This window comes from Syngnathus scovelli, chromosome 2 (assembly GCF_024217435.2).
Source record: "Syngnathus scovelli strain Florida chromosome 2, RoL_Ssco_1.2, whole genome shotgun sequence".
In the NCBI taxonomy this organism is placed as follows: domain Eukaryota; kingdom Metazoa; phylum Chordata; class Actinopteri; order Syngnathiformes; family Syngnathidae; genus Syngnathus; species Syngnathus scovelli.
The window spans coordinates 14,598,533-14,726,213 of record NC_090848.1 but is presented as its reverse complement, the minus strand read 5'-3'; the positions used below and the strand labels follow the sequence as shown (position 1 = coordinate 14,726,213).

At 41.8% G+C, this 127,681-nt stretch overlaps 14 protein-coding genes across 27 annotated transcripts; 6 read left to right on the top strand and 8 right to left on the bottom strand.

Annotated features, from left to right (window-relative positions):
• Positions 1-15,197: 15,197 nt before the first annotated feature.
• csrnp2 (cysteine-serine-rich nuclear protein 2) lies at positions 15,198-23,907 on the bottom strand. The gene is made up of 5 exons (XM_049755910.2): positions 23,270-23,907; positions 21,098-21,268; positions 20,750-21,012; positions 19,989-20,285; positions 15,198-19,277 (listed from the first exon to the last, which is right to left on the bottom strand). The coding sequence occupies exons 2-5, from the start codon at positions 21,255-21,257 to the stop codon at positions 18,621-18,623; spliced, it is 1,377 nt and encodes a 458-aa protein (XP_049611867.1). The 5' UTR covers positions 21,258-21,268; positions 23,270-23,907; the 3' UTR covers positions 15,198-18,620.
• Positions 23,908-24,234: 327 nt separating this feature from the next.
• On the bottom strand, positions 24,235-31,464 carry tfcp2 (transcription factor CP2). Of its 2 annotated transcripts, XM_049755907.1 has the most exons (16): positions 31,121-31,464; positions 30,800-30,973; positions 29,926-30,077; positions 29,075-29,151; positions 28,698-28,803; positions 28,394-28,500; positions 28,069-28,221; positions 27,876-27,986; positions 27,450-27,538; positions 27,326-27,374; positions 27,022-27,115; positions 26,764-26,854; positions 26,567-26,673; positions 26,102-26,244; positions 25,347-25,398; positions 24,235-25,266 (listed from the first exon to the last, which is right to left on the bottom strand). In XM_049755907.1, the coding sequence occupies exons 2-16, from the start codon at positions 30,919-30,921 to the stop codon at positions 25,229-25,231; spliced, it is 1,491 nt and encodes a 496-aa protein (XP_049611864.1). In that variant the 5' UTR covers positions 30,922-30,973; positions 31,121-31,464; the 3' UTR covers positions 24,235-25,228. The 2 variants fall into 2 exon arrangements, with proteins under 2 accessions (XP_049611864.1, XP_049611865.1); XM_049755908.1 differs by lacking the exons at positions 29,075-29,151; positions 30,800-30,973; positions 31,121-31,464 and having other exon boundaries at positions 29,926-30,065.
• A 248-nt stretch (positions 31,465-31,712) lies between these two features.
• Positions 31,713-40,173, bottom strand: pou6f1 (POU class 6 homeobox 1). Of its 4 annotated transcripts, XM_049755905.2 has the most exons (12): positions 39,792-40,172; positions 39,124-39,208; positions 37,607-37,686; positions 36,723-36,903; positions 36,493-36,632; positions 35,845-36,076; positions 35,113-35,351; positions 34,906-35,022; positions 34,118-34,351; positions 33,894-34,029; positions 33,645-33,813; positions 31,713-33,335 (listed from the first exon to the last, which is right to left on the bottom strand). In XM_049755905.2, the coding sequence occupies exons 4-12, from the start codon at positions 36,892-36,894 to the stop codon at positions 32,990-32,992; spliced, it is 1,785 nt and encodes a 594-aa protein (XP_049611862.1). In that variant the 5' UTR covers positions 36,895-36,903; positions 37,607-37,686; positions 39,124-39,208; positions 39,792-40,172; the 3' UTR covers positions 31,713-32,989. The 4 variants fall into 4 exon arrangements, with proteins under 4 accessions (XP_049611862.1, XP_049611860.1, XP_049611858.1 ...); XM_049755903.2 differs by lacking the exon at positions 37,607-37,686 and having other exon boundaries at positions 36,493-36,629; positions 39,792-40,173; XM_049755901.2 differs by lacking the exon at positions 37,607-37,686.
• A 911-nt stretch (positions 40,174-41,084) lies between these two features.
• dazap2 (DAZ associated protein 2) lies at positions 41,085-45,788 on the top strand. Its single transcript, XM_049755911.1, has 4 exons — positions 41,085-41,264; positions 41,966-42,084; positions 42,154-42,402; positions 42,524-45,788. Exons 1-4 carry the CDS (start codon positions 41,252-41,254, stop codon positions 42,650-42,652), a joined length of 510 nt encoding a protein of 169 aa, XP_049611868.1. The 5' UTR covers positions 41,085-41,251; the 3' UTR covers positions 42,653-45,788.
• Positions 45,789-46,239: 451 nt separating this feature from the next.
• Positions 46,240-48,910, bottom strand: LOC137841017 (small cell adhesion glycoprotein-like). The gene is made up of 4 exons (XM_068653320.1): positions 48,642-48,910; positions 47,606-47,653; positions 46,843-46,896; positions 46,240-46,759 (listed from the first exon to the last, which is right to left on the bottom strand). Exons 2-4 carry the CDS (start codon positions 47,643-47,645, stop codon positions 46,587-46,589), a joined length of 267 nt encoding a protein of 88 aa, XP_068509421.1. The 5' UTR covers positions 47,646-47,653; positions 48,642-48,910; the 3' UTR covers positions 46,240-46,586.
• A 516-nt stretch (positions 48,911-49,426) lies between these two features.
• On the bottom strand, positions 49,427-55,347 carry bin2a (bridging integrator 2a). Of its 2 annotated transcripts, none has more exons than XM_049753816.2 (13): positions 55,143-55,347; positions 53,233-53,328; positions 53,077-53,157; positions 52,904-52,958; positions 52,715-52,809; positions 52,373-52,468; positions 51,982-52,089; positions 51,808-51,893; positions 51,664-51,739; positions 51,504-51,586; positions 50,647-51,241; positions 50,349-50,401; positions 49,427-50,267 (listed from the first exon to the last, which is right to left on the bottom strand). In XM_049753816.2, exons 2-12 carry the CDS (start codon positions 53,314-53,316, stop codon positions 50,366-50,368), a joined length of 1,395 nt encoding a protein of 464 aa, XP_049609773.1. In that variant the 5' UTR covers positions 53,317-53,328; positions 55,143-55,347; the 3' UTR covers positions 49,427-50,267; positions 50,349-50,365. The 2 variants fall into 2 exon arrangements, with proteins under 2 accessions (XP_049609773.1, XP_049609772.2); XM_049753815.2 differs by lacking the exon at positions 55,143-55,347 and adding an exon at positions 54,524-54,634.
• si:ch211-210c8.6 (uncharacterized) lies at positions 53,813-57,066 on the top strand. Of its 2 annotated transcripts, none has more exons than XM_049753817.2 (5): positions 53,813-54,073; positions 55,351-55,456; positions 55,716-55,822; positions 56,492-56,664; positions 56,734-57,066. In XM_049753817.2, the coding sequence occupies exons 1-5, from the start codon at positions 53,917-53,919 to the stop codon at positions 57,010-57,012; spliced, it is 822 nt and encodes a 273-aa protein (XP_049609774.1). In that variant the 5' UTR covers positions 53,813-53,916; the 3' UTR covers positions 57,013-57,066. The 2 variants fall into 2 exon arrangements, with proteins under 2 accessions (XP_049609774.1, XP_049609775.1); XM_049753818.2 differs by lacking the exon at positions 53,813-54,073 and adding an exon at positions 54,684-54,882.
• Positions 57,067-57,578: 512 nt separating this feature from the next.
• Positions 57,579-64,497, bottom strand: racgap1 (Rac GTPase activating protein 1). Of its 3 annotated transcripts, none has more exons than XM_049753814.1 (17): positions 64,370-64,497; positions 63,078-63,179; positions 62,519-62,721; positions 62,265-62,407; positions 61,108-61,177; positions 60,961-61,014; positions 60,813-60,890; positions 60,573-60,690; positions 60,275-60,417; positions 59,997-60,161; positions 59,764-59,859; positions 59,481-59,679; positions 59,191-59,296; positions 58,975-59,107; positions 58,643-58,766; positions 58,471-58,570; positions 57,579-58,275 (listed from the first exon to the last, which is right to left on the bottom strand). In XM_049753814.1, the coding sequence occupies exons 2-17, from the start codon at positions 63,160-63,162 to the stop codon at positions 58,203-58,205; spliced, it is 1,890 nt and encodes a 629-aa protein (XP_049609771.1). In that variant the 5' UTR covers positions 63,163-63,179; positions 64,370-64,497; the 3' UTR covers positions 57,579-58,202. The 3 variants fall into 3 exon arrangements, with proteins under 3 accessions (XP_049609771.1, XP_049609769.1, XP_049609770.1); XM_049753812.2 differs by having other exon boundaries at positions 64,320-64,482; XM_049753813.2 differs by having other exon boundaries at positions 64,324-64,482.
• Positions 64,498-65,156: 659 nt separating this feature from the next.
• LOC125988804 (inactive dipeptidyl peptidase 10) lies at positions 65,157-89,527 on the top strand. Of its 2 annotated transcripts, none has more exons than XM_049754460.2 (25): positions 65,157-65,354; positions 71,662-71,776; positions 72,023-72,118; positions 72,878-72,972; positions 74,271-74,342; positions 79,100-79,152; positions 79,637-79,718; positions 80,774-80,894; positions 80,978-81,132; positions 81,818-81,915; positions 82,625-82,748; positions 83,209-83,250; positions 83,516-83,620; positions 84,082-84,173; positions 84,921-84,968; positions 85,862-85,980; positions 86,170-86,217; positions 86,565-86,663; positions 86,805-86,871; positions 86,963-87,157; positions 87,235-87,289; positions 87,367-87,466; positions 87,661-87,719; positions 88,178-88,250; positions 88,348-89,527. In XM_049754460.2, the coding sequence occupies exons 1-25, from the start codon at positions 65,316-65,318 to the stop codon at positions 88,563-88,565; spliced, it is 2,370 nt and encodes a 789-aa protein (XP_049610417.1). In that variant the 5' UTR covers positions 65,157-65,315; the 3' UTR covers positions 88,566-89,527. The 2 variants fall into 2 exon arrangements, with proteins under 2 accessions (XP_049610417.1, XP_049610416.1); XM_049754459.2 differs by having other exon boundaries at positions 83,513-83,620.
• Positions 89,528-90,019: 492 nt separating this feature from the next.
• Positions 90,020-102,342, top strand: cs (citrate synthase). Its single transcript, XM_049754472.2, has 11 exons — positions 90,020-90,193; positions 92,909-92,959; positions 93,577-93,684; positions 95,665-95,730; positions 95,927-96,058; positions 96,531-96,719; positions 98,314-98,513; positions 98,871-99,000; positions 99,084-99,185; positions 99,492-99,701; positions 100,732-102,342. The coding sequence occupies exons 1-11, from the start codon at positions 90,143-90,145 to the stop codon at positions 100,900-100,902; spliced, it is 1,410 nt and encodes a 469-aa protein (XP_049610429.1). The 5' UTR covers positions 90,020-90,142; the 3' UTR covers positions 100,903-102,342.
• Positions 102,343-103,177: 835 nt separating this feature from the next.
• Positions 103,178-109,803, bottom strand: coq10a (coenzyme Q10A). The gene is made up of 5 exons (XM_049754478.2): positions 109,258-109,803; positions 106,043-106,192; positions 105,752-105,944; positions 105,193-105,294; positions 103,178-105,107 (listed from the first exon to the last, which is right to left on the bottom strand). Exons 1-5 carry the CDS (start codon positions 109,392-109,394, stop codon positions 104,940-104,942), a joined length of 750 nt encoding a protein of 249 aa, XP_049610435.1. The 5' UTR covers positions 109,395-109,803; the 3' UTR covers positions 103,178-104,939.
• Positions 109,804-110,217: 414 nt separating this feature from the next.
• Positions 110,218-118,170, top strand: pmelb (premelanosome protein b). Of its 5 annotated transcripts, none has more exons than XM_049754465.2 (12): positions 110,218-112,221; positions 113,464-113,559; positions 113,769-113,915; positions 114,601-114,729; positions 114,844-115,005; positions 115,417-115,749; positions 115,822-116,046; positions 116,120-116,257; positions 116,342-116,444; positions 116,637-116,842; positions 116,920-117,010; positions 117,435-118,170. In XM_049754465.2, the coding sequence occupies exons 1-12, from the start codon at positions 112,149-112,151 to the stop codon at positions 117,598-117,600; spliced, it is 1,869 nt and encodes a 622-aa protein (XP_049610422.1). In that variant the 5' UTR covers positions 110,218-112,148; the 3' UTR covers positions 117,601-118,170. The 5 variants fall into 5 exon arrangements, with proteins under 5 accessions (XP_049610422.1, XP_049610421.1, XP_049610423.1 ...); XM_049754464.2 differs by having other exon boundaries at positions 110,221-112,221; positions 116,117-116,257; XM_049754463.2 differs by lacking the exon at positions 110,218-112,221 and adding an exon at positions 112,262-113,253.
• Positions 117,979-120,833, bottom strand: LOC125988811 (tubulin alpha-1B chain). The gene is made up of 4 exons (XM_049754473.1): positions 120,686-120,833; positions 119,414-119,636; positions 119,186-119,334; positions 117,979-119,100 (listed from the first exon to the last, which is right to left on the bottom strand). The coding sequence occupies exons 1-4, from the start codon at positions 120,686-120,688 to the stop codon at positions 118,120-118,122; spliced, it is 1,356 nt and encodes a 451-aa protein (XP_049610430.1). The 5' UTR covers positions 120,689-120,833; the 3' UTR covers positions 117,979-118,119.
• Positions 120,834-124,602: 3,769 nt separating this feature from the next.
• On the top strand, positions 124,603-127,103 carry LOC125988812 (tubulin alpha-1A chain-like). Its single transcript, XM_049754474.1, has 4 exons — positions 124,603-124,767; positions 125,501-125,723; positions 125,802-125,950; positions 126,040-127,103. Exons 1-4 carry the CDS (start codon positions 124,765-124,767, stop codon positions 127,018-127,020), a joined length of 1,356 nt encoding a protein of 451 aa, XP_049610431.1. The 5' UTR covers positions 124,603-124,764; the 3' UTR covers positions 127,021-127,103.
• Positions 127,104-127,681: the final 578 nt, after the last annotated feature.

Here is a 127,681-nt window from a genome sequence, read left to right as displayed (position 1 = left end):
ACTTTGAGACACAAGAGTAAATATAACCCTACACAAGTCTGACAACACTGGTCAATTGGTAATTTTGATCAGAGGTAGCTTTAAGTGACCCTAAATACATTTTTGGACAGCAATTTAAAAAAATAAAAATCTTGTGCAATACGTGGATCGTAATTTATAACAATGACATTTGAGAAAAAATGTTTACCTGTCGTTAATTCGAAAATATTAATAAATACATTTCTGTACTGGTTAGAACATCCGCCTCACAGTTTAGGTGTGAACGGTATAAGTGCCCTGCGATTGGCTAGTGATTAGTTCATCTGTGTGGAAGATTTGAAGTCATGTTTGTATAATGACCTCATTGAACAGAATTAGGTCTGATGTGGTTTAATGGGGATTTGCGGAGGAGCAAGCGGGGGCGTTGTTCTTCTATGACTGACTCACACGCTGGACTGGAGGAGCACTTTCATGACGTTGGTAGAAACAACTCACTGACGAGAGACCCTGAACACGGCGCCTGGAATGAGTGACTTCAGCTGATTCACTGAAAGCCCTCAGGGATACAACAGAGGGCCCAAATTTGGCCGTCTGGTAGCAGCAACACAAACTCTTCCGTCCATTCTCATATTAATAGCCGCTCCGGAACACCCCGACTCGGGCAGCAAGCTGACTGACGGCAGTAATCCGCCAAGTCTGGAGGGCCTATTCGCAGCTGTTGAGGGAGCCCCTGAAAGTTACCTCGCTAATCCTCCACGTCAAATGCTTTTCTCAATGAAAAATACAAACTGACCGATCAAGCCGAGCAGCTGCTGTCATTTAGAGCATTCGATTACATGACAACAGCATTTCAGAGCCACAACACTCTAAATATGTATGTGAACTTTCTTTTTAAACACGTACAATATATTACTTTAGTGGTTAGCACATCTGTGACACAGACGAGAGGTTCTGGGTTCGTATCGTGTCTGAGGTCCGCTTGAAAGTCAGATGGAACAGTCTCCAGCAAAAACCTCGACCCTATAGAAAAACAAAATGCTTGGATGAATAAATGGATTTTTGGGATTCACCAATTTGCTGACCTGGGCTTGTCAGCGCTTTAGCTGTCTTCAACACAGGATTTGGGAATGTGGGAAGATGTACCTGAACAAAACAGGAGATAACAAAAAATCCACACAGGAAGGCCGAGGTAGGAATTCTAACCAGGAGGTACGAGTTAGAGCTGGCTGCTCGAAGGTGGAAAATGTTTTAGAAAAATACTCTTCCACATGTTGATGTTTCAACTAATTTTCTTCAGGTATCACGTCATCTCCTTTCCACTGTGAGCTCAGTCTAAACAAACAGATTATTTTGTTTGTGTTACCTAATTGTCTTTCTAAGTGGCTGCCTGCTACTTTACACCTCTTATCTTCGCACATTTTACCTTTTTGACCTTTTCAAGAATAAAGACAAACACAGTGGTCGACTACAATCTGTTCCACTGATATTTGATAAAGAAACATGCAAAACAGCACATTTTCAGAACCAGGCACAAGATTGATTTGCTTGTTTAATTTCACACTTGATAGCTGGGAAGGCACTACAGAGACCTAAAAATGTGTATGAAAGCAAAGTTAATTTTGAACATGCAAACTCCAAAGTTGGAGCCAAAGTTCACAAATATGTACCTCAGAACCGTGAAGCCGACATGCCAACCACTTGTCCACTTTTGCTGCCATCAGTTGGCCTTGACTAAGCGAACGTTATTTTCCATCTCTCTCCAAGTGTGATGAAAAAAGGGGGCGTGCTTTCATTCCAGCGCCTCAGCTTTGACATCATCATTCGGCCACCAAGGCGACACAGCTGAAACACACACACGCTTGCAGAGCAATTCACACCACTCGACACAGCTGACACAATGCTTTAAAAATAGACCTGGCGCTTATATGTATATAAAGTCAGGCACGTATTGACCGACTTATGAAGTGTGATAGAATGTCAGCAATAGAGAGATAGCTCAACATATTAATAGTTCAACAAGTAGGTCATATCTCCACAAGTGTGTGACTTGACGATAACATTGAACATGTCCAAACTAAACGTTCAACGTGGTTACAACCAATCTTTTTCAAACTGGCTTATAATAAAAAATGACCGTAAAGAGGCTTACCATGTCATTCTCTATTATTCCAGTTAAACCCTTTAAGCCGTTTTCACACTGCACTTAGCATGGTGAATGGTGGGCTTCATGGATCAGAGCAATGCTGGACAGCCCAGTACGGCAAAAAGGGCTTGTCACCCATGAATGTTCCATTGGAAGAATCGCCAACTGTCTACTCTGCAGTGGCCAATCATCCGCAAGTGGAAATGTTTTTGCAGATCCTTATAAATGTAATTTGCACACGCCGATTTCGTACTCGGACTCCAGCGAGTCTGGTATGATTCCACCATGTTCCGCTGAATTTAAAGGGAATGAGGGGAGCCGCTATGATCTGCCGGGAATCAAGTTGGCTGTGTTCAGTCCCACAACACTTCTAACTGTACCTGACTACAAGATACACATTTTTTTTTTTATCTCGGCGTAGTTCCTCTTAGCTGTCAGCACGTCCAAATATGAGCAACCGGTGCGCTGTAGTTTTTATGACGTAAACATGTCCAGAGTGAAAAGGGATTCACTACTTGCTGATCTTACAGCCTTGTTGGGACATGGTGGCTTTCCACCAAAATGCACTAAACGTCAGACTTTTTGACACGCAAAGGCAGCAGCCTACACCCACCCTCATTCCACCATCTTTGGTGGGCCGACACCGGTAGGACGGGGGTCTGGAGAAACCCTGAGGCCGACCATTAGGCAACTGTTAAGTCGCAGAATAAACACCATTTTACCACTCGGGTACAGACAGCAAATAAAAGCCACAAGAGGCGTTTTAGCGGTTTGTACGCAAGTCGGAACAATCAGAGGATTTAACGTCTGTTTGCTCCTTGGGGCTATTTCCCTTCGTCTTTTGAATCTGATGCTGTCGAGTGAGGCCATTGGTTTTAATGATGGAAAATGTGGTTCTTTGGGGGTGGCGTTAGTGTAGGGGGGGAACCTACACCATTGAGAGAAAGCAAGCTTCTGGTTGAAATAGTCTCTACAGCTCAGGAACAAGCTCACTCGTGATCCAAAACCTAAGCTCGTCTTCCTTCAAAACACATATTCATTTTCCTTCCTCCTCTTGTTTCCTCATGTCTCTCCTCAGCTGGAGCAGCACATGGAACAGACAGGAAATTCCTCGGGTGTAAAAGCCCGCTCTGGCTTCCTGTTTCATTAGGTTCTTGGTCACTCCGGTCCACACAATCGCTCGATTCCTATGGTCTCCCACCTCCCCCGAGTGATGCAGATTGTTCCAGGCTGGGCGATATGGCACTTTGGATGACAGATGAGTCATGAAGCGGCGGAAGTCATGAGCTGGCCCCGGTTGCAGAGCGGCCCGCCCTTTGTTTTCAACACATGCGCTTAGCAACGCGACGCAACGTGATTGTTAGAGATGAAGAAATCCTCCCAGGGGCTTTTTAGGGGGTAAAGATTTCTTCGTTGGAGTGTTTGCAGTCATCTCTTTAAATTGAACACTCTATGTACAAGTGCTACGAGTGTGTGTGTGTGTGTGTGTGTGTGTGTGTGTGTGTGTGTGTGTGTGTGTGCGTGTGTGCGTGTGTGTGTGTGTGTGTGTGTGTGCGTGTGTGTGTGTGTGTGTGTGTGTGTGTGTGTGTGTGTGTGTGTGTGTGTGTGTGTGTGTGTGCATGTGTGTGTAGTGTTTGTTAGCCTGAGTCAAGCTTTTTTAAGCTAAATGTGAGCTACTCCAACCCGATCCATCCATCCATCCATCCATCCATCCATCCATCCATCCATCCATCCATCCATCCATCCATCCATCCATCCATCCATCCATCCATCCATCCATCCATCTTCTTCCGCTTATCCGGGGTAGGGTCGCGGGGGCAGCAACTTTAGGAGGGACTCCCAGACTTCCCTCTCCGCAGCCACTTCATCCAGCTCATCCTGGGGGATCCCAAGGCATTCCCAGGCCAGCTGAGAGACATAGTCTCTCCAGTGCATCCTGGGTTGTCCCCGGGGTCTCCTACCGGTAGGACATGCCCGGAACACCTCTCCAGGGAGGCGTCCAGGAGGCATCCAGATGAGATGCCCGAGCCACCTCATCTGGCTCCTCTCAACGTGGAGGAGCAGCGACTCTACTCCGAGTCTCTCCCGGATGACCGAGCTTCTCACCTTATCTCTAAGGGAGAGCCCGGACACCCTGCGGAGGAAACTCATTTCGGCCGCTTGTATCCTGGATCTCGTTCTTTCGGTCACGACCCATAGCTCGTGACCATAGGTGAGGGTAGGAGCATAGATCGACTGGTAAATCGAGAGCTTTGCCTTTTGGCTCAGCTCTCTCTTTACCACGACGGACCGGCGCAGAGTCCGCATTACTGCCAACGCTGCACCGATCCGCCTGTCGATCTCGCGCTCCATCCTGCCCTCACTCGTGAACAAGACCCCCAGATACTTGAACTCCTCTAAAGCTTCAGCTAAAGCTTCAGTAAGGATTCATCAGTTTTATAGTCAGTAAACAAATGAATCCATCACATGGGAATTTCCGTAATACAAATAATGGTTCACCATAAACCAATCAAAATTTCAGGCGTTCATAAAATGGTCCCTGGAGTTGCAATTGCGCATTTACAGGGAACTTGTAAATCCATGTTTTTTCAAAGAAATAGAATAATCATGTTATTTGGTCTTGTTCCCTGACTTTTAAGTTGTTTGTGTCAACTCTTTAGAGCAGGGGTGCCCAAACCTTTTCAGCTCGCGAGTTACTTTTGAAATGACCAACTCACAATTATCTACCCACTAAAAATATATACGGACAGCGATAGCACACTAATGCTAAAAAGAGTGAGCTGAACATTCAGAACAGTCATACACAGGTATTTGTCCACCATTTAAAGACAAACACTTACTTCCGCATGTTTAGCAATGCAAATAAATGACAATGAAAATGAAAACTAATGTTTGGAATGGCGACTAAGCAAAGTGTAAGAAGTGAGCTCTTACCTAGTCCTTTCATGGCTCGGTGGAGAATCTCGGCGTCATGCTTGGCGTCAAAGTTGACAAATGGTTGGACGCTCCCTCGATATGCCTGCAGGGAGGAAATAACATCATTAATATGTTCTTGTACAAGTGTATTATTTTGTCACTCCACTCCATTACAACAAATCCATTTGTATGGTTGTCGTAGCAATATGTTTGTCAGTATATCTCTATTTTTCTGCACTGTAATTTGAAATGAACAGGGTGTCAAATTTAGTCACTGGAATGTCTTTGTTGAATCCTCCAAGTCACACTGTGTGCATGCAACAATAGCGAGCATTTATTTGTTTGTGGCTCTCCTCTGCCACATCAAAACTTAAACGGCCGAGGTTGCGTGCATGTCATCACATCATCACCCACCACCGGGGGCCAGATGCCAACTCACACAGTAAACGCACACGTATTAGTTAAAAACAGCATGCTGCAAATTGTGTCAACTACAATAATAACGGAAAAATCTGTCTAATGTGTTTAGACGTATAGTAGCCCTATTGTACTGAGTAGCCTAGGAAAGAACAACCAACGTGGTTAATTTGCTCAAATCACTTAGCTGACTCGGCACTGTTCCTTCATTGTGTGGGTTTGGGTACGTCATAGTGGCAGCCAAGTGCCTTATTAGTTTATCTGTCCATTTTTAATGGTGCTTGTCTTCATTAATGTCACGGTCGAAATGGAATTTATTCCAGTTGACCTTGGGCAAAAGGTCAGATGAACACCTTGGACCAAAGTGGCCTTGGAAAAAGAACGCTTCGTCAGCTGGAGATGACGTCACCATGCTATGCAACACAAACCACTATTTCCAAAATTGATTACTGTATATGTGATTTTTCCCAGAAGCCTGACAGTGTGAAAATATAAATTTTATGGTAGTCTGGGATTATCATCATGGCCATCCTGTCAACTATAAGAGAAAGAGATTACATTTATTAAAACAACATGCGTTTGTTTAGCCAAGATCACCAGTCCTCCCCTTCTCAAACAATATCATTTTTGAAACCAAATAAATTCATTATTTGTAAACGTTGCTAGATTTTGGATAATTAATATTTGCTAATGTATTCTTGCCATCGTTTTTGGGGGGAAAACGAGTGGTACAAAGAAACCAAAGAAACCACAGCAACTCGTGTACATGGAAAAACTAAGAAAAAAACAACAACAACAAGGAAATGCCAGCAAGCTTATCTGACAATCCAACAACAACTAATAAACATGAGGACAAGTCTAAAAAGGGGGGCAAGACCCGCACCAAATTTAGCATGCAGGCTGCCTCATAGTTTATTTGGATGGGCCATTTGTCTCTCCGAGTAATGATGTGCCCCTTTTTCCTCTTCTTGTGTTTTTGTACACAAGTGGCCGTTTTATGGAATGTGTCTATAAAATGCTTGTTAGTGTGGGTACAGCCTGGGGTTGTTGTTTCAAACACACACACACACACGCACGCACACACACACACACACACACACACACACACACACACACACACACACACACACACACACACACACACACACACACACACACACACACACGTATAAGCGAACACACATTCCCTCCAATTTGTTCCCACACCCACTCAAACTCACTAGCCAAATGCGTTTGACACGGTGCACATGGAAATAGCCGGTCCACTTTCCCTTAAGGTTAAACCTCATATGTGTTCAGACATAAACACAAACATGCCTTGGGTAGCATAGTTGTCATTGTTGTTTTTTTGTCACATTTGGTGTTCACAATACTCTCATATGCCCACAGGAAATGAATGAATCAGAAATTTGCAATAACAAAATGATGCTGTCATGAAATCTTGACGAAGGGAACGCTTGTGACGTTTTAGCATTTTTAACTGTCACGAGAAGGTAACCACTCTTAAAAGCAGGATAGGATCCTGCACTTGTTCGAATGTGAGCATACTTATCTTTTTGCAATTTTCTTAGCAGTCCTTGTTGAGAATACTTTGTGAATAAGCGTAGCAAAAAGCCAAAAAAAAAGCAAAAGATTTATGCTTGCTGAACTGAGCTCTTGTGATGTACGCCACAATTCAAACAACCTGTTTATTTTTTATTATGATTATCACAATTTTTTTCATGTCCTGATTTTGGTCCTTTTATAATACCAGCTCGCATGGTTCTATTGGTTCGTACTGAGTCATGTGGTTACCAATTTGAATTCTCTCTCCCAGGTTACCAAATATGGTTCCTCAGCCGATAGAGGGCCTTTAAGCTTGTGTCATGGTGACCATTTAGGATCGCCAATGAAAACACCGCCGCTGGTGTCATGACTCCACCGCAATTAATCGGCCGCATGGTGGCATGTTTTGCTTCTACCTCTGGAAGTTCCTCGGCCGCACTGCTTGTTTACACAAAAATTAACAATGTCGGGGAAATGCCACCCCTGCCTGGGATGTCAGATAGCGCACCACGACAGAGGGCCCACCCCTGGCCCGCTGCACTTTTGCCTGCGGTGTGGACGAGACTTCAGGACGAGGCCAGGTGCGAGTACAAAATTCAAAGGTCTCCCAAGAATGCCGCACGTTGCCATGCAGCGTCGCATTCAAATAAACGTCGTGTGCAAAACAACCTTCACAGTGACACCTCCAGGCCTCCTTTTATGCCACTTGTTTATGTTCACGTGCAAGTTCGCCTTATATAGACGCCATCAGCGGGCATGCAATCGGCCTCATATTGACTCATGTACGAGAGGTTGAATCCAGTGCGAGTGGGAGGTCTCACTACACGGAGTAAGAACATCAGAGCGCCCGAGGTGATTGACAGTGCAATGTTAGCAAATTCATTAAGGTGCCTCGGCGAATATCGTGTCCTCGGTCGGGATTGGATTTCTAGCCAAACAGAGTGAAGCATGAGAACGAGCAAGTAGAAGCAGACGGGAAGTGAGGTGTCTTCTAATGAAAGGGTACGAGGTCAACTGTGTTATTATCGTTCGAACGCAGCTTCTCCTGAAAGGTGACACATCCTTACGTAGAATCTACACCTGTTCTCCGGTCCCGTTTACCTCTCTGAACCGTGCAGTTATTTGTTCAACAGTCTGGTTAATATAAGAGCCCCCTCGGCCCCTTTCATAGCCAACCCATGTGTATGTTTTTGAGGCGCGGCGGTTGTGTATGCTTATTATGACTGGTTATTCTCTCGTCGCATCAGCAGTGGGGTGGTCTGTTCCATTATTAGCTTGGCTGCTAGGGGAAGATAGCCACCGAAAATGTTTAAAAATGAGCATTCATTCATTCAGATCCTTGTCAAAATCTGAATGGCTTCATAGAATGACTTTTTTGTGGGTCAAAAGGTTTATTCAAATAAGATACACTGGATGAGAATTTATTAACACAACATTAGATTACTTTAATGAGATTATACATTTCACAAAAGTCAAACAGTGACCACTAGACAAGAAGTTGCAGCTAACATCAAAGCCTGACTTGAAAAAATTAACAATATATACACAGAGGTTAATGTATAAAAACAAATTTGTTAGAATTAGACCTTTAAATAAAATTGTGTGAATGCTAAATTGGCAAGCAATAGAAAGCACCAAAAATAACTACTGACAAATATCATCAAATCAAGTCAAAAAATGGTCGTTCTCTAAACCCGCCGACTTGTCTAAACACGGAATTATGATGAATATTGATCCAGGCATGACAGATCCAGGGAGGAATTTTTATTGCAGCCGAATGGAGCTCAGGGATGGTCTTGGAAAATCTTTGCTTTCAGGACTGTCCTTAATAGTCAATCTTCTGCAGTTTATACGACTCTTCTCCAGGCCGCAAAGGAATCCTTTCTTCCAAAAGCCAGTTGTAAACTATAAATAGCTTCGGCATGGTACAGTTTGTGCTGGCTGGCTTGTAAGGTGGGCTGAGCAGGTTTGTATTCAGCAGGCACGTTCTTCATTCGAGGGTCCAACAATCTCAGAGTTCCTGTGTTTGTGTTAAGGAATGTTGTTTTGTGTGCTGTTGATGAAAATTCCCAACATCACGAGACAAAACAAGTCCGGTTTGCACAACTTCACAATGGACTCGCGTTGTTCAAAGTGTTGAAATGTGACAGTCACGCCTAATTACGGTCATGGTACGAATTGCTTTATGCAAACCCATTCGGATATATAAATCTGATTATTAACAGCTTAGCGAGGGATCTCCTTCACTCGGCAGCCACGGTCGGTCTCTTTTGGGGTTTGGAGAGTGATACATTATCCATTCAACAACAAACCTTTCTTTCACATTTTCACAAGTGGAACACCCAGCAGGAAGAAATGAGCTCATCAGTGGTTGCCTAGCTTTGTATAAGACTACAACAGAACAGTGGAGGTTTGTGTCACATTGTCCTGTTGGGAGGAGAAGCGGAGAAGCCAAATGTTATCTGAACCCAAACGTGACCCCGCCTGACCGGCTGGAAAAAACGAAGAAGTTACTTTGCACTTCCTTGCATAGTATCGTAACAACTGTACTCCGACCAAATATATAGCACACACGCATTGTACGTATGTCGTAACATGTTTGGCAACCTCACATGACAATAATAAAGACAAGCGCTGTACATTGGAGACGATACGAGCAGACAGAAGTAGCTCATTTAGAGGAACGTCGGGAAACAGCTTTGACTCATAAGGCACGGGGGGCCGTTCATTAGAGGAAATGAATCAGCATGAGAAAGCAAACATCGAGTGTTGCTGTCCATACTCGACAGGTATTACCATGAATGGTCAGCGCCTTTCGCAAGTGAGACATTTTGTCTCCAAGTGGCAGACATGAATCACAATACAAGCTCACACTTCCCGAATGAGCGAGCTGGAGGGAAAAATACCACTTATAAAGCAACATTTTCGTGCTGTACAGTCCAAATGATTCAGCGCTTGTACCCTAGACATCACTTAAAAGGTTAATTTTTTGTAAACTTTGTTATAACAGCTGGAATAGAAGTCGTAGTACCGACAGAAGCTAGGCTAACTGACGGCTTGAAAAGGGCATTGTGTATAAGTTATTTAACTTTTAATGTCCAATAACACCCCCACAGACAGCTTTCAGGAATGATCACATCTGAGTGTGATGCTTCTTCTATTCTGGCACCTCTCTTATCACTCATGTGTATGAGCATGCAAGGCTCAGATTGCCAAAAGGGAGTTAACACTCACTCATCGGCGTGTCAGCTTCAGCCTTGCCTCTCAAACACGTCTGCTTTCTGTTAGCGTAAGCTTGGGCTTGTGTTGTGCTCTAAATATTTTTACTTAACAAGTTGCTATCTCACTATCCGTCCCATGTGAATCCACATCGATGTAATCGCTCAGACCAATTTGGTATCTTCTTTTTCTCCACTCCCGACATTCCACAGAAAATCATACGATCCCAAAGGCCAAGTTGAGATAAGTCAATCAGGAATATTTCATGCCAAACTCTTGAAAGGTTCCAGAGAAGCTCTGGAAGTTATCACTTTGGAGTCATTACGGTCCGCCCATCGATGAGAATAATCCACGTGACGAGCCAAGCAACATCCTTTTACTGAGATACAGAGCCAAATGTGTCATAAAGTTACTTTCCCTGCTGCTCCACCACCATGTTGTCATGTCCGTAATTGCTTCCATGACTGTTAGTTGTGGTGCGGGCCATACTGCTGATGTTAGCCACAGGTGGAGGACAGGCCAGGCTCAGCTGGGTGGGGTGCTGGACTGACTCGGCGGAGTCCGTTCGAAGGAGGAGCAGATACTGATGACATAAGGATGAAGTGCTGTGTGCTGTATGACTGAGGCTTTCCTTTGTTCTTTCGCTTTTTCCTTCCTTTTGTTATTCCAGGTATTCTAACTGTCTATTTTATCGTTGGATTTTCCACTTGGAACCATAAAACAGTTTACTGCACTCAAGCAAAGGCTGAATAAAAATTTGATTTAAAACAAAGACAAGAGTATCTGAAGAATGCTTTTATATGTTTGGTCTTATTTTACTGCTGTAGGAGACAGAAAGATAGACAGAGAGATAGATAGACAGACAGATGGCAGACAGACCGACAGATACGTAGATAGAAACCAACATACTATTCCTGATTCATGTATACATGCTTGTCTTTCAGCATTTGCATAGCAAACACAACAGCTGCGGTCCCAAACTCATCATAAAAGTTTCGTGGGCGGCTTTAAAGCCTTCATTGGCCAACAAACAAGAAAGGAGACCCTCAGGTGATTCCACAAAGAGCGCGTTGATCCACCTGCCCGCCGCCGGCCAGGAGGCGGAGCTCGGCAGTTTAGTCTGTGATTAGTGGTGTTTAGAGGGCAGAGGGGTGACCTCTCCTCCTTGGGTGAGTGGTCAAACTCTGCAGGGGCCTGATGAAGGGGCCCGAGAACAGGCTCACATGCTGACACACTACAGCGCTCTCTAATCTACTGTGACCAAACACGGGCCGGAGAGCGGGTGGATTTGGGGGGTACCAGCAGCCAATTACTTGAAGAATGTCAGTAACTTGACTGCAACTTGTCGTGTTTGGGGGTCCCTGAAAATGTCGGGTCCCAGGTAATCGCTTATGTTAAATCCGCCCATAATATTATTATTATTATTTTTTTTCTATTCTGCACTCCCTAAACATGCAACGTTCAAGCAATTTATTCAACACAGCATCACGGTCATTATTGTCAGCTAATACCCGATCCGCCAGCGGGATGCAGACTGGCATCGTTCAAGCCAAAAGCAAATCCCACTTCTATGTGATCCCAGTGGACGTGTGGTGGGAAAAGTAGCATATGTCACGGAAGTGCTCAACCATAATGTTTTCCCTGGGAGCAGCTGGAGCGTGGGATGGATCCAGTGTTGACCTCCTGGCTCCTAATGTGTAATCTACCACTTTGTACTGCTCAGGTAAAAAAAAAAAAAAGTCTCTCACATAGCTTAATAAACATGGGCAGCAACATCTCGTGGCTCTTCATTCATCCAATCATTTTTCAGACACAAGCAAGAATCAGACGTTTAAACACATTTGGACTATATAATCTGATTAATGTAATAAATAATACATCATAATTTCCTCACAAGTTATTCAGTTTAAGTAGATTTTTTCATTGAATAGTTATTTCTTCTTACTTGAGAGAGATTTTATCTTTACCATAATATTCTGAAGTACCAGTGGTCTCACTTAAGTAACATATTTGGCTGACCTCTACAAATTCTACAAACATGCAACCAGGAGCTAGCTAGCGTCGTTAACTTGGCTGGCACAACAGATAGGAACCGGCCTCACGAATGGTCACATTGTGGTTAACAAGCACAAAACAGTATACTATTGGTTCACAATAAACAATACAAATATATATTGCTGACCTTATAGTCTGGTGTGGCTTATATATGAACAAAACAAGATTTTCCCCTAATTTTAGCTGGTGCGGTTTATAATCAGGTGCGGCTTATAGTCCAGAAATGATAGTATTCGTTGATTGTTTTTACTTAATTTATTTATTTAATTGATTTTAATGTCTTGTACAGACAATCGAATACAGCTTTGTTTAGAGTCTGCATTTATCTGGATTCAGTTTGGGTTTTGGAAACCTCACAAACACATGAGAAAATCCCTTCAACCTCTCTGGATAATGTGTGGTATCCCTAGTACATTGTTTAACCATAATTAAAAGAGTAAAGCACATCAAAAACTACACACAACAAAAACTCAAATAAGTCATTAAGTTCAACCAGGCACATTCAAGAAAAGTGTTGGGCCCTTGTTCTGTGCTACACTGTTTGCTTTCTGGGGTACGACAAACGATGAATTTTTATCCGATTTTAACAGTGTCATTGTGATGAGAAATGGCTAATTAGGAACCAAGTGGTTGTGTTGCGTGATAGTATGATACTTCAAAAGTTATTTTCCACAATAAAAATGATGAGGGGATTGCCACATCAACATAGTTACCAGATATGCTTACAGCCCACACATCTGGTTTTGGGGAGAACTGATCTGAATCTCAAACAAACAACTCAGGATAGACCGTGAAAATATGTGTCTAATGTGTGTGGTGTGCTGTGTTGGTCTTCTCGAGGACATCCATCCATTTTCTATACCGCTTATCCTTAACAGGCTTAAGCTAAACACACTGTATGAAGAAAATAAATATAACTATGTTTTGCAGTCACCGTTTTCTGTACTGGAAGTAAAAGTTGAATGATGATACAGCTGGATGGTGGGAAAAGTGTAAACAGAAACAAGTTTAACATTCCAGTGCCTTAAAGAGGCTCTTTCTTGAAGTGATTGATCTGTTATCTATTAATGTTTCCAAATACTTACAAACGTTGACATCTGCTCACAGATGCAGAGCCGCATGGAGCCAAAAGGCCGAACGAGGCCAGCAAGTGCGAGGTGTTCTACATTGATGTTTCCAGTCCCTGACGGGGAGCGCGAGGGGATCCTCTTTCAGAAAAATCCCGAGAGATGGACCATAAATAACCCTCTGGAGTCATCTGGGATATGTAATTAATTTCCAGAAGCGCTTTTCCTACGATGGCAGTGTTTTGAACAGGCTGTTGCACGCTGCGCCTGTTGTCCAAAACGCATCCCGAGCCTGACATTATGATGCTCTTTCTTCACAAACACCTGCCACAGACATATTATGACACGTGGGAACTGTAAATTCTGAAAAAAGTCATAAGCTCACCCAAAAAAAAATGGATTCAGGCATCAAACCTCTGTAATAATGTTTCCACAACAACATGGGAAACACTCGCTCCACACCCAACTCTGTTTTTACAGGTACACCAGTGGATCCATGTGTGTAACAGGAAATGAGGTCACTTAAATGGGAACATTTTTTGTTTGCACAGCATGCCGGAAACATAGTTCAGTTATACCAGCGAGTGATAAACAACATGGATGTCAGGGTTATGGTATTCGTGAAGAGTGACGAGATGCTGGTTAGGGACTTTTATGTGATTCAGTCAAAGTCTGCTTCAGGGAATAAGACACATGGACAGGAAGTCATTACACTTCCTTTCCCAGATTCACAAATTGTGTTTTGTACTCTTGGGATCAGTAGGGCATAATAACAATTGAGTAAAATAACTTATATTTTCAATATAGTACTTCTCCTCATTGGGACAAACAAGCATTCTGCACCGGGCTTTCTCCTCATGCTCCGGCTTCCAAAAACATGGTACGAGTATAGACAATCCATGAGGAATTTGATAGGTATCTCAATTCAACCTTAGACCCATGTTGAAAGCCATCTGGGAAACGAACTCAAAAAGTCAGAGGGGGTAAAGTGCCCCAAAAAAAAATTCAAATCAAAGATCTTCATCTTAGAGCATCCTGGGAGGTTCATTAAGAGGAATGTACAGTTCGGATACTGAGGGGTGAAGTCATCTCTTTTTTTCTCTACAATCAAGCACGTTCACATGATTTTGCCCACTGCTGTTAATGCACAGAGGGCCCGGCTGTGAGCACATTCGCATTCTATGAAATTTCCACCACGAACAAAGCCAGGCACAGGGCCAAACACTGAGCTAATGGGATGGATTTAATTACAAAGCTGGAAGCTATTCTTTCAGTTATTTCACTTTTTGGAATCGATAAATGGAGACTGATGGTAGTAAAAAAATGTATAGATATAATCGTGATGGGGCTACTTGACCTCCGGTTTATAGAGTTTCCTGCCAAGCAAGCACTCTTCGGCCCAGAGTTGTGACATCGCTTGGCGTTGACGAGTACAACCATGCAGTGAGTCGGTGCTGCCCTCGGCTGGTCGTTAAACGTACTGCACCCAATGAAGCCTAATGGGGAAACACTATTGGAGCTTTAAAACACAAAATATATATATATATTTTTTTAAATACAAACGTATATGCAACGAAATATTAAATAGATATTTGACCTGAATATTTTCATGTGCGCTGTATGCAAAACATTTCAGCCCTATATTGTAATAAACAGAATCGGTGGAATAAGTTAAAAAATATACTTTGTATGTTTATTAATAGATATATTTTAGTGGGTTTTTTTTTGTCTTTACATTTAACACTTTCTGAGGCAATCTGTGAATAGCAATAACTGAGTTACTGCCCTAACAAGTAAGAGCAAACTTAAGGAATCGCAGTGCGTGAGGAAAATTAAAACTGACAGCACACATACAGTACATTTCTTAAATGTGCACTTTATTTTTATATAGAAAAAGACCTTCTTTTGTCCACTTTAAGGGAAGTTTCATGAGAGAGGCTCTCCACAGCTCATTTGAGTCTTTCCAGCAATCACACTTATCTTTTGCTCACACGCACACATACTTGTGCAGTGGTCCCAGGCTAAAAGTGATCGAAAACAGCCGAGCGTGATGGAGACGGTAATCCTCTGAAGACCACTGCTTTGGTGAAGCACACTTGGATTAAGACGAAAAAAATAAAAGGCAAAAAAATTACACCAAATTCTCATACATGTCAGCACATCCCAAATAAAAGATGGTTTAGTGTGTTTTTTAAAGACATTTAAATAGCATAAAAGTTAAAAGGTCACAACGAGATTTTATCATCAGCACAAGAATGTGTCGCGGTAAAGCAGCAGTCACCTTCCTTGACCTCCTGTATGAAGAGTTACAGAATGTGGAAGGAAAGGGCAGTCAAAAGTCTGTAACATGAGCACCTTTCCAAAACACAGAATTTTCTCATTATTATGTTGCCCAAGCTCTCTAAATACAGTACACTTATGGACACACACACATACACACAATGTCACATTTTTCCCAAAATGCTCTTTTCTTCATATGACACATCTCTTGTTCAGAGGCGACGATGCATAAAATATCGTCGTTACACTAGACGAGTATCAATAGATATACTTCATATTTCACGTGAGGGATTTTGACTGTACAACAGGCTAGCTGTTACACTCTGGATCAAACCTGGCCTGGCACCCTAGAACGGGTTCGACTTAACAGACGGGGGGACATATTAACAGTAACAGGTCTGTGGTACTCCTCTTGAACATATCCCAGGCTAGACTGAAGAACAGATCAAGGTAGCTGTTTCAGAAATAATCGGGCGTTGCACTCTGGAGCAGTACAGGAGCTACACTCAAGACCTAATCTAGTGTTGGATTCTAATATACGTGGGGTTGGAATCAAGAGCTTGTAAAATAGTCTTGAAAGGTCCCAAAGCTATATTCTAGGACAGGCCAGAAATATCACTCAAGAGCCAGTTGCGGTTTGACCTTAGAACAGCAGTGTCACACTCGTGACACACTCTCACACAGACTGCGTTGGATCCAAGATCTGGCTTCGGATTAGACTACAAATTTTGGCTCCCCTCCAGACCCTCTAAAAGTGAGCCAAGGCTATAGTAGCGAACACGAATGATCGAAAAGGTGAAAGACTACACTGTTGTGGAACAGGCCAGGGGTGACAACCCAGAAGAAGAGAAGCATTCCAGTCCAGAGCAGGCCGTTTACTTGTCTCTAGTACAGGTGCTACTGTACACTCAAGAACTGGTTTGGAGTCAAGCCTCTGGAACCGATCTCGATTACATTCTAGAGCAGTGGTGTCAAACTCATTTTTTGTCGCCGGCCACATTGCAGTCAGTTTCCTTCGGAATGCCATATGACTGCCAACCCAAATATGAAATGTACGACGGCCTCATATTATACATATACAGTAAAGGCTAGTAGAGTCAGCTAATAAAAACGGCTAAAATTTTTGAAAACACGAATGGTACTAAAAATCGCTAGCAACATCTCTAGAAGACAATTTGCAATTTTAGTTTTGACACAAAGTTGATGCACAATTTGTCTTTGTGGCCAAATATAATTTACACTACGGGCCAAATTTGGCCCGTGGGCCAGAGTATGACACCCCCTTTCTAGAGCATGACCACTGTCGGACTCGAGAGATGACCAGAGTCTAGAGAGCAACCTTAGCGGAAACTCACAACAGCTGGTATTAACACTACATCTGGCCTGACGTTGGGCTGTGGGAGACTCCCTTTAATGCTCTAGACCTGTGGTTCTTAACCTGGGTTCGATCGAACCCTAGGGGTTCGGTGAGTAGGTCTAAGTGATTCGGGAGAGGCTCCACTGTGGAGGTCCGAACACACCTGATTTTTTGTGTAAATTCGTGACAACGCATATCTGAACTGGTCTCACAAAGGCAACAGAAGAATTTGTTTTGAGTTCATGCATTGTGTTGGTTATGTTCTTTGAACAAGGTGACATTCATGCATGGCTCATTTTGTGCACCAGTAATAAACATTGATGTCGTGAATTTGAAAAAAATACATTTTTCACTAAAGAGTGGTTTGGTGAATGCGCATATGAAACTGATGGGGTTCGGTACCTCCACTAAGTTTAAGAACCACTGCTCTAGAACATATTCTAGAAGGGGATAGTTCAATCCTGGTCCTTGAGGACCCCTTTCCTGGATGTTTTAGACGTTTCCCAATCACACCTGATTAAAATGATCTGGATCTTTATCCAGCTTCTGCACACCTTGTTGATTGTCTTTCGTTTGACTCAATCTAGAAAAAGGCCAGAGGTAACACTTCAAAACAAGTCAGCCCCACACTCCAGGACAGTGTTAGGTGACAACTTAAAGATTGTAGACTGACATGGCACAGTTCAAGGGCAGCTCTAAGGTTACACCATAGAACAGCGGTTTGACTCTAGAACTGAGATTCTTCGAATTATCCAAGGTTACACTCTGAAAGAGTGAGACATTAGAATTTAGAGCAGGCCCACATACACCAAATGTGTTGAAATCGGACTGCGGGTATTGTAGCGTCCAACAGGGGTTGTTTGAGGACATATTGGACCAGGTCCAGAAAAGGCCTCGCATTGCTCTCTACAGCAGGCCACTGCTTGTAGTCTAGTCCAATCTTTATTTCCCCCTTGCAGAATACAAAGTACAACTGTCTGTCTGCCTGCCTCTCTGCCTAGAAGAGGTCCAGAGTGGCTATCAGTTTGTGATCCGAATGTAAACATCAAAGACCACGTGGAGTTCCAGCAGTGTGGTGAAAGTAATGCAGAAATCTGCTCAGGCGGGGTTCTAGCACAACTCCAAGTGGATGAAAGTCGATCTTTTCCAGCGGCGCCTCATCCACAAGAGATCCATCAGACAAAGACTTGATAATATCACAGGCATTGCAACTACGACACAAAGATGGCGTTTGTGAAAGACGAGCAAAGGCTGACGCAGATGATCTCGGCCTCGCAATCACACAAACGCTGTACAGTACACGAGAAAACAAGTATTTCCAGGATTATTAGGTCAGTTTACGCCGTCATTTGGCTTGACTGCAGCACGGGCAGGTCTGCTGCGTTACAAAGTGTTAGCTATGTCACTCACATTTTCTCTTGGATGTCTCTAAAGTTAGCAAGCAGGACTTCCTCCTGCATTTTTTTTTTTTTTTTTGCATAAGGCTGTGTTCACCACCCCCAACACATTTCACAATGAAAGTCATGTGACTGCATATACGGCAGCATATGACTCCTGATCTTCCATGCATTCCAGCATCCATGACTGAGTTCAATGCAAAGTGTGTTTATATTTGTGCAAAACATCTGCGGAGAAGCGCGGGCTAAATGTCAGGAGGAAGCGGGTCCATCACCGCTGCTACTTGCACACTTTCTTCGAGACACCCTTCATGATGGCTGAGCTTCGATTGGTCACTTTGGAAAGGCTCGTCCCCTGGGGCCTCTTGAACCTCCTCCTCTGTCGGCTCCAGAGTGGCTGGCTCTATGGAGCTGAGTTGATAGTAGTTGAGAGGGGCGGAGTCTTTGAGAAGGTCTGCGGGACTCTCCTCCTCTTGGTTGATGCAGAGCACGGCGGTCCCAGTCGGGAAAGGCCCCTGCAGGAGTACCTCCTCCACTTGCGGCTCCTCTGCCCGCACCTCCCTCTCCCGTCTCTCCTGTTCCTCGGCGCTCTGCAGGTGCAACACGGCGGTCTCATTCTCCCGCTCAAGGATGTCCTCCTCCGCCTCCGAGACACACGCACGCACCCCGCTCTCTTCCGAGCCCGGGGATGCGGAGCAAGCGGAGAACGGGGAGGACACCCGGTCCGACTCGGCGTATGTCTCTCCGGGCACTTGTAGCAGCGCCCTCCTCTTCTCCAGGTCCAACTTCATGATGGTGTGTAGGTAGTGCGTTCGAACACGAAGAGGGTTGAACTCAACTCGGCCGGCTAAATTTCCACAACCATCTCTGGAGCAACCGCATGGGAAGGACATTCTATCCACCTGAAGGAGAAAACAGGCTTCGCTATTGTCTCGATTGTTCAACCCTAAAAATATTTACACTGTAGGAACACATGAACCGACAACCATGCAGAAGCCCAACTTACACATGAGTAACTTCACAAACGGCAAAGCCCAAAAAAAATCCAACAAGTTAATACACATAATAACCTTGTGGGCTTAATGGAGGCCATTTGTGATCAGCTCACTTTAAAAAAACATTTTAAGCTGTATTTGTGAAACAAGGGCGCAGATTTTGTTTTACAATCGTGTTATTTCCAACTTCAGCTCTTTAACTATATCAAAAATATACTGCTTAAACGGAGTTGTAACTTTTGGCTCTCTGCAGCAACAACATTTTTTTAATTCCTTGTTACTTACCTGACTGAATCATGCAACTGTTATAAAATGGATTTCGGTCGAGAATAAACACTTGAACTTTTCCTTTTTGTTATGTTTTTCTATCAGGTTACATCAATTACCTATTTTTTGCGCAAGGGAGCAATTTCATGAAGTCATCTTAGTTCCAGAAACACTTAATGATTTACCAAACTCCAACAGAGCACAAGTCTTCACCCTTTGCAGTCTATGGTGAAGAATTGCATTTTAATTTACTTACGTCGTTGAGGAAAATAGAAGCCTGTGTCTGTCCGTCCGTGGCCAAGACAGTCAAATCAAACAAGGTTAACCAGGATCCAAAGGTGAGCACCCTACCTGGCATTTGATCCCGGCCTGGCTGCAGCCGCAGTGTCGAGGGTCGCAGTACAGACGGCAGTCGCAGCCACATTCCTCCCGGGACAGGCGGATGGCTCGGAGCTCCGTTTTCTCACGAGCGTCGATGCGTGCGATTCCAGAGGCTCGCAGAAGGGCTCTGCGCCGCTTGGTGGGCAGCGGCTGAAGGAAGAAGCAGTCGTCCACCTCCACGGCGTCCACGTCGAGGTCCTCATCTGAAACGTCGTCCAGAGTAAGCAGTTCGGCTTGGGCGCACTCCACCGTGCCGTTCCTGGTCAGCTGTGTACGACAGTCAACCCAGCTAAAGTAAATAAAGTGTGGAGTAAAAACAAATACAGACACTGATGTGAAATATGTGCCTTGGCTTGATAAAGGTTGGGAAAGCAGTGCTCTCTCTTTTCTTTCCCCAGAGAATCAATCCACTGCTGAGCCCATTTTGAATTCCTTTTGCTAAGCTGCAGCCCCTTTTGCCCGAAGTGTAGTGGACTGTAAGACTTTGATTTTTTTCTCTAAAATGAAGTATTCCTAAGACTTCTCATGCTTCATCAACAAAACCATGACGGGCCATGGTGTAAAAGTGTGCTGCATCTCGGATGCTTAAATAAGCGCTATCAAATATGCCAGTGCGTTTTAAAAAGACTCTTGCAGTGTAATTCGTCCATAACTTAAACGCTTGGTGGACTGGTTTCTAGCGTACCCAATTAAGTGGCTATTTAGAGACTGGCACCAACAGCTTTCTGTACCTTCAGCTTGCGGGCGTTGAGCTTCTCCTGGCGCAGGTGTTGGCGTAAGGTGTGTCGGTGGCTGGTCTCCTGCTCCCGAGCAAACTCGCCCAGCGTGTAACGTCGGATGGAGGAGTGGTTGTGGGCCATGCCCAACGAGCTGCCCCCTTGGCTGGGCACGCTCGTGAAGCCCTGCCTCCGGGGGAAATAATACACTGTAACGGCATCGAAACGCACCCTCTTGCCTCCAGGCGACAGCTTGTGCTGTCTGAGGATTGAGGTGGCTGCGGGGGAAGAAACATTCAGGATGGAAATGAATGCTTATTTGTTACATTTGCACCAATGTTTCCCCCCCCCGCTCCCGCTTACGAGTGAATTCTGTCCTGGAGGATGGGTTGAGGCTGTCGCAGCTGTCAGCGCTGTCACTGCTGGAGATATCATCGTCAGAGTCTTTGGGTGTAGAAAAGGGAGAGCCGTTGTCCACCTCTTCATATCGTCGTTTGAGGCTGAGGGAAGAACCTGCCTCCATGGAAACTGTGTCTGAGGGCACAAGTAAGCACCAGTGATTATCAAAGCAAAAAAAAAAGTTAAAGGATGATAAACTGTTGCATGCAAAAACTGCAGTTGGGTTTCTAAAAAAGGGATGGGCTGTTTAGCTAAATTTCCCTAATTTGCCATGCGAGAAATTAGCCATTTTCACAAACGTTGAATCCCAGGTATTTATTAATTATTTTTTTCATTTCCCTCCCCAAGGTAAAAAAAGAAGGGATGGAAAACATCTGGTGCTGAATAAATGACACCCACACAAGTAGCTTGACCAATAATCTATATTTTTGAAACTATATTAAATTTACTTATGGGGTTTTGGCTTGTCACCAGCAACAAGAAAAGTATATCCTGTGTTTTCTAAACGAAATTCCCCAAATGAGGCTTTTAATTTAGCAAAGATATGATTTAATATGAATTATCTGAACATAATCAACAACAATTAAATAATGGTAGACAGCAAGACAGAGGGGAAAAAGTGTTCATCTTAGCTTTGTAACATTGTTTACAACAACCTCCCCCCATTTTTCACAAACTAATTTTGACTGAAGGCAGCACCATGGCAACTAGCTAAAATGGAATTACATTTCAAATTCAAGTTACAGCATTCACACTTCAGTGTTTTTTTTTTTTCAAGTGTTGGAATGGAGACATGACCAGCACACCATTTTAGAATGATGTAAAATCCATCCTCAAACCAGCAAGGTAATATCAGAGCGTTGTTACATAAGACAAAAATTATCTTGTCCTTGTACTATGACTAAGCTTTTCCATTAACTGGAAGTGGAATTGATGATTGACTGGTTTAACATGTCATGTGGCCATTTGTTCACACAGCAAGCTTTGAGATGGTGAGAGCCAACACAACGGTTACCATGGTGACTTAATCAAGACATGAGGAGGCCAAGGAACCTGCTTCAGCCAATGAAGAAAAAAAACAATTTTCTCTAATGTTGACTTGGTTCATCATTCAGAAATGATCCAGTGGAATTCGGAAAACAAAAATAGTAAGGCAATGCAGACAATTATTGCCTGAATTTTTATATTGCATATCAAACCAACCATTTGGCCATTTGCTACATTGGGAAAGTCCGTTTGAGCCCAGGGGGATTACTTTAAAGGGGGAACTTTGTAGCAGTTTGGATATTATATCTTTTGTGATACCCGCCCTGAAATTTGTCTGGCACATATAGTGACAGCTTTATGATGGTGATAGTTGACCTTGGAGTGGATTATTTCTGTTTGCATTATTTCCTATGGGAACACATCTTACGTCAATGATCATTCTAGAAAGGACCGTGCCCCACTGTAGAGCTTCCAGGGTATCAAGTACTGTATTGCAATAACATCAATATACATGACAATCAACAGGAATCACAAAGACTTTTTACCAACACACTGTTTGCCTATTGTACAGCTTTTTTCCTCTGACCCAAAACACATTTTGGATGCTGGGCCATCAATTCGGCTCGTGCCTCCTCTCCTAAATGATGCTGTCATTTTTTTGAGGAGAAGCAAGTACAGTGCTGTAAAGCGACCTTGTATTGCAGCATTTTTACCGCATTTAAACCCCCCGGAGAAGCTGTCAGGATGTGTGCAGTAATCATTCATTGGATTTCCAAGTGGAATGTTTTCTGTCACCCTTTTCTAACCGATGAAAAGCTCAAAGTATATATATCTTTACCATTTGGTAATGTGACTTGCTAATTTTGGTGATTTGGCTTTGTGTGACAGTTCAACAAAATACCTGACCGTAGAATAAAGATTAATAACCTACTACTAAAGGATGTATAGATAGATAGAAGCTGCTGATGACGGTGCAGTTTACAGAAAGCAGGATTGTCCAACTCTGGCAAGAACAGTCAATATATATATGAATGAGAGCACTTAGTATTTGCATCTACAGTATATGCAAAAATCAGTTTTCACGTGCACACGGTCGGGGGGGGGGGGGGGGGGTAAGAACGCTCACAATGACAAAGAAGCTTTTCTTACCTGGGTCACTAAGGGGAACTTGACTGCAACCAGCTCGTTGCTCTTTTCTCTTCCTTTGTGTTCATGGGTTATATTGAGCACCCTGTTAGACGCCTTTCTGGTGCCGGAACCAGCAGCAATAGACTTTAAAGTGACTGTCTACGCGTACTACTTCTTCGATGTGGTTGGAGGAGGCTACTTGGGCTCATTGTTCTGTAGAGCTGGAAAAAAAAAAAAAAAAACGAACCGCAGCCCTCTTTAGGATGTAGTTCAACGGATATCAAAGTGGTCGTCACGTTACCAGGAGGGAGGTGGGGTCTATTTCCGCGCTGTATTATATATATATAAAAAAAATTAATCGTTAAGTTTTTGCCTGCTCTTGACAGGGGCTTTTAAATGGAGAAGCCCAGTGACATCTTTAGTCGTGGTCCTTTTCGCCACCTCCTCGCTGGCCTCCTCCACCACACTCAATGGGCCGGGGAACGGTCCGCTGGGTCGATCTTCGTTTTCTCGCTCGCCACACGTTTCCGGTGTCAATTGTCGCGGCCGTCTTTGGGGCGAGAAGACGGTCTTTGAACCGGTTTCGCCCCGGCCGGACCCGGTCGCTAGATTGTAACAATGGCAGCCCAAAAATTCCTCCCGGCGGACATATATATACTCGCAGTGACGTCACGCTTAGCTTCTGCGCCAAGGAATGTTGGGAAATTGAGTGTTTGAGTTTGCCTTTGTCCGACTGGCATGCTGTCTGTCTAATCGTTACAATTACTATCTATCCATCCATTTTCAGAAACGCCTATCCTCAGTCAGTGCATTACTCATCTTTGCTACTTTAAGTTAGCAATAGGAGATTAATAAAATAAGTGGCGGATTATTGTAAATATTTTTGGCTCAAAAATACAAAATTGAAAAAACATGTCACTGACAATTTCCTTCTGGATCAAATAAGCCCAGTCCAACCTTAGTAAGTTCAAAAACCTACTTGCAAGTAAGAAGACATTTCGTACAATTTTTTATTTTATGACGGTCTTTTGTCTGTCTGTCTTTTTGGAATAATTCGGTCGATTACATTTCAAATCTTAGCAACAACCAGAAAAATTCCCAAAATGGTGTCCATGGGCAACATATTACAATAAACATACTACAATAACTGACATTTCCTTTTTTTCTTATGAAAAGGTGTTTATTTTTTCTGGTATTTACGAGACAACGCGGTGATGCGGATTCGTACCAAGGCTGACAGATGGGACAGGTATAAAAAATATCTAATCATAAAAGCAGAGACAGAAAATGAACTCTCACGTGCAACTCTGGTGTGACCCATGTTACCAGTATTGCTAGCATTTGAATGGATACAAATAAAGACTTCAAAACTCTAAAAGTAATGTGCGGAAAATACTTAAAATCTATTTAAATGTACTGTTGTCCAAGAAAGCCTAATTAAAATGTTTTTGTGCTAAATAACTCCATCATTTGCACCCACCAAGTTTGTAGTCACTATTCAAAGTATCAGAATTAGTGCAACTACTAGCTAGTAGATGCTAAATGTGTTAATAGCTGTATTTCACTTCCCCTTAAAGATGTAACTGGCTGTTAGCTGGTCTTTTAGCTCCATCCCCGTCCAGCACAATGTATTCTCTTAGCACTGATTTGAGTTGTATTCAAGAGTTTTTAAAAATGAAAACCTTGATTACAGAGTGCTAACCTTTGGCACACCAGACGCAGCGGTCACACCAGCCAAACATGAGCAAAGGAGGTGAGAAAATGCGGCCATGTTGGTGAGAGAACAGCAGGGTGACAAGGGGAGATGTGCTTTGTGTCACTGTGGTAACAGAGTCACTCCCTCCCAAGAAAGACATGAAAAGGCCAGGTGCTTTGTGTTCCGCCGAACAGCTTCAAGAGGCTTCCTGCGGCGTTTCCTAGTGATCCGGAAAGAGCGAGGAGGGTGAAGCTAGATAGTTGAAAGGACCGACTGGATCTAGTTCACTTCAGGATGATGTGGTAGCCGTCATTCGTGTCATCTGCAACAACAACAGCGATGACTGCCACAGCCAAAGAAAAAAACAGACACTAAATCGGGAAAACGCTGACAGATCAATACCTTTCATGGTGTCCAGAACAAAACAAACTTCATCCTGGAAGTTTTGAATCATCTAGGACGTCAAAGAAGAAGAGTAGAAAATGTTCAAAATTCAAAAGGAAAGGCTAATGACTCACATAAAGCAAGTGCACCAATGCACCGCAGGCAGATGACAAAGGAAAATAATGAATGCAAATGCTTCCAAATGCATACAGCGCTGCCTTCATCAACCATCATTCAGGTTTTTCAATGAGTGCCCACTGAGAGCAAATCAGTACACGTCTACTGGCTTGCACTCAACCTTCAAATCTACCGTCCTGCTTTTGATTGTATGGTCGGCCTATATATGGTGGCTAAAGTATCCAAGGTCAAAGATAAAATGTTTCATCTGCCTAGTTCTGAAAATGGGTCTGAGAGTGAGCCATTCTGCGCTTCTGAAAACAGGTTAGTAACAGAAAAGCACCGCAACACAGCGTGTCTCCGCCCATGACTTGACAGCTAGGCTGGGCAAAGATCCAGAGCCAAGCGAGGGCCGCCAGACTACTCAGTTTAAATCACTATCCTGCTTGTCTGTTTAAAGCGGGAGTCAAATCAAAAAAAATTTCAATATATTTTACGCGGGACTACCACTCACTATTCAAATTAAAATTGCATTTGTAGAACATGAATTAAGCAGCAAAATCCACCTTTTTTTAATCGATCTCTGGGGGGGTGACCATTTTGCCATTTGCTGTCCACTGAAGATGAAGAAATCATTTAGAATATCAGGAGCTCACCTCATCACTGACTAGCACGTGGATACCAGTGGGACCCTGTTTAAAAATCTGGTTGATCTGTCGAGGTGAGATGTTGAAGAGCTGAGCGATCTTCTCTGTCAGCTCGGTAGCAGTCAACTCCTCCAGGTAGATTGCATGATATACTGCAAGCAGGAAATACAAAGTACGTCTGTCAATAATTGCAAATTTTCTTTTTAAAAACTCTTGTTTTATCATTGTATCTGGACTGTACTGTCGTGGTCTGTGCTTTGTCTATATTAACAACAGAAGGTATTCCCCAACCTCAAACTGACCATTAGAAGAATTGTTGGACTATCATTCCATGTAGGAATACAAAAACTGTATGCTATAGCAAAATATACTATAAAAGCCAAGAAGACACTGATTGTCTTTCATTTCTAATTTAGGAAAAATATTAAATTTCCATCCAAACATCTTTCTTTTCTTTTTTCCATGTGCACTGACTAAAGAACGTGTTGTTCGCAGCATCTCCGTTCTCATGTTTGGTCTGCTGCTCGCGTGCCTGCTGCGACTCCTGGCACACGTAGATGGTTAACCTTGGGCGGACCACCCTGTCGGCGACACATATGAAGGCGCGTTTGCAGTTATTCCCGTTCTGCATCGACTAATCAACACACTGCATGCCGGCTCCATGTACTCACCGTCCTTTTAGCGCATTGAATAATCGTATGCCGTCTGCCGGGCCACAGATCTGAATGACATCGTCCCTGGTGAGCTTCAACAAGTCTGCTCCTGGTAATCACAAAAAAACAAATTAACACTGATGGGAAAGCCAATCATGTCCACTCAGGACTTTTAAAAGCGGCTCAGCGGACACAAAAAAACATTGGAAGAGTACTTGACTATGTTGACATATACACAATACTTGCTGCAATGTAGAGCGAGGAACGAGTTTGTACCTGAGAAATTGGTAAAGAGCCGTGAGAAGGGCGAGAAGCGGTTCCGGAGAAGCCACTGTTGAGCATCTTGTGGTGTCGCCGCAGGTAACAAATTCTTAAGAGGGAAATAAAGTCACTAGCGGCCTCAACAAGTAAACAGCAATAAACAGCATCGCTTTGTACTTTCATGACAGTAGATTGTTTTCATGTTTCCCAATATTACACTTATTGACCTTTAAAAGAGGAAGTATAACCGTGCTTATTTTAGTGATGTAAGAATAAGATTTTAAACTGGCGATGCTAGTCAAATGTCACCTGTACTTACGTCAGCTACTTGAACAACAGGCTCAGGCTGGTGGTTTGGTGATCCGTTTCTAAAAAGGATCAAATGGAGTGGGTCAGCAAGCAAGCAAGGAGTCACCACAAACGGCGTCGAGAACATTTTTCACCCTTCTGCAACCGGAAAGCTGCTCTGTGTACTGTTGAAGGCCGGTGATGGCGAGTTGTTGACGTAGGTGACTTCAGGCCAGGGGGAACACTGTCAATAGTCCAAAGGTTTTGTTAATGCATCAAGTGGGCTCGTTGTGCATTGTGGTGCCAAGACTGCGGCTCCGACCAAACAAAGAAGGTTAAGGAGGCATTTAGGAGTTGCTCACTTACATTTACAGTTCATAAATGTAAATCACAATTATTCTCAAGGTCTATCGGTCACATTTTGTAAATAGCCCACTTGGTGAGTACAGAGCAATCATTTGCATCATCTTGGCAACAACAATTCTCCTATTACATTTGATAAGGACACATTTGTGGACCGCTCTAAATAAAGCTTTGATTTATTTTCATGAACATTACCTCAAGGTTATTAATACACTAACCTCTGTGAGGATTGTCGTTTCATACGAGGGCTGATATTTCTCCTTCTCCTGCGGTGCCCTCTTCTCCATCTTCTCCCTGTCCGTCTTCTGCTTTCTGTCCGCACCTTTGGGCTGAAAGAAGTGACATGAAGTCACTGACCCGATGACACCGACTCGCACCCCAGCAAACACGTCAGGGGTTTCCGCTCATCACCTTGAAAACTTTGACCTGACAAGAGGCGGAGTGGAGGTGCTCGGTGTACTCGCTGCTCTCGTTCTCTTTGAACGTGTCAATCTGGATGCGGAAGGGAACCCCTTTTTCCCCGCCGTGCTTGCGCATGGTAAATTCTGTGCTGATGCAGTGAACCTAGCATTGGTGAAAAATCAACAAGGTTCTTGCATATATATCAAAGTCAAGAAACCGTTGAAAAAAAATTGCACGCTAGACAATTCTAATTTACCGAATGGACCCGAATAATCTTGGGAAAAGCTGCGCAACGATATCAAGAAGAGGAAGTCAATCAGGAGGATCGTGCTACCTGGATAAAAACGGAGGTTCTTTTTGACGGTTCCCAAAGGAACTCCACAGTGTTAAGCTGAGTAGGGTTAGCCCGTGGGTCGATAATGCCGACTGACATGGGCACATCTGCAACAAATCAATGCGCAACAGGCTTTGTAAATAAGGCAAGGCAAATTTGACAACACTGTATTCCACTGCTGACGCAAATATTGGATGCTAGTCTGAAAAGAACTTAGCTTAGCTTCTGCTAACAGATTTTGTCTCAAGGAAATAAATGATCTGTTCTAATAGAAGTCTGCAAAGGAAGATTCTAAGGCACCCACCCAGGTCCAGAATGCGATCCCCAGGCCTGTTCCACCGCCAACCCTCCAGCTGCTGATGCTCAGTGTACTGAAGTCGGCGGTCGTGAAACACCACGCGAATGATGCTCTGCGTGTTAGATACAGCACATTTGCATATTACAGACATTTGTGTGGCACTTGAGGACAACCCTGAAAAAAGGAATGAATAGATTAGTATTTATGCCCTAATTGTTGCACATTGACATGCAATACTATCTTAGCAATATGAATGAAACATTCATCAGAGTCGTCAATTGATCATTAACATTCTTGGCAGTTAAGTATTAAAGAATATATTGAAAGTAGTCCAATGGCCACCCATAGCAAAAATAACACACACAGGCACCCGAGTAACGCACCTTAACCATTTTACCAGAGATTTCCGGAAGTTCACCAATTTTTCGATTATCAAGCATTATAATTTCGTAGGACTGCCCTGCAATGACAAGTGTACAGGGGATAACACATGGTTAACATAGAAAATCATTGCACTTTTGGATTTAAAGTAAAAAATGTGGAACGTCCATCATGGGAAACAACCTATTCCGTGACAATGGGTGACTTCCAAATTCTCAAAGATTATGCAAAAGAAATGAACTTATTCCATGGTAATAGAAATCAAGTTAAACTACAAACTTTTAGATGACCCGACAAACTGCTTGTCATTAGTAGCGGTGTAACGAATGATTTAGAAAACGTGAGAGCATCAGTACAAACTAATGAATTAGTCTGAATGGTTCCATCAAAAAGTCATGAATAGGTAGGAATCGGTTTGATGTTGCTGATTATTTGTTTTTGAATTTATTCAATTGCATACTTAGATCTGGAGAGATTTGACATGTTTTTGTATCTCAACAAACCTGACAATAGTGCCACTTGTCTTTACAGTATTGACAAGTTAATGCATATTGTAAATTGATTTTCTACGTAAAACCTTCTGAATCATACCAAACCAAATTGTTCCACGTGGAATAGTATCCCACTTCATGAATTCTGATACATATTATTATAGTATTATGATGATACATAACTTTTGCTTGCCTTTGAAACATTTTTTTCATTAAACTTAGGATTAATTCCGTATTTCACTACCTGTGCAACATTGGCGATTTCACACAAACTCAGTCAGACTTGGTGATTTATTACCTCACAAATGAGAGTGGCCATTATGTAACGTTTTAACTACAATGTCTGGTATCCACGTGCTGACCTTGATTGAGGTAGGTGAGTGTTTCATCATGCAGTTTAACGGCTGGCGAGGTAGCAGCACACAGAACATACTGGAAGGGAAGGATCTTGTTGTCGCTGTCCGGAGGCAAGTTGGACTCTTCTTGTTTGAAGATGGGCAGTGCAAGTACGTCGCTGAAGGTCAGACAAACACAGAATAACTGTTAGTACATGAACAGTGCAAAGTGCAACAATCGAGCGTGTGTATTCCTTTATTCCCTATTGGACTTTCCCTGGTGCAGTTCAATAATCATAATCAAGGCAATGCTAGCAAATATCTAAGTATCTCGGCTGAATCGTATTCTCAACAGAACAATTTACAATGCAAAGTGTAGCTCATGATGCAGACCGTTTCAAGATTCAAGAGTTTTTATTCGCCATGTTTGAGCATGCCAAACAAGGAATTTGACTTTGGTAAATCACAGCCTCTGTTCAACATTTAGGTGACTAACAACAACACTCAGGACATATGAAAAATGGCAGATATTCTCAAACATCCCCTGATCCATTTGCCAATGGGCAGAATATTTCACCGTATAAAGAAAGGCAAGGCAGCTTTATTTATGTAGCACATTTCATACTCAATGTGCTTCATTTAAGAGCATTTACAACCAAATAGTGGCAGGCAGTTATAAGCAAAGCAAAGACACTGTCACTTCACACAATCAGAAATGCAGCCAAGCTAGTTGGTCAGCAACTGATGAAAAGGAGCTGCAGATTGCAGAACCACGCACATGCCTTATATTCCCAGATGTGAAGATTTCACAGACAGCTGCAGCTGAGTCACAAGCAATATTGTGACTGCATAATAGCAGGTTAAGTAGGAGAGTCCTGCTGAGTTAAAACTGCTTCAGTACCTCATGCTGTATGCCCCTGCACCGAGCTCCTGACCGATGCCAGAGAGGCTGGCATCGAAGTCCTGGACCAGTCCGGACTCAATCACTTCGTCGGAGAGAGGCAACTTCAGAGCCCAGGCCATGATGACTTTGTGCGGATCTCAATGGGTTTTGGTTCTGATAGCACGTTTTAACCTTAGGTGAAGAAAATGAAGTTTAACTTCCAATCGTAAAAGCAGTGCATTGAACTTGCACGCATCTGTAAAGTAATGGATCACGCGACACTGTTAGCCACTTAATAAATTATTTCAATTTGATCAGTTAGCGCTCTGCATATTTTACCTTACGGCGAAGCGGAGCGCAGTTGCTTTCTAATGGTGCGAGATTTTCATGCCATCACGTCGTGCGCCGTCGCTCGAGTACTAAAATAAACATGTCGGGCTAGTCAGGCTAAGCAGCTAGCAACAGCGATCCAAACAATTAGCGCGTCCTCCGAACATGAGGTGTCACGACAACATCATACAATCCATAACCCACATTTCTTTAACCGTGTGCGAGCCTAAAAATGCCGTACACTAAAGATCGAACGATATGTTCCTTTTGTTTAGTTATCTGGCCAACGAACGGAGTTACTGTAATTTCCGTGCGTGGCTCTCCTTCGTTTTGTTTTATTAGGCGCAATGCTGCCCCCTCGCGCCTGGGAACTATATATAGTTTTAATCAGTGAATTTACCTTGGTACTACATTATTTATTTTTTGGGGAATAAATCAATCCCAAAAAAAACATATTTTCACCGTTGATCAACTGTTATGAACTGAAAATGTATAATCACAAATCAACAATTATTAATTAGTAAAGACAGTTTATTTACATAAAAAAAAAACGTTTTCCCTCACTTCTTGCAAAGGCAGACGTTCTAGTCAAACAAGATAGTTATAGATAGCATATTTCTATCATTTTATTTGTTTAATATAGTTTAGTTAATTTAAGGTTATTTAACAATATTGCATTTTTTTCCATAAAGCACATAGCAAGCAAACCAAACATATGGCATCTTGTTTTGATCTTCTAATTCACCATGATTCATATTTATTCTGTATAACAGCAGCTGATCTGCGTTAAAAATGTTGCTACATTGCGATATTGATAAAAATTAAAAAATTCATGAGGCCCACCAACATGGCTATAACTTTTGCAGTAGAAAACAATAACATTTTTACCTCCTCAGGCATCAATAAAGTGCAAAGAATCCTTGATAATTAACATATAGTATGTTCACACAGTTAGTAGAAATAAAGACATACAGAACATGCAACATCTTCAAGTCATTACACATAACTCTCATGTAATTCCATCAGTTTGATTTATACCAGAGCCACTACATTTATCTAAAATGTGTTACTGTTGTAGGGCGCTTTTGAAAGTTACACTGTTAATAACTTTATAAAATAAAAAATTCATCTAACTTGAGATGAGGAGCAGTTTGTTATCACCGAAAGACGACAGAGAAGGCACAAAAACAGCAATACGTTGTGACCAAATCATACTGGTTAATGACTAACAGTATCAAAAGTTTGCATTAGTGGCCTGAAATTAACTTAGGACTTGTGCCAACTTCAAACATCAACAACTAGTAGAAAGTATATAAAAATCAACACAGTTGACTTGAGCTTTTATGATTATCAAGAAATACCAAACCGATGATTGTCCCTGACTTGTTGCGGGATTGCGTTGCAGCTGCATAGACAAGCAGCAGATGGAATCGTCCATTATGGCAATAAATTTGATACAGTGGAACCTCTGAAGCTGTCACACAAGTGTAAAAGTTAATCACTGGAGAACAACAGTTCTACTTTTGACACTAAATGATGTCATGCTCCACGGTTAATCGTTTGATGTATGCTGAATAGAAATCCCTGCGATGTCATCATGATCTCGCATTCAAACTTTGATATTTTGTGTGACTTTGGGAGTCATTTTTCCCCAAAAGAACATTAAAGTATTCCACTTTAGAGGTTCCACTGAACTCAATAACAAACAACAATGCCACTTAACAAATTGACGTGACTTACCTGCGTGTATGTTGCCATTAATAGAAGGACCGTACACACTCGTACCCAGGAACTCACTTTAGTATTGTAGCACTGAGTCTTAAATAATGTGTAACTTCATGTTGGGGTATTTACAACAAAATTTGCAAATTCCATTTTCTACTGGACCTGGAAAATGTTAATTTTGCTGGTGTTTTTCAGCGTCTGTCGTCGGTTGCAGAACCAAACACGCACCACCTCTCGGTCGTAGTTTAGCTCCTTCGCGATTTCCGTGATCTCTTGCCCTGTGGGCAGCGAATTCTTCTCGAAGTAGGAGTTGAGGACTTCGATGGCTTGAGGCGTGAAACTGGTGCGCCGCTTGCGTTTCTTCGATGGTTCGCCGCCGACAAACTCCATCAGGTTCTGCTGACCTTTTTGGTTCCAGTGCTCGGCCTCGGCAAGCCACTTCTCCAACACTGGCTTCAACTTCTGGGCACTCTTCGGGGTGATGTCCAGCTTTTCAAACCTGTAGCGAAAAGACTTTTCATTAAGATTTTTTTTTTTTTTTTGATGCATTGATGTTGATGAACAAATGGTTAATGACACTGACACATTTATTGTTTTAATTTTCTGGTTAACAAGTGATTAACTAGTTCAACATAACAAAACAAAGCTTGCTGTTACAATTACATGTAAACGCACAAGTCAGACTGTCGTGAAGCTTTACCCGAAAGATGAATAACTTTTACACACTGGGAGAATTTCACTGCAAATCCTCAGTTTTAATAATACATTTCCCTGTTTTAATAAAGATGACAAAATAAGTGTAATTCACCTGCAAATGGCGGATTGGCTGTAGGCCGGGCCCTCTGTGGCAGTCAGTGCCTGTCCCACTTGAGTCTGCGTCAATCCCAAGGATAGCCGCCGGATTTTGAAATTCTTAGCAAACTCACGAATTTCTTCCAGATTGATGCCTTCCTCATTGCTGGCAGCCTGATGGGGCTCTGCCGGATGGTGGCGAAATACACATGGTACATAAAACTGATAGTGATCCATGTTTGCACAAGAGGGCAGATGTACGTACTGCTGACAAGCTGGCCCACTTTAGCCATCTCGCCGCAGGTGATGGGGAGCGATGAGGATGGCGAGGTGGAGCTTTTGAGTACCGACGGCTGCGGGGCGATGACAACCGGCAACTGCGTGGCAGCTGTTGCCGGCACCTGCGAGGGATCATGTACAAACAGAACAAATCAGTCACATTTTGCAACCCAAAGATGCAAATTAGGCAAGATATAGCATCATGTGTACCTGTGAGGTTGGTTTGGAAGGTGCAGGTGACACTGCAGCTTTGGGCAGAACAGCGGCAGAAGCCGCAACCGCGGCAGCTCCGTTCCCGACCGCAGCAAAAATCTGACCCTGGGTGTTCAGCAGTAACTGCGGGGTGACCGTCTGGACCTGCAGACCCTGGAAGGGGAGGGTCGGAGTGGCAGCCCCCCCGGCCAGGGAGGCCGGGTTCACCAAAAAAGGAAGAGTTCCTATAACCTGAGAACAGATGTCGAATAGGAAGAATATAAACAAACAACTTCTGATTAGCAGGGATTAGAAACGATCCGTTAACACTAAACTTTCTTTTTAAGTAGCAATAACATCTTATCATGATCACGTGTTATTTGGGAACCAGACATTGTAAGTAATGTTTCATTTAAAGGGGACGTGACATTGACTTTTGAATTGCTTCTATTCAGATAGTTGGATATTTGGAGTGACTGCCCACTGATCAAGTGTGACACTAAATAAACAAATAAATATTTTCTTTACTGTCGATTCCTGAAAATGTCTCTGTCAGGGAGCCATTCTGCAATTGCGGTTTACATTATGTAAGCCACTCGCACCAAGGTCACGATGAGGAAGTTTGTCGAGAGATGGCTGGAGACCAGCGACAGACTTTAAGGAACCACTGGAGCCGTTTTTCAATGTCAAGAACAGAGTGCAGTGAACTTGGCGAGTGCTGTCTTAGAAGTACGTAATTGGGAATGTACTTCCTACGAACGCTTGCCTCTTTTATCTATTCCCTTCAGCCTTAGGTTCAGACCAACCTGGCCCTGTGTGGTTGTTAGGATCTGGCTTGTGATGCCCGCTATGTTGGACATGATGGGACTGGAGGTGAGGGAACTGAGAAACTGGGTCTGTGCTCCCAAAGATGCAGCATTGATCTGAGGACAAAAAAAGCACGTTCAAACAAAAAACTGAAAATTCAAAAAATACGCAATAGTTGGGGTGAATCTCAGTTTTGGCTTCCTCACCAGTGCGGGATTGATGGAGAGTCCAGCCGTCTGCAGCGCAGCCACCGATATGTTGGACTGGGCCACGGTAGCGGCTGGTGTGGCTTGAGCAGCTGCTTCTTGGGCGGCAGAAATGATCGTAGCTGGTGTGGACTGAGACGTCAAGCCGCAAGTTTGCTGGATGGAACCTGCCGGAGCCTGGAACACTGCCTGCGTGCTGGTTTGTAGAGGAGCCTGAACTGAATTTAGAACTGTCGCAGCTGGGGGGGGAAAAACGACCAAACATGATTATTTAACTAGCCAGCTCAGTGGCCTAGTGGTAGAGTGTCCGCCCTGAAACTGGAAGGTTGTGGGTTCAAACCCCGGCCGGGCCATACCAAAGACTATAAAAATGGGACCCATTGCCTCCCTGCTTGGCACTCAGAATTAAGGGTTGTAATTGGGGGGTTAGATCACCAAATGATTCCCGAGCGCGGCACCGCTGCTGTTCACTGCTCCCCTCTCCCCCAGATGGATCAAAATCACACAGGGATGGGTTAAATGCAGAGGACAAATTTCACCACACCCAGATGTGTGTGTGAGACGATCATTGGGACTTTAACTTTTTAAATTTATTTGAATCAATATTACAGGTGATCACCATTTTTTATATTTCAGGGACAACATCTACTACTATGAGTCAGGTTTTCAGGGCAAAACTAAACTGAAATAATAAACAATATTATCATCGTTGACCGTCATTATGACCATTACCTTGAAGGCCAGCAAAGGGCATCTTAAGGAGGTTAGCGGGTTGCGTGGCGGCAGCAGCGGCGAGTCCAGACAGTGTGGCCACATTGGTAGTGGGCAGGGTGAGAACAGCCAGACCGCCCTGGCCGCCGATGGAGCCGGCCATGCTGATGGGGATGAGCACGGGCTGGCCCAGCGAGCCTGTCTGGGCCAACATGCCAGTCATCAGAGTGGCCAGATTTTCTTGTGATAGAACCTGTGTGATAAAATAGCACACAAACTCAGATGATGTCAGTACAGAGTAAAACAGTAAAACACAATGTATATATTTGGGGGGCTAAAAGAGTCATTTAGGTTGAAACAACTTTATTACCGCAACAATGTTAGTTAGCACAGCAAAGCAAGCAAGCTTTTTTGCTCCACAAATATTTTAAGAGAGGGACAATACATGGGAAAATTAGTTCTATGGGCTCTTATTTCTTTGTTAAAAATGCGGGCAATTTTCACACCAGCAAAACTTTAGTTGAATTGCCCAACTTAAAATTTTATTCATTTTGTTTTTAATTTATTTAGTTTGTTGCCTTGAAATTTTGAGGTCACCCAACCTTTGTTTACATTGTGCAAAATGGATGCATGGCTAATATTCCTTTTGATTACTTTAATAATGATTACCTGCGGACAACCTTGCACAGTGACGGGCACGGTGGCCATGGGAGGCTGCGGCAAGGATACACTGATGGGCACAGTTGGACCGAGGGTATGGACAGCGTGAGCTGGAGCTTCTCCTGATGACGCTTGCTGTTTGCCAGCTACTGTCGGAGCACATCGGGTGAGGTGGTGAGTATGGCGCATTTCTTTCAAGTGCAAATTGAAAATCAAAAGTGTGGCTGGCTTCAGCTTACCGACTTCCTCAGTGTTCTGGGGTCCAGCATTGTCATTGCGTGGGCGGGAACCCTCAGGTTGAGCCCCTCCCCCCTCTGTTTTGCCCTCACTTGTCTTCCCTTCAGGTACCGATGAAGACAGAGCCGCATCAACCCCGACTTCTAACACACGAATTGTCTCGTGGCCAGGCATCACGATGACCTGAAGACAAAGAGATGGTCAGATACGAAACAGAAGGCGGACTCATATTTTATTCTGTTCTATTTATCATTTGGAATTCGGAAAACTCAATCACAGTTAGTACCCAAGAGAGGCCTTTATGCTGCCTCCAAGAGAAGCTGAAAAGTGGGAAATATCACACTTGGAGCTTACAAGGCCTAACCTGAAAAGATTTGAAGAGTTGAAGATAAATGGAGAACGACAGAGACAAGTCGTGAAACGCTCAAGGCTAATGATGTCTCAGCCGCCTTACAACTCAGAGTTGGAAGAAATTTTGGGGGAGGAAATTCTAAAGTTTTACCGTCAATATAGAAATGAAAACGAAACACTTACTTCAAGGAGTAATTTCATCGAAATATTAGAATTATTAACAATCCAAAAGATTCGTTATTATGTTCATCGCTGGTTCACGCAAATTTGAAGTCAAGGGGAGCAACTGTGGCGCATTTGTCTGATTTCCTTGTGTTTACATGTTGCCACTAAACCAAGAGCTTTCAGTCTGACTTTGGGATACTTGATTTGGACAGTATTTTCTGCCAAGTTCTACTCAGATTAATTTGATTCTAAGGAAATGCAAATATGAAAGGTTGAGAATGAGAAGCGAGGTGATTGGAGAGCAAGGTGCACACAGAGAGGGAGAGAGAGCGACAGACGGACAGACGGACAGAGAAAAGAGGATGCATACCTGGTTGCCTCCAGCAGGGAATTTCAAATGGCAGGATTTAAATGGCTGAAAAAAGACTTCTGCGCTCAGACAGTGAACAGCTATAAGAGGACAAAGAAGCCAAGCATGTTAAAATACAAATGAGGAGAGCATGAGTACAGCAACATAAACAAACACAAACAATGGAAAGCATCAGCCAACGATCAGCTCAAGCAGTGCGTTCTTTCAAACATCCCTTGGCACACCAGTAAAGAGAGAGAAATGCTTCCCATCCACACACACACACACACAACAGCCATTTTTAGCCCATGAAAAAAGCAAAGGGCTGCAGGGTGGAATTTATCATACATAAAGCATACAAAGTAGGACAGCGAGTCAACGACTATGCTGTTATTTTCACATTTTGGCTATAGACCCATCTATGTAAGCTTTAAAGCAGGGCTGTCCAAACTGTTTCTTTAAGAAAAATTAACAGGTATACAGACCACTTAGTTAATTTATTCAACTAGGGTAAAACCAACTGATCTGCATCGATACAGAAAACACATAATAAACAATAGTATATTGTATAATTGTATATGTTATCCATACATATATAGGCATGCATATATACAGTCGGTATGTATCACAGAGACAGCCCTGATATGAGTTTTAAATCATATCCTTCTGGCGAATGACTATTACATATGTGTCATTTGCAGCACCAGGTTTGCGTTACTGGTAGCAGTCTAGAGTGGTTAAGATCCTATTTGGTTGGCAGGACTTTTTGGTGTTCTGTCATATGGAGTTCCACAGGGATCTATTTTGGGTCCCTTGCTGTTTTCATTGTATTTGCCACCCCAGTGCCCCTAGGTTCTATCCCACGTAAACAGGGCATTTCCTTTCACTGCTATACGGATGACTGTCAGCTCTATGTCCAGCTGAGCGAAAATGACCTTAAGGGTCAACAATCAAAAATGCTAAACTTATTTTAATATTTGCAATCACAAATCCTTATGAACACCCAGTTCAGCAGAGTCACTAACTCCGTGATGTGAAAGGGACATGAAATGAAGCGATCTGAAGCTTGTGCTGTTGCTGGACACGAATAGAGGCGCAACTGGTTGAGTGTTTAAATAAAAGTCTCACAAGTCATTCACCATAATAAAAATGTCAAGGAGCTAAATTTGCAATGTAGTTACCAAATACATCTGGATTCCTCTTTGTGTTCTATTTCTACCAATACTACTATTGTATTTTTGGGACATATATGGATGCCTGTTGCACCCTGGTGCCTCTCATAAGTCAGTGTTGATACTGACAGACATCTGGTTTGATGGAGGACAGTCACAGTTGTTGGTGTGTGTGTCTGTGAGTGTGTGCATGTGTGCGTGCAGTCTCATTCTAAGTAGTGTTCCGTATGTGTCCACTGAAAAGTGCACGTCTAAAAAATGACCCTGATGGAATTTTAATGAACTTGCTCTGAGTTCTGCATGTGTTCTGCATGTAAATCTCAACTGGCTGCAGAAATGGAAGATAGTCTTTGCAAATTGAGTTACCTGCTCGTTGACAGCAAGCAGGGCATCTCTGACAGGAAGGTCCTGAGACTTCATGGCTTGGCTGCACCACCTCTATCCTCCTGCGCTGCAAATGAGTCAAATCGGTCTATTTGAATATATGCATTTTAATGGAATTGCATGGAACGGTTAGTATTCTTGGCTATTTATGGGGCAGACTATTGAGAGGGACCTATAAACAGGCCCCACTGTGTTGTACTTGGCTGAAGAGGAGATGGGGGCTGGAGGACTTCCACTGATGGTGGGCATGAAGCGAGGGGGAAAAAAATCAAAGCCCAAAAATGAAATTGTGGTGCTCCTTTTCCCGCCACCGGTGTGCAGTTAAGACATGCATGTGTGCCAAAAGTTTATCGGGTGTAAATGGTCTCGTCGCTATGCCACCCCTCCCCTCCCCATCCGCCATTCGAACCAATAAAAGTCTCGTCGGTCACTTTAGGACATCATTACTAGACTGCCATATTCGCCGTCATAAATCGGTCTCTCTTTATCATAAATATATAAATTATGCTAATGCAGAGCATTGCATATTAACCCAAAGTCATTTCCTGTCGCAGTTTGACAGCTTCGCGCGAACCAGGCGACAAGAATCGTGCTTTTAAATGGTATTATTTTTGTTTGTTTGTTTTGTTATTTTTCAACGGCCAACTTACCGGTCCACAAATGTCCTTGTCACAGTTTGGTTCAGTCGCAGCTAATTAAAAATGCATCTCAGCTCCCAGACAGGCGCAGTGGCTGCACACACAAAAGCCATTTGCATTGATAAGAAGGAGGGCTGCAATGTTTTGGGGGATCTGGCCTCTCGTCTCGCCTCGCCGCGATGCCAACACTTCGGCTCATCCCCCCCACCCTCCAAAAAAGCCTCCAGGCGCCTCACAAGATTCCATGTGAGGCACAAACTCGGTGGGAATCGACAGAAATGTGCTCTTTTTGCCACTACGTCATGAACATAATTTATGCAAGAAAAAAAATATTGCATTGAAAATGTCTGCCGTGAGTTGAGAGGCGCCGTGGCGCTCTTAAAGGGCCAGCGCACCAAATATGGTCCAGACAACGGCTCTTACAGTGATTGCGTAATTTGATCACAGACTCATCTCTATTATTGTTTAACTTTATTTTCGAAAACGTAGGAATACTTTAAAATAAATAAATGATTTAACTGTTATAACAGCAGATGTGATGCAATAAAATACAGGCAATCAGTTAGATTCACATGGGGTTGTGGTTTTTCAGTATTAATCTTATTAGATGTGCAGAAAAAAAAAATTGCATCGAACAGAACGTGTCTGCATCACAGTAGGAAGGTCAGAGGTAAAACGCTCACCAGTAATTGAACATTGCAATAACCTTCAGGGAAATGAAATCTCAAATTAAACTCAATTAAAACTGGATTTTTTTTCTTCCAAAGTTTTTTTTTCTTTTGAAGTGAAAAAGCACCTTCTTGCTGCATTTTTGCTCAAACCCATTTTAAATTATGGTGACAGTTCATATTTGAGTGCTGCAGATCAATGCCTGAGAAAGACTGACTGTGTATCATGCTTCTCTGGGATTTATTATTAAAGGTAGTGTCTTGACACATCCTTGTGAATTGAATTCTCAAGTGGCATGGGATTATATGTTCACCAGGAGGTTGGGCCATTCTTAGACTACTGCCCCCTTTCTATTTGTAACTTATTCATACCGAGAGGTCTCAACTCAACTCATCTTTGTATAGTTAAAGCAACCACTGCTGCATACAAAGTGCTATAAATGGAGTAAAAAATAAATTATGCAAGAGCAAAGACAGTGAAAACAGTAAATTAATAAAACAAATATACAAAAATATTTGAATCAATTATCAACCAATTAATCAACCTGATCTCGCATTCACTCGTCACCTCCACCATTAACCAATAGAGGACGCTCCAACTGAAAACTAAGCAGCCGCGCTCCACCGCCGAGCGAGATCAGTTGACGTCACCGCTATCTACAACAACAAGAAGCAGAAAAACAAGGAAGTGGATTATTGCTATTCACTGCTGTAAATCTCTTCGTTTGAACGACTCTGTGACGAGATAAGCAGAGTCCCCAGTGATTGTCTGACATCCTCCACATTTCGAACCGGACTGTGACAATGAACAACAAAGGTATTTTACCCGCTCATATTTCTTAGTTTTTTCTCCCTGTCAGCGGCTTGCTATGCGTCGCCAAGGCTAAAGGTAGCAATGCTAGTTGTTTTGGACAACCGGGGGTGGTTACATGACAATACATGGCCGTCGGAATTTCTATGGAACTCGTTGAGTGTCAGTGCTTTACAATGTCAGATTAAAGGTTAAAACACGGTTTAGTTCAAACGAACGAATGCTTGATCAAATCATACCGTATTGCTTAGTATAAGGCGAAATTGTGATATTGTAGTCGGGTTTGGACGAGCTGATTTTGGTTTCATTTTCCCAGAATAGCAAGTGAGTTATCATCAGTGTGAGTTTTTGTGATATTAATGTTTGGCGGTTGCCTAATTGTTCTCATGATACAATAAATATACATTTAAAAACGCACATGTAAAAAAAAAAAAAAAAAAAAAAAAGGCCCCAACATACATTTAAATGATTACGTAAATACAGAGGTTGCCGTAATTGTATTTCTCTTACATTAAATGGATAAACATGTAATTGTTCTGTCTGACAGATAAGGTTAAGACTTTTTTGGTAATAAAATTAGAACTTTTCTCAGCGGGGCCTTTTCAAAGGCCATGGACAATGACAAAAGCAAACTCCATCACTTTTCCAACATTCTCATGTTTGATTTGCCCAGCATGTGTATGTTCAAGTTTGGTGTTGTGTTGCAGGGTCATATCCACAGCAGAGTGTGTACCCTCAGCAGAACACTGCCCCCGTTTACCCCCCTGCTATGCAAATATCTCCGCAGGCGCCTCCTTATACGGACACGCCTCCCGCATACTCTGAGGTAACCATAGCGATGGCCGAGATGATCCCGATTGTGAACTTGTTAACCACTTCTTGTATCTCTCCACAGATCTACCACCCTAGGTATGTGCTTCCCCACCAGGTGACCGGCCAGGTGCCTCAGATGTCCTCCCCCTATGTGGGCACTCAGGTCTACATGCCCATGCAGCCGCAGATGCCCGTCGGAGCCATGGCCCAGAACGTCCCCCTGGCTTATTATCCTATGGGGGCCATGTACCCGCCTGGTTCCACAGTGATGGTTGATAGTGGCTTTGACGCTGGCGCTCGCTTCACAACTGGAAGCAGTGTTTCCATCCCGGTGAGTGTTCGTCCTCATCTTGACGTGTTGTCTTTCATGGACTGATTTATAGAAATACTGTAAAAAATAGTCTATTGGAGACTCACGGGAGTGACTGATGGTTTAATCTACTGTGCCTCAGCCCCCACCCCCTGGGCACGCCCCAAATGCAGCTCAACTGGCGGCCATGCAGGGTGCCAACGTGGTCATGACGCAGCGCAAGAACAACTTCTTCTTGGGCGGCTCCAGCGGCGGTTACACCATCTGGTAACAGCAGATGCTCCCTCACGCCTAAATCCAATGCAGCGCCTCCCCCCTTCCCCAACATCACGTACCCCCCCCCCCCCCCCCCCCCTATCCTCCTTAGGCTGCTTAGCCACAATACTGATATCACCTAATGGAATGTAATGTTTTTGAGCCCTTGTGAAAGGTACAGTACTCCACTTATAACTTAGCCATTAAGTGACCAACAAGTATTTAATGTTGTAGAATCCATCCCATCATTTTCCATTGCGTCGAGCTTCAGTTTTAGTTTAGGTCATTCCAGGTTCGCAAGAATGGTGGCCTGTGCTTTGACACTAGTGGTTAAGTAGGTAGCTAAACTTGATAGATTTTGCAAGGCTTATGCCATAAGATCAACTTAAAGCCAAAGTCAAGTCACACATTTTCTTTACAATATTATCTTCGATCTCCTACCAGTTTAAACACAGGTGAGCTGTGATTGTTGTTATCTGAGAGCCATAAGGCACTGATATAATTTTCAGTTGCAGTACAAGACAAAATGGCTGCCCCCCGGAGATTGATAAAAACAGAAAACAGGTGGATTTTCTGCTTAATTCATACTCTACAAACGTATTAATCAAAAGACCATGTGAAGGGGCATAGATCATATATTGTGATGAAAATCTTTTACTTGACTACACCTTTAAGAGATCAAAATGTGGCAACAACATCAAATACCAACCAATCAAGACAACTCCAGCTTGGTTTGAAAAAAAAAAAACATTTGAAAGCCGTGTGTCTGATAAAGTCTTCACAAGAGGTGTTCAACTGGTCTTCCACTTCTTCTTTTTTTTTCTCAAAAGCCATTTTAACAGATATCAGACCAAATTATTTTTTGGAAACATCAGTATCACAAGAACCTGAAGGGTAAAGTCAAATTGGTGATCAACAGCATTTCAGACACATTTCTGCCTCTCAGCAGCACAAATCTGCTGTAAAGATGCTAAACTGCTGCTTGTTTATTAGAATCGAGTGCAGGTTAAATCCACTTTTAAATTATTTTTGACCAACCAGTTGAAAGTGACTGCTCTAGAGACTAAAATATCATACTTGAAGCAGCTTCTACAGAAAAGACAGTAGGCAATGTCACATTCGTGTAGTGTTTAATAGTTGAGCTGCTTAATGGTGAAAGTGAAATGCAATTACAAAGTTGAACGCAAAAAAATCCCCACTTGTCTTTTTTTCTTTCATTTTTTTTAGTGTAGTAAACTAATGTTCCTATAAATACCAGTATGACTATCACAAGAAATTCTCAAGAAAAAAAATGCATTGAAGTAGATAAAACGTACGCAATGTGAATTAAAGAAGAAAAAGCAAGTTGCATTTAAAGAGCTTAAAAAGAAAGAAATACTAAAATGCACTTGCCAAAAAGTGGTTTACTGTACCTTGTTGGGCGACGTGTAGATTTAACATAGTCAAGTGCCAAAGAGCACTGGGGATCGAGCCCCATTTCAAGAAACAAAACGTTCAAAGGAAAATGGAAAGAGATTCAAGTGAGTTGACTGCGACAGGCTGGTTGGTGTAACTTTTGTAGTTTATTTTCTTTCTGTTTTGATGTCGGATACCCAGAGTTTATACAAAATGTCTGAAATGTGCTTATTTGTGCAAGCTAATTCATTTAGTACTCGTTTACTTTTTCTTCTGGTTTTCAATTTGGCACATTTGAAAAGGTTTGTTGGTGAACCTTATTCATTTGTTTAAAAAGAACAACACTAAGTCAGTTGTACCAAAGAAAATGATTTGTTATATCAACTAATCAGTTAATGTGGGATTTTTCATAATTGTTCAAAGTTGTGCATTTCATCATTTTTAATTTGCACATGATTACTAATTAAAAAAGAAAAAAAAGAGGATGCACTGCTAAACTAATATGACAAATTCCAGACAACGGGTGATTGGTTATTTTTTAGTCATAGTTTTGTGTGTGTGTGTATATATATTTAGAAAACTGTGAAATATTGTGCGAAGAGGCTTTACTGCTGTCTGCGTTAATAATGCGCTTTTTTAATAACATCCAATCAGAAAACAACTAGCGGCGTTTGTGTTTGCTGACTAGTTGATATTTTACTTAATTAATGAGTATTTTTTTTATTTTAAATGAGCCTATGGGCCAGGTAAATATGTATCCTTAGAAATATGAGGTGAAATTGAGGGGAAAAATATTGGGGCTCGTTCACAAACTGGGATTAACCAATCACCACGCTGTATCCGTGTTTGTGTCAAAGGATGTTTTAAATTATTAGACGATGAAACCCATTAGGATGTTGGAAATTTGACCACATTTCCACCTACTAATCAAGATCCTAGAAGGTCAGATGAGTCAATTTAAAAAAAAAAATTAAAAAGCCCACCAATTTCCCTGACATCCGGGAGTAGATAATTGCCGGTTTCCAGCACTCGTTTCTCACAAGATTTAAAGAAAAATGCACTTATGAGACTCTTTTGTTTTAGTCTGTATGCTGAGTTTTGCATTTTTACGACACTATCTGAACAGGAAGTTGCTCTTTGTAGATGTTGTCCACTGGGTGTCCGACTAACCGAGTTCAGGTTTTGGCTGCTGTAGCCAGAGGATGGGGGAAAAAAGCTCGCCCGCTACCTTTATCCAACATGCGGTTGCCGTGGAAAGGGGTCATGCGTTCTCTAACGTTCTCATGCTCAAGAGGGCCCACAGCTTCCAAAACTTGAACTGTCCTCTTTAGTTCTGTGTTTTTTCTTCTTTTTGTAACGGTGGTGCCAGCAATATGAAGTACTTCCTGTACGAGTGCAGCTGTAATGCCAACCGCAGCCCGACAGACTTCTTCTCTGTTAAAGGATCAAGGACATTCCTGGTTCAGGGATTCTCTTTCCGATGTTTTGTAAAAAATAAATAAAAAGAAAAAAGACGCCGCGCTAAAGCGATGACGGACTTATTATGCACATTTTTTGTCTTGAGATGGCTAAAGGAGACAAGCGTCAACGACTTAGGTGCACTTAACTTTTTTATACTAAACTTAAAATTTAAGTGTAAGTTTAGAATAAAGGTTATTTTGGACATTTGAGAAGTTGTTTAAATTTATTCACATATGTAATGTATTCAAAATGGGGCACACTGCTAAATAAAGGACATTTGTTTTTTTGTAACGTGATGAGAGAAATCATGTCTTTTTTCATTTGAGTTCCATTTTGTGAAAATGAATGTGGGCACAGGAAGTTTTTTTTTTCTTTTTTTTTAAACCTATCTGTGCATCCACTGTGTTGGCAACCACTACGTAATTGTGTTTGATACTCTAAGTAAATGTCTTGTTTACATTTAGTTGCTCTGGTTCCAATAAGATCAGCTCAAACAAAAAACACTGTACGGCTCATTCAGTGTGATCGCATGGGGGGGATAATGTAAAAGAATTTAAATCTGTTCAGAGGATATTTTGTCAAATAACCTGAACGATTGAGTGGAGCTTATTGTTTGCTTATTATTATAAAAAAGAGAAAATGGTTAGTTTTCAAACCTTAAAAATAACACTAAGGGTTTTCCTGATCCCCTCCCCACATAAAATAACACCTGAAAGGTTTTCCAATTCTGCCAAGAAAATGAAAACATTTTTCCAAAACATCTATTTTTATTGCCTTCCATATTTATGTCAAACATGGAGGTCAAATTGAAGCGAGTCAGTAACCATACAAAACATTTTTTTAAATTGTAACATCTAAAACAGGACAGAGTCTTCCTCTACCCCGAGAGGCACGTTTGATAAATATTGTAGCACACTTACATGATAGAGATCACGCTTTAACATCCTTCCACCCATTACAAGTCCCAAAGTACAAAACCACTCCAAATAATTTTCTTTGGTTTCACACACCCACAAAACTTCCTTCAGATAGGCTTACTTCTGGTGTTTTTTTTCTGAGCCTCCTCTCTTCCCACTCCTCAGTGAAGTTCAGTCTCAAATAAAATATTCCTTCTTTTCGCTGGCAGCCTGGCTAGCAGGATCCTCGTCGGGGTCCTCGCCGGGGGCCTGCTCACCTGTGGTCCTGTAGTCCCCCTTGTTGTGGCACATGTAGTGATACACCAGGACGGCCAGCAGGACCAGCGTCAGCACGATGAGTGTCGATACCACTGGGGGTCGGGCGCGCACAAAAGGGATTCACACATGCCCATGGCTACCACTCAAGTAATCACAGTAATGAGAAGATATTTACCTGCAATGACTGTGGTGTTTGGTTTTAAGTGGTCTGTAGATGTCACTGCTGTAACTACGATGAAACAAGACCATGAGCTCAGTGGAGGCTGGCAGTGTCGTCACTGACTGTTGTTCTTGTCATAGTTATCACAATGTTTGATTAACTGCTATTGACACCCTTGGTCAACCTGTTTGATGGATGCATCTGCTATGTCCAATGCTTATTCAATAGCTCTGATATCAATAAATACCATGAAATAAAAGCTGGGATTCTGAAGTATGAGGAAGTGACCTCACTGTTTCAATACCTTCAGAGGGGTGAGTTGGTTGAAAAGGATTTGCTTGTCATTGTGGTCAGTTTTTTTTTTTTTTTATTGACGTTTTACACAATGCACATTTACTAGTTTAAAGTAGATTCACCCTCCACGAATAAGCAAAAGATGCAAGACAAGATTGAAAAATACAAAATCTCTCTTGCCAATAGAGAAACTCAGTCACGAAATCAGCCAGGGTTTTTTTTTTTCTTAAATTTCAATCTTGTTGTCTGCGCTTCAATTAAAGTTTGCGCTTCAAAACATCTTCCAATTAGAACGCCATCTTTGTTGTTGCTGACAGTTCAAGATCACCGATCGGATCAGTCGCCAGCTATATTTTGATTGTGACTATTATATGTGATGATTCCATACGTGCATTTCACATTTGAGGAGCTTCAATCGTGTGGCTTGACAATAGCAATGAGGCAACCCAAAAACAAAGAGGCAGTATATGTAAAGGAGTCTTACTGTTTTCTGTTGTGTTGGTGAAAGGGGGGAGCGTCGCCATGTTGAAAGCTGAAAGACCAAATTCAAAGTTGCTTGTTTCATAAATAACAATGAGGGTTCCAACAATGCACATTTCATCTGCATTTTACAGAAATTCCCCCAAACGTCCATTTCCTACACTGCAGAACCCTAACAAGTTATCTTTCTTGGTAGCCATCTACTAAAAATAGAAACAAATTGGATTTTAGTTTATGCTAAAATGTTGTGCTCACTGCTTCAAACGTTTTTTTCCCCCCAAACTATCTGTTCACTTTGCCATTTAACCAATGGACTGGACAAAACAAACATTTTAATTTCCACAATTTATTCAAAACAGGATATACAATTTCAAATTGACAGAGAAGAAAACGCACAACTGATTCAATTAGTCTTTGGGTTCATGTGAGCAAATGAGTAAAAATGTTGATCACTGTTTAACAAAGTAACAGTTTTTCCAAATAGTTTTTAAATTCAACAAAAAGGTAACACTGGTCAACTTTTTTTTTTTTTTAATCGGAGATGAGAGTTAAATTTCCTTGGTTACTTTTTGTGTGTACTAATTACGAATCTGCCCTTGTTTTTCTCGTGCACAACAGGTTTGGATGGAACAATTTTTTATTTTTCATTTTTATGTCGCCATGTTAATTCATATTCTGATGGTGAAAACAATGTACGCTATTTGGGAATTGTTGACCCGGGTCTAACGTTCAAGCTTAAGTCACTTTTTGTCAAATGTGTTCAGACAAAACCGACGTTGGTAGCCAAATAAAAACACCAGGCAACGTCAACATCGCCGTTTCCGTTTGTTATAGCCATTCCCCAAATTAGCCTGACTTTCGTTGTTATTCATTTATTGTGAAGTTAAAGACATTTCAATTACCTTCGAATTCATTTAGCAGTTAGCTAAAAAGACACAAAAGTGACTTAAAAAAAAAAAAAAAAAAGCAAACAATTCAGGACCAAACTTAGATCAGCTCAATATTTAGCATTCAGCACGGCTGCACGTCTCCGATCTTACCTGGGCGCGTGCCACCAACAAACAAGCAAGTAGCCGTCCGTTTGCCGGGGTTTGCACACTTGGAGAGTGGAGAAAAATGTGACTCACTCCTGGCAAAAGTATCTAAAGTCTCGTCTAGCGTCAAGAACAGCTAAGCCGACTGAAAGAGCCGTTTTGCTATTATTTCGGCGTTGTCCAACGCGTTTTCAAAGCGCTCGTGACTTTCACAATGAGCGCACCGTGCACGAGCATTTTCAGCCCCTCCCGCTTCAATATACAAAGATCGTTCATAAAGATGTTGCACTGCTACCAAGTCAAAACGTGGGTCCCACAACTATCCGTATAAGCGCTTACAAGCCCCACCCATCGTTGACGTCCAAAGATCGTGTGTCACAAAGATCACCACTCCTGAGCTTCGATGCGGAGTGGACTATTTTGAGTCATCGATCATCTAGATTTTCTTGTTCGCGGCGCAGCACTAATGTCGTAATTACTATAATTATATTACTATACTGTAACTTCTAGGAAAAAAAATAGTATACAACAAATTAAACACATCAGAATCACATTTTTTAGTCGGCTATATCGATAACACAAGGAATATAATTTGAGTCACACTAGAATTACTGCAAACAAGCCACTATAACAACATACACATTTAAAAAGTCACTCTGGACTTTTAAATCAACTCTTTTAGAAGTTAATAGCATGAGGAAATAAAATTTTCCGCCTTATTTTTACTGAACTTCATCCAAAGCATAGTTGCAAATTAAAAATGAGGGAAAAAATAGAATGAAGACACCACATTACAGGAGGATAATCTTTTAATCTTTTACTTGATGCAGAAAGAATCATCAAACGAAACCACGAGGTTAACGCTGCTAATAAACTTTATTTTGACAAGTGGGTTGATTTTTAGCCACGAAAACTGAATGAATCTAGCCAAGTAGTGCACAATTGCACATAATCCATAAAAAAAAAATAGCGGGATATATAGTGCTTGTCGTCATGAGGACCAGGGGTGACCTGGAGATAACTGGGCAACAAGAGGGGTACAACCTTGTCTGGTCGCCAGCTAAACGCAGGCCCACAGAAACAACTATTCGCAATTTCAAGTCTTCAAAGCATGTTTTGGGGATATGGGAGGAAGCTGGAGTAACTGGAAAAAGTCCACACAAGCACAAAGAGAATTTGCAAACTCACACAGGATGGGCGGTGGGTGAAGAAATTTGAACTCATGACCTCTCAATTGTGAGGCGGATATGCTAAGCACTCACTGATACTATGTTGCCCAAGCACTGTCCATTTCGACTCAGTTCTTGCTTCATTTTAATTTTACATATTTATTATGTCCATCCATATATAAAGATTGGCAGATGTGCATTTCACAAGGTTTAACAAATTAGCAAACTACTTATAGCCTTCGTTTAATACTTGCTTGGAATTATGAATTAACATCTGCCTTAAAAACTGAGAAAAACAAGCACTAAAATATTACATTCTTATGATTGTGTCCGTGCCATGTGTCTAAAAAAAAACAAACAAAACTATAAAAAGATGCTGAGAATGCGGGAGGGTGTTTGACAACAGATGTAGTCTTGTTGCTCCTTCCTCTGCAGCTGTTGGCTTCCATCGTATCACCCTCAGCTGTTCATAACCACATTTAACATGAAAGTCAAGCAGACAAAATGGGTAAAAGCCAGCCTGTTTACTGTGACAAGCACAAACCTTGAGGCATGGACTTGTTAGACATCTGTATTCTTGGAGCCTGCAGAAGCCACCTAAAAGGACAACAGTGGTATTTTTTAGAAGAAATAAAATACTAACAAGGAATTATCAGGGAATCTTAAACACTTGTGTGTGTGTGTTGGCATGATCTGATATGGTAAGGATTGGCAACTTCTACAGGGACTTTATATTTTTTCCAAACAACTTAAAAAGAAGACTGTATGTGAATTTGCTGTCCAACTTCTAATTTTGGACACGTTTTGTATGGACTGTGAGGTGTGTAAAGCAAACGTTAAACCTTGTTCAGCTCCTCAGTGTTCAATCCTGGAACTTCTCCATTCTCCAGTCCGTTGGACTTCGGAGTATGGTGGCCGTCGCCTGAGTTGTTGATATGCAGCGAATCACAGTCTCCTGCGTTCAGCTGGAGCTCTAAACTCTCAGAGTCGCACGAGTTGTTCAGCTCACTGCTGCTCTCGCTCGGTGGAGCATCTTCTTGCTTCTCTTCTGTTTGTGCGGGACTCTTTGCTTCAGATTCTTCTACCTGCAAACTCTTCTCCTTCTCCTCTTCCTCCTCTTCCTGATTGGTGTTTTCTTTTTCTGACTCAGGCTTGTCCGCAGCATCCACAGGATCCTCTTGGATGCAAAGATCATGGATTTCAATGTGGCTTGACCCCCTTGACTCATCATCTTCGTTGGTCATCTTCGTTGGAGGCGACAGCAATGAGGCTGCGACAGCGCTGTTCTGTCTGGACAGACTACTATGGCGAGGTTTTTCTGGGGACCTGAAACTAAATCTTTGGCCACTTTTTGGACTGTAGTTCCTGTGGAACTCAGAGAAACTGGACTTCCAAGCTCTAGGGGACATCAGGGTTCGCCTCTTCAAGGAACCATACCTACAACAAAGAAAAAATAATCACTCAAAATGCAGCCATGGAAAATGCTAACTGATTTTGGGGCCAGGCAGTGCATTTTAAATCTCACACAGCAGTGACTTAATTTCACCATTTAGTGGTTAGCACATCTGACTTCCATGCAAACAGTCTGGAAACAGTTGCTAGTCTGTGACAGTGTGAATATGAGTATGAATGGCTCTCTGCCTCCATAGTTATTTGACGTGCAATTGTATATGCCACCAAAAAGGTCAAATCAACTAACCTTTGCATTCCCTGGACGGCAAACACTTTGTCTGGATGTTGGGCCTGCAGTTCCTTCATCACATGGTGCAGATCCATGTTGAGCTAGGAGAGAGGATGTTTGGTTTGAAAATAAATATTTTCTTGTTTTGTTGCCATTTGTTGATGCTAATACAGCATACCGTTCTCATTTCCTTGTAGAAGATGTCTCGTAAACTTGATATTGCAGAGAAGACGGCCACGTAGCATCCGATGCGGCTAAAATGCAAAAAGTAATGAGCATGATGGTATGGGAAGATGACTATGAGTATGAATTTTAAAAGCACCTTTCGTGCAGCACAGGTAGCTCCGATTTCAGCTCATTATTGATTCCTTCATAAACAAATTTAGCACCATTCATCACTTCTTCCGCCTGCAAAAAAGGGTCAAACGTTTATTTGATATTTTTTCCTGAAAAAAATTGGGTCAATTTACATTAAGTGTTTAGTATTGAAGAGAACCTTGCTGATCTTGACGTCATCTCGCTTCTTGGCCATTTTCAGGGCCTCCAGGTGGTGACGGGCTGAGTCGTAGTCCACCAGTTTCCGCCCCCTCTTGGACATTTTCTCCTAAATAGTAACATTCAAATATCCATGTACTAGCCACTTTATTAGGTACATTCTCACAATCTAACATGCATAGAAATTGTTGCCTTTACCAACATATCATCATTAAATCTTGAGTGACACTGTAAAAAACATATTGATTTAACATTATGTAATAAAAAATTGATCACAAATAGAAATATGACAATGATAATCGAATGTGATTATCAGATTATACAGTTCTTATATGGGTGCTCCTTAGATTTGTGTTGTTGATGTGGAGTGTCGTGTGTCTGTGTTAACCTACCTTGACATCTGGGAACTGACCCACATAAGACTCCATGGTCCGGACAGCTTGGTCCAACAGCTTCACCTCATGGTCATTCCAGAGGAGGTCCTCCCCCTTAAAAGAAATATACAATATGTAACATCTGATCCAGCAAGTAAAGCAGGCTGGGAATTGTAAAATTTGGAGAGGAGAAAAACATCAGCTCTATTTCCTCTGACTCAGCTTAACTCCGGAGAGAATCAGTCATTTACATATTAGGGATGATTTATTAAAAAACAAAACAAAACAAAAACACTAGAACTTAATGCACGTTAACACAACAGTTCTTGTATGAACAATTAGGCTAGTGTCAGGCATGACCTCCACCACAGCTCCAATATCTTCTTGTCCCACCCAGTCGCTTTCGTAAACATCGAACAAAGACTGCGAAAGACGTCTTGAGGCTTCTCGCATATCTGGAGGGAGCAGAAGTGGTAATGTGAGATTAAAAAAAAAAAAAAAAAAAAGACATTATCATAATGCTTCAGTAAAACACAAAAAGGGAGGCACCTCTGACTACTTCAATGTAATTCCTCAGGTCTTTGTATATTCTGTTGCCATCAATCTGCCAGCAGATAGGTAAACACATAAATCAAGTATTGTGTCATCGCTCATTTGTTTGCCATCCAAAATGAATTCGTTAGGTCACTGAATCACTTTTTCTCCATACTATATATATTTACCTGTTGGTCACAGAAAAGTTGGACATAGTGTTCAAATTGATCATCTCTGGTCACTTCTGACTTCCCAAGCTTCTGCAGCACCTGCAAGAAAAACAAATCAAAATAAACAACAGGCAATGATTGTCATTTTTAAATGTTGCCTTTTGAAATGTGTACCTTTTCTTTGCTTCTGCTCAGCTGTCTTTGGACTTTTTTGGTAAAGTCTCCACTGCTGCCTTTAGGACTTGTGTGATCCGCCATTGTTTGACTTGTCTGAGTATGATATAATAATCATTATTTTTGATTGAAAATATGTACAGTATTGGAAATGTATCAGCGTTTTGTAGGCTATTCCAATGCATTTCAATGAGTGTCAATTGCATGCATTACACAAAATTGTGGCCCCCTCCATCATTTAAGTTGCCCATCCCTGGAGTAGCAATACTCAATATATTTTTACGAAACAAGAAAAACAATTCATTTTAAATTAGTTGCGATCATGTTAATATTTTAATTACTATTAATTAATTAATTAATTAATTAATTAATTAATTAATTAATTAATTAATTAATTAATTAATTAATTAAACACAGACAGTGCTATAATTTGGAGGCCAAACAGGTGAGTGACCAGAAAAAATACAGCTTGATACCTCAAATCATTTTTGGGTAAAATAAACTGTGCTTGACGCAGTATATTTCAATTAAAAAAAATAATTGTTACCTGTTGACTACGTTTCCCACAACCCCTTGCGATAAATACTGTTTCATCAACAACAAACATGGCCGCTCTGAACTATGACCAGTAAATTGTTGTTGTTTTTTTTGCTCCCTCGCTAACCACGAAAGAGGAGTGGCCCGATGACAAAGTCTCCAGCTCCACAGTTGCTGGCCGACTTGAGTGACTTTATCATGGGGAGCACAGTGGCCAAATGTGCCGTCACCGACTTGGGCATCCAGTGGGCTGGTTGGGCGCTGGCGGCGGCGTTTAAAACCGAAAAGTTCTACGACTTGGCAGGTACAAACGACAGCAAAACTTTTTCATCCTTGCGCAAACGTGAAATATAAACTGAGGCCGTGGTTGTTATTTAAACGGGCCTTTTAATGCGTCGCTTAATTTGTGTTCCGTAACAATGCTAATGGAGTCTGCGTGTTAATCGTATTAGAAATGCTGTTGTGAAACAGCCTTCTCAGTGGTTTGCATTGATGATGGGGATAGAAAACATGGATGGAAGAAGAATTAGCAGAAATTTGTCAGTTCAATCACAACAATTATTATTAGTGATAAATTGATTAATAATTATTAATGATAAAGTATATAATTATTAATGATAAAGTAATACGTAATAATACAGAGTGGGTAAATTATATAAAATATTTCCGATTCCTTTTTCCCTTTCACATAATTAGCATTTAAAGACAGGAATGAAAGACGGAAAATGACAGCCGAAAAAAAAATTGTTTTAACCTGTCTATCCGTTCTGCTTGATCGAAACAGGCAGCGTAAAAAATGACAGGGTGCCCTCGTTTTGCGACGTTTCAGAGTTACAAACGACGCGTAATAAACGAGTATGAGTGTCATCACGCGGCACGATATTATATTTTCAGTTAGCACCGAATTTACAGTTTTCACCGGATTGAGAGAATACAAAAAGATTATAGTACTGAGATTCTGACATGACTACCGCGTACTTTCGTAGTGTGGGTCGGAGAGAGACCGATGACATGTTCATACTTCGAGATACGTCGCCGCGGTGAACTGCTTCCCAGGTTGACTTTCAATTGGAAAATGTTCGTAGACAAAAGTTCTTACACTGAACATAATGGGTAAGGCAGTTTCGCAAAGAGAAGAAATCAGTGAAATTTTGTGGCCATGTACTTGGTGCTATTCAGATATGTACGATATCTGAAAGGTACTTTAAACATGTACTGTACAGTAAGCATGTCATATATGATCCACCTATATTTTCAGAGGCTATTATTTGAACAATACATTTTCTTCATTGCTATGAACATCCTCAAAATGAGTTGTGACAGTTGAGAAGCACGGCTTTAGTCCATCGTTACGAGTTAATCTCTTGTCTTACCTTTCAATACGGCCGTTGGATTTCACCTTGACACTTGAGTGTCACCCGTTCCCGTCACTTGTGGCCTCGCCACTGTGCTTCGAGGCGGCGTCACCCTTGAACCTTGGAACCAATTACCGGACGGTTCCTGCGTAAAAGATTGATGGAAACACGCCTTACTCGGCCGCGAGCCAGCCGATGTGTGATTCTTTGGTCGTTTTTTTTCCAGGCTCTGGTACATTTATACTGCTTGCCCACCTGAGCCGTCTGTGGGGAGGGGCCACCCATCTTCGGCAGAATGTTCAGACTGGGCTGGTGACGGCGTGGGGGCTCAGGTATGTTCTCTTGGCATAGGCCACTTTTCACCTGGGGGCCATTATCAAATTAAGACAATGTGATGATGCAACAGTCATCCATTTTATTCCTCGGAGGGCGGCAGTTTGGTTTTGATCTCAGACACCTCACTCTTACTTTCAACACAAGGAGAATGAAGTTCCAGCTGGGCCGCTGAGGTCAACAGAGAAACCCTAAAGTCGGGTTAATGAATAATGCCTGGGTTAATGCGACTGGTGGTTAACGGCACTTTTCCCGCAGGCTGGGTACATTCCTCTTTATGCGGATCTTGAAGGACGGCCAGGATCGAAGGTTTAACAATGTCCGAGACAGTCCAGGGACTTTCTTTGTTTACTGGACTATTCAAGGTACTTAATGCTGCTTGGGTGGTCTCCTTTAAAATGTTTTTTAATACACACATGGCCTCACGAATTATATACATATATACTTATCTAAAATGGGTTGAAGGGGATTTTTGTTTACAGACATGAAGGCTGCAATCTTGTTGGTGTGCAATGCATTGTGGGCTCATGACATTCAAGGGTTAACATGCATGTAAACACAGGAATTGCTGCATGGTTATAAAGGGTGCTCAAACAGCAAACATTCGTCTATATCACCCGGAACTGGAGTTCAGGGCAACATCGCCACAGAGGTCATCAAAAGTTGAAACATAAGCACTCGGAATTGGTCAACATTAATTAAAACAATGGCCAAAGTCTTTAAACGCTACATATAACACAATAAGCACACCAAAAAAAAAAATAACAAGGGCGTAAATACTCTAAAATTTAAAATGGATTAACATTTTAAAAAAGAAATTCATTTAACTTTGACTAGTGGTTTCACCCACTCATGCTACATCCATTTCACCACTTCCAATAAAAAAAACGTTCTGCCAATTTACATCTACTGCTGTGCACTTGCATACGTTGCGGATTGTTTTTTTTCCTGCTGCTCTTTTCGACACCCTCCTCAGACAGCCCATTACTGTAAGGACACAGTTTAAAAAAAAAAAAACCTTTTTTTTTTGTCAGCTGTGTGGGTGTTTGCGACTCTGCTGCCCACCCTCATGCTCAACAGTGAAAAGCGCAACACTCCTTTGGGAATGAGAGACTATGTCGGCTGGACCCTGTGGGGCATCGGCTTTGCCACAGAGACCATCGCCGACCGGCAGAAATGGATCTTCAAAGGCGACCCGGATAACGTTGTTAGTAAACCTGTTAATTACAGATATCCAAGTCTGCATTCACTAACATGTCGTGTTTTCTGCCCTCAGGGGAAGTTCATCCAGAGTGGGCTGTGGGCTTACAGCAGACACCCCAATTATTTTGGAGAGATACTTCAGTGGTCAGGTCTATGGCTCTCAGCTTCATCAGTAATGCAAGGGTATCAGTACCTGAGCGTTGCCTCACCTCTTTTTGTTTGGTTCCTGTTGCGCCATGTCAGTGGCATTCCCATACTGGAAAAGCAGGCCTTAAAGAAGTGGGGGTCGGACCCCAACTTCCAGAACTACCTCAAGAACACTCCTCTGCTGTGGCCATGGCCAAAGTTTTGATATTTTCATGTATGAGAATATACAATTTAGTAAAACACATCTTTTCTGCAATAATGTTTGTTTGACATTTTGTAACAGAATTCGTGCCATTATTTGACAGAAATTGCTTGATGATCAAGCTTTTGAAAATCTGTAGAATAATTTTACTCGAATATTCTGTTTTCCATTTCAGTGTAGGCCCAATAGTTTATAAAAGACTAATTCTGTTATGTTCTTGCTGTGAGAATTTAGGCAACATCAAAACCAGTTGCATTTTTATTCTTATCACTCAAATTGCAATAAATCTAAATATGCAATAAATAGGCCTGGCACCACAGTAACAAAACCAATTCGAGATTTACACCACCACCAATTCAATTCTGACAAACTGCAATTGGATCCCAAAAGATAAAATCTTATTTTTGATCATCTTCTATAACTGCTACAGCTACAATACTCAAATTATTATTTCTAACATCAACTGATCTGGTTAGTCATGTTGGACTGGTATTATTTTAAGCACAACTGTATATATCTAATATATATCAAACACACAATGCAAGTGTTAAATATAAAAGAGAAGCACACATTTTCCAAAAAGTATATTTTAACTATTTAAGCAAAAGATTACACAAAACAGCACATTTCTCTAAAAGTGTACAAAATGCAATGGCAGTTAACCTAAACAGGCAGGTGTACCTTCGAATATGAAATGCCTAAAAAACACGCACGCTCACACACGCACACTTCAACTTCTGAGTGACACATGAGTTGAAAAGCGATCGAACAAAATGATTAGAGACTTTCGCAAACCAGCTGTGAACACTTGCACATTACTAGAGAGTAGGATTATGTTCTGTTTTGAATGTATTTTGTTACTTAAGTGTGATACCCAAAATAAACAAACGAATAAATCAACAGTGTCAATCAAAACTAAATATTGTAAAGACAGAATGTGTGATGCAGCTCTCGTAGTTACTATACTGTCCAAGTGGTCAGAATGAGGCAGGTTGCTGTAGGTCCCTTTCCATATTTAAAACACGCACATCTATCTAAAGTGTACAAAACGTCGTTCAGTCTGATTTTGAAGAGGAAAAAAAAAAAAAAGAGGCGATTTTGAAAACAGGTAAACCATCTTTTTGAGACGTGGAACATTAAACACAAACAATAAGTGTTGCAGGGGCAGAAAAAAAAAAAAAAAAAGATGTGGGTTACTTGAGAAGTGGCGATTGAAAGAACCTCCCTTGAGGAAGTGCAGCTGCGGACTTGCTCTTGCTCCCAAATCTTTAAAATACAACACCGTAACAATGAGGTCAGTTCAAAGGAAACCATTCGCCAACTTGCAACTTCCACTCAACACAGAATGGGAAATAAAAAAAGAATTCACAACTTCTTTGAAACAGCGGCAAGAGAGATGGCACTTTTTGGCCCACCTGCACACACAAATCTGGAAAAGTAGGAATCCAATCAATCGCCTACCTGGGTGTCAGCGTGGACTTGAAGCGCTGCGTCAGTGAGCTGGAGGACGGCGTTTTATTCATCTGCTGCTCCGGAGTGGTCAAGGGGCCGAGCAAGGTCACTGGAACAGAAGCAACGGTTCAAAGTAGGGCCTGTGACCACCCCTACTTTGGACAGACTGATGAATGCTCACCTCTATCTGGAGTGTAGCAGTTGGAGTTCTGGATGACTAGGTGATCAGAGCGTGGCTGCTCATTATCGGACTTTACAAACTGTGCCCAGTAACTGGCTGGTATGCACAGCAGGCGTTCCACAACCTAAGCAGAGAGGAGTCAGTACCACCTCCAAGTATTGTGAGCCTCACTTCTCAGCAAGCTGATTAAGAAAACTCAGAGCAAGAGGAAATTCTGTTGTATGTATTTATATCTTGTGAGATGTTTGGTCCATGAGTAAACCTCAAAATGTTCCATACGAAACTTATGCAAGTTGTGCCGAGCTGACAATGCAAACCTGCAAAGTACAAACCTTTGGTTGCCGTTTGGTATCATGTAGGATTGTCATGGGGTCCGGGTTGGGAACAGCATGACCCACGATTGTGGGACCAAACACGCGCGCCAAGTTAGCGATGGTCATCTTTGTGTCCACACTCTCGGCCACTCTGAAATATGCATTCACAGACGCTGAGTAATGTGGACTTAAACACAAAAAGGAAGGAGTATCTGGCAAAAGGCAACTGCTAACCTCTGAAGGTGGAGCATCAAGAATGCCAAAGTGTCTCTATTAGCATGTGGCAGGAGACTGACAGTTTGGTACATCAAGGCAATGCTGTTGTCATCGTCTGAGGCCTCTGAGACAACAAATGGACACCAGAGAAGAAATTGTTACTTGAAACTGAAGGAGACAACTGCAAATACATTTCAATTTTGAACAATCCTTAGGATGGATGATTTATCTAATGAATTGTATCAAATTCATGTGTTATTGTGTTGTGATGCATTCTAAAAAATTCAATCGGTGGCTCTGCATATTACCGGCGGCTTCCATGAATTGACGGTTCAGGTAAAAGGTGAGGAGAGGGTCCTTGAGGTTGCGAAGGAAGTCCTTGAGGAGGCCGGTGATGGCGTGAATGTCATCCACCTTGCTTAGCACAGGAACAGTTTTGCCGCGTAGAAACTTCTCTTTCAGCTCCTTCACTGTGCGATCAGCACCGGACAGCCGGTACAGTCCAGTCTAAAAAGAGGTGAGGGGTTCCTTATGATTGTTTAGTTTTTAACTTGGATACATACGATCATGAGGAGAGAAAACGACCCATACCTCACGCAGTCCTCGCTGTTCAATCTCTCCAATGCAGAGGACCACGAGAGGAGGGATCTTTGGTGAAACGTCTGGGACGTAATCCGCAAGAACGCCCTGAACACAAACAACAAGATTCAAATGGAAATTTTTCAGCAATGTCAAAATTAAAGCATCTTAAGTTTGTTACATGAAACTATTTCATCACAATGTTGCATGGCAAGCTAAGACCTGTGCGGTTTGCTCTGGCTCACCTCCCCAAATTTTACAGGTGTATTTCCGATGTTGGGGATGCACGGCAGTGGGCATCGGTCCCGACATTCCGGGTGCGCGACCACGCGGCAGTCGCAGCACCTCAAGGCAATCTTGCCAAATTTGATCCTCTTCCCGCAAGGCACGCAGGACTCTGGCTTGATGACCTAGGAAAGCCAAATGACGGGAGTGAAGTGGAGCTTGCTAGTTAAACGACAAAGTCATCAGTGCTCTAATGAGATTTTAAAAACACAATTGCTTCAAAAGCGTGTACTCTTACCGTTTTGGAGACAAACTCATGCTGGCGAACCCCTTTGCTTTTCTGCGGCGTGCTGGGCTCATTTTTTTTCTCCACCTCCGGGTTGACAGGCTGCTTGAAAATATCCTCGGACGTGACGGACTCCGAGTCCCACTCCATGGGAGCTGAAGCGGACACAGACGTAATGAGCAACCATGTCTACATCATAGCAGACTCAAATTGTTCATTTGAGCGGAGGCCACTTGGTGAGGGAATACGGTCATGTTGATGAAGCTACAAAAAGACAAAATGTCGCAGTGAACCGCAGCAGCGCATTTACCAGTGTTTCTCCTGCTACGAGTCCAGTAAGGGATCGTTTCGATGGTGGCAACTGCCTCAACAGGTCCGCCGTCTACGGGGACGGTCACTTTGGTCGTGGTCACCAGGCTCTCATTAGCCTGTCAGACAAACAAGAAGAGATACAAACAACATAAAAGCCGAACATTAAACATTGAGATGAGCATAATTTTGCTGAATGGTTGTATTAGTTGCTTCCATTTTAAAAAAGAAAAGAAATTACCCCCTCGTGCATGACAGCTGTTGATCGAGTTCTTTTGGAAACCCCTGGAGGGCCATCCACGTGATGCCTTGATGAGCGCTAAAATGAACATGAAAATTACGTCAATCACATTTCGAGCAGAGGGACCGTACCGAAGGACTTGACATACCCTCTTTTGTCGCTTCCTCAGTCGCATTGGCCTCACAGTGGACGTGTCCCAGTCCTATTACGGGCCAAGCACAATTACATGTGACTTGACGGTTATGGGTGATGATGATGAAAGACTGAGTTTAGGCATTCGTTAAAAGTAGCTTACAAGAGAGTCGTCAGTTTTGTCATAGCTGATATCTGACACGATTGAGCCAGATTCGTCTATGGTGGTCAACCTAGACAAAGAAAAATAAAGATAAAGTTAGGTTAAAAGGTAAAAACAGCAACAATGGTGAAAGTGAAGAAGAGAGAAAGACGTTTCATTTGCCAGTGGAGTCGTTCTTGAAAATGGCATTGACCACAAAGAGAATACAAACGTAAACATAAAAAAATGTAAATTAGGATGAACAATATTTCAATATTATTTATAAATATGTATCCTAACTGTTGGACATAAGCGGTGCTCCAAAAATACATTTTGATTGGTAGAGAAGTATTTCAAACAACTGTTGTAGGATGTCCATCATTGTTTGACAGTGACATATTCATGCCTGCATAAAAACAGACAGCAGTTACATTGAAAAAAATAGTGTCCTTTTTAAATTAGCATAATTACCTACTTTCCTTATAATCACCTACTTTCCTTATTTTTTTTTTTAGCTGGTGAAAAGTTTCACCTCTTGATCAGATGGCCAAAACAAAACAGTCATGCTGGGCCAGTAGATGGCAATGTAACTTTGTAAAGAAGTGTTACCCAATCTGCTCCCCAGCTGCATATTTTCTGTTGTATGACACTAAAACCGTTTTATTTATTAACATTCTGCCTGGCATCAAAATCCATAAATTCACTTCTGGCACCAACACTGAAGGTTAGCATAGGTTTTCTTATGTGTTTGTTTATCTATTATTTTACCTATGAAACATGTATTTAATATGACCTATTTATTTACTACAATGTATAATCTTTATTTTGCACTCTTGTGTCTCAATCCATCATAAATGTAGAGGGAAGATTTTTCTTTTTAACCCTCTATGTGCCAGAGTGACAAACAATGGATACCTGCTTAGATGAGCGATTGTATGAAATCTGCTAGTATTTCCATCCAATGTTAATAAAAACAACAAAACCACCATTTCGAGACTCGTTTCTAAATGTTCGTAAGGTCCGGCTGGGGTTCATAAATTAAATGAACAACCAAAGGGCAGTTGTAAAGCAACTGTCCATCTTCACTTAAAGCATTCTTGAGCCTGACATCCAAGCGTGTCACGATGCCCGAGGCATCGAGACATTCTGGCCTGCAAAGCAATGGCAAAGATTGTCACCTTCGGCTGGTATTCACAGCGGCCGCTCCCTGGCCGTGCGTGTTGAGGAAGGCCAGAGCCGAGCGCTGCTCCGCACTCAGCTGGATGCTGTTGGAAGAGCCCTCGCTTGTTAGAAGATCCCTTATCAACTGGATCTGGCGGTCCTGCACCCAATACGAACGGAACCACAGATTATCAAATGAAACCATTCATACATGCTCTTATGCACCCACTTCCAAGTGCTCGCAAACAAATTCTCCACAGAGTCCACACACCAATTTGTCACAGTCAGCCTCGGCCTTCTGCCGGCGCCGAATCTCCACGTCCACTTGGTTGCGGGCATGCTTCAGTTTGACCTCCAAGGAAGTTTTCTCAGTCTCTGCTTTGGTGAGAATCTCCTTGCAGGATTCTAGATTCTCCTCCGCCATCAGCCACTTGCGGCGGCAGTCTTCAAAGTTCTGAGCCATGAGAATGAAGCCTGGTGGCAAGACGAGTCATTTTTCTAAACATCTTTGAACTTCACAGTCTGTTATAACGCCACTAAGTTTCTCCTTTATTTGAACTTTTCCAAACTTTATATTAGGTTCCGAACAATATAACATTTTGGGGGCTGATACAGAAGGAAAAAAAATACAATTTAATCAACTGATTCAATAAAATGGTTATGTTGAACACATGGCACTGTTGGTGTTTTACCAGTTTTTGCATAAAAAATTGTCGACAATTGTAAAACATCGATGCACCTGAGCAAATTAATTGTTGCATTGGATATTGTCACATTTTCTATTTCTATGGCAATAGATTGTGAAACTCCAGAAGAAAAACACAACTCACTGGGTTCCACGCCTTCAGAGAGAAGTTCAACCTGTGACCGCATATTCTCATACAAACTCTGGAGGTTCAGCACGGCGTTCTCCATGGTGTTTTGGGGGAAAGCTGGAAAAGAGCACGATAAGAGCTTGTTTTACACGCAAAAAAAAAAAAAAATCACAGCAATTTGGATTTACATTCTTGCCCTTTAAAAATGTTTAGTTTTACTCACAGGAATTAATTGTGATCTTTAACCGTACAGCACTCAGCTTGAACAAAATATACAGGCCGGAATGAGTCGAATGTTAAATAGTGAATTAGGTTTTGAACTGAAAAACGTGCAAAATGTGCACATATTTTAAAGACTTAAATAATATAGTATAAAGACGCTGATTATGAAATAATTAAAACTTAGGGCATTATATCATGACTATACAGGGCCAATGCTGGTTCTGCCACCATCACCTAAAACAAAGGTTTAAAATCACAGAACACTTATTCAATTGCAAAAAAACACAATGTTTGCTGTGGTTAACTTGGAGAAAGGGTCACCAAGCTTTTGCAACTGAAGAGGAAGCAACAGGAATGTCTAAATACTCTTATCAATTTATACAAACATACAATGAATACAGACCTACCCAAAGTTAATTTTTCAGAATAAAACTAACAATTGTTTCAAAATAAATTATGAACTATCTTTAAAGTAATGGTCATCTTGCATTGGATCCGACGATAACAATTGAGCGCAATGGCTAAAAAAGAAAGCTCCCAAGTCACACTATGGAAAACATTATTATTATTATCACTGATGAGAAGGCCTGCAGGCTACTCGTGTGGTAAGATGGTGCCCGCGGACACCATGTTGGCAATCTGATTTTTGAAGTAAAGTTCTGTTAAGCCATCCGTACATTATAAAGTCTGCTGATAGAGGTAAGTAAAGCTATTAAATCGCGATTTATTTATTTTTTAGGGGGGAGGGTTGTGTCACGATTCACGAATGCTTTGGATTGTAAATTAAAAAAAAAAAAAAACGCAGAGACAACCATACTGCTACGCATTTAAAGAAAACATGGGAAATGCGTTTTTGGTGACGTTTTCGGATAGTTTAGAATATCTAAATTCCCGTTTATTTTTCGCACCGACGTCAAAAACAATTCAAAGACTATAAAGTAAGCTACGCTCGTGAGTCAGACAGTGGACGCTAGCAACGGAGCTTTGTCAGCTGCTCAAATATACGCAAAACAAACAAACAAAAAAGCCCATTACCTACTGTTCTTTTATTGCAATTATAGAAATATCTGGAGAAAAACTCCCACCAGCGAGTTTGAAATCACACTGGTGCGGCGATCTTCGAGTTTCCAAGCGACCAGCAACCACTTTGCCGTCCCGTCCGTTCGCCTCCTCTTGCAACAGCCGCGTGTAAATTTAAAATTTCACTCCTAGCCAATGAGCAACGAGCACCGTGCCACTTGACGGTTACGTCAAGTACAAAAAACGACCCGCTTCCGGTAATAACCTTCAAAATTGAAGCATTTTCAAGAGAGACATACTTCCGAGTGGGGAAAAAACAGGACCACTAATCAAATACATAAACCCAAGTGTCCTTTGACCTAGGCATTGAACGTTATCGACCTATATGTTGTTGTTTTTTTTATTTAGAATGTGTTATATTTACAATCTCGTCCTTTGACCTAGACAGAGAAAGTTATTGGCTTATATGTTGTGTTATATTTACAATCTCAGTGTTTTTACTACTGATTTAGGGTAGGTAGATTGACTGTGACTAGGAACGTTAAGTTATTGCCACTTAATTTTATGTTTTGTTTCATGTTTTTCATCCAACATGCATTTTCTACTGCTTATTTTGGAACTGCGTCGTAAAACGAGGACCCCTTGCGCGGATGGAATGCTACCGTAGAATTCAGCAAATATTTGATCAATATTCCGCATATTGGCTGACTGCCACTCAGCTGTCTGCTTTCAAAATACAGCTGCCCCTCCGTGATTAATCTTTGCGTCGATCAATAGTCTTTAACCGGATTGTAGGAAATTAATGAAGAGTCACCCGCATGAGAGAGGTGGGGGTGTAAAAAGCGGGGAGGGGGTGGCACCACCAACCCGATGAGGACAAACTTGCGAGAAGCGGAGACAACAGTGCAGATGCTCGGTGGCTTTTGAGAACACGCAAACGCGCGCGCACACACGCGTGAACACACGAGAACCCACTAAGGCTGCAGAGATTTGTTGGATTACGACAACACGATGATCGCCACAACTCAACAAAACATGACCACCGAGCTGGTACGTGTCTTCATTTGTGTGTGCGCGTGTGCCTTTGCGCGCGCACGCGTGTGTGTGCCTCCACCCTGGTTGTGCGCTTGATATTTCCCCGTGAATGACCACAACGGGAGCATTGAATCAGACTTTGTTGCTATCAATATGATCATTTTCCACACGTGCAATGCAGAAGTTGTCCATATGTCGCCTTGATTTGCATCGATAACAGCCTTTCCGCTTTGCTTGCCGCAAGAATTCAATATGGAGCATTTGAGACCCCTCATTGGTACCCTGAATGATGTCTATGTGTCCCATTTACTAATTTCTTTCGCTTGCTGTCGTATCAGCTCTTTTGTTGCAGAAAATCCTTATTTACTCAACAAATGGTAGGGTCAACATTTGTTTTGTAGTGAGCAAATACATATTTCAACAAGAGGTATTAAATCATTGATGTATATGACAAAAACGAATAATGACACTTGGAATAGCTGATATTACAATATAAATCTAATAGAGTTTTCAAAACAATTTTGGAGTCTAATAACATTGCTACTCGTGTAATAACTAATTTTAAATTCAAGTTGGATGTTGGTTTAACGTTTTCTTAAACCTGTTCTCAGGGTGAAGATTGTCATTAATTAGCAATAAAAAATGAATTTAGTGTGTTAGTTAAAACACAGTCAACATAGTCATATATATATATATATATATATATATATATATATATATATATATATATATATATATATATATATATTGAACATTTGTAAATCTTTGTAAAATTGGTTATAAAATCAGAAAAAGTCCTTAATTTGATCATGTATGTACATTGGTTGCATATGATGAAAATCTGGTAAAGTGAAATTTCCCCCTTAAAATCATGAAATAATGTAAAAAAACAACCAAAAAAGTCAGTTTACTACATTTTAATTATGTGCATCCAGTGTACGTGTTCAAATTTGGTAAACTTGTTACTTGTTTTTCAGCACACTGTATGAACCTATCTTCTTTTAATATGTTGCTGGAATTAGATTTTTATTTTGTTACACAATTTATTTCTCAACACATCCACCTGCAGTTACTGAGGTACTCATTTTTCAAATGATGTCACATTTTGGAAAGACATGCGCTGTGAGGTTTGTGCCACAGCTGCCTTACACAGTTATCAGGGCAATAATGACCAAGCAACAACCCATACCAACATTGAAAGCAAGAAAAAAAACAGCATAACACTCTTAATTGGTTACCTGGCTTAATATGTTCATGCAGGTAAAGTATAAATCGGTATAAATCGAAACCAATTGCCTGAAAACACTCAACAACACTGGCTGATCTCTTCTTCTTGTTATTGATAACGTCAACGAAGGCTCATTAACTCCGCACTGCACAATGCATCAAGGGTCACTTACATTGTGTGGTAAACTCATAGATCAGAGTAATTTATATGCTTAGCTGATTTCAATGCAATTCAAAAATGGCTCTCTGTGGATGTTACAGCGGATGCCATCTGCTACTCATTCTTTTTCCAGCAGCAACTGGATTAGCAACTAACTAACTAACTAACTAACTAACTAACTAACTAACTAACTAACTAACTAACTAACTAACTAACTAACTAACTAAATAAATAAATAAATAAATAAATAAATAAATAAATAAATAAAAAGGTTTCTATTAAAGACTTGCTAATGTCGCTGTTTGGATAATTTCCCGCAATTTAATGTAAAGCCGATAAAACGTTTTATATTTCAACATTTTTTGTTTCGAATGCTGCCTGAAAATGCATTCGTGTGCTTCTGTGTCTTGTGCAGTACAAGTGTATAAATGCTAAAGCTTGCCAAGTGGACTAATTAGCACATGCTGTATTATCAAGAGGACTCTCCCCTTTGCTCTGGTGAGATCAGCACAGAGAGGTCTCAGTGGAGAAACTGAGATGTAACACCACACAGAGCCCAGAGAGATCTGTCGTGAACTCACACAAGAACTTTATGTGCTTTCGCTTTGACGTGATGACATCCCGGGCAAACTTGAGTGCAGCACCCAAGGAATAATCCTGCTGCTTTATTGTCTCTCGCAAGGCTCAGTGATGCCACATTGCTGGCAAAAGTTGTAACATTTCTCACGAGAGCTGCAGTCACTATGAAGAGTGATGAGGCAAAGCTCTTCAATAAAGGGTGCCATCACTGGCTTATAAAATGTCTCATCTAACAAGGTGACTGCAATAATTACCTTTATGAAGGCAACATGCTCAGTTTGAAACATTTCTAGATAACTTTGTAACACAGCTGTCCCATGCATTCGTCAAAAAATGCTCCAAGGATAGAAAATTCTGATACACTTTATATACCCAATTTCATGCCTTGTTGAAACTAGCTTGTGTGAAAGAGCAGACCTGTTTTAGACCTCGCACCGTCTCATTTCCTGTTAGGCCAATGATGATTTTATATTATTATGATGACTAGGAGTGGAGCTGCGGGTGACTGCACTGAAAGAAAATAATCATGTCTTCTATTCTTCTTGTCAATAATATGCCGATACATAGTCAGAATGTACCCCTAATACACAGCTTTGAAACCTTGACCATGCAATGAAAATGTGCTTCTTATCAGACGTGTACATCCAACTCCAGCTCTTCTTACTTTTTGGCTTTGATGAAATCCATCCATCCATCCATCCATCCATCCATCCATCCATCCATCCATCCATCCATCCATCCATCCATCCATCCATCCATCCATCCATCCATCCATCCATCCATCCATCCATCCATCCATCCATCCATCCATCCATCCATCCATCCATCCATCCATCCATCCATCCATCCATCCATCCATCCATCCTCTATAGCGCTCATCCAAGTCACAGGTGCACATAGCCTTTCCCAGCTGACTTTCACAGAAGGCGGTTTCCAACCTGAACTCGTTTCCAGCCAATTGCTACTGCAGTACAAGAAATTACTATGCATTTACTTTTTATCAAGGGTGCCAGGGGGCGATGTTTATGATTCCTCGGCCTTGGGATAGATCTGTGCTCTACTCGGTGCTGCTTTCCTTTTATCTGTTGCTGCAAATGGGGTCAGAAAATCCTGCTATCTTTGCTGATTGAATATTCCTTTGCTGTTTTCTCCAGTAATATTGATAAGTGTGCAGCAAAAGAATATGCGGATACCACTGTCATGGGAAAAAAAAGCCTCGAGGGCCCTGGAAAAAAAATACAATCATCCCAGTTAGTGGCTGTTACAAGACTGAGAGCGATGGCAAGATGGTGCACTGACGTTCTTCTCAAAGTAATAAAAGAATTGCTGAGATGTGAATCAATACGACACCGCTGCCATATCTCATTATGCGAGCGGCTTGGTCGTTCCTCCAAACAATACAAAGTTACAGCCCGGGCGAACAACGACCTCTGCTCTGAGCCAGATATTGACAAGGTGATACATATGTCGGCTACATGCTAATCTATGCTTTCTCCATGTGTGCAATTACGGCGCTTCATTAAAGTCAGGGTCATGTCGAAAATACCGAGGGCTGCCACGGAATTCCTTTTGTAGGCTTGCTTCTTAAATAACTTATATAACATCTTTGACTGATGTGGAGAATGCTCTTTTTTCTGTGCATATGCAAATCCAAAAGCAGTATCCCTCAACCGTCTGCTCTGCCTCTCTTCATGTGATTAATCGGCAAAATCACGATGGCTCAAAGACACAGAAAATGGAGATAAAGAAGTCTCCCGAGTCTAATTTGTGAAATCTTCACAGTGCCTGGATCGCCCATCTGGTTTGTAGTATGGCAATGGAAGTACGATCTATACAATTGGAATCGTTGGATGAATTGCTGAAGGGAATTGTTTGGCTGGCATTGTGTTAGTAAACGGAACTTTTGAAATCGCATCACGCTGTGTAGAGCGCTGCTACGCTCACGTTTAATACAGAGCATGTGATACAATTGTGAAATTTGATTTTTGGAGTCATTTCCGTAGTGTCTGACTTTGTTGTTGTTCCTGCCAAGCTCTTCATGTGCTTCCTCTCTTTAGCCATTCCCATGGAAACATCACAGCTAATCCTTTTGGGTTGGGAGGGGGGCAAAAATCATTGTGCCCTGCTAGTTATATACCAACAAGAACCATCAGTCAGCGATTCATCCATATTTATTTTTATTTTACAGCCCTTGTTGTCATCAGAACTGGTTGGTGCATCAGCATTTTGATTAAGATTCTCCCTCTGCTCAATTGTCACGTATGTGCTTGAGCCAGCACTTTTCGTGACACATTTATTTCACATATGTGATATCCCACATATATAATTTCTGGAAAGCTCTCTTTGCTCTGGGGACTCATTTTCTTGTCCTCCATATCCTTGAGTTTCTCCTGATGAAGGACTTTCCTGTACCCTAATGGATGTTCTAACTGTGACGCATCCTTCATTTTACATATGTGTGACTTGGGGCGGGGGTCCCTAAGGCTTGTGGGAGCATGCTTCCGCCTTCACGTTGCGTCCTTAGAGGTAGGAATTGAGAATGAGAGCGAAAATATGAATAGATTTTACAGGTGGGATTTCTTTCTAATGGCATTTCTTGAGTTTTTGGGGTTCTCCCCATAATCATCTTTGCGTAGGTTTTCTTTGGGTACTCTCACCCAAATTTCAGTTGTGGTCTATTTACTGGCAGGACTGAGAGTAATATTGTGTAGCCTAATATAATAATGGAATCACCAAAGCATTGCAAATTCAGCTAAACAAATTAATATCAATCATATCTAAAAATGTAAACCTTTGCATGTGATCTTCAGTACTTAGTTTACCTTTGAGCAAGTGCATTTTTGCCAGATGGATTCAACTAGCTGAATAAGCATTATGATGATCATTTGACTCCTGTATTTCTTGATCTAATTGCGTGTTAATGAAGTGTTATATTTGTGGAAGCGCATTAGTTGGCACTATTCATGCTCACATGGTCATGATTAGGAATTCAAAAATAGAGTTGGTGCAGGCACCCCATTGAGCAAGGAGGGGCCGCAGTCTGTTTCCCCTCTGTGCTTCCGGCCTGCCCACATTGCTGGCAACGAGCGACGAGGGTGGGCGAGGTGTAATGAATGCTGAGTTTATCGGCCACCAGATGATTGAACTTCAGCCGGCGGTGTCAGCCACGCATTGTGATAAAACGTAACCGGGCTGCCTACGGCACACCATTGTGTTTAATTGTGACTGATGATGACTAGCAAGCAGCTTAAATGCGTTGCCTGCAAACCTTGTAGAGATGAGATTTGCTCTCATGTGAGTTTTATTTTCTTTTAAGACGTGTTGCTGTGTGTGGGAAAGAAATGTATAAACATTATGTAGCTAATTAATAATCGATGAATTGATCATGGTAAATGTAAAACAGGGTGTCACTTATAAAGGGCTTTTCCACCTCCAAGACGCTTATTTCCCTAATGATGATGCAGTATCAGTGTCATGGTGACAATCGGGTCCATGAGAAGACCACGCTACTACTGAACCACTTCACAATATTTATTTATGCATTATCTATTTTCATATCATTTTAGATGCCATAAAAAATGGAGGGAACTGTGTTTGGTTTTAATTTTATGACATGTTAACTTGAACATTGTAAAGACGGTATCAACTGTGTCTCTACTGGTCACAGCTAAGTAGTGCACTTCATTTTCCATAATACAGTAGTTTCAAGATACAATTAAGCAACAATCAGTTTCACATAATCATCAGTATTTTTATTACTCGATTAAATGTAGACTCTATTGTTATTGTTGCCGTCCTTTGCTCTGTGTTTGGTTCTTGAGAACAATCGGTTTTCAGCCACCAACACACACAAAAAAGAAGCCGCATTGCATTATTACACTTTGACCGTGGACTGTGTATGTGGAGTGGACAAATTGTTCCACCACAACTCCACTAAGATATCAAGTAAGCTTTTTCATACTTTTTTTAAAAATGATTTTTTTTTTTTTATGGTGCTGACATTCCTCAAAGCAACTGCAACAGCATCAGTGGGTATTCCCGGGCAATATCCAAGTGTTATAATAAATCCAGCTTCATCAAAATTCCAAGCACGCCACACGCATCACATTTTGTTTTAGCAGCACCACTTTGCCTCTCAGTCAGTTAAGCTAAATGAAGTGCACAGTGATTGAAAGTGATAGTGCAGACAAAAAAAGCATCAGCATTTGAAATTCTGATCTCATAACAAGGGAATACATCTTTTATATGGACATGGAGGTGATTTGAAAGTTAAGACATGGTCGCTTGTTCCACTGTGAAAATAAAGTCACACAAATGTGCCCATTCAGCGTGTGTGGTCTTCTTTATTCGGGACAGGAGCTGGGGAGTTCAGACGGGCCACCGCGGAACTGGAAGGGCATCGGCATCGCCATGATGGTGATCCTGGCTGTCATGTCGTTGGTCATTCTCTCTGTCGTCCTTCTCACCCCTGGTAAGAAAGATGAAAAGGAAATGATGGAAATAGAAACACTGACGTCACTGGAGTTTTGAAAAAAAAAATTCCCCAATGTTTAAAACAAGTGTACAAATAATTTAAGCTCACTAAAGGTCTTGGTGATTCACTTCTTATCTAATTTTCTATCAACCTTCATTGTCACACAAGTATAAAAAATGTTAAACCATTAGCTATAAAATAAACAAAACACTCACTGACTTTTTTGTCCGGCTTCATCTTCAGATGAATCACACTTGTTACGTCGCTCACTCTTAACTATGGAGGACTTGGAAAGTGAAGAGTTCAAAGTTCATGACCCCTGCGTGGCCTGGTTGACGGGTAAGGATCCTATTTCATATTGCACCAAACAGTCCTATTCAACCCAGACTTTAAGAAAGCCAATGATTATGAGAAATATTTGTCTGCAACCTACTGAACTACATTCAAGTCCACCTCTATCGGCACCCTGCCACTGCTTATGGTACCCTAACATAGTAAGGGTGCCAAACTGTCAAATGGATTTTGGTGTCTTTCACATCCTAAGATAATTTATTCATCTCAATTCTCAACTAGTCACCTTTGAACATAAAGTAATTCTTGTTCTGTATCCATACAGAAACTCTTGATTTGGAACAGTATACAACATAAAAGTGAGAAAGCTAATACAGGCTATTGATCTTTTGTTAGAACAGTTCTCAAGCGTCTTAATAGCATGTCTGTGAGACACTTTTGTGGAAATACCCCATTAATCAGAGTTAGAGCACACTTTATTCAAACTGTTTTATTAGATCTGTCATTGGTCGTCACCTGAGCCCTGAGCAACTGTGATGTCATATTCAGTCAACAGCGAGTGGCAAAATGGCCACCCCCCTGAGATGAATAAAAATGAGTGGATCTTGCTGCTTTATTCATATTCCACAAACAATATTAATCAGAAAGCTTCGTTTAGACATGTTGGGCTGCATAGAACCTATTGTAAAGAAAAGTTTTGACTTGACTTTCACAGTTTCTGCAGGCACCCCAGAGATTCAACTGCTTACAATTCACGAGCAATCAAAAAGTCAATTTTCCATAATCTACCACTTTTACTAATGGCAGATAATGAAGTGGTTCTGCGCACCAGAGAGGGGCACGTCTTGTCTTTCAGCCTCAACAACAACCTGACGACCACCCTGCTGTACAATACTTCACTGGTGAGTGCTGCACATATGAAGATAAAACTTTTTTTTTTTTGGTTGACGAGGTATAAGGATGTTAACTCACTTCGAGGCTCAAACGGAAGCAGATCTAAAGGAGGAGCTTCTTTAATGCTGCTGTTTGTCTCTTGGCCGTCTCCCCGACCATCCTGCTGTAAATGCAAAGGAAATCAATTTCTTGGTCAAAATTCTTTATGTCCTCTTCTATAGGTGGCCCATTTCAGTCTATTTTGGAATTATTATGATTGATCTGTCACACACAAGCAAAATGGCTGATAGTAAACTGTGATTTATCCTGTCTCAGCATTGAACGTTCACACTTTAGTTCAATGACTAATGACACAAAAACGATCTGTTTCTGCCAAACTTGCCGTATGACGACAAACAGGAGGAACCTGTGTTGACTCATCACAACGTTTTTGGTCAACACCATTTGGTTTGGTTTATGCGTCTTCAAAGTTCCGACAGTTCAGACAAACCCAGTAATTTGATTATCGCTAACGCTGCATAAGTGTAATCACTGATGTACACCCCTGCAGTCAGTGCATAATATAGTTTGGCAGCGTGACAGAATATAGCTCCTGTTATTTCAAAGAGAATTGTTTTCTTCCCAGCAAGGACCTCATCGCTCCTAAGACCTCCTGCGTGTGACGCGAGCATGCTCACAATATGTGGGTCACAGCAGACTGCCGCTGTCAGGCTCAAGATGTAGTGTGTTGGGATATGGTGTGCACCAAGAAGTGTAATTGGGTCCCCCCAAATAAATGAGTGCAAAGTATTGAGCACAAGGGCCACCATTAGACGTGATGTTTTTGCAAGGCTTTAATGATGACACATGTAGCTAACCAGAACAGTGAGAACGGTCAAAATACAGATTTATGTAGGCTTTAGCTACGCAATAACCACACCTGTATGTGTCCTACTATTTGCCATTTTCCTGTTTCAAAATGACTGCTGTGAAAATTGTTATTAAAACAACAAAGCTACTGGTGGACTTCGACACAGCACAGCAGCAAAGACTCTAAAAGTGATGTAAAAGTTTGAGGCTAACATTTGTAGCTCTGGGAAAATAGCCATCATAGAAATAAAGAATTGAATTTTTCTACTAAGAAAACACATTTTTGATTGAATAAAAGAAAACACATGGTCCCACGACTCAGCCGTGGGGAGCTCCACCGGTCAAGTGCAATACTATAAATGAGAGCAAATCACTCACAGCAAAGATAGAATCCTACTTACTTGATAAATTATTTGTGCTCTGATCATTTTTTTTTGTATCTGTGTGTGTTTTTCAGGATCTGACCACAACAAAATTCCAGGTTTCTTCCGACAGGAGCTTTGTGCTCCTGGCTTACAACATTAAGCCGGTAAGTTGTCTCTCAAAGTTGTTTTGCATTTATTCTATCGGTTTACAAAACTTTGTTGCTTTAGTAGAGTTACCATAATTCTGCTGTGCACACTTTGAAGAAGATTGATTTTTTTTTTTTGCAAATTAGCATTGCCCATCTGTTTGGTATGTATTTAAAGTGAGGTGGGGAACCTTATTCCCATCAGAGACCAACTCTGCACCCGTGGTCCTGCCTGCACCGATCAAACAAATGTTTATGTACTGTTTAAATGAGCATTTTAGGTCTATTATTCCGACGTTCTTTATAACACTTGTTCATTTTTTTCTTAAAGGCGAGCATGGTAAGCTGCATCAAATAGATTCCCTATCCTTACAATAGGCGCTCACAACTTAAACGATGGAAGTGGTATGAACACAAAGGAAGTGCCCCGTCCTGACTCAGCCATACTGTAGCGCTGGTCGGCTCGATAAAAACGACACCAGATGACTGGGAGAGAGCTCAGAGAGCTGAATATTTAAGCCGACACATAGCAGGCTGGCGAGGAAGGATGAAAGGATTTCTTTGGAGAAAACTGTTGGGGCGGGGGGCAGGAGGGAATATAAAGGAGATGAAGGCAATGAAACCGGCCAGCTGTTTCAGTGGGAAGGTCCAAATGAAAAGCTGCCATGAATTGCACGGCGAGGTGTTTGCAAATAAACATCAGGGGGTCCGTCACACAGCAGCACAGATCGTTATTTAAGCATCTTTGTGACCCGCCTGACACGCTCATCAAGAGACGGATGAGTTGCAATTTACAAGCAAATAAAAACAAGTTTGGAGGGAATGAAAGCCGCACCAAGTTCCTTGTGCGTTTTTATTAAAGTCAGGTCACAAGTGCTGTTATCTCTCTGTGGAAGAGCTCCTCTATCATATTCTCTTTGTTAAAGTAATGAGCACTGTGTTCCCTTTGCAAATTAATTAGTCAGATAATGGAATGTCCACAATTGGCAGTATGGTGGGAAAGTGGTTCACAGATCTGCCTCCCAGATTGAAGCTTTTGAACCTGTTTCGCTTTTGACAAAGAAAACACACAAGCAACAGTTCAGGTTATGTTTGCAGGTTTTTGGAGTTCTGATTTTCAGAAAGCCTGGTCTAATTCACAAACCCTCACAAAGACCAGATTCCTTGCCTTCCCAACCCCTTCAATATGACTTTAAATGAAACAACCTCATCACTGCAGAATCAGGAAAGGATCAGGATTCTGTTTGACATTCTCCTCTGCCTCAGAGAACATCTCTCAGTACATATTTTAGGTTCTGCTCAGATTTTGACAATAAATTACAATTTGACAACATCAAATGCTCCAAATCCACCCTAGCCACAGTCAACTAAGGCATTCCACAAGGCTCTGAACTTGACCCCCACCTATTGCTGTGTGATATAGCATGTTTTTATGATATATATTGATATGTTTGTGCAATATATGGTGCTGCGCATACTGTATTTGTATCAATAGCCATTTATCCTTAAACAACTGAAGAGAAAGAACTTATTTCAGAAATTAGTACTTGTATTGGGCTGTTGTTTTTATTCTTTATTTTTGGGATACTAATAGATTCTTGTATTTTGAAAACCGTTGCTGTATTTGTATTTGTGTGGGCTTCACTGTCAGTTGTGACATAACTCGGGACACGAAGGGCTTCTCTTTTCACAAGTAGGTCGCTGTAAAGGATTTATGTCAGTCTCATTTTCAGAGTTGCCATACGATTGATCGACCAGTCCAGTCAATATACCCTATCTCTCACTCAAATCCATCTTACCTGAGATCCTAAAGAGGACAAATGCTAAAAGAAATGGATAGTGATGGAGGAGGTCTCCATCAGTATCCATTTCTTTGATATCATTTGACTCACGCCACACTCATTTGTATGCAGTTACACTGTAAGACATTAGAAGACGGACAGGGTGGGGGCTGACCTGCCACCTTGAATTATGCATTCATGAGTTACAGCGCAAGGCCACCCTCTGTCTTTTTACGAAAAGGGGGAAAACCAACCCCCCCCCTTCCCCTGATTCCCTTAGCTGATTCGTCTCCCTCACTCACTTTTTTTTTCTGTCTATCTCGGGGCAATTTATGCTGACTGGTGCAGTTTGCAGCAGCCCCGCCGTGAGCAAGTCAAGACAGGAAGTAGCGGTGGGGGAATTGGGGAGGTCGAGTGGTGGCGATTGGCTTGGAGGAAATGGGATTTCGTGACTAGATATACCGGCCAGTTAGAATCCATCAGAGAGATTATTATTTGGGGATGGCAGAGGTTCTTACTGAGTTGAACTGTCGTAGAGAGAAACAATTGAAGAAGCTGTGTGGGAAGTTGCTTTTCTATTAGACTGTCAGGGATGCCTGCTGGGTTGCAATAAATAGATTTTGGTATCAGGTCAAGGAGGGATCATTTGGGAAAATATACTACCCTCTAAAATGCACTCAAAAGAGATTGGAGGAAGGAAAGAGAATTCAAAAATGAGATGAAATCAAATAGAAAAGAGCGGAAGGTTGGAGCTCTGGGGCTGATACACAAAGACTTTTGGGAAGAATCGATGCCAAAGGTGCCGTGCAGATGCCGATATGGGAGGTTTAGGGTTGATGAAGAGCAATGGCTCAAATATCTTATATCGACTGATCATTACAGTAACGTCTGCCCAATAACCACTTGCAGCTCGACAATACGTACTGCTCATCAGGTTTTGGGGCGCGGTACATGCCGAAACAGCATCCCCCTCCTGATTTTTTTATCTTTTCAATCTAGTTCAACTGAACCGTTGAGTGTTTACTCCTTCGCAGTCACTCAGCCTTGGTGTGAGTGAGCTCAGGGACCAGGCTGCACTTCACTTGACAATAATCATGAAGTGGTCTCGGACCACTGGACTGATTTAACAGGACATTGAACAGCAACTGGTCAATAATAAAAAGCGGGCCGTGCCCAGTGTGGATTTTTTAAGCATATAAAAGTGAACAGAACAGCCACAGCCAAGCTTTTTATCATAAGACTATAAAGTGGCCCTCTCGCGCTCTCAATTTATTCTAGGATGATTTATTTGGAATTGAATTGCTTTTTACCTGGAAAGAATTCATTATCCACCCTTAAGGTCATTAAGGTCATGTGAGCTGGAGCTTTGGCCCAGATGACTTTGGATGGGAAGTGCAGTACACTCTGGATGGGTTTCAAGTCAATTGCAGGCTGTAGTCTGTCAAAGAATTGGAAATCTGCACCACGGCCAGACTGTTTCCATCATAAAATCTGACAAGACTCGCTCTCATCAATCCACTAAATGTCTTTAGGCTCTGCTGCAGGCTGCGCTGGCTTTTTTTTTTTTAAGCAGGTAATGAAGCCTTAAGCATGCTTTGTCCCTCTTGTGGTTGGCTGACTACTGGTTGAGAAAGTGCAGGATTATATCTGCAGCAGTTCCCACATTCAAAATTTCAGTATTGTCGATGATTAGCTCAATTTAATCATGCCTGCCAAAATTGTGATCAGGATTAAAATTGGATTAATCATTCAGCCCTAGTTTTCAGTTTGTTAATCCATTCCTAAGTACTACTATCCTTTCATCTATTTCTTTTAAGCGCTTATCCTCACAGGGTTGCAGGATAAGTACTAATAATTAAAAACAAGCAGCAATTTCAAGAGGGCCATTGCACCTCTTGCACTTGCTTTCATCTATTATTCATTCCCAAATCATTTGCTGTTGTTTTTGTGGAATTCTTTATACTTACTTGGGCAAAGAGTTTGTCTTTGTTTTAGAAACAAAGGAAAAATTGTTCTTTCTAAACCAATGTGCTGGCAGAACAACCAGACCCCTGGGTATGTGCTCTAGAACCAGTAACAGTTGCGTGTTGATGTACGTAACCTCAAGTTAAATAAATATATTCTAATATTAAAATATGTTAAATGGAGCAAATAGAATGCAGGATGATGTACATATAACTGTTTGTGTGTACTGTCTAGTCTGCGTTGTGTTGTCAGTGTGTTTCCTCTGCACCATCTCATGCTCGGAGTTGTACATGTCAGCTCGATTGTTTTCCTTTCACGAGCTTCAGCATTGACCTACCTTTACCCTTGCAGCCTTAACCCTCACCTGCCGAGCTGTACAACAAAGGGACAAATCCAATATCCCTTCTTAAAGTCTGCTTTGTAGAAGATGTGACATTTAATTTCTATAGGGACTTGTTTCCAGGAATTTTTCAAACGCCACGGGGCAATTTGTCTCCTTTCAGCCTCTTGTGTGAAAAAAAAAGGTAAGACTCAATGCATCACCTCAAATTCATCAGGTGATCCTGTGATCAATCACAGTCAACACACACACATCGACCCCCCCCCCCCAAACACACACACACACACACAAATGCATCATTGATGTTGGTTATTAGTCTTCTTCAGCATGTTAATTTAATTATTCTAGGAGCTGCTGGTGTTTGTGACACAATGGTCAGCCACCATAAATCTCACTGTGAAGGTTGTTCGCTGCATTGTGAACGAAGAGTTTTTCTTTTTTCACCACTTTATTTCCTCAACGTACCTCTGAGTTGTTCTGTGATGCAATATTCTTTTATTCAGACCTGATTTCCCTCATGATGAAATAAGGGTTGCTTAATGAATTTAAATCAAGTCTTTTAATCAAGTCATTGCCGCTTTAGAGTGCCTCGATATTGGCCAGCAATGCGTGTTTTTCTTTTTTTGCTACGCGTTAATGAGCATGTGCCAGCCGACCTACGTACGCATGATATGCTCTACCTCTTTCAGGTGTTCTCTCAGTCCTTCACAGCTACCTATGCTATCTACAGTGTGGCCACTGGGTAGGTGGACTCCTGAATGCTAATGCATGGGCTGCATGCCGGCGGACGTGGAGACTGAGCAACTCCTCTCATCTGATCAGAGCCTCGTGCTTGCGTCAAACATACATTCATTCATTAGTGTTCTCTCCTCAGATTCCACTGCCTGAGAATCATTTTCAGCATTCTATGAGTAATACGGGCTAGGTGATCCTCTGGGAAACTCTCTGGAAAAGGACTTAAGGAGGAGCTGTGAAGCAGATCATTGCCTGGTGGTACTGGGGAGCCTTGTCCCTAGGGAGTGAAACCCCTAAAAAGGGATTTGAGATGTTGCACCCCTGCATGAACCAATGCCATTCGCTCTCTTTTTGTTTCCCTCTCTCTGCATCTTGCTCAGACATAACAGCATCTTCCAGGCCAGGGTTGCAGACGAACAATGGAGGTCCTTTTTAGAAGGATGCAACTCCCTAATGGATGCATTATGTGCAATGCTTTGCGTGTGTTGCAGGGACCTGCTGGCGCTTAGGCCCCCTGTGGAGGAAAAGGATGGCTTGCAGTATGCTTCCTGGGGGCCTCAGGGGAACCAACTGGTGAGGCAGACACTCATTCTGTCATTTGCAGCACTTAAGGCTGACTTTAAACTGCAGGGCTGAAGACGAGTTTTCCTTACATGTGTCCCAGTTTGGCGACAAGTGTCATTGCCGCGTGAGCTGTAAAAAAAAAAAAAAAAAAAATCAGTTCTCAGTCGTTTCTGTGAAGGGAATAACTGGCAATGTGACTACAGCCTCAGGACGATAGTATCATTAAAGAACCACAAATAGTAAATAATAATAAAAATCTATTCTCAGGTCACCATCATAACACTTTTATTAATTGTAAAGACAGCACCACCCAAATAAATAAATTAAATTTAAAAATTAAATTAAAAAAATACATAAATAAATAAAGCACTAATTCACATCACTACACCTACCTGTCTATCTTCTGTCCATTTAAAAAATCAAATGTAGTTGAAGAACTATGATTAAAATTACTTAACCAGAGATACTTCAAATGGTGGTAGGTGGGCGTTGACTCCCAAATTTGAATGTGATAGGCTAATTCTAAAACACAGTCACATCCCCAGACATAAGACACACTTATGAAATCACATTATTTTTATTTGTAATTCTCTCAAATATTTAAAACTCGAGTTGTGCGGGTTATATGTAGTATATTACGGTGATGATGTAAAAATGAAATGATTTATCTTGGTCTCATTTTTACAATTGAATTTATGCAAGGGTGTCTAGACATTATAGCTACTGTATGTTTCAATATCTCATCAATATATGTGATTTAATAACGTAATGTTAGTGCCATGTTTTTGTCATTTTGAAATTAATTCAACTTTATTATAGCTGCTTCTCTATAAATAAATAAGTAGCTGTGCTATAATAAGTTACATTCATCATGTTCAGGGTAGCAAACAAAGATGTTTTGTAGTTTTTGTATTTGTTGGACCTGACCACATGTGTGCTGCTGGCAAGTGTACTATTCCCTTTTGGATGGAGTTCCACTCAGTCCTTTGTTCCTGCAGCCAGCTACAAAATCTGTAACTGTACTGTCGTAGATAAAGGATTTGTTTTGTGTGTACCATTGCCAGGCCTTTGTGTTCGATGGAGACATTTACTACAAGCCCAGTGTGACCAGCCAAGCCCTGCGTCTCACATCCACTGGCGACCGGCACAGTATGGTGAACGGGCTCTCAGATTGGACCTACGAGGGTGTGTATTGAAAATCAAGACCACAATCTTAAAGAAGCTTTTGATATGTATTTTCAATGGATACATATTTTGAAACAAAACAGAGGAGGTGCTTCTGTCCTATGTTGCCCACTGGTGGTCCATGGACGGCGCCCGGCTGGCGTACCTCAGCATCAACAACTCTGCCACACCACTCGTGGAAATACCTCAATTTTTGGGTGGCTTATACCCTTCCAATTTGATCTTCCCTTACCCCAAGGTGGGTTCAATATGCTGCAGTGTATTGTATTGCTCATAGCAAGAAACTCACTTAGACACTATGACATTGATGAATCACAAGCAGCCCAGTGTTTTTCAACCTTCATTGAGCCAAGGCACATATACAATACGATCGAAAGAGTTTATTGTAATTTGTTGTATTTAGTTTATGATGCAGATACAGCGGAGTGCAATGCCAACTTTTTTTTTTTTTTTTTACAAGAGATTACACACTATGAGAAATGTAGACAATCACATTTAGCATCACAGCTTACAAAACATTCTGCAAAATTTAAAAAAAAAAGTGTTATCACATTATATAGTGAAATGATGATCACAGTTTACTCATAAATCTATTTACTTAGTGTGAAATATTGGCTTATTTAATTAAAAACAACTATTGTTCTGTTGTCTTGAACGCAGTTTGATTGTACCTTCTGCCCTCTAGTGGAAGAGTCTTGATTAGTCCTATCTGTCAGTACACACCGCGAGGATAGACAGAAATCAAAGACGCCTTATTTGGAGTAAAAAAAAAAAAAAAAGGGACAAATCAGTCCCATTCTGCATCGCCACTCCTACAGCACATGTTTGTTTTTGATGAATGAAATGTAAGGCAGAACTGATTTTGTAATAGTGTATAAAATGAAGCTGTTTATTAATACACATTTCACTGATTTCTCTGATAGGCTGGCTCCAATATCCCATCAGTCAGCCTGTTTGTGGTGAACCTGTATGGCCCGGCCCACACGGTGGAGATGACGCCTCCTGACTCAGTCAGGGCCAGGTAGGCCAACACCTTTGAACCAAATAGAAGTGACAGGTTCCATTTATACACGTATAAAACATAACATAGTAGATCAAAGCAATCCCACTGTTACTAATAATTAAATGCAAAGGGCACTCAGCAGACTGTCGCCAATAACAAAAAGGACAAAACACAATTAACTGTACGTGTTTGTTAGAAGGGCACTTTCTGGTTCATGGAGGATGACATAAAACATTACAGTGGTGTCATTTTTATGTGGTGGACTGTTGTACCCTTTACGTAATGCCATCATAAAGTGAATATTATGCTGTCTTAGCACTGCATGGGTCCAATGATACAATTCTGATTTATAACTCCGAACCGGTTTAATTCGGAAATGGGCCGAGGCTTTGGAAAATCCCCAAACATTGAACTTTTTTTGTACAAAACAACAAATTGGGTCAATAAATGTATATACAATGATATTAGATATGGGTCTCTTGAAAATATATGAAAATAGATGACAATATTGTTGGTAATATAATCAAATTGGACACTCAAAACTGGAATGTAAATCCATTCGATTTTCACCTGGAATCAGACCTAACTGTTTACATTGGCCTATATATCTATGCGTTGGACCTTTGGGGAGACCTTGTCGGAACCACCTCCAACCCAATTTGTCCTTGGAGGAGGTACAGTAATTGTTGAAATGTCTCTTGACACCCACTTGTGTGGGTCCCTACAGAGATGGCTACATCTCCATGGTGACCTGGACCAGCAGCACCCGCCTGGCGGTTCGTTGGCTGAACCGGGCTCAGAACCAATCGGTACTTTGTGTGTGCGAGGCCACCACGGGGGCATGCTCAGAGGTCAGTGGTCACTCTCTGCTTCAACACGTAGCTTTGTATAACAATAGTTTATTATTATTATTATTATTATTCAGAATTGATTCCCTTCTGTGGTTAAATGTCTATCATCCTAATTGATATTCAATATAATTTGCAGCATGGGAAGAATTTGTTTGCAGTGTTTTCAAACTGTACATCGTCAACTAGAAGGGACTTTTTGTTGCACGCCCAGCCCACATGTTACTCGATGCTCTGTAAATTCCATCTGATCAACTAACTAGTAAATAGGTATTCATGCTATTGAACCGCACAAGAAATATGAAATCGTCTTTCATAACAGTAAAACGTCTGATACTTGTAATTAGATGTATTCACACGTAGGACTAGTGTATTCCGCATACATCTGGTCACATTTCAAATTATTTGAACGTATGCAATGTGTTTGGAATGCTCTAACATTTCTGATTTGTCCTCTCTAAAGAAACACAAGATGGCCATGGATGTCATGCACAGCCAATGGCAGGTATGAAGAAGCAATGCTACAAACACACAAATGGTCAGTGAAATAACTTGACCAACGTGATTATTAAATAAATAAAGAAATAATCAAGTAAATAAATTGAAATGAAGCACTGCCTTTTTTTTAACCAGAATTAATTTAAAAACAAACCTAAATGTAGCCTAAACTAAAATAATGGTACCCTTAATGCAGAATTTTGTTGCGCAAGCTTCCACATTGTGTTTCATGTCTGATCTTTTGTGCTGTTTTTTTATTTTCATCTCAGCAGGATGTGCCACTCTTCTCAGGTGATGGCTCCGTGTTCTACACCATTCTGCCAGCCAAGCAGGGCGCCCGGGGAGAGTTCAGCCACATAGCCGCTCTGTCAGCCCAGGTTTGTCCGCGTGAGGCTCATTAACATTTATTCCCTCCAAACTGTCCATTACCACTTCAGCGGCGTTGAACACAAGACCCGCTTGGGGGCAACAGCGTCTTGGTTACATTTGCAGCACGTTCTCCCTCAGTACAGATAAATCATGACCAAGTCACCATGAAATGCTTGCTGGGTGGCTTCATTTAATCCTCACTCGAGCAGGGCAAATGAAGAAAAGAGCAATGGTGCTGTTAGAAACGATACAGAAGGACCTTATGTCTTGTCGTTTATCATTACCACTTAAGTGAATTTGCCATTAGAAGGTGAGCCCTTGCTAATTGGCCCCATTAGTAATTGGAAGATTCACTCAAGGTTTTTTTTTTCTCTGAGTGCTAATTGACTGCGCTCCCTTAACTCACACATAATGCTCCTGCACTTATTATTATTGTTATCATTATTTTTAAACTCCTATCTCCACCCAGCCCACCATTCCTTCCAGCCCTACTCGCTTTTTGACATCAGGAAGCTGGGATGTCACCTCGCTTTGCGCTCTGGATGAGAAAGCTGGAAAGATGTAAGTGACATGGACTGTTTGCTTGTTTCCATTAGACATGGAAGTGAATTTCTTCACATTTTAGCTGATAAAGCAGCAAAGAAGCTTGTGATTACTTGCTTGTGGTTGAGGAAAGATTATTGCTTAATTCTGTCATTATCCAGCTTTGTGAAGAAAGCCCTCAAGCAGAGACAGATCACAGTCAAGCATCCCTGAGTAGAGAGGAAGGAAAAATATTTTAATTTCAAGGAGGGCTAAATTTTATGTTAGTGCACCACAATGGGATTTTATGCTGACATAGCAAAATAGTGAATAGTAGGCTACATATAGTTTGCAGGATTACGCAATAGCGCAAAAATGTTATTTGCATTTAGGTGAGGATCTGAATGATATTCTTTACTGTGTTGAAGTCACTTCGACATCACCCCCCTAAAACTCACAATGGTAGCTCCTGTTTGTTCATTATCTTCTGTGGACCAGAATGTGTCTGCACATGCACAGATAGACAAACAAAAACAAATACGACACCTAACCTTTTCCCCATTTTTGCTGCAATCTATTAAGACATTTGCACCAATACAGTGCTGAATATTTATTGGCCATCACCAAATTCAAGAAATCATATAAGAGAGTACCGGAAATTGTCCAACCAGTAATGTCTGCCTAATAATCAAGAGGTTTGGAACAAATGCACTTTATTTCCTTTTTTAATTTACTTGCTGTTTTTTTTTTTAACTAACTTGGTCTTATTTTTTTTTTTGTCACCAGCTATTTCCTAAGTACAGAGGAATCAAGACAGGGCAGACACCTCTATAGGTGAGTTGCGAGAATGCCATTTACTTATGGACTAATGCTGCATTCTAGAAAACTGGCAAGTCAACATTTTTAACCTGCCAATAGGAAAAGTGCATTGGGATACAGCACAAAGTCCCGCTTGCAAACTCAGGGCAAGCTGCCACCACCAAGATGCAGGATATGTGATGTCACGGAGTTGCATAACTTTTAGTGAAAATCCTCTAGTAATTATGGACATGAATGTTGTATTAAATTGGGGATTTTAACAAGTGATTTTAAGACTTATTTTTTCAGAGTAGGATGATCACACAACATACACACCAATACGTTTGTTGTATAACCGATACATCATGGAAAAAGAACAATTGAAGATTCACTGAAAGCCCAAAACTACTAAGTGTATGTAAACTTTTTACCATACATATTGTACATGTAGAAAAGCAAACTCTGATGTCACTCGTTATATTGCTCATTGTCGATTTCATTCTGTATCTAAGGGTTTGCACCCAATTTAGAAATTTCAAGTTCATGTGGTGTGCTGAAGCCCAGGGGCTTAATTGAACATGGTCAGAATGACAAGAACTCAGTGTGCTGCAAAATAGGTCTCACTTGGCTTTAGGCTTCACAAGGCAAAGTCAGAGCAGTGGTTTATTGAACCAAGGCACATATTTTACAGGACTTGAATCTCACAACACCAACTGAAAATGTCTCACAGCGTGTAGACCGAAATAATGTCTGCGGATTTACTTCTCTGTCGCATCACAGTGTTTGGGGGTAAACAATAGCATGTTCAAATGTCAATCAGGCCTTTGTAGAAAACTTAGCCACCAGCATAGTATAAGTCAAATGTGTGTATACTGTAGTTGTCTGGTATGTGTGTGTCTACTCTGAACACATCTCTTCTTGTTTCCAAGCGTGGACGTGGAGGGAGCATTTCAGCGCCAGTGCATCACGTGTAACCTCCTCGACGGATGTCGCTTCTTTCGAGCCGAATTCAGTCCCAACTGCACCTACTTCACTCTCCGCTGCCTTGGTGAGTGGCAGATGCATCGTCATGTTTGAGAAAGTTGCTGAGCCTCTCATTTCGTCATACTTCAAAAGAATCTTATAACTTTTATATTTTTAATATTGGTCAAATTCCAAAATGTAAGTTTACTTTTTTATTGTTATGATCAGATTTCACCAGGGTTTTAAAAATGTTGTTATCTAAAACATTCTCCAGGTCCAGGTATTCCAAAAGTGACAGTCCACAGCTTAAAGGACCCCTCCAGTGAGTTTCAATTTTGCATCTGTATCTTAATTGTTGGGCATTATTCAAATCTCCAGGAACAATTTTTTTTAGTGGTGTACAACATGAACGGGCAAGTAGCCATAAGATGGCGCAAATCCCCGCAAACTCTTCAACGTTCCAGCATTCCGCACGCGGGACAGCTGCTTTGTCTAGAGTTTGCTACGGAATTTGTAAAATTGTGTAAAAATAAAATCATGTTATCCATTATTTTTCTGCTTTGTGGCTTACCAACAAATTTCCATCACACTGTATGCAAACGTATGTAGCTCTGAGTCTTCAGGAATCTTTTCAATCTTCAGATAAAAATAAATATTATCTTTTTGTAGGATACGTTGTGTTGGAGGACAACAGTCCCCTGGCCAAAGCCTTGGAAGACAAGCGTCTCCCTGAAAATCTATTCAGGATACTTTCAGCTGACAACCATGGTACAACACCTTCATTACAATTGCTGATTGTGGGTCTCTTTAGTACCCAGAACCATCTACAGCTATCCACTTTTCATTCACCTTATTGAGCTCATTTAGTTTAAGATAGATCCAAATTGATTTCGTTTTTTCTTCTCTTAGATGTGCACCTGAAATTATCTTTACCTCAAGGTTACGAGGCTAACCTTCACCCTCTGCTCATTATTGTGTAAGTAAACATGTGTGCCGGCCTTCATCACCTGGTTTGCACTCACCCAAGTCCTTCAAGGGTTTCAGCTTTCAAATGTCTTCTCATTCAGTGACAGCCTTCCAGGTCATCAGTCGGTGACAGAGGAGTTCGCACTTGACTGGCCTCAGGTCCTTTGCAGCTCACACAACGTGGCGTTGGTCTGGGTGGATGACCGGAGCGGGGTCGGCCGTGGGCAGAAGACTGTCATGGCAGAGCCACGCAAACTTGGTTCACTTCAAATCAAAGATCATTTGGAAGTTGTTGAGTGGGTGTCACACAATAGCAATGGCAGTCACATCAACGATGGCGGGAAACCTGACTAAATGAATGACTTATTTGCAGGTTGTTGATGAAGCTGCCTTATATTGACGATCACCGTATGGCTCTTTATGGCAAGGTAAAAAAAACAATCGTTATAGTTGCTCCTCAGAATTTTTTTATCTCTGCATTCAAACCTATTTGTTTTCTGAACAGGGATTTGGTGGACACTTAACTCTGAAAATGTTAACTGCAACAGAGAAGCTCTTTCAATGCTCGGCTGCTGTGGCCCCAATAACGGACTTTAAGCTTTACAGTGAGTTATTGTCATCATTACTATCATCAATATTATCTACTTTCCTATTGGTCAGTATTCCCTCACCTGCCTACCTGTCGTCATCATCAGTCTACTGAGCAATTTTTCACCCTACACTTTATCTACCAACTGATCACCTAGGGATCCCTTCTACTGTAACTAGCTCGATGTTGAAAGATAATTTTCCATTTCAGGCGCTGCATTTTCTGAGCGGTATCTTGGCCTTCCAGCAAAGGAGGAGCATGTTTACTCGGTAAGGTTATCAAACTATCTTCTGAACTCGACTGTTGACGTTTCCTCCTTGGCTCTATTGCAAAACTGGGCTCAGCAGTAAAATATATTGCATTAGTGACTGTAAACACAGCAATTATTGCTTCTTGGTGGTACTGTTATATAAAGCATTTGGTTATCACGCCCTAATTAATTATTTACACAATATGCAATTTTAATGTTCTAATCTGATACGCTTTAACACAAACAAAAACGGCACTTGTATTTTTTGGCATAAAACATTTAGTTGAATTGCCCAATTTAAAATGCTGATGATGTTTGTTGCTTTGAAATTTTGAGTTCCCCTAACATCTTTTTAGAGTAAAGTTAACAATGGTGTTTCACAGAGAAAATCACAAACTAGAGCCTGCACTATTATTATTACAGAGTAGAAAGAATCGGGTTGTGTTGTTGAATTAATTGTGCGTTTTATTATTGCAGACTACCTCTCTGCTGGAAGAGGTCAGCAAACTGAAAGATGAGAATTTCCTCATTCTCCACGGAACTGCAGATGGTAAACATTTCTTTCCTTCTTGATATCATGACAGCTTTAAATGTTGATCATCCTACCTTAGTGTTAACGGGCAAGTGTGTTGTGCGTTTGACTACAGCGAGGGTCCACTTTCAGCACAGCGCGGAGCTCCTGAGCCGACTGGTGAGGGTGGAGGCCAACTACTCCCTACAGCTGTACCCCGATGAGGGCCACACATTGCGGGAACCGCGCAGCATTCAGCACTTCCAGCGCACGGTGGTCAACTATTTTCATAATTGCTTCAAGCACAGCGTCCTCTTGGATACCTTTGAAGAAGAAGAGGAAGACGATGATTGACTGTCACCTCTGCAAGGACTACATGCCTTGGTGGTGAGTGCGATGTGGAGTGCAGGAGTGCGGACCAAACACTATCGAGCAAGCAAATCGGCTCCCTACAATTTGTGGGGAAATGGAGGAACTCAACATCTATTGCACACAATTGTTTCTGATGTTTACTGTTTGCTCGGGACCCTGTGAACACAACCGTGTGTTGTTTTTGCACCTTTCGTTAAACAAAAAAAAAAATAAAAATCATCAGGTCTTGAAAACGGGACAATATATGTTACGGTCTGTACAATCTGTCGCACGCCATCTATCACATTTGGAGTGCGTTTGTCTAAAAGGGTGTGCAATTTTATTCAATCAACCTGTGGACCACTGCTCGAATTGACTTCCTAAATCAGAGGCTGATTGTGCCAAATGTTTACAGGTTTTAAAGTGTACCTAAAGACTGCATGATGTGAAGTAGATTGCATTATCTGTGTTTTGTCATCATGGTTCGACATATATTGTTACATTCTGAGTCATAAACAGGTTTCATATGTATGCAGAATTCAGCAGCAGTGCGAAACTCCCAAAATGAAGCTCTCGCTTACTGTTGAGTCATTTTGCTCACAGGCTGGTTGGAACAGATCCACATTCCATTCAAGGTTATATTTATTGTTACAAATATTTTTTCACACTGCTTTAACAGCGCAGGATGTGCCAAATTACGAACAATTTTCATGCATTACTGTAGTAATGGGTTTAACAATGCAATTGTAATTTGGATAAATTAAACAATGAACACTGACAAAGACTGCAGTGGAAGCAGATCACCTTCATATTTTGGTGCTCAACATTTGAATGCATGAGACATTAATTGATTTACTGGCCAGAAACAGTGGTTCAATGCATCGAACTAAACCATTGCATGACTCTCCACATCAAGCATTTGTTTTTTAGCAAAATCTTGAAAATTAAAATCGTTTACAGCAAAACTGTATTGATTGATTTTCTCTTATATCTCCAACGTACCATGCAACAAAATGCAGTGTCAAAGCACTGTGCGTATAAAATAACATTGCAAAAAATCTGTACAATTGTGTTTTTGTTCTGATTTTGAATCTTGGCTCCTCCTCCAAATATGTATGTACGTAAAGTTAAATGCAGACTCCAAGTGGTCCATAGCTGTGCACGTTTAAGTTGTCTCCCTTCTCCAACACACGTGCTGATACAAATGATCAAAATAGTTGTCCGGCTTCAACAGAGCTTGAATTTGTATCATGTATATCAGCCCCGTCGGGAATTAAGGAAGGAATGTAAAGTTGAACAAATTGACATAGTCAGATCTTGAACATATAGTGTGTTCAGATAGCGTCACAGAAGCCGTCAAATGAGCATCAGCGTAGCGGTGTTCTAGCCAATCACAACCCTCTACGCACTTACACGTTTCCGGTCTATCGTCCAATCAATATTGATGCTACTTGCGGGCCTGAATCCCTCTTCAACCTTCTGTTCTTTGGAGGGGCACCTTCAAGCGGCTCCGCGGTGCACCGGTAGTGACTTCTTGATCTACTGAAAACATCGCAGAGTAACACTTGAACCCAGCGACAATGTCGTTCCTGACTGTCAGTAGGCTAGCGCCGAAACTCCTCAATTCAAAGGTAAGAGAACAGTGCGTGGCCTTCATGTTACTTGATTAAGCCGTCAAACCGAAGTTAGCCGGCTAGCGACAATGTAGCTAATGTTAGCTCCGACGACCACATTGTGAGATAAAGGCGGTCTCCATTATGGATTAAATGCTGTATCTAACTATAAACATTTGATTGAATTTACTAACGCTGTTCTAATTCTTTTCAAATGTGATGGCAAATATTACCATGTCACTGTTTCTTTATGACTAATCACAGGTGGGACATATCTGGCCAAGTTAAATACGTAATGTGCAGACAGTGTCATGGATTTGGCTAGTCAATTGACTTTAGGCTATCAGTGATACGATCTGATTTTAACTAGTGTTGTAGAATTGCAGTACTGGGACACCCTTAAAAATTCTCCTCCACCATCTTGACCTTCACTTAAAAATGTCCCATTGCTTAACTTTGTATCCTGTGTTAAGATCCTTGAAGGCTTTTTTTTTTTGGACCGTTTCAAATGTCAAGGCAACCCGCACTGTTTTGTGCACACGGTGTACATTTGTCAATGTGGTCTAAAAGTACGTATGTATAGTGTACACTTTATAGGAACTGAATCATCAATAAATTTGCCCCTGAGATTATCAAGCGTGACATTGCCTGTCTGCACTTTTTTTTACAATTTACTGTTTTACTCCACTGACCTCAAGGTTAAAGTGCATTAAAACCTACTGTGTCATCTGTATTTATAATGCTGTACAACCTGCAATGGTTATCTGGCTTCAGAATTGGGACAATTCCCAGATAACCTCAGTCACACTCGCCTATTTTTCTTACCTCGAGTCAGTCTTTGCCCTGGTTGGCTCTTTATTATTATTCTTACGTAACAAGCCCTGATGGTCAAAATCTCAAATGTGACAGAACACCTGGTGCTTCACATGTTTGAGCATGCACAGTTGTAAGTGAACCTGTACTCGGAGATGAAATTTTCTCAGGTTAAATGTATCAAATGATGATCAATTCATGCACTGCTTTAAGAATGTACATTCATTTGTGATTGCATGATTTCTTAAACATTCCAAATCTGTTCTCCAAAATATCTCATAGAGATACTCGCTTTTTTTCCCTCAGAAATAGAATAACCAATGGTGCCAATAGTAGCCAATTTACAGTGGGGTTTAAAGAGTGCATGCAAAGTTTTTGAAGCAAAGGTTACTTTTTTAAAAAAAAATTTTTTTTAAATAATCTGAATAGAAATGAATTAGGGGGGCGGCAGAAGTGTCAACTCACATCCTTAGATAAGAAAAGGATTTTTAAAAATATTTTTGTAAAGCCCTAAAATTCAGAAAAACAGAAAAATCCATCATTATTCATTTCCCCCATAATTTGCCGATCAATGCATGATGTGGTTGATCAGAACCACAAACTAAGACGGAAAACACAATCTTGTTCATGCCCAGGATGTTCTGTGTGCTACCTTTGTTAGTATTTTTGTTTTTTCCCAATATTTAAAAGAACAAAAAAGGGAGAATTTTGCCAGACAGTTTTTAAAAGGTGTGTAATTTCGTGCTAATTACCTCATCTATTGGGTTTTGTATTATTCTAATTAGAAAAATTACAATAATGCGGTTTGCTTGGAACATTTGTCGAAATATGTAACTTGTATTCTCTTTTCTTTATATCACCTTTACTGTAAACCAAGAGTGAAGAAAAGTAAACAGCTTGAAGTAAGAATGCTTTGTGTAATATTTGGAGAACTGTTTTCTTGCCAGCTGAATGTTTAAACGTGATTCAAAAGTTGCTCATGTCCTTTTGTCACGTGCTCCGCCCAGGAAGTAAGCACTGACTAATGCCCCATACTTAAGCCCTTCCCAGGCTGTTACATAATGGCCCCTCAGCAATGTGAGCTGACATAAGATCCTACCTTTTGTTTTCGATGACCCTCCTGAGTCATTTCCATCCAACCAGTATGTGGTTACTCATCATACCAGTGGGACCGAAGCCAACTAACCCAAAGCTTTTTAACAGCACTCCTCCTTCAGTTGTTGATTTAACTTGCCCTCTCAGGGGAGTCGTCTTTCAGTGGCAACATGAAGCAGACATAACTTTTTTTTCTTTGCTGCTATAGGTTGAAGAGAGCCTAAATCAATTGCAGCGTAACTGTACTTACTATTAGTTCTTTTCATGGCGAGGGGGGCAGTATGCTGTTTAATCCACCCTGGAAAAAGAACTGTACAAATGAAATGGACATTTATGCCCATAAAGAGTGTTTGACCACAGCTGTAACCTCAAATGAAAATAGCCCTTCTTCCCACAGAGACACATTGATTATGCATTTATGAAAAGTGGGCTCGGTGGAATCGAGATTATTTATGAATGAGAATTGAGTGGAGAAGTAACACTTTAAGTGTTACTGATTTACATGCTTAATTGATTGTTTTATTGTCAATGTCGAGTGCAGTAAAAGCTTTATGATTTGTTGTCTTAGATGATGATGATGAGTGCTTTGAAATGACTGCATCTCTGTTTTGATTTGTATTTTAATTTCTGTTTGAATTTATTCACGCAGAGCACTTTGATTCAGCTGCCTTTTTCTTTTTTACATTAAACTGCTTTGTAAATAAAAATGAGTTGAATTTGCAGAAGGCGGTTTTAGTTTCTCGCATAAAATATTGCTGTCCAAAAATACTTGCCTGGTTTGTACCTGATTTACTAACAATGTCACAATTATTTCTTGTGCCACAGAATGCCACCTACTTCATTACAGCTGCAAGAAACGCCAGCGCCTCCACAACAGTAAGTCCCCTTGAGCCCAACCCGATCATCTCAATTATGCTGCATTAAAAGTGTAAAACGATTGAAATGATAAAAGACAACGGGCCTCAATCTTGATAAATCTTGTGATGGTTACATAGATCTACACACCTTTAAAAATAGTTTTTCCAATTAATCAGAGTGGTACATGCTTGCACTAGATTGGAACGGATCACGTCACATGTAAACAGTTAACCAGAAACCGTCACTCTGAATGAATTCCAATTGAATGTCAGAAACATGCTTCTGAACCCAGCTAATAAACGGTTCTGTGGACGGCTCACTGCGTCTTGCTAATTGCAGTGTGAAAAAGTCTCTAGTCTCAACTAGTTTCTGGTCTTGTATACATATCCCGTTATGTCATCTGAAATGGTCAGGTATGTCTGCACAGGCCACCAAATGTTCCAGGCAGTGTTCTCCCGCTCAGGAAAAGGCCATTTTTGTGCGGACCTTTTGAAGGTCAATCAATACTTTGGTCAAATGTTTACAATCAGACTGTTGAGAAAACCCTCTGATCATATTTTAGCAGTGTGTTTTTTTTGGACTAGGTGTTTGTTTGTGCCCTCTTCAAGTGTGTGTGTGTTTTTTTTCCAATCCAGAATCTGAAGGACGTTCTGTCAGACCTGATCCCTAAAGAACAGAGCAGGATCAAGAACTTTAAGCAGCAGTATGGGAAAACCAACATAGGGCAGATTACTGTGGATATGGTGAGCAAACTTGTGACTCTTCAATGTAATTTCTATCACAGGTTTATAAAGTGTATCGTCTGTGTGTGTGTGGGGGGGGGGGGGGGACTACAACACGTTATAATTGTTTTAGCACGATTATTTCAAGTATTCCTCCTGTAGCAATGTGCCATGAGTGGTTCATAAAATGTTCACACTCACATGCCTCTATTGAAATTCAACCCGCAGCCATGTGCCCCCCCCCCCACTCCCTTGCACAAAAACATCAAATATAACTGCCCCCAACACATACAGCACAAAAGAAAGTGTTTCTTTTTCCACATGCATATTTTCCTGCAAACATGCTACCCGAAGTCCCACGCTAGCGCAGTAAGTCCCAAGACTTACTGAAAATACAACTAAAGCAATAAAATAGGACAAAGTAAATTTGATGGCGATAAGAAGAGATGCTTATTCACGGTTCGAATGTGTGCAAATATGCAATGTGGAAACGGTGTGGATGCAGCAGTGTGAAAATGCGAGAAGCGTGGATTTTTCAACTTGACAATAAACAATAGCAGAACGTAGATTCCAACTGTTGTAATTCCAAATTCTGCTCCACCACATGTGATAAAAACGTCTGTTGATGTTACCACGTCTTTCTCAGTGTTAAGTGAAAGTTTGAGATTACACTGTAGATAACGCTGTATTCAAAAGCAAGTTCTGCTTGTAATTGATTTTAGTTACTGTGTAAAGCACATTGAGTTGCCTTGTGTATGAACTGTGCTATTTATCGGTAAATCAATTTGCCATGCCTCTTACCAAAGCGTCAAAAGGTTGACGTAATGCAAAATGTCCAGTAACCATAATCGTCTGTTGGGTTGTGTTAGGTTAATTTTGGCAACACTAGGTCACCCATGAAGTGTAACGCAGATTAGTCAAACCACTTAATCTGTCAGGGTTGTCTGCGTCAGTTATCTATCAGTCAGGTCATCCTGATGAGGTCACCAATCTGCCAGATAATAACTGCAACACAAGGGTGCTTGGTGACCCTTTCTGGATCGTTACAAACGAGCAGATTGGACAATTTGACGCAATACCCTCGCAAATCATAGCCAAAGAATGGACTTTGGTGTTTGGTGAGAACTTGCCCCAGCGCATCATGAGTCGCATGTACACACACAGGTGCTGTCAAGAAATGTTGAGAAACAGGCTGTGTCCAAATTAAAAGGCTGCTGCATACTCGAAGGCTGCATTTTTGGCTGCATGATTCCAGCGTGCCACACCTACATGTGGTTTTCAAATTGTAGAAAGACAACTAGCATTCCTTCAAAAGCAACAAAGGACAATGTCCACCAATGTTAGACTAAGACAAACATTACAAGAAAATAAATCAAATCAAATAATTCGTAAAGCAATGAAAACCGTTCTTGGGCCTTTCTCATTCCTCACAAACTTCAAAGATTTATACCATAGTGGAAACTCATTCAACCAATGATTTTAAACAAGCTTTTGTTTTAAAGTATCTACATTTGTGAATAAGGAACTTGCCTAACAACATATTCTTGTTTTTGCAAAAAAAAAAAAAGACTTAATGGAACTTCCATGTCAAAGGTGACGTCAGCTCAATGGGTTTGGTCCTAAGCCAGCTCTGCATTTCCAACCAAAAAAACTGTGCCCACATTTGGACAGGCCTAGTGTGTATTTCGACACCACTTGCGATCGAGTTGCTCCCTAAGTGGCTCGTGAAGCTGAAAAACGGGCCTTCAGAGGATGCAGCCTGTGAATTTTGACCTAGCATCAGTCTTTGGTTGCACATTCATTTCCAGCATGTACAAAGCAGCAATGTCATGTTTTACATTCGTTGGTCTCTTTTAATCTATGAAGCAACCTGCCTGATCAACAATATCATAACACTAAATAGATTTTTTTTCCCCTTTGGAGATGGAGTGCAACTGAAAGACATTTATCTGTGTATTTCTTTTTAATTAATTTTAATCTTGCATTTGTTTGCTTGTCCAGGTGTACGGAGGTATGAGGGGCATGAAGGGTCTGGTATATGAGACTTCAGTGCTGGATCCCGATGAGGTCAGTGCTGAATATTGCTACCCTTTTAGCCCTAAATACAGATAGCTAGATGGATAGATCATCTTGTGAGGAAAATTGGATTGTCACAGGAGCAGTATTCAGTTAAACCCAAAAAAAAAGAGAAAAAAAGAAAGCAAACCAAATACTGGTACTGGTAGACTGGATTAGCAGCTTGACTCATTCTGTTTGGTTACAGGGCATCCGCTTCCGAGGCTATAGCATCCCAGAATGTCAGAAGTTATTGCCCAAAGCTGAAGGAGGTGAGGAGCCATTGCCTGAAGGCCTCTTCTGGCTGCTGGTCACAGGACAGGTGCCCACTGGGGAGCAGGTGAGACTCAGGGTGGTGTAGTGGAGCCACAAAAAACATTCTACTTTATTCTTTTTTTTTTTTTTTTTCTCCTAAGGAGCAACTGTTGTCCATTTTGAAGCCATGGAAATTTATCTTTGACCGGACTTTGAGATGACTAAACAAATTACACACATTACAAACATGGTGTACGTGCCTACAAAACGGTTGTAAAGCAACGTAACTGCTTGGTTCTAAACATCAAGCCGCTATAAAATGTCTGGTGATCATTTATAAATGAATCCGACACATTTATTGCGGAGGCAAAAGATCATTTGATTGCCATTATTGCTAAAGATAAAGTCAAGGCAGACTGATAAGCCCATTGCCTTTCAGCTGAGCCCGTCGGAGAGAAAAAAAAAACTTCTGGGCAACTTGACTCTGTCAAGTTTTATGTGTGTGAGACAAATGTGTCCACAATGCGTACGTCATGCTACACGCTCCTGCTTGCCAGGTGAACTGGGTGTCGAAAGAGTGGGCGAAGAGAGCGGCGCTCCCGTCGCATGTGGTCACCATGTTGGACAACTTCCCCACCAACCTGCACCCCATGTCTCAGTTCAGCGCCGCCATCACGGCCCTTAACAGTGAGAGCAGCTTTGCACGTGCCTACTCTGAGGGTGTGCACAAGTCCAAGTACTGGGAGGTGAGTAATCATGCTTACATTGGCCCTTATTCTATTTTTTAATATCAGCCTATGCCTAACTTCTACTCTCCTAACAAAGTGTGCTAAAGTTTCAAAGTCAAAGTCAAAGTCAGCTTTATTGTCAATTTCTCCACATGCCAAAGACACACAAAGAAACCGAAATTTCGTTCCCCCCTATCCCACGGTGACAAGACATGGCTCACAACAGACAAACAAGTAAACAAGTATAACAAAAGCGTGCTGAATAAATAATGAATAAATAACACAACAATAAATAAATAAATAAATAAATAAATAAATAAATAAATAAATAAATAAATAGGAGGAGCAGAAAAAAAAGGAGCAAGTGCGCGTACAGCAGACATTCCCGAAAATAGCGCAACAGTGCCGCACGCTACGCAGAAGGGGGTAGCGAGTTCAGGGCCCTAACAGCCTGGAGAAAGAAGCTGTTGGCGAGTCTGGTGGTGCGGGAGCGCAGGCTCCTGTACCTCTTCCCAGAGGGCAGAAGGTCAAACAAAGAGTGAGCCGGGTGACTCACATCTCTGGCAATCGAGGTTGCCTTGCGGGCGACATGGGAGGTGTAAATGTCCTTCAGGGAGGGTAGCGAAGCACCAATAATCTTACCAGCCGTATTCACTATGCGCTGCAGGGCCTTCAAGTTCTGTTCAGTGTTCATGATGTCATCATATCGGCCTCAGTATAAATATGGCGCAAAATGTTTGATTACCCACTTGAAGGGCAAGAAGTTTTTTAAGCAGCTGTGAACTAGCTATACTGCCCAGATGCTTTAATTGGGTCATGGTTTATGGATTTCTACTTCCAGGCTTCATGCCGCCAATAGATTTTTTGATAGTCTTGTCACATCTGACCAATGAAATTAACAAACACGCCCCAGTGAACTGATGAAACTCTGAGTCCGAGCTCATACCGAACTTCACGAGTCATATTTTAAATATATACTGTATTTAATTCACATACAACGGATTTCTACATTATTATATTACCTCAGGTTACTAAATGCACAAACAAGATTACATTGCATGCGTGGTCTACTTCCATGTGTGTGCAACAAAAACAAATACGCAAATACATAATTTCCCCTTGAGTTATTAATATTATAATATTATAATCCAAATAGCTCTGGGTTATTTGAAAATATCATGAGTGAATATAAAACAAAAGTGTAAATAAAATAGTCTTCCATTGTGAATGAATGGCATCGTATAATGAGACACCCTTAAACGAAATTGCTGGAAAATCTTCCATTTATGGAAAAACACTGTATGTGTTCACACCGATGCTCAAACAAATTGCAGGGGCTATGGACCAAGCAAGTACTGCAGTGAAATTGTGAAAATCTGACTAACTGAAGGAAGGGCTTTGTAATTTCATGTACACGATAGAGGCAAAGCCCGTAAAATTTAAAGGATAATAAAGCAGCAACAGCATGCATCGAGCCTCTATGTAAACATTTTAAACACAAACAACGCCGCATGCGGCTCATCATGTGTTTGTTAGCATACTAGCGCAAATAACACGACGGTAAAGTCATGCGTCTGTCCAAGCCACCCACTTCTTTGGCTCTCTCTCTCAGTATGTCTATGAAGACTCCATGGACTTGATCGCCAAGCTGCCTTGTATTGCGGCCAAGATCTACCGCAACCTGTACCGCGAAGGCAGTAGCATCGGAGCCATTGACTCCAACTTGGACTGGTCTCACAATTTCACCAACATGCTGGGCTACAGCGACGCCCAGTTTACTGAGCTCATGAGACTGTATCTCACTATCCACAGGTAACCCGCACTGCGCTGGGCCAAATATATTGTCTTATATTTGATTGAATAAACCACTAAATTCTGTCAACAAACAAAATGTTTATAAAGGGAAAACTTGAGGGGTTTAACGTTGAGGCAATCGACACGTTTAGTTTCATAGTATACACTCTGTTCATTTACTCAACTATCAAAATACTTGTCGACATATCTACAATACATTTACATTTCTACCTTAAAATGGGCACATTTGCATGTTCATTTACTGTAGCATTAGCTTTGCATTTTGTTGAGACATTAGTGAGGGTGGTGTACATACTTCCAGTAGTGTTCAAAATGACACACCTTAGACAAGCTAACGTTTGTGTCATGCAACAGTGATCACGAAGGAGGCAATGTCAGTGCCCACACCAGCCACTTGGTGGGCAGCGCTTTGTCAGACCCCTACTTGTCCTTCAGCGCCGCCATGAATGGCCTGGCTGGTCCTCTTCACGGCCTGGCAAACCAGGTAAGTCATCGACAGACATACATACAGCCATTTAAGTGTTGGTTTGCCCTGTCAGTGATGTCCCCTGCTCCTTTGTATCCCAGGAGGTGCTGGTGTGGCTGACCGCACTGCAGAAGGAGCTCGGAGGGGAGGTGTCAGATGAGAGGATGAGGGATTACATCTGGAACACGCTCAAATCCGGAAGGGTAAATAGCTTCAGTTCTTGCCATGGAATAGAATTAAATTACATGTAGCTTCTCAGGTTGGATTTAAACCAAAATGCTTAGTGTCACAATTAAATATTGTTCTGTGTGTTTACTGGTTTCTTTTGACAACCTGACTGCTGTGAAAAAGCTCATTAAACAGTAGTCGACTATCATTTACATTGTAAGGTAATAATAAAATTGAATAGAATTGAAATTGTTCAGAGCCGTCACAAAGCCCATCCTAAATGAAATCTTGCAGACGTTGTCGTCAATAACATTTGATGCAATGTACCATCTTTGTGTCAGGTGGTGCCAGGCTACGGTCACGCCGTCCTGAGGAAGACGGACCCTCGTTATACCTGCCAGCGCGAGTTTGCCCTCAAGCACCTGCCCAATGACCCAATGTTCAAGATGGTGGCTCAGCTCTACAAGATTGTCCCCAATGTGCTGCTGGAGCAGGGCAAGGCCAAAAACCCCTGGCCCAACGTGGATGCCCACAGTGGCGTTCTGCTGCAGGTGAGTGCTAAAGTAGCTCCTGCGGTTGTCAAGTGACGTGTCATGGATGGGTAACCAGTAGCAGCGTTCTGCTGCAGGTGAGTATTAGACTAGCCCTTACGGTTGTCAAGTGACGCGTCATGGATGGACTAACAGTAGCAGCATGGCACTGATGTAATAATGCAACAAAGCCAAGTTATTGCCCCCATCGCCCACTAAAAGCCATCTGTAATTTTGTTAGTTGCCACAAGATAGCAGCTGACTTTACAGTGAAAGGATAATAAAACACGCCACCCCTCACTAAAAGCCATCTGTAATTTTGCTAGGTGCCACAAGATGGCAGCTGACTACTTAACACTGAGAGGATCATAAAACGCCGCCACCACCATCATGTACCAATCATGAACTCGTATTATACAAACGACTATTCTGTACTCACTTAACAGTCGACACAAACAAGCCACCGTTACACAAGGCCATTAAACTCATCTTTTGGCATTAACAGACAATTGTTAATGTTTGGAGATCCGGGCAAAATACACCATGTGTGAGCGATTGGTACATGTATTGGAAGAAAAGCAGAAAGTTTCACCTTTGACTGTGCACAAAGTGCATTTTAGGACTGCAATTAAACCAGGCGGGACATCTCAAAGGCAGATGAAAACAGCACTAGCATTTCCTTAAAGCCAATAACACCAAGGCTCCAACAGAGGGCGCCAAGGCAATTTACTACTTTAGCCTGAGCATAAAGCCAGGGAATGGATAGGTTTAAATAAAAGTAAATTTGCAAGCAACAACCTTGAATAATAATCTCAGGCTACACTGTTCTTTCATAATATGTATCGGGCATAGTTTTTTAGTCATAAATAATTGCCGTGTCCTATTTCTCATGGCACAGTGGTTGGGACTGACTCTTGCAATAGTGGTTTGAGGAATTGCACATTTGCATAGTTCAAATGAATGTATTTGCATGCGGTCAAACTGTCTTTTGGCAAATGCGGGTCCATGCGTTGGAATCTGACCGCGCCCCCCTGTACTCCCCCGTCTGCAGTACTACGGAATGACGGAGATGAACTACTACACGGTGCTGTTTGGTGTCTCACGGGCTCTCGGTGTGCTGGCCCAGCTAGTGTGGAGTCGAGCCCTGGGCTTCCCGCTGGAGCGCCCCAAGTCCATGAGCACGGATGGACTCATGTCTCTGGTGGGCGCCAAGTCGGGTTGATCGCCGACTGCGCTGGGAGTTGTAGTGGTGAGCGGAGGTGCAAAGGTGACAGATTACGCTGAGTTGACTACCCCCCCGACCTTCCCTGTCCACCCCTTGGAATTCTGAGGGATTGAAAGACTATACTTTAAATGTCATTACACACAAAAAGACTCTCCTCTCGCCACTGCTAGTTGTCCAGCTGCCTCCTCGGGAGGTGAAACTTCCACTCGTGTAGAAATAGATTCCCACCTGAGATTTTATTTTTTAAGCTAGCCTCGCAAGGCCTCGCTCTAAATTAAGCGTGACACTCAAAGGGAATTGTGGAAGTCAATTGCACTTCCTCTGTAGTATTTGTTTCAGTGGCTAAAGCCAAGTCCCCCAACAATCAGTTGACATGTCGCTTTGGTTTCTTCTATGCATCGTCCCCGCCCCCGCCATTCTCCTGCCGTTGGCAACGTTTCACTCCCATTTATGAGCACTCCCGTTTTCACCATTCTCACCGCAATCAAGCTGTTTGAAAATAAAAAAAAGAAACTTGGGGGGAAACTAAGAAAATGGCGCTTTCAATCTGGATCTATATTTTTGTTGTTTTAAGTGCTGGTCTGTCTTCCCTCTATGATCAAAATAACCGTCTTGTCTTTGTCTGAACCCGGCACTGTTTTAAACTGGCAATTGGCACTGTGGGCAAGCGGGTAGCCCGTAGTGACGCAAAAGAGCAAGCTTGAACCCCAAATCAGATTTTGGCTTTGTAATTCTTTGTCCGTTCATGTTAGTTGCTTTTTGTTTTTCGCCACACGAGAGCGTTTTTTCAACATCGACTAGTCCAAAATCAGCATTTACTCGATTGATTTGATCTCGTCATTTGAGGCCCGAGACCCCAACTCGCTACCGCTCGCTTCCTTGCTTGAGTGTGTCCCTTCATCCTGAGCTTAGTGGTGTTAAATATGTATCGAACTATCATGCTTGGGTCACGTCGTGGTTTTTTACTTTTATTTATACTTTGTGTACATAAGTTATATATATGTATAAGTTCTGCTCGTAACAACCACACCGAGTACCAACTGTGTCATAGTTCAGTCTCTCGTGTAGAAACCGCAGCTATCTTGTACATACGTGTTTTTGCTCATTTGTTCCGGGTGTTTTCGAGCTTGCTCTCGAGCTCCGCTGCCAAGACAGCCTGCCCACCTGTGACTTTGTGTGTCAACACTCCATTTTTACCTCTCCAAATCCTTCCTTCCTCTTTCTCTCTCTCTCCCCCGCCACTCATGTCTATTGCCTCGCCGCATTCGTTACTTTGATCATAGAGGAGCAGGAAGGTCGTAAATGAGAATGAAATGTAAGGTGGGTTTATCAGATGCGCTTCAGGGGGCAGGATGGGTCGGACAGGGCAATAAATACTGAAAAACATGACTTAAAACGAAAAAAAAAAAGGAAAAATAAAGGTTTTTATTAACACTGCTTGGTGTGCTTCTTATCAAGTCAGTTTGATTTAGAAGACCCTTACTCATAAAAAGTCTCAAAGGACTTCATATGCCCACCGTCGGCTAATAACATTCCATGCTTAACACCAGGAAGGTGAGAAACCTTGACAAGGAGCCACAGATTGGGGAATCCCCCCATCCAGGGTGACCAGGCTGCAATAGCTGCTGAGTGGGCAACATTTAACACAAGACGATGCTATGCAATGTGAAAGACCATTCAGAATCAGATCAGAATTGCCTTTATTGTCATAACTAGAACCTGCAGACTTCTGGACTTTTTTTTAAAAAAAATGAAAATCCCCGTGGCTCAGTGGTCGAGATGAAGTTTTAACGACCAGAGATGTGCGTCATGGCACTAAAAGGCACTTTGGCCTTCCTCAGTCACACGAGCCCTTCTTACTGAATGTGCTAGGATATTAATAACACCCTACATTCCGCCACCCAGGTCTGCTTGAAACTTGAAAATGACCTGGAAACTGTGATGTCATTTTCAGTCGACAGCAAATGGTAACATGGCCCCCCTGAGTTGGATAAAAATGAGAGAATTCTGCTTAATTCATATTCCACACAGAATATTTACATGAACGCGGTGATTAAACTAGTGGGGGCCACATGCAACATAGTATTACTGTCAAGAAAACTTTGGGGTTGACTTTTGCTTTGAACAAGATAAGCTTTTGTACAAGAAAGTTTACCGGTTGTAATTGACATTTCTATAGGTAATTTGGTTCAAAATTAGACATGATGGCTAACTTTTCTGTTGCTCACATTAATAGCTTGATTGGATGGATCGACGACTCAGAAGCTGCACGCACTGAAAATAAGGAACTTTATTTATATACAGTCTCACCTCCAAAAGTACACTTCAGCCTTTGTACAACATAGGGACATCACAATAACGCACAGGTGCTTGAAAGTTTAAATATTTCCCTGCCTCACGAGCGGTCTCCCCGCAGATTAAAAAAAGCTCAACATGAAATCGCCCATGTAGCAAAGCGATACTTAATATTTTGCCAATTGGTTCAGGAAGTTGAAAATAGAATTCATAGACCTTTGGTGAATAATCTTTTGTATGTCTTACAATCAATGTGTGAGGAGCACACAAACTTGCATACATGTGCAAACAAACGACAAGATTAAGTTCCTAGGCCAACAATATGTTAGTGTGAACGCTGCAGGCTAAAGGGCATTCCTTTCATGCTTTAATTTGCCATGTAACATTGAAGCTCTGAAATGTTGATTGAACTTGAGTATAAAGTGGACCCCCGGATATTTGTGGTTCAGCTTTTATCTATTTTCAAGGAAAGGTTAATAAAATTATGAGCACTTTTTTTGGGGGGGTCAGAGACCAATTTGGACTGTAACAGGTGAATAACTGCAAATTGACTTATCTTTTTATTTGAACAGTAAAAGGAAAAGGTTGGGAAAGCTGAAAAATGTGAACAGGTTTTAATCAGAAAAGTAATTTGAATTGACCTGTTTTTTTCCATTGTTTTTTTCTTTTTTACAATTTTACAGATTTATATTTTTTAAACGAAACTTTAAAAACAAAAATGACCTTTTATATGTCTAAAACACTTGAATTTATTTAAAAACTGGAATTAAAAGGTGTTTTTTTTAAAAAAAAAATCCCCAAATTAAGATAGCTGTATTCCTGCATTTTAAATTGGTACATTTCAAATAGTGACCCTCACCATTAACAATGACAAAATGCAGCCTTTGCAAATGTATTTAATTGGAATCTAACTGCATCCTTTCTTGATATTATTCAGATTTAAAAAAAAAAGTTTGTGTAACTGAGCAGATGTGATGCAGCTGCCCATATACTTCTCCTGAGATGATAAAAGAAAAGCTAAAGCACGTGACAGCAAGCAAGTTCAAAGTGCAGAAAGAAAACTTCTTTGTCCCTTTAATCAAACCTGTTAACACTTTCTCACTGTCCCAAAAAATGGCACATTTTATCCGCTCCCCCTTTAAAAAAAAAATACACTAATCATAAGTGTTTAGCACCAAGCACACTATAATGGAGCAAAGCAGACTACTCACAAAAAATGGGATACTAGAGAATTTTCAGGACGAGCCTAAAATATTATAAAAGATAAACTGGAAGAGTCATTAAAAAAACACCCGCTGTGAATGTGGCTCCTTCTTAGAGAACAGCAAGTTGTAGGAAAAAGTGCTGAGACACTAAACAGTTGAATACATATGTGCTTTCAAAAATTGTGAGAAGTTTGAGTTAAATTCACCTGTAAGAGTTTGGCGACATTCAAGATTCATCCTGACATTTCAGCTAACATCCAAACTTTTTGTGAGTAGTGTATCAAAACAAATCAACGTGAAGGAATATGGTTGAACTGAAGGTCACAGTGAAACATTGGACTATCTCCCCTTCAGAATTAAACTCAGGATTGGTTGTCTTAAAATATATATATATTTTAAATAAAAGCATATTGTTTGACGATGTATTTGTTGTTTTGTACATGAACTCGCTGGACAATGTCCCTGGCTAGGCAGGGGGTAAGGGGGGAGACTAAGCAGCAGCTTCATGCAGTTTGGGTGTTTTACGGCCGGACATCACGTCTGGTGGATCTCGTGGAACATGAGCTCTCGTGGGATACGAGTCTCTGGGCCGTAGAGCTTGCAGGCACGACGCTCAAAAGCAGCCACATTCTGCTTGACCACCTCGTCAAAGAACATGGCGGCCAGCTGCGAGTGGAGCAGGGAGCGGAACTCGAAGGATATCTGTAGAGGTGAGAGGGGGGGGGCATGCTCACAGAAATGGCAAAGCGGTCACGGCGGACGTCACGCGGAGGGAGTGGCGACTTACGGAAAAGTCAACAGTGCAGGTGCGAGGGTAACCGGGAATGCCGGGACTGAAACGCCAAATGGTCTCCAGGTGGTTGAACAGCTTTCCGTCCGTGCACACGGCCTGATGACAGTCAGCACCGGGGGAACGACACAACAAAGGTTATTAAAATTATCGGTAAACATTCTGAAAAATTACTTTGAGGCTTTTTCAAGTTTGTCTGGTTGTGCAATTTATACGCAAGTGCAATGTGTATATCTTAAAATCCAAGTTCAGACTGGCATCCAAAAGCCAACGTCCATATTCGTGTTGACTGTCTGCACCAAATGTACACTATATGCGAAATGCCCCAAAAAAAAGTAGAAGAGGAAATGAAGAAAATGGAGGCATGGCAACGAACATGTTACGTATCGCTAGTTTAGCATGCGGCTTCCACCAGGGTGTATTCAAAATAATAGCCAGCTGACCGACCAAAACAGCTTTGTTTTGTTATTATGTTTCCCCAAAATTTGTAACTTGTAACTTGTGGTGTCTATTTGAAAATGAAGTATATACAGCCAAAGCCATGACGAGAACTCACCTTGACCAGGTGAGGCCGCACGCAGCTGATCATGGACGTGTAGCGCTCGATGACAGGCGGGAAGCCCACCTCCAGCTGGGCCTTGCAATGACCCGCCCGCTTGGCCACCGTCTGAGACTTCTTGCACCATGGAACGAACAGTTTGTAGTCGTCGACGTTGGCAACCACATCATACATCTCTAGCATGGAGTACCTGCAGGTAAGAGGACACATGCTCAGCGAGGGTGGGGGCGAGCGCCACACGCATGCATCAGACGAGCGAAACTCAAGTTTCTCGGCGGCGGCCGTTACCCAAGTATCCTGCGTTCCGAATACTCCTTCCTTTTATTGGTAAGGCTGATGAAGTTCCTGCTCTGGGGAACACTCGCCATTGCTTCCCAGTCGTGGAGGCAAAGCACTCTGGGAGATCTCGTCATCAAAATGCCGCATGAGGACAAATGTCTGCGAGGGGACAAAAGACATCGTGTGAGTGAGAAAAAGGCTGCGGGTGTGCACCGGTAAATTCTGACCTCCAGAGTGACAATAGGACATAGAAAGTTGGCTGGCTGCTGCTGGCGTTTTCTCATTTGATGTGACAAGTGCTCCTGCAACATGTGATGTCAGAATGTGGCTGACCTCAATGAGCCAAGATGGGACTAGAATAATCTCCGTCCTCAGTGACACAGGTGTTTTGGAAAAAACCTTTTTGGCCTTTCAACAACACGCAAACCTTTCACTCAAATGACTTAAGTGAAAAACTTCAGCTCTAGTTGTTGTACACCTTAGTCATTTCATTTCCTATTTCTGAATGTCTTTCCATTTCAGGGGAACACATACAAAGACGTTCATTTGGTGCAAGAACGACGGAGTAGACTTCATCTCACTATATTGAGGTATAGACACTTTATATTTCTGCAAAGATCTCCCGGGGGCTTTGAAACACTAAACTGCAAAGAGCTTGAGACATTTATTTAAAGGGGACTTTATTGTGTGAAGGCGATGGCCTTCACACATATGTTATTCTACACCATTCTCTATTATTATTATTATTCTTCTATTTTATTCCCGCCACTTTTTTGTCCCGCTTCTTCTTCCACATAATTCATCCGATTCACTCCGTTCCACTTTTGACGTATTCCAAATATTCACGAGATGAGCGCTTCCATTTTTCTCGTTCCGAAAATTTTCCGATTTCGCAAAATTCGCGAATTTACGACAAATTTTTCCCCATTCATTCTCAATGGCAGATTCGACATTTCACATTTACGTCATTCCCCTTTTAAATTCACCTCATTCAGCACATTCAAACCACATTCGGAATGATTCTCGACATTCCCAAAATTCCCAAATTCAAAAATTTCACGTTTTCTCGTTAAAAATTCCGACAAAATTTCACGAAATTTCGTTTTTCACCTCTAATTTCTACATTTTTCGACCGATTCAACCCGTTCCAACTTCCAACTGTTCATCTTTTGCCTACCTAGTCCACAACTTCCCACTTACAAAAAAATTCCAAATTTTCAAATTTGAAATTCAACCAAATTCTTCGTAATTTCGTTTTTCTACTCTAACTTCTACATTTTTCAACCGATTCAACCCATTCCAACTTTCAACTGTTCATCTTTTGCCTGCCTATTCCACAACTTCTCACCTACCAAAAATTCCAAAATTTCAAATTTGAAATTCAACCAAATTCTCCAAAATTTCGTTTTTCTACTCTAACTTCTACGTTTTTCAACCGATTCAACCCATTCCAACTTTCAACTGTTCATCTTTTGCCTACCTATTCCACACCTTCCCACTTACCAAAATTTCCAAATTTTCAATTTTGAAATTCAACCAAATTCTACAAAATTTGGTTTTTCTACTCTAATTTCTACATTTTTCAACCGATTCAACCCATTCCAACTTTATTCACTTTGGTCACCTCATCCTTACCATATTCACCACCTTCACCCCCACTTCCACTATGGTTACAAAATTCAACCCTTGACCCCCACTTCCAGTGTGGCGGCCATCTTGGATTGACCCTGAAGTGCTCCCAATGAACCTAGAATGAACCGGAAGTGCCCCAAATCGAACCGGAAGTGACCTTAGGTAAACAGGAAGTGACCTCAGGTAAACCGGAAGTGACCCCAAATCAAACCGGAAGTGACCTTTTTAAACCGGAAGTGACCTTTTTAAACCGGAAGTGACCCCAAATTAACCGGAAGTGACCTCAGCTAGACCGGAAGTGCCTCTAGTCAAACCGGAAGTGACCCAAATAGACCGGAGGTGACCCAAATCAAACCGGAAGTGACCCCAAATGAAGCGGAAGTGACCTCAAGTAAACCGGAAGTGACCCCAAATCAAACCGGAAGTGACCTTTTTAAACCGGAAGTGACCTTTTTAAACCGGAAGTGACCCCAAATAAACCGGAAGTGACCTCGGCTAGACCGGAAGTGCCTCTACTCAAACCGGAAGTGACCCAAATAGACCGGAAGTGACCCAAATCACCCCGGAAGTGACCTTATTTCAACATTAACTGCCCTAAATAGCTACATTAGTCGCTAACTTTTGCATTTTTTGTCCGATTAAACCCGTTTCAACATTTTAAAGGGAAAAGGGAACCTCCTTAAGCCGTTTTTTGTCCTTTTGTTCCAAATTTCAAAATATTTTGGCGCAATTGCTTTTTCTTTTAATTCCCAGTCATTCTCTATGGGGATTCAAGATTCGCTCTAACTTCTACATTTTTTAACCGTTTCAACCCGTTCCAACTTTCAACTGTTCATCTTTTGCCTACCTATTCCACAACCTCCTACTTACCAAAAATTCCAAAATTCAAATTTGAAATTCAACCACATTCTCCAAAATTTAGTATTACACTTCTATTTTCCACATTTCTCAAGAAATTCAACTCATTTCAACATCATTCCCCAAGAAGTGATTCAAAGTCTTCGCCTTCACACGCAATTTCTCCAGAAATTGCATTTTCTAGTTTTGACATGATACTTTATGCTGATTGGTCTATGGCGTGGATGGGCAAGGCTGAGTGGGCAATCATGAAATAATCAATGAAATATTTTGGAAGGGGGGAATATTAACCAGTACAGTGGATCACAAATTCACTTAGTTGCAGTTTTATTTCAATATTTTGTTCAATGACCATCGTTTTTCATTAAGAATGCACAGTATATTCGAAGTTTAGTCACAATATATCGAATTGTTTGGGGTTAAAAAAATATATACATATATAGTCTCGTCGTCTGTGACTAACGCAGTCCAAACAGTGGTAAAATCATAATTAGAGTAAGCTATGTGTTTATCTATATGTATTATAAAACAATAGAAAAAGAAAACCTGGTGTGACTTCTCGTGCGACAAGACGTGACGATGTCTTGTTACGTCATAGCGTAAACTAGTTCATCGGGCACCGTTCGTAACCTCGAAACCGAAACGCTATGTACTGTACTCGCAATTCCAAATCACAGTAATGTTAGATTGCAATCTAAGTAACACTCACAGACAGATCATCTGATGTTCATTACCTGATATTTTGTCGCGTGCACATTCGGGGCACCGATGGGCGACAAGACCGGGGCGAGCCCACGATGGCAAGCTGGAGATAGTCGCTAAAAGTCCGCACACCCATGGGCAACCTCCAGGCTGTGGTCGCGGCTGCCATCCAGACAGCCACACGGTGTCAAGATGAGTAAACAGGGATGGAGCAGACTGAAGCGATCGGGAAAAAGGAGCGCTTTTTGGTCCGTGCAGAGGTAAGACGTGTCGCTCACAGAAAAAGCATTCGATGACAAGCTGGCGACGTAACGATCACAAGTGATGCTAGCTAAGCGCGAGCTAACATTAGCCAGCTAGCGAGGAATCGTAATAGTCTGAATTTCCGCAACAAAAAAGAGAAAACATCACTCGCGCTGTCATATCGTCACTGGTCATAAACTACGGCAGACTTGGCAGCTATGTTTTGTTTGATGCCGAATACCGGCTTGCCAGTTCCCGACGACCTTCTGCTGATCACTAAAACGCCGGTGGGACGAATCGCTTGTTCTGCTGGTCAGCTTAAAGCGGCTGACAGACAAAAGGGTGCTCCCTAGTGTGGCGGAGGATCACAGATAAAAACCCCGAACGGTCTGATTTTGTGGTACATAGACGACTAAAATCACTTGGATTTCAATTCTCTACACTGAAATAAATAGAAATGTCATTTAATTCCATTCACACAAAAACACCCTGTCAACTGGTATATGTTTTTTTTTTAATAAGAAATAAATATCACTATATTGTATTGTAATTTATTAAAAGATACAGCAATACAATTTAAAGTAAATCTAAAGATCTAATCCCAGTTGTATTAAGATTTGACTTAATACTTTAATTATACGAGACTGACATTGCTGATTAGTCTGGTGCCTTAGCCACTAGGGGACAGTATAATGCACCAGTGACATGCAGTGAGGCCTTAATGATACGTACCTTCATATGTACCTTCAATTTACTACACTGTTTTCAAGAATCAACCTTTTATTTTGTTTTTATTCATTTCATTTACATCTCTGAAATGCAATTACACCAGAGCAATGGAAATTAAAACATCTTTAAAAAAGCAGGTTCATTGATTAATCATCAGACAAATTTATCACTCAAATAAATCATAAATCAAAATAATCATAGTTGCAGCCTACACATCTATACAACATGACATAACTTTTTTTGTGTGTGGATAGAATCTTTTTCTGGTTGGCTCATATATGTCTTGTGTATTGCCAGGCCAAAGACATTTTGCTGCCCAATGAAAATGTTTCATTTACGGAGAGGGAGGATGTGGATGATGACAATTGACACCCCACCACACACACACCCCCTCATTTGCTTTGCCCTGATCTATCATATGTAAGCACAGGTGAAGAATAGCCATACCCTGACACATTTACAGAAATAGGCACATTAAAGATCAGTAAAACATTAACTGGGTTGCTTAACTTTACACTTAATGCATGGAACAGGCACTCCAGAGAACCAAATTATTGTCTGATGTACAATAAATGTTTACTTTTATTAAGAAGTCCACTTTGGCAGAAGGTGGTGATGTTAAACTGCTTTTTAAAAACATAGCCTGTACAATAAAACACAAATTACAGCCTGTGACAGTTTGATGCTGAAATGAATGTTTTTTTATTCATTCATTCATTCATTGGATATTTCTTCTAGAATAGAAGCTTCGCCTCCGTGACTGATGATTTTGAGTTCGTATGAATACCGACATTGTATTTTTTATGGGTGGTTTTATCAAAAGGTAGCTCGCTACATGTCAGTGTTATGCACATGATAAGGAGACAAAAATGCTTATAACAAAGTCACTTTATAGTTGCCGGTTGAGAATGACAAAGCCGGATGAATTTAGGGAGTCACAAGTGTTTCCATAATCCTCCTTAACATCGCATTCCTCCAATTTTTATCCAACAAATCGCCGCCTTGTCGTTGCATGCGTGACCCATTGTTCCACTAACATACAAGCAAAAAAAAATTTTTTTATATTATTTTTCTTGACATGTTTCTAGTTTTCTATCATTTGAAAGGTTTTGCAGCTCTATATGCAGATATGCATTATCATTGCACCCCAATTTGCACACAATGTGTAATAATTAGCCCCCAAAATGTGTCAGGAGATTTGAGATTTAGGGGAGCACTTGGGTGGCATTTTAAAAGCATGTGAGTTCTTGAATTTATAATACCCCTAATTCAAGATATTTGTTGAATTTGGTAGCAGGTTTCCTCCAATGCCATTCTTTGTTAACTTGTATTAACACATAAATATGAGAATATTCTCAAAAGATGGAGGTCAGTTTGTAAGACTCAGTTTGTTCTCCTCTAGTTCATCTTCCACATGGTAGTCCTGCTATACTGACTGACGGTATCTGCTACCTTCAAACCTCCTTTGGCATTATACTGCTCAGTTTTTAGATTTTCATATATTTGTTATTGTGCTTGAGGTTTGCTGAGGCGTAAACTACATCTGCACTGCATTAATATTCTATTATCTTGCTCTCTTGTGTGTCTTGATAAGATAACCGATCAGTAATAAAGGAAAGTTGATTTAATGTGCCTCTTGCCATGTTCCAAATTGCAGGATCAGAGATTTAACAGGCTAGAGTGGTCGATGAGTTCAAAGATGGAGACGACCTCAATCTTTGCACACATGATCGACATGCGTGTGCACATTCCATAAGTGTTCTCAAAACTGTACATTCATACTGGATGAGCGTTAATGCTTGACAAAATTCATGTCAGGCTAGGTGCCCCCCTCACCAAGTTTGTGCATGTGGCTGGGCCTCCTTTGTCTGCTGACACACGTGGGGCTCAAACATGAGTGAGTTTATAAAGCCTCTTTGCGGTTGCCGGCTGCTCACTAAAGGGATACTTGATGAGGAGCAAGATGATGAAGACGTCGGCTGTGCTGCTGGTGCTGCTGGTAGTTGCCTCACGCTCTGTGGCCAGTAAGTAAAGAAGATGCTTTTAAAAAATTAATAAAGTCATTGTTAACATGAAATAATAAGATAAGGCTAATGGAAGTATATATAGAATATATTTCTAGTGTGTCATACCTGTAAATATTCCATTTATAGACGTGATCAAAAACGAAAAAATGGCAATATCGGGTTGAAGAAAAGTTTTCGGTGGTATCAAACAGGTTTAAAAAAAATTCTTCGAACAAAAGTTATATGTGGATGGCATTTACGTATGTTTGCCGTTTTAAAATAAAATTAATAATAAATAAAATTTTGGTTTTTTAATCCATATTTTAACCTGTGACTTTTTAATCTGCATTAAACTCTCAAACACCTGAGTGTCACATGAGAAGGATTGAAGAAAGCAAGGCTACATTCAGGCATTTGTATGTATTATATAAAAAAATAACAAATACACCTTGATAGTGGGTGCCATTGGACAAAAATTATGTTAGACAATTTAATAATTAATAAATAAATTACAGTGGAAACACTCTCGTAGGTCAAACAATTTTAGTTCATACAACAATTTTTCAAAGTCTTCTTCAATTTTATTTATAGAGCACTTTTGGAGTTTTTTTTTCCCACGGGAAACAAATACTGGAGACATTCATTGTTCTAATAAAACCTAATAAAATATTTTATGTACCATTTTAACATTGTTATCTGTCAAACAATTGTAAGTTAGCAACTGAAGTTTTTTTTAAAGTCTTAAATTTTGTTTCTCAGTACTCTTGTGACAATCTTCTCTTTGGATTCCTTCTTGTTGGCACCATCAAAAGCTGTCATGACTCGTCCCCAGTTGCTTTATTATGTCCGTGTTACCATGGTTTCTGTTCACGTCGCCCCTCCCCTCCTGTGTTACCTCAATCATTGTAATCACAGTCACCTTCCTCTTGTTACCTGTCTTGTATTTAAGTCCTGTCTGCGTGTTACTCCCTGTCGGATCATTGATGTCTTCACGTTTGATGTCGTTCTTGGTTCTTGTTTCTTTTGGTTCCTGTCTTTGCCAGTCTGTCGGTCGGTCCGTTAAGTTATGTCGGTTCTGTTTGTTTGTTCCCCTTATCCTCTCTTCCAACTACCTTTTCCCTTCAATACACTCTGGTCCAAGCTGCAATTCGTTGCCCTGCTCCATTCCGACCTGTGACAAAAGCCAAAGAAAAAGCTAAATACATGCTTTGAATTGAAAAATAACATTATTTCCTTGTCTTTTTACAATATTTATTCTAGAGCCCAAAAATCGCTTCATTCGCTATCCATCCTGGAACACCAAGCTTTACCCAATATGGAAAGTTGGAGACGCCCGTTACGCAGACTCTTGGAAAGGTTTGTATCTCAACACATGGGTATTCATTCAAACATCACATTTGGCTGTGTAAAACGTACTTTAGAAATATTTGTTACGACACATGCCCTTTTATTGGCTGAGTTTTGCCCAAAGTCGGCTCAAGCTCACCTGCGTTCCTAATGAGTGGAAAGAAAATTGATGGTTGGATGTTAAGGCACTTGATGTTTTCTGTGTGTTTTACGCACAGGTGGAAAAGTAACATTCAATGTCGCCAACGACTCCCCAACTCTGACCGGTGCCAAAGTGACCTTCACCATTGACTTGGAATTCCCCCACAACCAAAAAGTACAGGCCGATGGAGACGTGGTTTGGGCACAAGACTGCGTTGTAAACGGTAACACATATGTATGCATACACACAGAAGGGTACTTAATACACTACAACAACATAGGCTGGCGTCGGAATGTTAAATTGGTCTTTATGGTCTATTACAAACAAATAGGACTTGAACAACCACCAAACTCCTCCCAAAACCTTTTTAGCACAACAAACCACACAAGTGGCTGACTTGAAACCGGAAGTCCCTTACAATGTGACTGCTGAGAGATGATATTCTTAAAGCAGAAGTCAACCTCAAAATTTTCTTTGAAATATGTTTTGTGTGGCCCAGCTCATCGAAAGTGTTTTGATTAATCTTTTGTGTGTGAAATATGAATTAAACAGGCAAAAGCCACTTGTTTTTATCCATTACAAGGGGCAGTCATTTTGACACTTGCTGTCGACTGAAAAGGACATCAGTTGCCAGGTCTCAGGTCACCACAAATCACGACTCAGCAGTTTTCTGAATCTGAGCTGTAATTAGTTGTGGCAACTGTCATTTTTAGTCAACGGCAAGTGGCAAAATGGCCGCCCCCTCAGATTGATAAAAACGGGTGAATTTTGCTTATCAATTTTTATTGCACAAACGCAATATTAATCAAAATGCCGTGTTTAGACTAGTGGGGGCACCAACAACATATTATTGTCAAAGTATTGCGATTTACTTCCACTTTAATGATTTGTGTCGCATTCTCTTTCAGGAACCAAATTTCTGGAATCCGAAACCGTTTTTCCAACTCCGAAGACAGACTGGGAAGCAGTTTTCCCTGATGGGACACAAATCAAGAAGGATACAAAGCCCAACTATGTGTTTGTCTGGAAGACCTGGGGTAACTGAAGCCCTCTTTTTACAATGTATTTCACATACAGCAGTCATTTAAGGAATCCGGGATGTGTTATTTAATCAAGTTGTGCTCATTTTGATCATTATTTGTCCTGAGCAGGTCAGTACTGGCAGGTGGCAGACGGCCCCTCATCCACCCTTACTATCGACACAACTGACATTCCACTGGGCTCCTACACCATGGACATCGTCATCTACCACTACCGGAGCAAAGAGAAGTTCATTCCTCTGGGTTATGCCTCCACACAGTTTTCCATCACAGGTAGGGATTTCAGATGGGTATGAACCCTGCGTAAGACACAAGAGAAGGGAATAATTGTTCTTCATTGATAGCCTTCATAGTCATAGTCTTCATTATGTATTTCAACTACAAACAGAACATTCTTGGGGGGGATCCAAACATGAACAGGCTAGTTACTTTTTGGCTGCTCCTCGTAGGCCTACATTAATTGAAATGAATACAAAAATCTTGAACTATCAAAACATGTAGCTACCTCCTTTCAATGCTAATTGGTGACCCAAAAACTGGTCACCAATCCCCCTAAAGTTGCCATCACAGTTTTGACGTTTCTTGTCTGCCATACAGATCTGATTGTGTGAATGTATGTTCATTTCAAGACCATCTCCATCCAACGGGATCTATATATTGATCAACAACTTTTTCTCTGTGCAGATCAAATCCCATTTGCTGTCTCCCTGAACCAAGTGGACGATATCCTGGCTGGGGACATGAGCTTCGTCCTGAACAGGGCCATTGCCTTCAGCGTCAGCCTGCACGATCCCAGCCAATTCCTGAGCGACGCCGATATCACCTTCAACTGGGACTTTGGGGACACCAGCGGGGCTCTCATTTCCAGAGACCTGACCGTCACGCATACCTACGTGAGCGCCGGCTCCTTCAAGCCCCGCGTGGTGGTCCAGGCAGTGATTCCAGACAAGGCTTGCATCCCTCCTGTGGATACCACAACCAAGGCCCCCGCACCACTCAGTGATCAGGAAACCTCAGGTATGCCATCTTGTGTTCATGATGACATGTGACTGTGCATGCAGATGTCATTTAACACGCGTCTTGTGGCAGCTGCCGTAGTCCCCCCTCTGGGTTCCAGTAAAGTTATCGGTTTGAGGACCAACGCAATTCATTCAGACACGGAGGAGGAAACGAGTGAAGATGAGACCTCCACTGCTCAACCCGCCCAAGAAGGGGCTCCAGCCGCTAGAACTCCTTCCCCCACCAACGAGGCACACGCTGACCCTGCCACTAACACTTTAAGCGAGGAGGCGGGCAACGATGTAGAGATGGAAGGTAAAGATGCCTGCAGTGACTCTTTTTGATGCACTCGTGTATGTAAATCCTGACGGTCGTTTTTCCTCAGCAGGTTTAAAGCGACCATTGTCACTGACAGGCCAATCCGCGGTTGTTTTCGTCGTTAAAAGGGAAACAAAGGACAAACCCTCTGAGGATGACTGTGTGACATATCGATATGGCTCCTTCTGCGCTGACATTCAAGTGGTTGGTGGGTTCCTTGTCGTTACTTGCCCCTGATCAAACGTTTCCTCGGTGAATATCAGTGTCAGCAAACATTTTCTCTGTTTTTTAGAGGCCGTCGACAAAGTCGAAATTGTACAAATGGACAACAGCATGACAGCAAGACCAGGAATGAAGAACAATGCTATTGATCTCACTGTAACCTGCCAGGGAAGGTGAATGCACCCCCTAGATATAAATTATTTCCAGTAGAACCTAATCAATCTCTTTCAGAAAGCAGGTTGTCCTTTGATTTTTTTTTTTTTTTTTCTCTTCACCATTGTGTTATGCCTGTAAAACATCAAACATGCATGCATGTGATCTTTGGCTTTGAATGTATTACTGAGGCGTCTCTCCCGCTCACTCAGCTTCCCCAAACAGGTGTGCAGCATGATTCTGGATGCAGAGTGCTTGACGCCCATTCACACCACGTGCAACATGGTGGAGCCCTCCAAAGAGTGCCAGATGGTGTTGCATCATTTCTTCAACAGCTCCGGCGTCTACTGCATCAACGTGTCCATGGCCAACGACGTCAGCTTGGCCGCCACCAGTGCAAAAGTTAACATTGACATGGGTAAGTATGCTTATGTTGGATGAATACGCTTGCTCACTTTCTTGTCTGCTTACTGACACACCCCATTTTTGTTTCAGGCTTGGGGCTGTCCTCCTCCAGCATTATCACCACCGTGCTGGGTGCCACACTCCTCGTTTTGTCTTTAGGAGTAGTGGCATTTTCTTACAAGTAAGTCATGTTTCTGTCAGCATGCATATTTGCATACTTGCCATTTTACATACTGAAGAGTAGGCTATACATATGGTGCACTGCTAAGTTTGTTTTGAGGGAGACCTGCCTCAAGACCAGACAGATTTTAATGCATCACTAGCCAAACAACGAAAATAAAAACGATTAGTATATTGCTTTGATATCATATGCCATCTCTACAAAAAAAAATCATACCCATGACGAGTCGTTTAATGTCATCCTTATGCCACTAGGGGGCGTATTTGCTGAATATTTGGGGACCAACATGATACTGTGATGTAACTTGTAACGCCCTCCTCTTTTATTCCTTTGAATTTATTCATTGGCAGTTTTAACTTGATAAAGTGATCACTTCAATAGCCCAAGGTTTTGCAGTACTTAAGATGCAACCATCACTCAACAGGCGGCTGAAGTCCTACCACCATCTGAAAGGAGACATCAGGGGAGGCGAGGACCCTCAGGCTGGCTGGCATCTCAGTGGTTCCACAGCATCAATGCTGTGGAAGATGTTCAACAGGCGGGGGGGAGTGGTCGATCAGCATCCCCTGCTGCAGGACAGACTAGTGTGAACAAGGCCCCAGACAGAGGGCATCTCTATACAGCTTCTCCTCACTGCTCCCTTTTTGTACTTTTTTTTTAAAAAAAGATACCCTTTTTTTTTTAAGATTGAACACGTATCAGTTTCTTGTGAATCAAATATGTTGCTGAATTACACCAGATTAATGTCCTCATAATTTTGGTAATCAAATCAAAACAATGAATCATCACTAAATTTGTGTTTTCCATTAAACTTTGCTTGGAGCATTTTTGTCCCTCCTGTAATAACAATTGCACTGAATTACTCAAGTCCAGTTGTTGCTCAAACTTAATGTTTATTCTAAATTCCAACATTTTGTCAGCTAGGATTTATAAACCTAAGATAAAACCTTCATGGAAACAAGACAAAATGACTTGCCACATGACTTTATTTGGAGCCAGGAAGAACATTTTGAATACCTTTTAACAACCAATCTGGTAACTGACCAACAGACACTTGTCTGGAATGCCTTCAAGAACACACAATTAAATTCCCTAGTTTCTTGTGCCTTTTAATATTCTTCCCCTTCCTCCTCCCCTTCACCCTCAATGGAGTCGACTCCGACCTCCTCGTAATCCTTCTCCAGAGCTGCCATGTCTTCTCGGGCCTCAGAGAACTCGCCCTCTTCCATGCCCTCGCCAACGTACCAGTGCACAAAGGCACGCTTGGCGTACATCAGGTCAAACTTGTGGTCAAGGCGGGCCCAGGCCTCAGCGATGGCGGTGGTGTTGCTCAACATACACACGGCCCTCTGGACCTTGGCCAGGTCACCACCGGGAACTACGGTGGGCGGCTGGTAGTTGATGCCCACCTTAAAACCAGTGGGGCACCAGTCCACAAACTGGATGGTGCGCTTGGTTTTGATGGTGGCAATGGCAGCGTTGACATCTTTGGGAACCACATCGCCACGGAAGAGCAAGCAGCAGGCCATGTACTTGCCGTGGCGAGGGTCACATTTGACCATCTGGTTGGCGGGCTCAAAGCAGGCGTTGGTGATTTCCGCCACAGAGAGCTGCTCATGGTACGCCTTCTCAGCAGAGATGACGGGGGCGTAAGTGGCCAGGGGGAAGTGGATACGGGGGTAGGGCACCAAGTTGGTCTGGAACTCTGTCAGATCAACATTGAGGGCGCCATCAAAACGAAGGGAGGCCGTGATGGAGGACACAATCTGACTGATCAATCGGTTCAGGTTGGTGTAAGTGGGACGCTCGATGTCGAGGTTCCTGCGGCAGATGTCGTAGATGGCCTCGTTGTCGACCATGAAAGCGCAGTCAGAGTGCTCAAGGGTGGTGTGAGTGGTTAGGATGGAGTTGTAGGGCTCAACCACGGCGGTGGACACCTGGGGAGCTGGGTAGATAGAGAACTCCAGCTTGGACTTCTTGCCATAGTCTACGGAGAGACGCTCCATCAGCAGGGAGGTGAAACCTGAGCCGGTGCCACCTCCGAAGCTGTGGAACACCAAGAAGCCCTGCAGGCCAGTGCACTGGTCGGCCTGACAACACAAAGACGAGGACAAGACATTAGCATTCTGGCTTCCTGCCTCGGTCCAAAACCATGTTGTTTGCAAAGTTACGCACCAGTTTGCGAATCCTGTCCAGCACCAGGTCAATGATCTCCTTGCCTATTGTGTAGTGTCCGCGGGCGTAGTTGTTGGCGGCGTCCTCCTTGCCTGTGATCAGCTGCTCAGGGTGGAAAAGCTGGCGGTAGGTTCCAGTGCGTACCTCATCTTAGAAAAATCCATAAAAATGACTTTTCACATCATATCACGTATCAAAAGGAACTGTTTTGTAGAGCAAAAGCTTTACCGATGACAGTGGGCTCCAGGTCCACAAAGACAGCTCTGGGGACATGTTTTCCAGCTCCAGTCTCGCTGAAGAAGGTGTTGAAGGAATCATCTCCACCTCCCAGTGTCTTGTCACTTGGCATCTGTCCATCTGGCTGGATGCCGTGCTCCAGGCAGTAAAGCTCCCAGCATGCATTGCCGATCTGGACGCCGGCCTGACCAACGTGGATGGAGATACACTCGCGCTGTGCAGAGAAAAAAAAATATTCAAGTTCATTAAGATTACTAACTTAGTGTCACTGCTGTGTCTAAAAATGAAAGCAACCGTCGTGTTGAATTATTGTTGGGCGCCCCCATCGTTTGCTGCAAGAATTGCAGCAGTAGACACCACCCTGCTGCATGACAACCCACAGCACACAGAAACGCAGAAGACCCCCCCACCCCCACTCTCCGCATCCCCCCCCCCCCTCCCCCCCACCCTGTACGCAAGAATAAAACACTCTTTTGTTGTGTGCTGTCTTTTTTACGCCTTCTCTTCTCTTGTGTTTCCTGCAACACTCTCCTCTTTTGGCAAGGAAATGCAAATAATACGCGCATGCGCGTCCACCCTCTAGTTCTGGAATATTCCACTTGCTCTCCACCGAGGATGCAGAATCACGTCTTTGCACGGGTAAAAAGAGGCCAAAATCCACACAATGCTCCGTTTATTCGAATGAAGCACCGGCGCGGTATTCGGCGCAGGTATTGTACTTAACCATGCTTAAAATCTATTCAATTGTGAATTATTAAAAAGGTACTTATAAATTACTAATGACCTGCCACAAAAGAGCCTTTCTCCATCTCTCCCCAGCCGAGCCCCTCCCTACAAACTGACGTCCTTTGCAAGGTGCCACGTTTATTTGTAATTTTTTTTTGTAATAATCCAAAATTTCGAACAGAAATCTAAGAATAAAAATTAATTTTGAGATGATATTGTCTGATATAACTGTATTTGGCATATTGTGAGCTTCTCTCTCCTCAGTACCACTAGTCATTGTTCGCATCACGCAGACACAAAGCATCGCAACCTGCAACAGTCGCTGTACAAATCAAATTTATAATCCTTCGTGACTTCATTAAAATAATGAATTGTGACCATTACATCAGTCCTAATGTGCAAATAAGACCGCATTGCAGAACCAAAGCCGTGCTAGAAAGAACCGACTTCGACCATCTCCTTTTTATACCTGCTAAAAATCCTCTCCCTGAAAACAAAAGAGAAAACATTGTGCACAAGGATGATAGCCGAACTCACCATGTTTTCGTCTCTGGTTTAAGGCAGGAAAGAGGACGAAGAAAAATATTTTTTGGGTGGGTATTTCTAAGAGGTTTGCGTTGCGTGTTGTACCCAACGGGGTCGATGCAACAACTGCTGAATGGGAGGGCGGTGCTTGCACATATATACGCGCACGGCAGCACTGGGCAGAGCGAAAAGCGCACTCTACTGCCCCCTTGTAGGTAACATTAATACATCTTTTTTAAACGAATTTCCGTGCATTGCAATGCTTATCTAATCTGGTGTGCTCAAAATGAGCTATCATAATCTGTTTTTTGCTATTTTCATTCTCGTGTGCGATTATGCTTCATTATTCTTAACTAGGACGTGATTACTGCTTGTCATCTAGCAGACGCAGGACGAAGCCTTCTATGCGTCCAATTCTTTAGGCGTGGCATTTGGCAATCAATAGAGGATTGCGTGTATGTGGTCTACCATTTGTGTTGTTTTACTGGCCATATTCTGCTTCTATCATTATATATATATATATATATGATACTTTCTAACAATATACCTACCTATCTATAGATCTTTCTTCTGTCTCAATGGGATAAATTATCGCAATATGTCTTATAATAACAATTACTTTTTCATTCTAAGGCAGAAACTACATGGGAAATGGTTGTAATCAAATTTTAGAGACAGCAAACTTAATCAGAAACTAAGACCTTTGCAAGAATGCAGTACTGCAAATAGCCTTATTACCATGGTTGCATAGGATGTCCATGATGGCCGCCCACCCTCCTCATCTCCCTCTTTTTTTATTTTCTCCTCAGCTCCTTCTTCTGTGTCCTCATTTTCTGCAGTGATGTCATCCAGTGGCCCGATCACATGACCACTGCGTCACTTAGCTGCTCTCTCTGTGGTATGGGGCGTTTCCTTACTTTCTAACCTCTGTGCGAACTAAAAATGACTGCTGTGGATTGCTGTGATGTACAAAGCAGTGACATTTGCCATTGCCTTTAGTTTCTCAGCTCGTGTCTTCTTTTGCCAGGAAAAGGCTGAGCGCTTCTGCAAGGAACAGTCGTAAGATGAATGGATGAATGATGGATAGATGGGTGAGAGAGAGAGAGAGAGAGAGAGAGAGAGAGAGAGAGAGAGAGAGAGAGAGAGAGAGAGAGAGAGAGAGAGAGAGAGAGAGAGAGAAGAAAGACACAGACAAACAGACAGACAGATAGACAGACAGACAGACAGACCAGTAGACAGGAAGTGAAGACTCGAGAACATTCTCTCCTCTTCCTCCTCCTCCTTCATGTCAGCAGCTGTGGCAAAGGGAGCAGCTGCACTCCGAGACTAGAATGCTAAAAAGATGGGAGTGGTCCTTTCCTGGCACCAAAGCGACTGGGCTGAATTGAGCAAAGAGAACATGACCCTATTCCCTGGGCGGCACTTTTTCCATTAAGCACAGCACAACCATATTAAACAGCAATAGATCACATTTTCGGCTTGCAGTAGAAACATTGGATGATTTTTGTGTTGTACTGATTTCCACAATGTAAACAAGGAAAACAGAATATTGTGACACTGTTAGTTCTTAATATGGGTCTGCCTTCAATTTATTTGGTTTTGGCATTTTCTCTATAGCAATGATGGAAATTATAGTACTGTACATACAAACAACATTTGAAACATTTGACCATTCTTAATATGTATGTAAAAATAGATGATGATTATTATTATTATTATTGTTAGACTGCAAATGAATTGCACAACAGGCAAATGTATCCATGCGGGGACGAATATAATGTAAAATGCGCTAAATTCAGATCAAGTCACTCCAAGTCTTCTCTCCATTGTACGACCCAAACCATAATGAGCTAAACTTGAAAAATATGCAAGCACGAGATCTTATTTGCGAGTAACTTTAGCATGTGTTCTGCTTTATTTTCATTTTGGATGAAAGTTTAACATTGGCTAAGGTCTGCATTATACTGCATAAGTTCAACATAACATAAGTAAAACAACACAAGACATAGGATTTCTAACATGAGTCCAGTAATTTACTAAAGTGAGTCACCTAATGTAGAACGTCTAAGCGGCATTGAATTTCTGTTTTTAGATGCATCAGATTCAAAGGCAGAAAACTGTAGGACTTGGGGCAACTTGTCAAATAATCTCTTTGTTATCAGCAACCAAGGCACCAAGCTATTCAATAGTATCAATGTTTATGAACTATATAACACCATGTACTGCCTTGACCATGCAGTCTTTCTATAGTACTGTATATTCACCACAATGTATTGAACGCGGTTCTAAAAAGCTGAATAAGTACAACCATTTTTGAGATGAGGACATTAGTGTAAAGGAGTCAGGAAGCAGCCTCAGTCTAGCAGGGCAGCTGCTGCAGGGTTGCTGCTATTTAAACTGGGTCACGTGACAACCAGATAAAGGCGGTCTTATGCGGATACTGGGGCTGTGTCTAGGCAACGGCACTATTCATCCCATAGCAACCGTTAAATCTTGGGAGGAGGAATGGGGGTTGGGCCATCTGTGCTGGTACATGACTGGACTGGATGACCTCATTTGTCAGCTAAAGCCTTTGGAAACAAAGATTGGTCACGAAATCAGTCTGGGACTAAAAACAGAGGCATTGTTTACTTGATAATCATGGATTATCTATGTATTGCAAATGATGTCTCACAAACGTGTGAGTGCGGACAATCAAATGATCGCTAATGTAGGATAACTTTAATCGGAGCTTGGGTGGACTGAACCGCCTAATGGATATTTCCTTAGCAAATCAATGACATGTATTATGCACGAGACTCAGCAGATCAATAATGCTGCTTGCCTGAACATCAAATAGCATAGATACATAAAAGCTATACATTCAAATAAAAACAACAAAAATTATGTTCATGTGATGCTATTTTTAAAAAGCTGTTTCAAGTGTTTTCATTACATTGTGAATACCACTTGTTCATTTAACTAGTGTGAATGGAAAGACATTTGAGCATTTATTACATATGCTTGATAAGGAGGATACAAGTATGTGTCGTGTCTAAAGCAACACAGCTTTAGGTTTAATTGCATACTAGTAGGCCAAAAGTGGCACAAGTCGTGGAACAAAATGTTACAAATAGTACACGCTCTACTTGCACACCATAGTCTTTCAACAACTACTAGTTTGTCTTAATAATGAAGACAAGTCGTTCTAGTACATGGACCTTCATCTATATTTGTATCCTTTACTTGGAGGATAATAGTAAATGATACATTCTTGCTAGTTGAGCCTTGTGTTACTAGAAGTACGAATACTACTCGTTTGAGCATTTATTCCATATCCTTGCCATAAGTTGTAAATGCAGCTGCATTTACAATTTATGGCATTCAGTCTACATGGCTTTGATTCCAGCACCAGTGACCCAATGCCAAACCTCCACCAGTCAAATCCAGATGAAAAAAAAAGAGTTCTGACAACTGCACCAAGCAAACTATTTGAGTGGCTCTCTGTGGTGACACATGAAAAAGACACAATAATTCTACAGATGGAAAAGACACAATCATTCTACGAGCATGCTCGAGTTGTTCTCGTAAGCCAGATACTTATTACAACAGTGTCATGAGGACATGAACGTCAAGTTCCATGTCAAGGAAATGGTAAAAGTGCTCAAAGGGCTTTTAAATGATTTGTCTTTTGTGAGATTATGCAACATTGTACTTTCAACTAATGGTTTGAGGCCTGTCTTCTGGTAGCATCACGTTGAAATTACGCAGCATTTTCCTCTCAGCTAGCCATGCTTTCTGCACAAAGCCGGGTGGGGCCAGGGAGGGTGCTTGTGTGACCGCTACTGAGATCAGCCAATAGAAAGCCACGGATAGTTGACTGACAGGCATCTGTCCACTAATAGGAGAGCACTTGAAGTCGCCGCGCCTCTGATCAGCCAATGATGACACAGCAAGCGGCGGCGCGAGGTCGCGTCAGTATAAATACTGTCTCGAGTTCCCGGGTGCGCCATAATGTCTTACATCGACCGCGTAACAGTCGGATTGTAAGACAATTCCTCAACGGACTTCCTTGTTGTAACCTCCTCGATTGACCCCTCAAGAAAAGCAAAATGGTAAGAGTGGTTTTAAAAACTTCCATGAGTTGATGATTATAATTGGCGTTTTTGTGTCCCATCGGTGTCGGGTACGAGATGGGGGTTGAAATAAATGTCCTTTTTTTTTTTTTTTTTTCAAAACTAAGGTTTATATTTGGTGACTTGGTTCGTCATGAATTGTCTTCAAATATATGTAACATTTCATATAAATAGCCTAGTGGGTAGACACGTAGAAAGATGACTGACGCAGATGGTTGCTCACACCGTACTTTTGATTTTCGCTTCAAAGTCCATTTTCTCAAGTCCCGTAAATTCGAAGTCAAATCGGTCTGCGGAGACCTTAATGAAAGACTTGCGCGTTTAGATCGGTAGTCATGAACACAGCGTTTGCCATTATACGGCTAACGCCCAGAGTCACCCAATCCTGGGAGAGGATGGATAGATGGATGAGGGTGGAGGTGGGGGCAGAAGGGTTTTGTGATTAGGCAGCGCCCTGTCACCATGTCAAATGCATGCTAGTCATTGAACGCTGACCGTCAGCTTCAAGGTTCACCAACCTCAAACGTCACGTGCTCAAGTGGCAAGAGTACAAATAAATGTATGCAGTAAACTGCCCCGGAATAGTGGACATTTTTATTGTTTAAAAAAAAAAAAAGTTAAACAATCCAGCTGTGGTTACATATTGTAAGCTATTTGGACAGTTTTTTTTTAAATCATTTAATTTTTTACATTCCTCCCCTCACATACACAGCGCGAGTGTATTTCCATCCACGTTGGCCAAGCTGGTGTTCAGATCGGCAATGCATGCTGGGAACTTTATTGCCTGGAGCACGGCATACAGCCAGACGGACAGATGCCCAGTGACAAGACAATTGGGGGTGGAGATGATTCCTTCAACACCTTCTTCAGCGAGACTGGAGCTGGAAAACATGTCCCCAGAGCTGTCTTTGTGGATCTGGAGCCCACTGTCATCGGTAAAACCTTTGCTCTACAAAACAGTGTCTTTGATGCGTGATATGATGTGAAAAGTCATTTTTATGGATTTTTCTAAGATGAGGTACGCACTGGAACCTACCGCCAGCTTTTCCACCCTGAGCAGCTGATCACAGGCAAGGAGGACGCTGCCAACAACTACGCCCGTGGACACTACACAATAGGCAAGGAGATCATTGACCTGGTGCTGGACAGGATCCGCAAACTGGTGCGTAACTTTGCAAACATACAACATGGTTTTGGACCGAGGCAGGAAGCCAGAATGCTAATGTATTGTCCTCGTCTTTGTGTCGTCAGGCCGACCAGTGCACTGGCCTGCAGGGCTTCTTGGTGTTCCACAGCTTCGGAGGTGGCACCGGCTCAGGTTTCACCTCCCTGCTGATGGAGCGTCTCTCCGTAGACTACGGCAAGAAGTCCAAGCTGGAGTTCTCTATCTACCCAGCTCCCCAGGTGTCTACCGCCGTGGTGGAGCCCTACAACTCCATCCTGACCACTCACACCACTCTTGAGCACTCCGACTGCGCTTTCATGGTCGACAACGAGGCCATCTACGACATCTGCCGCAGGAACCTCGACATCGAGCGTCCCACTTACACCAACCTGAACCGGTTGATCGGCCAGATCGTGTCCTCCATCACAGCCTCCCTTCGCTTTGATGGTGCCCTCAATGTTGACCTGACAGAGTTCCAGACCAACTTAGTGCCCTACCCCCGTATCCACTTCCCCCTGGCCACCTACGCTCCAGTCATCTCCACTGAGAAGGCGTACCACGAGCAGCTCTCTGTGGCGGAAATCACCAATGCCTGCTTCGAGCCCGCCAACCAAATGGTCAAATGTGACCCTCGCCACGGCAAGTACATGGCATGCTGCCTCTTGTACCGTGGCGACGTGGTGCCCAAAGATGTCAACGCAGCTATCGCCGCTATCAAAACCAAGCGCAGCATCCAGTTTGTGGACTGGTGCCCCACAGGTTTCAAGGTGGGCATCAACTACCAACCTCCCACTGTAGTTCCCGGTGGTGACCTGGCCAAGGTCCAGAGGGCCGTGTGCATGTTGAGCAATACCACCGCCATCGCCGAGGCCTGGGCCCGCCTTGACCACAAGTTTGACCTGATGTACGCCAAGCGCGCCTTCGTGCACTGGTACGTTGGCGAGGGCATGGAGGAGGGCGAGTTTTCCGAGGCCAGAGAAGACATGGCGGCTCTGGAGAAGGATTACGAGGAGGTTGGAGTCGACTCCGTTGAGGGTGATGGAGAGGAGGAAGGAGAAGAATATTAAAAGGCACTCGACTGATAAACAGAAAATAATTCCAAAGCATTCCAATGAGTTGGTCTGTTTAAATAAAGTTTGATTAAATGGCATGTGAAGAAGTCTTGTTTTTATGAGTGATTCTTTCTCCTTGTTTCTGCATTAACTCCCTGCAACTGCGATACAAAATGCCACATCAGCTTGATAAATCGCACCACGTTGACTTCCTACTCACTTTAAAGTCAACTGCTCCCCCTGCTGGTGGGCCAGAGGTATAATAACTGAATGATGACGGAGACCATAATCTCAGTCCTGTTCAGGGTCGAAGTTACAATTTGCCAACACAACTTGGGCTGGTTTTCATGTCAAATAGTCAAAGTGAAATAGTTGACATTAAAATTTAAATTGTTTCAGTATTTGTACTCAAGTTTTGCATTAGTTTAATATTTTTATTGAATTACTAAAATTTTACTCCAGTTGTAAGCACCTTTGACCTACTCGGGCAACTCTTGAGACATTTTGCATTTGTCTCCTAATTCCGCTTACATTAATTATCCGCTTACATTAATTATATTTTGGCTGTAGCTGTGTGGGAGAGACGAAGTGAGAAGGACTGACAGACCAGAGACCACTAAAAATAAACCACTGAAATGATAATTCTGCTGCCTTACATGAATGAATAAATACGAAT

Coding starts and splice junctions, on each gene's coding strand:
- csrnp2 (XM_049755910.2), bottom strand. CDS start 21,257: ATGGAGGCAGGTTCTTCCCTCAGCCTCAAACGACGATATGAAGAGGTG. Junction 21,013..21,097: donor CTCCAGGACAGAATTCACTC/GTAAGCGGGAGC, acceptor CTTCCCCCGCAG/CCACCTCAATCCTCAGACAG. Junction 19,278..19,988: donor AGGCCGGGATCAAATGCCAG/GTAGGGTGCTCA, acceptor TTTCTCCTTCAG/GTGGATAGAATGTCCTTCCC.
- tfcp2 (XM_049755907.1), bottom strand. CDS start 30,921: ATGGCCTGGGCTCTGAAGTTGCCTCTCTCCGACGAAGTGATTGAGTCC. Junction 28,222..28,393: donor GAACCTCCGTTTTTATCCAG/GTAGCACGATCC, acceptor CACCAATGCTAG/GTTCACTGCATCAGCACAGA. Junction 27,987..28,068: donor GTCAGGTCAAAGTTTTCAAG/GTGATGAGCGGA, acceptor CACTTCTTTCAG/CCCAAAGGTGCGGACAGAAA.
- pou6f1 (XM_049755901.2), bottom strand. CDS start 39,177: ATGAAGTCTCAGGACCTTCCTGTCAGAGATGCCCTGCTTGCTGTCAAC. Junction 36,633..36,722: donor CCAGAACACTGAGGAAGTCG/GTAAGCTGAAGC, acceptor GTGCTCCGACAG/TAGCTGGCAAACAGCAAGCG. Junction 35,352..35,844: donor GCCCTTTGCTGGCCTTCAAG/GTAATGGTCATA, acceptor TTCCCCCCCCAG/CTGCGACAGTTCTAAATTCA.
- dazap2 (XM_049755911.1), top strand. Junction 42,085..42,153: donor CGCCTCCCGCATACTCTGAG/GTAACCATAGCG, acceptor ATCTCTCCACAG/ATCTACCACCCTAGGTATGT. Junction 42,403..42,523: donor GAAGCAGTGTTTCCATCCCG/GTGAGTGTTCGT, acceptor ACTGTGCCTCAG/CCCCCACCCCCTGGGCACGC.
- LOC137841017 (XM_068653320.1), bottom strand. CDS start 47,645: ATGGCGACGCTCCCCCCTTTCACCAACACAACAGAAAACA. Junction 46,897..47,605: donor CACCAACACAACAGAAAACA/GTAAGACTCCTT, acceptor GTTTCATCGTAG/TTACAGCAGTGACATCTACA. Junction 46,760..46,842: donor AAACACCACAGTCATTGCAG/GTAAATATCTTC, acceptor CCCGACCCCCAG/TGGTATCGACACTCATCGTG.
- bin2a (XM_049753816.2), bottom strand. CDS start 53,316: ATGGCGGATCACACAAGTCCTAAAGGCAGCAGTGGAGACTTTACCAAA. Junction 52,469..52,714: donor ATATTGGAGCTGTGGTGGAG/GTCATGCCTGAC, acceptor ATTTCTTTTAAG/GGGGAGGACCTCCTCTGGAA. Junction 51,740..51,807: donor CTACCTGTGCTGCACGAAAG/GTGCTTTTAAAA, acceptor TTTGCATTTTAG/CCGCATCGGATGCTACGTGG.
- si:ch211-210c8.6 (XM_049753817.2), top strand. CDS start 53,917: ATGACAAAGTCTCCAGCTCCACAGTTGCTGGCCGACTTGAGTGACTTT. Junction 55,457..55,715: donor GTGACGGCGTGGGGGCTCAG/GTATGTTCTCTT, acceptor CTTTTCCCGCAG/GCTGGGTACATTCCTCTTTA. Junction 55,823..56,491: donor TGTTTACTGGACTATTCAAG/GTACTTAATGCT, acceptor TTTTTTTGTCAG/CTGTGTGGGTGTTTGCGACT.
- racgap1 (XM_049753814.1), bottom strand. CDS start 63,162: ATGGAGAACGCCGTGCTGAACCTCCAGAGTTTGTATGAGAATATGCGG. Junction 61,178..62,264: donor GCTGTGAATACCAGCCGAAG/GTGACAATCTTT, acceptor TTCTTTGTCTAG/GTTGACCACCATAGACGAAT. Junction 59,108..59,190: donor TTGATGCTCCACCTTCAGAG/GTTAGCAGTTGC, acceptor TGCATATTTCAG/AGTGGCCGAGAGTGTGGACA.
- LOC125988804 (XM_049754459.2), top strand. CDS start 65,316: ATGATCGCCACAACTCAACAAAACATGACCACCGAGCTG. Junction 86,664..86,804: donor ACTTTCAGCTGACAACCATG/GTACAACACCTT, acceptor TTCTTCTCTTAG/ATGTGCACCTGAAATTATCT. Junction 87,158..87,234: donor GATCATTTGGAAGTTGTTGA/GTGGGTGTCACA, acceptor ACTTATTTGCAG/GTTGTTGATGAAGCTGCCTT.
- cs (XM_049754472.2), top strand. CDS start 90,143: ATGTCGTTCCTGACTGTCAGTAGGCTAGCGCCGAAACTCCTCAATTCA. Junction 90,194..92,908: donor CGAAACTCCTCAATTCAAAG/GTAAGAGAACAG, acceptor CTTGTGCCACAG/AATGCCACCTACTTCATTAC. Junction 96,059..96,530: donor AGGTGCCCACTGGGGAGCAG/GTGAGACTCAGG, acceptor CCTGCTTGCCAG/GTGAACTGGGTGTCGAAAGA.
- coq10a (XM_049754478.2), bottom strand. CDS start 109,394: ATGGCAGCCGCGACCACAGCCTGGAGGTTGCCCATGGGTGTGCGGACT. Junction 106,193..109,257: donor TGCACGCGACAAAATATCAG/GTAATGAACATC, acceptor GTCCCCTCGCAG/ACATTTGTCCTCATGCGGCA. Junction 105,295..105,751: donor TGCGGCCTCACCTGGTCAAG/GTGAGTTCTCGT, acceptor GACTGTCATCAG/GCCGTGTGCACGGACGGAAA.
- pmelb (XM_049754462.1), top strand. CDS start 113,046: ATGTCCGTGTTACCATGGTTTCTGTTCACGTCGCCCCTCCCCTCCTGT. Junction 116,047..116,116: donor CAACGATGTAGAGATGGAAG/GTAAAGATGCCT, acceptor GTTTTTCCTCAG/CAGGTTTAAAGCGACCATTG. Junction 116,258..116,341: donor CGCTGACATTCAAGTGGTTG/GTGGGTTCCTTG, acceptor TCTGTTTTTTAG/AGGCCGTCGACAAAGTCGAA.
- LOC125988811 (XM_049754473.1), bottom strand. Junction 119,335..119,413: donor CCTGGAGCCCACTGTCATCG/GTAAAGCTTTTG, acceptor GATTTTTCTAAG/ATGAGGTACGCACTGGAACC. Junction 119,101..119,185: donor TGGACAGGATTCGCAAACTG/GTGCGTAACTTT, acceptor TTGTGTTGTCAG/GCCGACCAGTGCACTGGCCT.
- LOC125988812 (XM_049754474.1), top strand. Junction 125,724..125,801: donor TCTGGAGCCCACTGTCATCG/GTAAAACCTTTG, acceptor GATTTTTCTAAG/ATGAGGTACGCACTGGAACC. Junction 125,951..126,039: donor TGGACAGGATCCGCAAACTG/GTGCGTAACTTT, acceptor TTGTGTCGTCAG/GCCGACCAGTGCACTGGCCT.